The sequence below is a fragment of the Acomys russatus genome, chromosome 31, assembly GCF_903995435.1.
Source record: "Acomys russatus chromosome 31, mAcoRus1.1, whole genome shotgun sequence".
Lineage (NCBI taxonomy): Eukaryota > Metazoa > Chordata > Mammalia > Rodentia > Muridae > Acomys > Acomys russatus.
Window position 1 is genome coordinate 18,461,628 of NC_067167.1, and position 143,239 is coordinate 18,604,866.

General features: G+C 45.1%; 3 protein-coding genes and 1 non-coding gene across 5 annotated transcripts; 2 read left to right on the forward strand and 2 right to left on the reverse strand.

The window, feature by feature from the left end:
- Window positions 1-11,162: 11,162 nt before the first annotated feature.
- Mrpl42 (mitochondrial ribosomal protein L42) lies at window positions 11,163-63,627 on the reverse strand. Its single transcript, XM_051139901.1, has 5 exons — window positions 63,620-63,627; window positions 25,917-26,001; window positions 24,618-24,681; window positions 17,519-17,603; window positions 11,163-11,353 (listed from the first exon to the last, which is right to left on the reverse strand). Exons 2-5 carry the CDS (start codon window positions 25,981-25,983, stop codon window positions 11,186-11,188), a joined length of 384 nt encoding a protein of 127 aa, XP_050995858.1. The 5' UTR covers window positions 25,984-26,001; window positions 63,620-63,627; the 3' UTR covers window positions 11,163-11,185.
- Window positions 13,101-13,208, forward strand: LOC127183809 (U6 spliceosomal RNA). The gene has a single exon (XR_007830063.1). It is a non-coding gene; the product is annotated as a U6 spliceosomal RNA (small nuclear RNA).
- On the forward strand, window positions 38,961-62,289 carry Ube2n (ubiquitin conjugating enzyme E2 N). The gene is made up of 4 exons (XM_051139900.1): window positions 38,961-39,159; window positions 60,061-60,307; window positions 60,495-60,635; window positions 61,624-62,289. Exons 1-4 carry the CDS (start codon window positions 39,130-39,132, stop codon window positions 61,662-61,664), a joined length of 459 nt encoding a protein of 152 aa, XP_050995857.1. The 5' UTR covers window positions 38,961-39,129; the 3' UTR covers window positions 61,665-62,289.
- A 4,853-nt stretch (window positions 63,628-68,480) lies between the features above and the next one.
- On the reverse strand, window positions 68,481-84,410 carry Nudt4 (nudix hydrolase 4). 2 transcript variants are annotated; one of them, XM_051139899.1, is made up of 5 exons: window positions 84,268-84,410; window positions 72,454-72,564; window positions 71,344-71,388; window positions 69,357-69,441; window positions 68,481-68,929 (listed from the first exon to the last, which is right to left on the reverse strand). In XM_051139899.1, the coding sequence occupies exons 1-5, from the start codon at window positions 84,361-84,363 to the stop codon at window positions 68,727-68,729; spliced, it is 540 nt and encodes a 179-aa protein (XP_050995856.1). In that variant the 5' UTR covers window positions 84,364-84,410; the 3' UTR covers window positions 68,481-68,726. The 2 variants fall into 2 exon arrangements, with proteins under 2 accessions (XP_050995856.1, XP_050995854.1); XM_051139897.1 differs by having other exon boundaries at window positions 69,357-69,444.
- Window positions 84,411-143,239: the final 58,829 nt, after the last annotated feature.

Here is a 143,239-nt window from a genome sequence, read left to right on the forward strand (position 1 = left end):
AACAAAACAACGTATTCCTGTTTAACCAACAAAAAGCTAATACACCTGGACAGGCAAATGGGATAGGCATGGCTGAGGTTCACAGGCTTTGGAAGACAGAGAGGATCTTGGGAGAAAGAGAGACAAGAAGGAAGAAGGAGGAAAATTGCCATGGGATACAAATAGAGCCATGTGGGCCCAGAGGAAGAATTCTGAAATTCCTTATGGAAAGAAATGGAGAATATTAGCAAGTATTTTGGGATTGAGGGTGGGAGGTAGCCCAGGATTTAATGGAGGATAGCTTAGGAGGTGATATATGCCTTGCCTCATGTAAAGGCTTATTCTAAAATATATCAGGTGTTTGTGTTTTCATTGATTGCTAGTGAGTTAGAAAATATCACCGTAATAATTAGCCTAATAATAAAAATTTATTAGGCCATACTTATAAATTAATCATAACAGTCCTACACAAGAGAAAAGAACAGAGCTTGCTCAGACAAACAAACATAAACAACAAAGAACACTTCACAGTTTGGTTTGGACATGAAAGAAGATTCTGGGCTAGGAGTAAGGCTCAACAGTAGAACACACAGCTTCAGCATGTGAGCCCTAGGTGTGATTCCCCAGCATTACTAGAAAAGAAACAAGGAGTTGATCAGGAGTGAGGGAGGAGGAAGAGATTGTAATGTAGCTCAGCCGCCCTGGGTTCAATTCCTAACACTACAAATCTCAAAAGATAAACAAAGTAAGCATGCTTTTATTTAAGGGGTGGGATGGTGAGATGGCTCGGTGGGTAAAGACACTTGCTACCAAGCCTCAGGAAACTAAGTTTGGTCTTTGGGACCCACATGGAAGGCAATCTCCAATTCCCACAAATTATCCTCTGATTGCCACAGGCCTTCCCCACCCCACATAGGTCCTAGGAGATGGCTCAGTCATGAAAGTGCCTTCCATGTAAAAGCATAAGGACCTGAGTTCAAATCCCCATCGCCTATATAAAAAGCCTGCCAGGACGGCAGTGGACACTTGTAGTTCCGGAACTGAGAAGGCATGACAGGAGCATCCCAGGGACACGATGGCCAATCAGTCTAAGTAATCAGTAAGACCTGAGCGCAGGAGAAAGACCCTGTCTCAAAAGGTAAGGTGAGAACTAGAGAGGTGGATCAGAGGTTAAGAGCACTGGCAATTCTTCTAGAGGACCTGGGTTCAACTCCCAGCACCTTCATGATGGCGCACAACCATCTCTAACCCCATCTTCTCACCTCCTGTGGCACTGCATACATGTAGCACACACACATCCAAGTAGGTAAAATACCCATGCACATAAAATAAAAATAAATAACAGGGCAGGAGAAAAAAGATAATAAGGTAAAAAGTGAATGAGGAAGACACTCAACAGTGACCTCTGGCTTCCATGTGCATGCACACTAGCATAAAAATGCACAAACATTCACACATATGCTACAAACACATAGGCACAAAGAGAGAAAGTTTAATTCATAATAACTACAAAAAAGAAAACTAGAGCCATAGTCAAGCAAAGGATAAGGACAGCACAATGTGGTGGGCAGTGGTGGCACAGGTCTTTAATCCCAGTGCTCGGAAAGAAGAGCAAATCTCTGAGTTCAAGGCCAGCCTGGTATACACAATGGTATAGGACAGCCAGGTATTCACAGAGAAACCCTGTCTCAACAAATAAACAAACAACCCCCCTACAATACAGTGTGAGCACTGTAAAAAAAAAAGCAACAGGGTGTGGCAGTATACACCTGTAATCCCAGCACTTGGGGAGGCAGAGGCAGGTGGATGAGGCTAGCCTGGTCTACAAAGTGTGTCCAGGATAGCCAAGGCTATACACAGAGAAACCTTGTCTCGAAAAAACAAAACCCCCCAAAACAAACAAACAAAAAACAGAATGGCAACTAGTTGTGTCAGGAGCCATAGGACCTTGCCTGACCTGCCCCAGTGGCTGAGAGGCCCTGCTGGCTGAAAGCCACAGCTGTCTGCATACTTGAGATAATTATTCTGCCTGGCAACCACAAAAGATCCAGCCTGACCTTGAGAAAGAGAATATTCGGTGTATCGTGACTTCTGAATAATCGCCCCACTCCACACCTGCTGCCCTTGGGCCTGGCCCAGAAGATTTTGTAACTTTCCACTGCATTCCTTCCTACCACCCCCCCCCGCCCTCCCAGAAGCTTACTTTAAATTTGGGCACCCCCTTACAATAAACGGCCCTTGACAAGCAATGTTTCCCTGAGCCCCTGTCTCTCTCTTGTCCATTCTTTATTCACAGGTCGCGACCCTCCTCGCCACTCCATGAATAACTGAACCCGCGGGTTGGGGACAAGTGGCGCCCGACATGGGGTACGAGGCACGGATCGCCCCCGGATGGATTAAGGGATCCCGCTTGGTTTTTCATAACTCGTCCTTCGCGCCCGGCTGGTCTTGTTATTAGGTGAGTCATCCATCCTCATTTTCTCAAGAATGGGCCATTCTATGTCCAAGGAAGTCCGATTCGTTAAGGACTTAAAGGAAACTCTCAGAGAGAGAGGCATTCGGGTTAAAAGGAAACACTGGGTGCAGTTCTTTGTCTTTATTGTTGATACGTGTCCATGGTTTATGATCGATGGTCCTACTATTCACTCTAAAAAATAGCAAAAGGTGGGCAGGGAACTAAACGCCTTAATTGAAAAGGAAGGCAATGATGCATTCAAACACAGTGTATTCTCTTACTGGGGACTTATTAGAGATGTGATCAAATCGGCTAAAAACGATAGTGGCCAAAAACAACTTCTTTCCGTTGCTGAATTATGCCTGCGTGAGTCCCTCCCGCCCTCTCGCCAATCTTCTCGTGCCCCCTCCTGCTCTTCTATCCACCCTGATTGATATGCCCCCTAACAGTTCCCAGCCCGACCCCTTGCCCCCTTTAGCGCAGACCTCGTACCTGGCCGCTCCTCCACAACAAATCCACCCTGTCTCTATCCCCCCTTCCTCTTCCCTCTACCCGACTCTGCCTCTCCCTGCTTATGAAGATCCTGCCTCCTCTATGGAACGTGGCTGTTCCCCTTTCTGCGTGCCTGTTATCCCACTTAACAGTAAGAATTCCAAGACCACCTCTCCATCCACTACAAAGTCTTCTGCCCCCCCTGCTGTCTTTTTTGTTAATCCTGGAGATCCCCTTAACCCTGATGACGACGCGGCCCTTGAAGAAGAAGCCGCTCGATATCATTCCGAAGAGTGGCCACCTCTCTTCCCATCTCTTACAGCTACACCCCCCAAATTGCTGCCTCCTGTTCTCCCCTCTAGCCAATCTCCTTCCTGCCGACATTCTTCCTGCCTTGGTAACCTAAAAGCCCATCTTCACTCCCAGCTCTCAGATGCTGCCGAAATCGTCTGCCTTCAAAAACAGCTTTCGCTTTTAACTTCCCTTCTTTCACAGCCTTCAGCTCCCCACCTTACTTTTCCTGTCACCCGCTCTCAATCTAATCCTGCTCCTCCCCCGTCCTCTGGAGAGGCTGAGGCTGCGGGCGAAGATCCTGCACCCGCCACATCTACCACACGCTCCCGCGCCTCCTCTGTTCATTCAGATAGATCTGATCACTTAGACTCCGGCACCTCTTCTGACTCTGAGGCAGAGAAAATAAACAAAGATGTTTCCGGGGCCACCTCCTACCGGCATCTCAACTTTAACAAATTAGAGAAGTTAAATACAGCAGTCCGCACTTATGGGCCCAACGCCCCTTTCTCTCTCTCCCTTCTTGATAACCTGGCAGAGGGCAGACAGCTCACTCCTAATGAGTGGATCCCCACTGCCCAATCTGTTTTAACTCGGGGCCAATTTCTCTCTTGGCGAGCTGATTGGGCTGATCGGTGCAAGGATGCCGTTCGCAGAAATTACCAACAAGGGCGGTCTTCTGCTCAAAAATGGTCTCTAGATAAACTACTGGACCAAGGCAAATATTCCACCGATGAAAAACAACGAGCCTTCCCCCTTGGCCTCTTGGCACTTTACAGCGCTGCAGCTTTGGCTGCTTGGAGAAATGTCTCTTTCCCTGGGGCACTTCTTTCCCCTGTTACTAAAATTCTCCAGGGACCCCAAGAACCCTTCAGCGATTTTGTGGCTCGCCTCCTCGAGGCTGCAGAAAGATCCCTTGGTCCGGACCAAGCTGAAAATAAACTTCTTACGCAGCTTGCCATTGAAAATGCTAACACTGCCTGTAAGGTTGCCTTGAGAGGAAAATATAAGGGAAAGGACCTTGATGAGATGGTTCATCTGTGCTGAGATGTTGACCCTATTACTGAAAAATTTACCAAGGCTATTCTTGCTGTGGGCACTGCGGCAGGGTCCCAATCTTCAGCTTCCCAGGTTTGCTTTCACTGTGGCCAACCTGGACATTTTGCTCGGACTTGTCCCACTGCTATGCCTCAGGGCTCTCAAAATTCCTCTCCGACACCCATGGGACCTATTTCTAGGCCCCCTCCTAAAACCGTCTGCCCACGCTGTCATCGCAGCCGCCATTGGGCTAACACTTGTCGTTCAAGAACGGATGCCATGGGTAACCCTCTTCCCCCCGCCTTCGGGAAACTCCTATGGGGGCCAGTCCCGGGCCCCCTTGCCCGATTCCGTTCCAGCCTGCTACAGGACAGATCCAGCAGACTCCGGTACTGCCAGCCAGCCTTCCACCACCCTTAATCCCTCTCCCCACTGCCAATTCGCTTCCTGTTCGGCCTCCCCTTCCCCCAACCCAGGACTGGACCTCTGTGCCACCACCTCAACAGTACTAATTCCGGAAGATGGGACCCTCTCGCTGCCTGTGGCCTTCCGCGAGCTCCCTCCCTCCAACTCCCCTCTTCTTATTTTAGGATTCACATCCTCCACACTCTTAGGACTTCTGACCTACCCTCTTGTTCTTAAGCCTCTCTTTCCTAATCCCTTTTATCTTTTCGCTATGGCCACTCAGGGCCCACTTACAATTTACTCCGGACAAGTTATTGCTTGCGCTTTTTCCCTACCTTCCCTTGGGTCTCCCACCACACAAGACTCCTTACAGTCTCCCTCCCCGCAGTCCCCCTCCTCCTCCCCATCAGTTTTTTGGATACAGCAACTTACTCAAGATCGCCCTCATCTAAAGCTAAAACTGGATGGCAAAATTTTTGACGGCATTTTAGATTCAGGTGCGGACTCCACTGTCCTGTCACAGGCCTCCTGGCCGTCCTCTTGGCCCTGTCAGCCTTCCCTAACTCACCTTCAGGGCATTGGGGTCTCCACAAACACCTTGCAAAGTTCCAAGGTTCTACACTGGTAGGACCCTGATGGTCATTGAGGAGCTGTTCAGCCCTTTATTGTCCCTGCGCTCCCTTTAAATCTCTGGGGCCGAGATATCCTTTCCCAGATGGGAGTTTTTCCTTACAGCCCTTCACCCGCGGTCACTCACCAGCTCCTAGACCAGGGCCTATTGCCCGGTCAGGGCCTGGGAAAAATTGGACAAGGTCGCCCTGACCCCATCATTCCTGTCCTAAAGAATGATTGCCATGGCCTAGGATTCAAAGAAAATTTTTCATAAGGGCCACTCATCCTCCTGCACTCCAGGCTGACAAAATAACTTGGAAAAGTGATTCCCCGGTCTGGATCGATCAGTGGCCCCTCCCCTCCCATAAATTGACCGCCGCATCGCATCAAAGCTTGTACAGGAGCAACTTGAGGCAGGTCATATTGAACCCTCCACCTCACCTTGGAATACCCCTATCTTTGTCATTCAAAAGAAAAATAGCTCTTGGCGCCTTATACAAGATCTAAGAGAAATTAATAAGACTATGATCCCCATGGAGGCCCTCGTACCTGGTCTGCCTTCACCAGTGGCCATCTCTCATGGCTACTTTAAGCTTGTTGTTGACCTCAAAGATTGCTTCTTTTGCATTCCCTTACACCCTGAAGATTCTAAACGATTCGCTTTTAGTCTTCCTGTTGTTAATCAAATTGGATCTTCTCCTAGATTTCAATGGCGTGTCCTTCCCCAGGGCATGGCCAACAGTCCTACCCTCTGCCAAAAATTTGTAGCCCAGGCCATAGACCCCTTATGCCTTAAATACCCTGACCTATACATTATTCACTATATGGACAATATCCTTTTGGCAGGGGCCCATGAATATCAATTATCGGGGGCTGCTCAAGACCTAGTCCTTAATCTGACTGCCCTGGGGCTTAAAATTGCCCCAGATAAGATACAACAGCAACCACCCTTTTTCTTTTTGGGGTTCGAAATAGGGTCCTCCCTTATCCATTCACAGAAGGTCCAGATTAGACAAGACTCTCTTCATACTCTCAATGACTTTCAAAAATTGTTGGGAGATATTAATTGGTTACGCCCTTATCTCAAGCTTACTACTGGAGACCTTAAACCGTTACGCCCTTATCTCAAGCTTGCTACTGGAGACCTTAAACCTCTTTTTGACATCTTAAGAGGCAATTCAGACCCCTCTTCCCCTAGAAGCTTAACACCAGAAGCTTTAAAAGCATTGTCCAAGGTAGAGGCTGCCATACCCCAACAGTCCATTAGTTATTATGACCCCTCTCGACCCTTTTTTCTTCTTATATTTCCCTCCCCTTTTTCTCCCACAGGATTGCTCTGGCAAGACCAACCCCTCTTCTGGCTACATCTTCCAGCCACTCCCTCCAAAGTTCTTCCTACCTACCCTTCCCTTGTGGCCTTGCTCCTACAACAAGGATGTGAGGTTGCTACTAAACTCTTTGGAAGAGACCCCCACTCTATCATTACACCCTACAATGCTTCACAGGTTCAATGGCTTTTGCAACACTCTGATGAGTGGGCTGTTTCCTGCATCTCCTTCTCTGGCTCTATAAATAACCATTACCCTACAGATAAACTAATCCAATTTCTCCAACGTCAAACAGTTGTCTTCCCACTTCTTACATGGTCGGATCCCATCCCTCATGCTTCCCTTGTTTTTACTGATGGTTCTTCCACAGGTCTTGCAGCCCTTTCTATCGATGGACAAATTTTTCAAAAACAAACCCCTCATCATTCTGCACAGCTCGTGGAACTTGAGGCAGTTCTCCATGCCTTCGAGCTTCTCCCAGATGCCCCCTTTAATCTTTATACTGATAGTGCTTATGTTGCCTCTTCCATTCCCCTCCTGGAAACGGTTCCCTTCATAAAGCCTGATACCAATGCTTCTCCCCTTTTCCCTCAAATACAAACACTCATCTCTAAGCGTTCTCGGCCCTTCTTTCTTGGCCACATTCACGTACACTCAGATCTTCCTGGGCCTCTGACAGAACAAAATGCGCGCGTGGACCTTGCCACCCATGCTCCCCTTCTGGGAGCTGCTCTTCCTGTCCAAACTGATCCCCTCGTCCAAGCTCAAGAAGCCCACCGACTACATCATCTCAATGCCTACACCCTCCGTCTTATGTTTTCCCTTACTAGAGAACAGGCCCGGACCATTGTTAAAAACTGTCAGTCCTGTACTACCTTCCTCCCTGAACCACATTTGGGTGTCAATCCTCGTGGTCTTATGCCGGGAGAGATATGGCAAATGGATGTCACTCACCTTTCCTCCTTTGGTAAACTAAAATATGTTCATGTCTCTATCGATACCTTTAGTGGATTCCTCTGTGCCTCCCTCCATGCAGGAGAAGCCACAAGACATGTGATTGACCATGTCCTTTACTGCCTCACTGTGGCCCCTAAACCCAAAATCTTAAAAACTGATAATGGACCTGGGTATACCAGCTCCTCCTTCAAGTCCTTCTGTGCCCAGCTTCAAATCAAACATGTTACGGGTATTCCTTATAACCCTCAAGGACAGGGAATTGTTGAACAAGCACACCAAACCCTTAAGGCCATGATTACCAAGCTCCAGTCTTCCAAGGGCATTTTTTACCCCTCTCCCAGGAGCCCCAGGCTTATGTTAAGCCACGCCTTATTTGTCCTCAACTTTCTTCAACGCGACCAACAAGGCCAAACGGCCGCTGACCGCCTCTGACATTCTTCCACCTCCTCCACTTATGCTAAAGTTATGTGGAAAGACCCTCTGACTCATCAATGGCATGGCCCTGATCCTGTCCTAATTTGGGGCAAGGGTCATGCCTGCATTTATGATCAAAAAGAACTCAATGCCAGTTCTTTTTGATCATAAATGCAGGCATGACCCTTGCTGGAGAGATGGCTCCGTGGTTAAGAGCACTGACTGCTCTTCCAAAGGTCCCGAGTTCAATTCCCAGCAACCACATCGTGGCTCACAACCATCTATAACGTGATCTGATGCCCTCCTCTGGCCTGCAGATGTACATGCAGGCAGAACACTGTCTATGTAATAAATAAATAAATAAATATTTAAAAAAAAAAAAAAAAAAAAAAAAAAAAAGAACTCAATGCCAGGTGGCTACCAGAAAGGATGGTCAAACAAATTAACACCCCTACCCCAGGGAATACCCGTGAGGAAGATCAATAAATGTGTTTTCTCCTAGAATGTCCCCGCTCGTCTTCTTCCTCGTTCTCCTGAGTCCAGTGGTAAGTATTCCCCCCTCCCTCCCCCGCTATAATTCCTATGTGATATTCAATTACACATGGGTCATTGAAAACCAGGCTGGCAACATCATTAATTCCAGTAGCCACCTGGGGGCTCAGCCCCATTGGCCGGTCCTCCAAGTAGACCTCTGTGCACTGGCACTCGGGGCCAACCCGTCGGGGTACCGAGGACATTTTTGGCCCCCACGTGAGTCTAAGGCTCCCGAACAGCCCAAAAGAGGAAATGATTATGTGGGATGCTGCAATGACATAGAACGATCACGGCTTCATAAGACTTTACTAAATTGGGATGAAGGCGGTCATGGAGGCCTATATGTTTGCCCTGGCACTTCCCATCGTCCCCGGACCAATAATTACAAGTGCGGAGGCTCTAATGATTTCTTCTGTGCCTCCTGGGGATGTGAAACATTGGGAACCACTGGAAGCCATCTTCCTCCTGGGACTATATCTCTGTCAACCGTACTTGGGCACACCCTGAGGCTGATAATCACAATACGCCTGATGACTTAAAGAAGCTTTGCAATAGCGCTTATTCCACCACCCTCGGTTGGTGCAATCCCCTATCCATCTCCTTCACCGCCCCGGGTAAACGCCAAACTTGGACTGGCAGGGGCTTTGAGTGGGGCCTACGCCTTTATAAAGAAGGTTATGACATGGGATTAACCTTTAAAATCAGACTCTTGTATTAAATACCACCTTCCAATTCGCCTTGGCCCCTAATGGTACTTATTTTGCCTGCTCTTCAGGCCTGGCCTCTTACCTCTTTACCCCTTTGTTTGTACAAAAACATAATTGGTGTGTGATGGTTCTCCTATTCCCTTGCTTTTCCGTCCACAACCCTGAAGACTTCCTAAACTTTGTAGATAAGGGCATCTCCATTCACCCCAGATCTAAAAGAGAGCCCATTACGACCCTCACCATAGCCACTATTTTGGGCCTTGGTGCAGTGGGGGCAGGTACAGGAATCGCCTCCTTGGTGACCTCCAAACAAGGTTTTGCTGAGCTCCAGACAGTTATTGATAAAGATATTTCTAATATGAGAGATGGGATTCAGGAAATAAAAAACTCCCTCGATTCCCTTGCAGAGGTAGTTCTTCAAAACCGCAGAGGCCTCGACCTCCTTTTCCTCAAGGAGGGGGGGGGGCTCTGTGCTGCTCTTAAAGAGGAATGTTGCTTCTATGTCAGTAAAACAGGCTTAGCACAAAAGAGCCTTGACAAAGTTTCCAAGGCCCTGGAGGAACGCCAGCGAGCCAGAGAGAAACAGGAGTCCTGGTATCAGAACTGGTTCTCCTCCTCCCCCTGGCTCACCACCCTCTTGCCCAGCCTTCTGGGACCCCTTGTGGGCATTATTCTCCTCCTCTCCTTTGGTCCTTGGGCCCTTAACCGCCTTTCCAGTTTTGTTAAAGCACAGGTGGATGTGGCTACCAACCCTGTTCAGGTCCATTATCATCGCTTGGACACCGAAGACCCCCCAGCTGACTTTACGCCCAGGGCTTCCTCCAACCCTGGGCCAATCTCGTTTGGCCGCCCCCTCAATTTCAGGGCCCTGGACAAAAAGCAGTGGCTAGGAGGCCGCTGGCTGGCAGGGCTCCGCAAAGACACCTCTTAGTGGCTCCTCCCTGAGATCTCCCCTCATTCTACTGTACAGTCGGGTTTTCTAATACAGCCTGGTGTCCACACAGACAAAGACCATGCCCTTATTACTCATGCCTTCTTGCTATTAAGGCCAGGTAGCCTCCTTAGGCTTGGCTGACAGCCTTTAAGCCCTAATTCTCATCACATTCGGGGTACGAGGCAAAGCACTGCACAGGAGGTACATTGCCTGCTGTTAATGGCCTCCTGGGGAGCATGTCTGATTGCATGTGGGTTGACACCCAATATCCCACCTCCAGACAAAAGGTGTCGGTCGGATCCAGAGCCAGGCTGGGGCCGAGCACCCAGTTAAGCTCTGAGTATATCAGTGGCCATATAGGGGCCAATCACAGGGTTGACAGCCCTGCGTATATCAGTGCCCTCTGGAGATCAGACCTTGACAAGCAATGTTTCCCTGGGCCCCTGTCTCTCTCTCGTCCATTCTTTATTCACAGGTCGCGACCCTCCTCGCCACTCCACGAATAACTGAACCCGCGGGTCGGGGACAGTTCTGAAAAGAACTGAGAACAATATTTACTAAGACCAAATCTGACCCTGTACTTTTTTTTGGTTAATTATTCAAAAATCTGTTAGAAATGGATAAACAGCATCTAGGGAGATGGCTCAGAGGCTAAGAGAATTGCTGCCCTTGCAGAGGAGTAGGTTTGGTTCCTAGTAGGCACAGGGTGGCTCCAGTCCCAGGGGATCTGGTGTACTCCTCAGTGTAGTGTACTTACAGATAGACAGATCACTCATACATAGAAGGTAGGAAAGTAAATAAATCAGCACTGGGAATAAGATCAGCTATTATCAGGAAGGAGGATTGAAAACCGTAACTGAAGTCTAGCATAAACTAGGAGACTTTTTGAAAAACTCTTGCATTCATAAAACTAAGGTGTTCCTTTGTTTTAACTCCAGGTCGTGTAGATTGAAGAATACACTGGAGCAAGCATCCTTGGGGTCAAGTTTCCACATGCAGCGCCATGGCAGAAGCTGTGGGAGTAGAAGCGGGGTGAGACTTACAGCCCGTGTGGGTACCAGCGATGCTTCGTCGTGAAGAACACTTTGCTGAGCTGTTCTATCATGGGTCCCTGCTCAAGGTGGTCGCTTTTTTCTTCTAATTTGGTTTTCAGCACTTGCTCGTGTGTTTCTTCATGATTATGCAAAAGATCTGGTTGAGGGATAGGCTACAAAAGAAGCAAATTACAAACAATAAGTGGAGAACCATAAACTGGGAAGCGTCCGGCCTTATGATGCAACAGTGCACCGCCTTACCGTGGGTAAGTTGTCAGGCACTTTCCGTTAGTTGTGTTATTCAGACTTAGAAATACTCTCTACTCACAAAAAACTCTGGGTTTCTTTTCCAATACTAAAAGTTCTCATTCAATTATTTTCCTCAGTAATAAGGTATTTATTATTTTTATTTCTATTTCCCCAAAGTATACACTAGGGTCCATATTATTTTTTTAACTTGCAATTTGACAGTTTACTTTATATAACAAATGAGAGAACAATGAAAAATATATAGAAGACCTCTAGGGTGGCTTGAATAAGAATGGCCCCCATGCAGCTGAGCGTGGTGGTGCACACCTTTAATCCCAGCACTCGGGAGGCAGAGGCAGGTGGATCGCTGTGAGTTCGAGGCCAGCCTGGTCTACAAAGCGAGTCCAGGACAGTCAAGGCTACACAGAGAAACCCTGTCTCAAAAAACCAAAAAAAAAAAAAAAAAAGAATGGCCCCCATAGGTCATAAATTTGAATGTTTGGTTCACAGTTGATGGACTATTTAGGGAGGACTAGGGGCCTTGGTCTTGTTAGATGAGGTGTGTCACTGGGGGGGTGGGTTCTGAGGTTTCAAAAGCCCCTGCCAGGCCCAGTCTCCCTCTCTGCTTGTAGATTAGATACACGTGGTGGCACATGCCTGTAATTCCAGCACTGGGGAGGCAGAGGCAGATAGATCTCTGTGAGTTCTAGGCCAGCCTGGTCCAGGATAGCCAGGGCTACACAGAAAAACCCCATTTCAAAAAAAAAAAAAAAGAAAAGAAAAAAGTAAAAGAAAAAAAGAAAGAAAGAAAGAAAGAAAAAGATGTAAGCTCTTAGCTATTCCTGCTCCAGCATCGTGCCTGCCTGCCTGTCGCCATGCTCCCTGCCAGGAGGATCATGGACTAACCCTGACACGGTAGGCGAGGTTCCGGTTAAATTGGGCATGGCATCTCTTCACAGCAACTGAACAGTGACTAAGACACCGTCTCACTGAACAGCGACAGTTCCAAGCTGGGCATAGGAATGGTGCATGCCTGCAATCCCCAAACCCAAGAGGCAGAAGCAGGAAGAGCTCTCGCAGTTTGAGGCCAGCCTGTTGTTGACAGTGAGCTGCAGGCCGGGTAAGCACAGACTGGGACCCTGTCTCAAACAAACAAGCAAAGTAGCAAACCAGTCGGGCTAGTCGTTAGCCACTTACTTGCTAGTGGTGTGGTATACCGGCTAGCATGGGAGAGCGTAAGAAGGAATAGTAATGAAGACTAAGAACAGCGCGCTGTCTCTGCTCCTGCTGTTTAGTAGTGCTATAGCCAGTGGCAAGCTAAACCCTTACTTCCCTCTTGTAAAATCAGGAGGAGCATCCATCTCACAAGGTTGGTGAAGGTCAGGTGAATGCATAGTGTGCCTGCTGTTCCTCAAACTGTTACAGACTTCATTTCCCTAAGGCCCCACATAGGACACAGTGCTATTTTTAAGTATATTTTAAAGAAGTACTCCTTAGACAGTTAAAGCAATCTTGAAACAGTCTCTTTTATATAAAGCAGAATGTTAGTCATTGTAAATGACTATCTCTTGAAAGCACTGGCAAGCACAGCATCAAAGCTGTAAGAGCTGTCAGAATCCAGAACAGGGCCACACCTACAGTGCCGAGCCTCAGCTAAAAAGTGTGTAAATAGCGCTTGCTTCAGCAGCACATATACTAAAATTGGAACGAATACAGAGAAGATTAGCATGGCCCCTGCGCAAGGATGACACGCAAATTCGTGAAGTGTTCCATATTAAAAAAAAAAAAGTGTGTAAATAAAGCTGGGGCTTCTGAGAAAGCCCTCTTGCACACGTATCTGATAGCAACAACTGAGACTCACTCAAAACCGCAGCCTGGCACAAAGTCCACTGCAATTACATGCCGAAACTATACTCTGCCCAGCAACTGCCTGGTCAGCCTCGCGCTCCAGCACCCTTCTTGACTCCCGTGAGGAGGAACTGGTGCCTCAAACAGCATCTGTAATCCTCCTCAGCTTGCCGTCAGAACCGTCCCCTTGATCCAGCCTGCGGAGTACAGCTGCCTCTCACCACAGCGTTCATTCCCAAAGCGCTGTGCTCGCAGTTACGCTGATACCTACCCCTGCTGCTACCTGACAGGCTGACAGAGGCTTCGGAGACAAGCTTTCTCTTTTAGGTTTGGGTATTTGTTGCTAAAGGTCAAATGTTTTAAGACAGGCGTGTCGGCACTCACCTGTCATCTCAGCACTGGGGAGGCAGAGACAGAGGACTGTCATTAATCTGAGGATATTCTGAACTATAGTGAACTATAGAAGGAGTTTAAGATAGCTTGGATAGCACAGGGACCCAGCCTGGGCTACAGTGAGATCTGACCTCAAAACACTTACTAACTTTTTTTTTTTTTTTCAAGATAGGGTAAGAACAGTGCTGTATCTGGTCCTGCCACTTAGTGGTAGCCCTCCCTGGCTGTGCTGAACTCTGTGGACCAGGCTGGCCTCGAGACCCACCTGCCTCTGCCTCCTGAGTACTGGATTACAGGTGTGCACCACCACACCTCGGCTAGATTTCCTTACTTAAAAAAAAATTTTTTTTTTCAATATTATAAAGAAGGTGTTTGGAACCAGCAAGATGCCTCAGCAGATAAAAATGCTTCATGAAAAAGCCTGACAACCTGAGTTTGACCCCTCGTACCAACAGAAAGATAGAACTGAGTCTACAAAGTTATCGCCGGCCACTGTCTTAGTCAATGTTTTACTGCTGTGAAGAGACCCCACAGCGTGGCAACTCTTATGAAGGAAAGCACTGAATTGGGGCCTGCTTACGGTTTCAGAGGTTTAGTGCATTATCACCAGTGTGCGAAGGCATGGCGCACACAGGCCGGAGAAGGAGCTAAGAGTTCTACACCCAGATTTGCAGGCAGCAGGAAGACAGAGTGGGACTGGCTTGGGCTTCGGAAACCCTCAAGGCCTCCCCCACTGACACACCTCCTCCAAGGCCACACCTCCTAAGCCCTCTCAAGTAGTGCCACAGTGCAGGATATTTGATCCCATTGTGAATCCCGAGATTGTGAACTGTAAAAACCTGTTTCTTTTTTGGTGTGGTTCAGCCCTAACACACAGCATTTAAGACAGAGCTCTTTAGCCCTTTAAGCTTTCAGCTTTTGCCTTTTCCTCCTGGGCTGCCGGGTGAGCTAGCAAGCTGAGGAGGAAGATCCCTCCTGAGCCATCACTCCAGCTCCAAATGCACCGACTTAATTACATCCACACTTTCTTTTTCTTTATTTCCTTTTATACCAGAATCCCCCAGTACAATGCCTTTATTTTCCTTTAATAGAAATCCTGAGTCACAGGAAAATATTTTTCGAACATATGTACTTTAATAAAATATATACCAGGCAGAAGTAGGAAGAAAACTCTGTTTGCTTGTATCTATGAAAAACAGTCCTGTTCTAGATTCACCAGGGTCGGACCAAGAGTAAGACTGCAGTGCAAGAACGGAGGAGGAAGAAGGTGCTGGACTGACAAATAACAGCAACAGATATAATACCAAAAACTATCAATACAGAAATCTCTAACTTGTCCTTCCTTCCTTCCTTCCTTTTTTAAGTAAAACCTCAAACGGGATTTTTTAAAAAGTAAAAAAAGGCCAGACACCGGCAGTGCCTGCCTTTAGTTTGAGGACTTGGGAGGCAGAGGCAGGCGGTCTCTGAGATCTCTGTAGAGCAGCCTACAGAAAGAGTTCTAGAATAGCCAGGGCTGTTACACAGAGAAACCTTTTTTTTTCAAAACACAAAAAACAAAACAAAACAAAAAAGGTAAGAAAAGATAGTAGACAGCATGATGTGGCAAGTCCAGAGTCCGCGATTGAGTCTGTTTCTTTTCTTTCTTTCTTTTTTTTTTTTTTTAATATTTTTCCTCATCTCCTTTTTTTTTTTATTAATTTATTCATATTACATCTCGATTGTTAGCCCTTCTCCTGTTTCCTCCCATTCTTCCCTCCCTCCCATTTCTCCCCTTCTCCCCTCCCCTATGTCTGTGACTGAGGGAGACCTCCTCCCCCTATATATGCTCTCAGAATATCAAGTCTCTTCTTGGTAACTAGCTATCCTTCCTCTAAGTGCCACCAGGTCTCCCCATCCGGGGGACATGGTCAGAAAAGGGGCACCAGAGTTCGTGTGAGAGTCAGATCTCACTCTCCACTCAACAGTGGAGAATATCATGTTCGTCGGCTAGGTCTTGGTAGGGGTTCGAAGCTTACTGCCTATATTCTCCTTGGCTGGTGCCTTAGTTTGAGGAGGACCCCAGGATCCAGATCTGCCTGTCATAAAGTTCTTCTTGTAGGTTTCCAGGACCCTGTGGGTCCTACTATTTCCTCTTTCTTCCATGCTACTCTTGCCTAAAGTCTCAATCGGATATCCTCTCCTCTGACCCACTTTCTTGGTAAGTAAAGATTTTCATGGTACGTATCCCTTGGCCACAAACAGAACAAAAAAGTAAAAATACACATTTTGAACAAAAAATAATAAAGACAGGTCAAATTAAAATAAATTATACTAAAATGCATTTTTATCTTGTGCATGATTTTTTTTTTTTTTTTAAGAAAAAGAGAAAAAAGTGGGGTGTGGTGGTGCACACCTTTAATCCCAGCGCTCGGGAGGCAGAGGCAGGCGGATCGCTGTGAGTTCGAGGCCAGCCTGGTCTACAAAATGAGTCCAGAACAGCCAAGGCTAACATAGAGACCCTGTCTCGAAAAACCAAAAAAAAAAAAAAAAAAAAAAAAAAAAAAAAAAAGAAAGAAAGAAAAAGAAAAAAAAATTAAACTAGATAATTAATAATATTTGCCCACTGGGAGCTAGAAAGATGCCTCAGCAGTTAGAAGCACTGGCTGCTCTTTCAAAGGAACCGAGTTCAATTCCCAGCACCCACATAGTAGGTCATAACCATCTCTAAGACCAGCTCCAGTGGACCCAATGCTATCTTTTGGCTTCTACAGGCACAAGCCTTGCACGTGATGCACACACATGGTGCAGACAACACTCATACACATACAAAATAATAATAAAAACAAAAACCCCATATTGATGTTACTGAAAAAATGGCCGAGGCTAGGGATAGCTCAGTGGCAAAGAGTACTCTGCTCTTTCAGGGACTTGAATGCAGTTCCCAGCACCCACTCCAGGTAGCTTACAAACACCCACAACTCCACCTCCAAGGGATCTAACATGCCCCTCTGTATGCTCTGGTCATCCATACACACTTGGTGTCCACTCACACAGACACACATACATACATATGAAATAAAAATAAACTTATTTTAAAGCTTGTTAAATTCACCAAACATTAACAAAGATTCTTTGGGCCTTTGCAATGGCAATGGTCCAGCAGGACAGCACACTGCCCCAGGCCTGACCACTTGACTTTCAATACCCAGGACCCGTGTGGTGTGGCTGGAGAGAACTAACTCCCAAAAGCTACCCCGTGATTTCCACACAAGTACCATGGCAAGTGCATGCACACACACAAGTGAACCAGAATCAACAGCACAAATGCTGTGAAACAGTACTCTAAAATACAAGTCTTTCATGACATATGGTAACACACACACGTATATAGACAGATTTATATATATATATATATGTATATATATATATATATATATATATTGACACATGATAGTATAGGATATATATTTTGCAGTTTCATCTTGTGCATGTGAGTATGCACATGCGATACAGGGGATCTGACCTAAAGCCTCACAAATCCTAGGTGAATGTTATACTAATGTCCTATATTAACAAACCTTTTAAAGTGTTTAAATTTTATACAAGGTCTCCCTAAGATGACTTTGCTGTCTTCCTGCTTGAGGCCAAGTGGGTGGGATTTTATAGGTCTCTGCCATCAGGTCCAGTTTTTCTCAAAATTTTTGGGTCATAAACATGATGTCTTAATTGCCCTTCAATAGTTCTCTTATATACTAAAAAACCTTTACGGAAAGAGTACAAAAACTAAGAGGAAAAATCAAGACAGTAAACTAGAAAAGCTGAAAGACCTTAAAGAAATAAAGGCTATCAGACCAACTTCCCGTACATACTTTGGTGTGTTCGTAGGGGATGTCCACAGAAGGGTGGTGGCACACGACTGTCTTGCCGTCGGCTGTCAAAGCGAGCTCTACTTTGCTGCAAAGGAACGTTAGAAATACAGTTAGACTGTACTCAAGGCAGTACGGTTGCTTTTAGGTTTGGGTTTTAGGGTTTTCTTGAGACAAGGTCTCACTCTGTTGCGCACATAGTCACTAATCTCACTATGAGGCTCATACTGGCCTCAAACACATGGCCGTCCTCCTGCCTCTGCCTCCGAAGTGACTAGATAACAGGCACATACCATCACGTCTAACAGAATGGCTTTATTCAGATAGGATCTCATATGTCCCAGGCTGGTTTCCAAGGCACGGTGTAGCCAAGGATGACCTTAAACTCTTGGTCCTTATGACTTTTATTTCTTGTTAAGATTACATGTATGGGGCTGGAGAGATGGCTCAGAGGTTAAGAGCACTGTCTGTTCTTTCATAGGTCATGAGTTCAAGTCCCAGCAACCACATGGTGGCTCACAGCCAGTTGTAATGTGATCTGACTCCTTCTTCTGGCCTGCAGATATACATGCAGGCAGAACACTGTACATGATAATAAATAAATAAATCTTAAATAAAAAAGATTACATGCATGCTCAGCTAGAATAATTACACTTTTTTTTCAGGGGAGCAGTATTAGAGACAGGGTTTCTCTATGTAGGCTTAGCTGTACTAGACTCACTTTCTAGACCAGGCTGGCCTTGAACTCACAACGATCCACCTGCCTCTGCCTCCTGAGTGCTGGGATTAAAGGCGTGCGCCACCACCGCCTGGCTCTAAGTTTCTTTCTTTCTCTTTTAATTTTTTTTAAGATTTATTTATTTGTTATTATGTATACAGTACTCTGGCTGCATGTACATCTGCAGGCTAGAAGAGAGCATCAAATCACATTATAGATGGTTCTAAGCCACCATGTGGTTGTTGGGAATTGAACCCAGGAGCTCTGGAGAAGTCAGTGCCCTTAACCTGTGAGCCATCTCTCTAGCCCTCAGTTTTTTTCTTAATTTGGCTATCATACAAATACTTGAGACATGTATGTGTCTGTGTGTTGTTTTTTGAGACAAGAGTTTCTCGTTGTAGCCCTGTCTGTGGCTGTCCTAGAACTCACTCTGTAGATCAGGCTGGCCTTTAACTCACATCGCTCCACCTACCTCTGCCTCCAGAGTGCTGGGATTAAAGTTGAGCACCACCACAACTGACAACTGAATTCTTAAAGCTGAATCTAACTAATTGAATTTGAAATCGATTCTAAGCAATTAATATTTAAGGTGAAAGATTCGTGCACTATAGCACTTAAAATTTTAAAATCCGTTGGGGCTATAGAGATTGCTCCGTGGGTAAGCGTACTTACTGCCAAAACTAGCAACAGGAGTTTGATCCTCAGGACCCACATAGTAAGAGAGAGCTGTCCTCCCACCACTACATGCATTCCATCGCACGCACATGCACATGCACAAATAAACAAATGTGATAAAAATGTATTTACGAGCCGGGCGTGGTGGCGCATGCCTTTAATCCCAGCACTCGAGAGGCAGAGGCAGGCAGATCGCTGTGAGTTCGAGGCCAGCCTGGTCTACAAAGTGAGTACAGGATGGCCAAGGCTACACAGAGAAACCCTGTCTCGGGAAAAAAAAGGAAAAAAAATGTATTTATGTAGTGTTGCTAATTCAAGTTGATAAACTATGTTAAATATACTTATGTGCTACAATAGTAAAATAGTTCAATTTAAATGTAAAATTAACTAATCACAAATTGCTAAAAGGAACATGTTATATTGCTTGATTAGAAAACCTAGTACCAGGGTCGGAGAGATGGCCCTGTGGTTAAGAGCACTAGCTGTTCTTCCAGAGGACCCAGATTCAATTCCCAGCAACCACATGGCAGCTCACAACTGTCTATAATTCCAGTTCCAGGGGAACTAATGCCCTAACACAGACATATATGCAGGTAAAACACCAATGAACACAAAATAAAAAAGAAAGAAAGAAAGAAAGAAAGAAAGGAAAGAAACCTAGTACCTATAGCATAAGTGACAACGAAGACTATAGTAGAATATGTCAGCTTAACTACTTAAGGAAAATAAACAGTAGTGACTATAAACTGTATTTCAACTGCATTAAGTTGTTTCACTCTGATTTTACCACCGAATTCTAAACATAACTGCAATAACATTTCCACTATCAAATTATATTTGTTTGCTTACTTGTTTTGGGCACAGAGATGGTCTCGCTTTGTACCTCTGGGCTAGCCTGGACCTCACAGAGCTTCACCTGCCCCTGCCTCTCCAGGGCTAGGTAGGATCAAATAAGTGCACCACCATGCGCAGCCCAAACGAGGTTTGTAAACTTTGAAAAAAAGATTTATTGGCCAGGTGTGGTGGCTCATGCCTTTATCCCAGTATCAAAGGCACAGGTAGGTGGATCACTGTGAGTTCTAGGTCAGCCTGGTCTACAAAGTGAGTCCAGGACAGCCAAGGCTACACAGAGAAAACTTGTCTCAAAAAACCAAAAAAAAGTGGATTTTAGCCATGTAGTACAGGATAAACATACTACAATGCACAGACCCAAAGAAGATAACAAGGAGGATCCAAGCTTAAATTTCATTCAGAAGGGGAAAAAGAAGTCAGAGGTAGTGACTGAAGAGAGGGAACAAGGAAGGAGAGGGAGCACAGAGAGATACGAGGGTGGAGAGCAGACCTGGGGAGAGCTGCAATGAGGCTGGGGACAGAAGGCCTGTAAAGAAAAGAGAAACTGTGGCGGGGGCATCTCTGTGACAAGCTGGAGACCTAAGTCAGGGTAGGTCCTGGGAGGATGTGAGGGGGACTCCTGGTAGCAGGGGCCACAGAGACTGAAGAGGACACCCTCTAACTAGGTAAGTCTCCCAGTAGAGGGAGGGAATAATCAACCCACCCACAAAAACTTACCCTGCCTACAAGGCGTGCAGGGATAAAGATAGGGCAGACAGAGCAGAGATTGAGGGACACAGCCAGGCAGATGCCATAACTAGGCTTTGTCCAACCAACTTCTGGCCTATCCCATGGGAGAGAGCCAAGCCCTGACACTATTAATGATACTCTGCTATGGTCGCAGACAGGAGCCTCTCAGAGTTGTCCTTTGAGAGGCTCCACCCAGCAACGGTTCAGAACAGGTGCTGAGACTCACAGCCAAACATTGGGAGATATGTAGGGAGTCCTATGGTAGAATGGGGGAAGGAGAGAAGGACCTGAAGGTGACAGGAGCTTCTGAAGTAGACCAACAGAGCCAACTACCCAGGGCCCAGAGGGGCCTGCTGAGGTTGAAGCACTAAGAGCCATGCACGGACTGGCCTAGGCCCCCTACAAGGATATAGCCAATGGGCAGCTCAGGACCCTGGTTCAATTCCCAGCACCTACTCACAAGGAAGTCAGCAACTCCAGTTCCAGGATATCTGACACTCTCTTCTGACTGCCACAGACAGCAGGAACACACATGGTGCACATACATACACGCTCGCAAAAATACTCCTCACACATAATAAATTTAAAAGAAAACATAAAAAAATCCTGGGCATGGTGACATACACATAAGCACTGGTGGGAGAAACAGGAGTCCAAGGCCAGACTCAGCTATATAGTAAACTTGAGTCTACTATGCTGTTTTTTGTTTGTTATTTACTAAAATTTGCAATAAAACACCCACAACTTAAAAAAACATATTGCATTTTCAGCACATCAACTCTGCTGCAAAAAATAAAAATAAAAATAAAAATGAGGGGCTGGAGAGATGGCTCAGAGGTTAAGAGCGCTGACTGCTCACCCAGAGGTCTTAAGTTCGATTCCCAGCAACCACATGGTAGCCCATAACCACCTGTGGTGTGATCTAATGCCCTTTTCTGTCATGCAAGCAAGCACTGTATACATAATAAATAAATAAAGCTTGAAAAAATATTTTAAAAAATAAAAATGAACACATCATACGCTATTCCTAGTTCTTGGAACAGTGACTAAGTTGAATAAATACCAAACAAACGATGCTGAATACAACCGTGTAGTTTGCTCTCCTCAGTAGTAATCCACATTTTATTTATGGATGCATTAATTTCTAAGGAGACATACAAATGAGTTTCACTGTGACATTTTATATGTCACTATTCTCTGTTTTTATTCTTCCCAACCCTTCTGGATGGTTCTCTCGGATGATAATCCAAGTTTAAATACGCCACTTGGATTTCTGCTTTTTTTTTTTTGGTTGTTTGCAGGTTTTGTTTTTACTAGAATATGTGGAACCAATATTATGGTTCAAGTGAAATGGCGGAGTAGTGGAGTAGCTTGCAAAGAGCCTTTCCTTGAAGCCCAAGTCTCAACATTTGGATTAAATCCAACTAGATAAGGTAAAGCTACTAAAGAAACTGATAAAGGGAAGAAAATATGAAAACCAAGATCAGTGGTCTTGATAAGAGTAGCCCCTCCTACTTCCTCCTGTTAAACCATGGAGGGCCTATGAGAGTGGTGCCTTAACTAAAGCCCAAAGCAGAAAGGGTTATTTTTGTCTTTTGCTTCTGCTTAAGGATCAGAAAATCTTCTCTATAAAAAAAGATTGTTAAATAAAACTATACGAGGGCTTTGGTTTGGACTGAGCTCTTCCAGTAGATCCAACAAACCAAATAACAGGGACTTGCTCAGTTGACTTTCCGTCCCCCAAGCCCCATCTCAGATATCTGATGTGAGTGAAACAGGAGGCTGGAGGTGAGAGGTGAGCGCTTGAGAAACTTGAGTTTAGCCCTAAGATTAGGAAGGTCTTCCTACTTGATATAAAAGGAAAAGAGGCTGAGACCACTCTTCATTGTCTTCCAGCTTTCTTTCTTTCTTTTTTTTTTTTTTTGGTTTTTCGAGACAGGGTTTCTCTGTGCAGCCTTGGCCATCCTGGACTCACTTTGTAGACCAGGCTGGCCTCGAACTCACAGTGATCCGCCTGCCTCTGCCTCCCGAGTGCTGGGATTAAAGGCGTGCGCCACCACGCCCGGCTCTGTCTTTCAGCCTCTTTCTACCTGGGAAGCAAAGTGCCATTGGTTGATTCATTCAACACTTGCTCTATTTTATAGAGTGAAGCACTGCCAGGCTCTAGAACCACAGTTAAAAACCATGATGTGTAAAGCTGTAATTTTGTCTTCTGGCAAGCGGGAGAGTAAATATTCTAGGCTTCTCAGACCACAAGGTCTCTGTTACATCTACAGGAATGTGCCTTCATAGCAGGGGATGGAAAGCAAGCCTAAAATATGTAAATCAGTGAGCGTGGCTGAGCTCCAACAAGCATCAGTTGTGGAATTAGGTGAGAAGGATTTGATTGGTGCCAAGAAACAATTTGCCCAAAACCGGTCCCAGATCACTTCACTTAGCCTAGTGAGAGGCTTAAAATGTGACATTTAACTCCAAAAAGCTTTATCGCATGATAGCAACTCCTACCAAAAACTATGTTTAGTGGCTTCAGTTTTAAACAAATATAAATCTGGAACAAATTATGAAAAAAAAAAAAAGGGCCCATAAAGTCTAGACTGTGATGTGTTCTACAAGATGAGAAACTATGAGAAGCAGGAGTCGGAGCTGGAGGTGGCAGAGGAAGTGCTTTATTCTAGACTGAAATAAAGTTCAGAGATTTATTACCAAACACATGACACTTGCTTAATAAAGAAAAAGAAAAAATAAAACAAGAAAGGAAAAAAACTAATAAAACCAGCTTGAGCAATACACAGAGGTCAACTAGGGACATTAGAATCTGACCAGTAGCCGGGCGTGGTGGTGCATGCCTTTGGTCCCAGCACTCGGGAGGCAGAAGCAGAAGGATCGCTGTGAGTTCGAGGCCAGCCTGGTCTACAAAGCGAGTCCAGGACAGCCAAGGCTACACAGAGAGACCCTGTCTTGGAAAGGGGGGGGGGGGGGAATCTAACCAGTAAAAGTAGATGCTATATCAGTGTTTTATTTCTCAGATATGGTAACGATTTTGTAGGTATAGAGAATAAATTTATTCTTAGAAGAGTGTGATTAGTGTTTAGGAATAAAAGTGTGCAAACTGCTTTAGTGAAAAACTGAATGTGAGAACAAGTAGGGCATAGTCTTTATAACAACAGACACATTTAGGTGATGGTACATAGGGCTTTTGTTATGTTTTAACTTGGAGTCTGGAGTCTGCACTTACAATTTCACGGCCTGCTTACCCTCATCCTTGTGCTAGCCCTTTCTTCTCTTCCTCTTTATCCTTTTGAGTCTCCTTCCTTCCATGTGAGGCGGAGGAAGTTGAACAAAATGAATTGTCAGGCAGAATTGCTAAGGGTGGCAAACCCCTCCACTTGCAAGTCCCTTGCCTCCCTCAGGCATGAGTCCCCCTTTATCTTCCACTTCTTTCTGGAACAGCCTGGATTCCCCTTCAGTCATTTCAGGGTGGGTCTGGGCTTCTCTCTCAGGCTTTCTAGATCTTTCCCTTTCTTTTTGGCAGTTACAGAACACTGCAATGAAAACTGTGGGGGTTGTGGGGGGGTGTCTGGGGGGGGGGGGGGGGGGGGGGGGGGGGGGTGGGGTGGTTGCCAGTCACAGATTAGATGTGACAGATAAGTAGATATAAGCCCTAACATAAAACTATAAAAGTGAATTAAACTTTGCAAACAGTTAAAGCCTGCTTCAGAAAAAGAGCAAGCCTGTTAGAGCAGACATGAGCATTCGCTGCGACACAATAGTAATTGCTTTTATCTAAAATGTGTACACTCCGGATACCATATCAATAAGACACAATTTTAAAAACAAAAATAAAGACAGAATAATCAAGCCAGGGAGGGTGGTGCACATCTTTAATCCCAGCACTTGGGAGGCAAAGGCAGGCGGATCTTTTTGAGTTTGAGACCAATCTGGTCTACAAAGCGCGTTCCAGGACAGCCAGGGCTACACAGAGAAACCCTGTCTTGAAAAACAAAAACAAAAACAACGCCCCCCCCCCCAAAAAAAACCCCAGAAAAATCAGAAAAGCAATCCTAAGATACAACTAAGACTGCTATTTTCAACAGATTTTTTTTTCCAGATTTTTTAAAAAATACATACCAATTGTAGTCATCTGGAAGAGAAGAATATGTAGACTTACAGCAAGCACTTGACAAAGCTCCATCTGTAAAAACCCACAGAGTACAATAGTTTAGCTCATCTCTCATAAAGGTAAATCTAGACATCAACCAGTAAGCGCCTTTTGTTTGCTTTCGTTGGTCTCTATGACAGAGAAGGGGACTAGGGAGATGCTAAAGAGCAAGGAGGGGGGGACACAGGAGGCCAGCGGAGGACTGTTCCATGTTCTCCCTCATACGGAAATCTAGATTTAAATATATTGTGTGACATCGACAGGAAAAGGAAGACTAGGAAGGAACCAGCAAAACAAAGCAGGAGGAATGGAGTGAGCGAGTATGCTACATGGATCAGGTATGCACAAAAAGGTCATAATAATGAAAATAGGGGCGGGGCACTTTTTTGGGGGGTGGGGAGGTGATGTCTTTTTTTTTTTCTCTTCAAGATAGAGTTTCTTTGTGTAGCCCTGGCTGTCCTGGAACTGGCTTTGTAGACCAGTCTGGTCTTGAACTTACAGAGAACCAAGTGCCTCTGCCTCCCAAGCGCTGGGATTAAAGGCGTCTGCCACCACGCTCCAGCAAAAGTTATTTTGAGTGCTGACTAGAAGATACAGCAATTTGATTTTTACTAATCAGTATTTTATGAGTCTCACTATGTAGCCATGGTTGGTCTGAAGCTCATTAAGTGTGCCAGGTTAGCCTTGATCTCAGAGGCCTGCTTGCCTCTGCCTTCGAAGCGTTTAGGGTTACAGACTTGTGTCACCATGCTCATCTCACTACAGTGGCTTTTTGTTGTTATTCTAAGACATGGACTCTCTTTCTCTACATAGCCCTGGCTGACCTGGAACCCACTATCCAGTCCAGACTGGTTTCGAACCATAGAGATCCTCCAGCCTCTGCCTCCCAAGTGCTGGGATTAAAGGCATGCGCCATCCTGCCCAGCTCACTACAGTAACTTCTAAAAGCACAGATAAGCTGGGCGTGGTGGTGCATACCTTTAATCCCAGCACTCGGGAGGCAGAGGCAGGTGGATCGCTGTGAGTCTGAGGCCAGCCTGGGCTACAGAGTCCAGGACAGCCAAGGCTACACAGAGAAACCCTGTCTGGAAAAACAAAACAAAAAAGGGATGTAGCATAACTTATTTATTCTTTTTGACTGACATTAAATTTTGTCTTCTTTTCATGATTGCAAATAGCAGGCATATAAAATAACAAAATGCTTTAAATAGTCTAGATTTGAAAAAGCATAGAACTTTTTTTATTAAAAAAAAAAAAGCCTCACTTACTTTGAATTGGAAATAGATGCTTCCAGAGAGTTCTGTTTGATATCACCCATTTTACTGCTGCCGCCATGATCCTTATCAAGTGATTTAAAAACAAAAACAAAAACCCCCGGTATTGTGAAGAGAGACTGCCTCTGAAATCGGTCTCTAGGCACTCGGATTTTCACTCCTGCTTAAGAGATAAAGAAGAATCAGCTACCAAAGTAAACAAACACTACAATAAGAGAGGAGACACTAGGCAGCGCGAGTCATTTGCAGACAAGGCCTTTAAACTTCGCAGCTGCACACGGCAACAGGCCCAAGAGTGGGGACATCAGACATGAGAAGGCCAATGGCCTACAGCATTCTCTTAAACGCACCCTTCTCGAGCCGGGCGTGGTGGCACACGCCTTTAATCCCAGCACTCGGGAGGCAGAGGCAGGCGGATCGCTGTGAGTTCGAGGCCAGCCTGGTCTACAAAGTGAGTCCAGGATGGTCAAGGCTACACAGAGAAACCCTGTCTCGAAAAAAACCAAAAAAAAAAAAAAAACAAAACGCACCCTTCTCACCACTCAGTGCACTCTGTTTCTCTTCCTGGGTGCTCGGGGACCACATAGTTACTCAGAAAGCCATTCACACATAATGCAACAGAGCACAGGCCTCCTCGAGCACCAGCAGGTCTACGTACTAACGCCCAAGTACCACACAGAAGACCTTAGCACTTACAGTAATACTGTTTCTGATAAAAGGGAAAATTCAAGCTTGGGCATGGTGGTGCACGCCTTTAATCCCAGCACTCGGGAGGCAGAGGCAGGAGGATTGATGTGAGTTCGAGGCCAGCCTGGTCTACAAAGCGAGTCCAGGACGACTAACAGAGAAACCTTGTCTCGAAACCTCACCCCCCCTTTCCAAAAAAGAAAAAAGAAAGGGAAAATTCAACAAGACCTATCTTTGATCCATAAAAAAAACTAAGAGGGACAAATTGATGTCACCATCTTAGAAGTTTTAAACAAGCGCTTTTTATCACCATTTCATCTTTGCTGTCCCACAACATTTAAAGGTATGTCAAGCCTTATTTTTGAATCATGAGTTTGGGGCTGGAGAGATGGCTCAGCGGTTAAGAGAACTGACTGCTTTCCCAAAGGTTCTGAGTTCAATTCCCAGCAACCACATGGTGGCTCACAACCATCTAAACTCTAACCTAATGTGCACTGTATACTAAATAAATAAATCTTGAGTCATGAATTTTATTTATTTTTTGTTTGTTTTTCAAGACAGGGTTTCTCTGTATAGCCTTAGCTGTCCTGGACTTGCTTTGTAGACCAAGCTAGCCCCGAACTCACATTGACCCTCCTGCCTCTGCCTCCTGTGTGCTGGGATTAAAGGCGTGCAGCACCACACTCGGCAAATCATTTACTTTTTAAAGGACTTGCTTCTAAAGACTTTGGAACTGTTCACTTAGAAAGCGGAAAATCTGGGGCTGGAGAGATGGCTCAGAGGTTAAGGGCACTGGCTGCTCTTCCAGAGGTTCTGAGTTCAATTCCCAACAACCACATGGTGGGTGGCTCACAACCATCTACAATGAGAGCTGGTGCCCTCTTCTAGCCTACAGGCATAGATAGATGCAGGCTGAATGCCGTGTAAATAATAAATACAGGAGGCAAGTCATTAACTAAATGGCCTTCCAATTCTTCAGTGGTAAACTTCAGAAAGCAACTACCGTTTTCATGAGACGTTATGATAAATAGTGGTATGTAATTACTGCGCTCCTACTTTCTTTGTCTCAACGACTGATTGTGCCCTTCCCTAGCTCAACAGGCAGGAAAGGGAACAGGACCCGGGCTCATGGCTGACATTAGCAGAACCCTGCAACTTGCTAACCCGAGTTCTTTCAGCGTGCTATGTATTGTTTTAGTTGCCCACTGTTTAACTGGTGGCATGCACGAGACACAAACCCACGTCCTCTGATTACAGGACAAAAATCAAAGCGTTTGTAGGAGACTTTAAGTTTCCTCTGTTCTCTCTGGCTTAGCTAGCACGCCCCCCAAACTATTGCTCCAAAGAGAAACTTCCGAGGCACCGAATTCAGGTCCAAACAAAACGCCCCGGAGGGTCTTAAGTTTGAGGAAAGGAAGCACAGGAATTATTGAAAGACCTGGATCGGGAAGGGTCTCAGGAGTCGCAAGGTCAACGTAGTGCAGCGGGACACACGGCTGGTGTGCTACACGCCGGCCCGTCGGCGGGACGCAGCCAGGGGACACCCGCAGCCTCGCCAGGCGGCCAAGGACAGTCAGAAAAGCCCTCAACAGCTAGGGGCAAGCCTTTCAGACCTATCCTAAAAGAGAAGAGAGCAGCGGCGACCTCCACAGTTACTCACCGCGGGCCCGCCATCTTGCTTCAATCCTGGTCCTAAAGATGCCTCCAAGCGCGCGCCACAGGCCCGCGAAGCACTCTGGGAGTCGTAGTCTCTGCGGGAAAAGCAGTCTGGTTGCTGAAGGAAGGCTAGAAGGGCAGCCATGGCTACCCGGTATTTTGCTGCAGACGCTTAGACTCAGGGTTACCAGAGGTGCTCAGACAACAAAATGCCTACCCTCCCGATTTTAGTAGCGGGTACTATTTAAAATAATAACAGCAAAAACAATTTTATATTAGTATTCAGAGAGATGATAGATTATTCCGTAATGGATGAATTCAGTTTTCTCTTTGAAGACAAGATGCCAGGGAATTCAAATGTGAGGCCTAGGATCTGATCGGCTGGATATAGGAGCTGAAAGGGCGACATTCCGGGTGTGATATGCTGACTAGCTTGAAGGCTAGTCAAAACACAGGAGAGGAAAGACTAATAGAACCGGTTGGAAGTTGTCTGATAGGGGTGGAAATGAATTAATTCCCTTTGGGAGTTGTTGACTTGGGGAGTCATCTGAGGTACCCAAGCGGTAATATATGAAGAGCCTAGAGAGTAAAGGTTAGGCTAGATAGGAATATAACGCCTTGGGAATGGGGGCCGGGGATTAGCTTGGTGATAAGAACATGCCTGAGGTCCTGGATTTCATCTCCAGTACCACAAAAAAACATAATAAAGCTATGGGAATATTGGGGTGGTGTAGTGTAGTGGGGATAAATATGTTTTTGTTTTGATCCCAAGTGTGGGATGGGGAGCAGACTTGTGAGATAGCAGGTGATGTTTATCCACTAAAAGACTTCCTGGGGGGAGTGGGCGGGGCTTGGTTTTTGCCAGCTGAAAAACATCCTAGTACAGACTCTGATAGGAATATATATATATTCAAAACAGGAGGCTGTTTGGGTCTTGGTATTGTTTGGCTGCTCATCACTCCACTTCTAGACGCTCCTAGAGAGAATTGTTCTAGGGAAGGCTTCAAGGCTTTGGGCTCTGGCTGAGGCTCCAGTTCCGGTTGCTCCAGGTTCCAGCAACAACTTTGGTGGAATTGCTGGTCGGCTGATATCCGGCTGACTCCGCCAGGGGAATCGTTCCCAGGAACTGATACCCAGAAGGTTTCATTCTTGTTCTCCTTAATCTCCTTTCCCTCCTGTTTAGGGCAGTCAGGTTGTAAGGGAGGTACATTCATTTAATGAGTTCATAATAAAGTGTAATTGTTAAGGAAACTGAGCCTACAGTGTAGGGAGAAAATATGGGAATAATGGAAGAAAGCTCCAAACAGGACCAAGGGGGCTCTAATACTTAGAGGTCAAATGTAAGAGGTCATCTGGCATGGAAATATCTGAAAAGAGACATTCTAATAAACAAACAAATAGCAAACTCAAAACACTAGCAAATAGCTTACATTGGCATACATAAAGGTGATTTGGCCTGGAATAGTGGTGCACACCTTTAGTCCTAACACTAGGAAGGCAGAGGCAGGTAGATCTCTGTGAGTCCAAGGCCAGTCTGGTCTGTGTAGAGAATTCTAGAACAGCCATGACTATACAGGGAAACCCTGACTTAAAAAAAAAAAAAAGACAAAAATTAGATGCATAATAAGGTAACTGATCTAGAAATGACAAGAATTGTTTTATAAATTTATCTGTATTACTTGTAGGCTCAGCTAGCAATCAATCAAGACACAGACACTTGTTATATTTTAAAACAGCCTTAGCGTGGGGCAGGGCAGATAACAATCTTCTAAACTACTTTTCATAGTAAGGCCTCAGGCATGGGATCCCTGTCTCAATCCCATGCCATCTGTTTCCAATAACTTCTATCAAGCTGCCTCCCATCTACAATCCCATGTACTTGCTCATGTTCTTCATCTGGGCCGGATTCTCCATCTCCTAGCCCCACCTATCTCCTTTGTCCTGCCCAGGTGGGACGGGTTTTTATTAAACAAAAGGTGGGTCACACAGACAACAAACAGTAATTAGTATCAAAATACATCAGACCATCCCCCAACAACAAGACAAGTTATCCAGTTTGTGATGACTTTGGGGAATAGGTTTATAAGCCCTGAACTTCCTGATGCAAAAATTTTACAAAAGAGTGACGTGCCAGGTAGGTGGCACAGGTCTGTGATCTCAGCACTTAGGAGCCTGAAGGCGCAGGATTGCCGTGGGTGCAGCGCCAGTCTGGGCTCTCCCATAGCAAGTCTCAGGCTAGCCAGGACTACACAGTGAGACCCTGTCTCCAGAATAATGATCACATGATTATTATTTATAATACTAAACATAATAACATAATATTTAAATAATTAAGTAATAAAGTAGCTAATAATAACAAGAACTCAAATTATAAGGGATTCAAGGAAAGCAGTGCAGTGACTAAGACACTACCACCTTACCTTGACTCTAATTGTGTCTGCTTAGACATTAAATAGCCTTGGGTGGTGGCGCATGCCTTTAATCCCACACTCAAGAGGATCTCTGTGAGTTGAAGGCCAGCCTGGTCTACAAAGTGAGTCCAGGACAGCCAAGGCTACACAGAGAAACCCCATCTTGAAAAACCAAAAAATAAAAATAAAAAATAAAATAAAATTTAAAAAGATTGCAAAGTTTTAAATTAAAAAATAACTCAGGCGGTAGGGGTACATCCCTTTAATACCAGCATTTGGGAGGCAGAGGCAGGTGGATATCTGAATTCAAGGCCATCCTGGTCTACCGAGGGTGTTTCAGGACAGCCAGGACTACACAGAAAAACTGTGTCTCGGAAAAACCACAATGAAAAAAAAAGCCAAGCATGATACACATATTGAATCTCTCAGCACTTGGAAGGCAGAAAGGATCAAATCTCTGTGAGTTTGAGGCCAGCTTGGTCTATGCAGCAAGTTCTAGGCCACCCTAATCTCATTTTCATTTTTGATGAGAATAATCTAGGTATGTGGATATGTTGTTAATCAGTATAGCGCTCAGAATCTGGCTGGGTACTGCCCACACTCCCAGCACCTGGGAGACAGGAGCATCACTGAATTCGATAGTCTTGTGTTCTTGGTACCTTCCTTTTTCTTCCAACCTTCCATCCGCCCTCCTGCATTTCTACCTGCTGTGTCTGGGTTAAGGGGACTGCAGGGCACTAATGTGCTAAGTAACTTAGTGCCCGAGTCTCTGATTCAGGAGTCTTGTGGAGCTATTAAACCCAACAGCCCAAGGATCCAGAACTGTGTTCTTATTTGATGAAGGCAACATTTTGATCATTTGGTGAAACCTGCATAGAAGTTTTTCAACCAACTGTAATTTCAGAGATAGAAATTGGGTGTTATTTGTTCTTCCTCGTACTGAGGACCTACAATCCACAATATGGACACCTGGGGATCAACTGGAACTCCAACAGTCTGGGACTTCTAACACTTGAACCAAGATAGCTTTTGGTTTTGTTTGTTTGTTTTGGTTTTTCAAGACAAGGTTTCTCTGTGTATTCTTAGCTGTCCTGGACTCACTTTGTGGACTAGGCTGGCCTCAAACTCACAGCGATCTGCCTGCCTCTGCCTCCCGATAAAGGTGTGCGCTGCTGCCGCTGCCGCTGCCACCACCACCACCAGTTGAACCTACATAGTGTAAGCAGAAAGCAAAAGGGAGGCATGGTACGGGCCAGAAGAATTCAGAAAAACAGAGCAAGCCAAGTGCCTGCCAAGGCTGCCAGAGCGATTGTGTTGATTTTCTTGATCAGGTCAGATAATATGACTTGGGCTCTCATGCTTTGGGTCTTTGCTGTTTCCGGTAGATATACAGATGCAGAGGCTTGCATCCAGAGCTCTGGAGATCAGACCTGGCTGGGAATGCTGTGCTTATGGACTTGTACTTAACACATCTAATAAGCTTCGGGGGTGAGAGAATACTCTGGAAGTCTGAAGAGCTCTGTTCCAGACTGGATTTGATCCCAAACCACTGAACCCCATCCCTGCTGTTCTGATTGGCAAACTCTACAACCAGGAATTGGGAGCTGGGAGTGGTGGCCCATGCCTTCAATCCCAGCACTCTGGAGGTAAGGTCAACCTGGTCTACCTATAGAGTTTTAGGTCAGCCAAGGCATAGAGAGATACAGTCTTGCAAACAAACCAGGAGTTGGGGTGCCGGAGAGATGGCTCAGAGATTAGGGGCACTGGCTGTTGTTCCAGAAGTCCTGAGTTCAATTTCAAGCAACCACATGATGGCTCACAATTTATTTATTTATTTTGAGACAAGGTTTCTCTGTGTAGCCTTGGCTGTCCTGGACTAACTTTGTAAACCAGGCTGGCCTCGAACTTACAACGATCCGTCTGCCTCTGCCTCCCAAGTGCTGGGATTACATGGGTGCATTTGAGCCTATAAAGTCTCAAAGTGACATCCATAAGTGACAAAAACAACAACAAGGAATTGGGTCAGCTCAACCTAGCCTTGTCCCTTCTTTTTCTTTTCCTTTCTCCATTTTTTTTCCTCCTTTTTCTAGTGCTGAGCTTGAACCCAGGACCTCATGAATGCTGGATGAGCACTCTTCCACTGCTGCATCCTCGCCAGGAAGAAAAACAAACAAAAACAAAACCCGGTCCAGTCCTTCTAGAACTAGGTGGATTATTTCTGCAGATTGTGGCGCACATTGAGGAGATGGTTGGGACTTGAAGCTGTACCAAGCTTCAGTGAGCTACACTAGGTGGGAGGAAATGACAAGGCCCTTTAGGCTGGGACTAGCTGAGTGCGCAGTCACCAGGCAGAAGCTCAGGGACACGGAACCTGAGAGGGTGGTGCACAGAGGCAGTGGCGGGGAGAGGTTCTGTAGTTACCTGTCCCTGCCAAGCTTCCTGCCAAAAGCTGAGTCACCATCCTCTGGAATTCTCTTTCCGTTGGGAAACTGGCCCAGAGCCTGGAGAGAAGTGTGGATGTGGAGGTCCCCCTCTTTTTCCAGACCACTGTAGCACCATGAAGAAGGGGCCTCTACAGAATCGGGGGTACCTGCTGCCCCTCCTTTTCTAGATCACTGTAATATGGGGAGGAGGGGCCTCTACAGAATGGGGGGGGGCGCTTTCTCTTCAAGGTGCTGATAACACAAGTGTCTTGGAAAACAGAAAGCACCAACAAAGGCTTGTAATATTACCCAGAATCTCCTGAGCATTATCTTCCCTGACTCAGGACCTTGTATACCAATGGTTCCTTCCCAACTAACGCCATGACCCTTTAATACAGTGCCTGGTGTTGTGGTGACAGCCAGCCTTACACTTATTTTTGTTGCTAGTGCATAAGCTTGCTACTGTTATGAATTGTAATGCAAATATCTGTGTTTTCTGATGGCCTTAGGTGCCCCTGGTGAAAGGGTCAACGAACACCCAAGGGGTCACCACCCACAGGTTGAGAAACACTGCTCTACAGTGAGATAATGCCTTCAGGGACTGCTGACGACCCAGGATGACTCTCTTCACATTCCTCAGGCCCTGTGTTGCTTAACAATCTAAGTGTTTGGCTTCTTACTTGGAGGCGTGAGTGTAAGGCAGCAGGCATTCTCTCCCGCCCCGTGTCTTGTTTTGTATTAGCAGTCAGCCTTTTCTTTCCACCCACTGCCTGCCTGAGTCAGTATCCATGAACCCTTCTCTCATAGATACTTCTGTCTTGACCGCCCACAAAACAGTTTCCCAGCAGTGCCAGAAACAATAAAGGAACTCGCAAACAAATACTTCTTACTGGCAACTGTTGTGAATGGAAAGAGGGCTTCGATTAAAGATAGACCCTTTTTTTTTTTTAATTTTTTATTAATTTATTCTTGTTACATCTCAATGTTTATCCCATCCCTTGTATCCTCCCATTCTCCCCCCTCCCATTTTTCCATTATTCCCCTCCCCTATGACTGTTCCTGAGGGGGATTACCTCCCCCTGTACATGCTCATAGGGTATCAAGTCTCTTCTTGGCAACCTGCTGTCCTTCCTCTGAGTGCCACCAGGTCTCCCCCTCCAGGGGACATGGTCAAATGTGAGGCACCAGAGTACGTGAGAAAGATAGACCATTTTCTAAATAAAGTTTTCTTTTATTCCTTCTCTCTCTCTCTCTCTCTCTCTCTCTGTTTCTCTGTCTCTCTCTCATAACCAGGGCCTTGCCATATAGCCCAAGCTGGCCCCTGACTGCTTACTTCAGCCTTCTGAATTCTACGATTATAAGTCTGCATCATCACTTCAAGTCTCTCTCAGGTCTCTTTGAAGCACAAGAGAGTTTGTGGAAAAGCTGCCACAGTTACAGGCACCGGCTGCCTCACTAGCATCTAGCTTTCTTCTTATGGGAGTGTTGGAGATTTCACCTCAGGTCCCCTTGCTTTCACAGCAAGTGCTCTTACCCACTGAGCCATCTCCGCAAACCCTCTAAGGGAAGCCGTTTGCTCAGTGTGTGTCCTCAGAGAGAACCCTGGGACTCCAGTCTTATTAGTTATTTATTTTTTTATTTTTTTTGTTTTTTGAGACAGGGTTTCTCTGTGTAGCCTTGGTTGTCCTGGACTCACTTTGTAGACCAGGCTGGCCTTGAACTCACAGCGATCTGCCTGCCTCTACCTCCTGTGTGCTGGGATTAAAGGCTTGCGCCACCACCGCTCAGCTCTCCAGTCTTATTTTATTGCTTCTCTGGCACCACAGGTAAGTAGTTTCTTCTGTTCCATGTTGCTCCCATGATCCTCTTTCTCCAGAGTGCCGTCCTCCCCCCCACCCCCCCCCCCAGCCAATGGCAGAAAAACAGGCCACAGACTGAAACCTGCTCTTCTCCTCCTCTTCTTTTTCTCTTTTGAGATAGGGTCTTGCTATGTACATACTGACTCTGCCATCCAGGTTGCCTGGTGTTCAAGACAATCTGCCTGTCTCTCCCTCCTATTTTGGAATTACTTGTGAACACCGCCACAGGTGGCCATCTCCCCTCTTTTTATATGTCAGACATTTTGCAGTAGAAGCTGAGAGCTAACACGAGAGTACAAAATTCCCTTCTTACGTCGGTGTTCTCTAAATGACCTGCTCCTTTTCCCTGAAGGAATGGCTCAGTAGGTCTTACAGTTGCTATGTTTCATTCCTAGTTTGTGGCCATAAATAGTGTTATTTTTTTTTTACTGGTTTTGATTTTTTTGAGACAGGGTCTTATGCATCCCAGGCTGGCCTCCGAATCAGAATGTAGCTGAGGATGACCTTTGACCTTCATTAAAAATATCACTCGTTAACTAATAATGTATTGTGGGTATTAGTCACTGTTCTGTTGTTTTGAGTAGGCACCATGGCCAAAGCAACTTGTAAAAGAAAGCTATTACTTGGGTGGCTTGCTTACAATTTCACAGGAATAGTCCACTTCTATTATGTCACTAAGTATGGCAACAGGCAGGCAGGCAGGCAGGCAGGCAGGGTGTTAGCAGTAGCTGAGAGCTTACTTCTGATCCACACATTGAGGCAGAGGGAGAGAGAGAGAGAGAGAGAGAGAGAGAGAGAGAGAGAGAGAGAGAGAGAGAGAGAGAGAAATCCAGATTGGGTTTGGTGAGGGCTTTTGAAAGTGACACACATCCTCCAACAAAGCCACACCTCCTGGTCCCACATCCTCCAACAAGGCCACAACTCCTGGTCCTTCTTAAGTGGTCCACCAACTGGGAACCAGACATTCAAATATATGAGCCTACCCAGGCCAGTCTCATTCAAAACACCACTGTGTGTGTGTGTGTGTGTGTGTGCACTGTGTGTGAAATAGAGGCCAAAAGACAACCTTTTGTTTTTGCTTTGCTTTGCTTTGCGACTGAGTCCCTCTATGCGTTGTCCCTGGCTAGCCTAGAACTCACCATATAAACCTGACTGGCCTGGAACTCACAGAGATCCATCTGCCTCTGTGTCTCATCCAGAACAAAACATTTTTTCCCCGTATCTTTACCAGGTTTTCTGAGTTTTCCTTAATGCATATTCTCTCCTTTCTCATAGTCATGGGCTACTTCATAACCTATAAACTCATCATTGAGGACAGTGGACTCTCAACTTGTGAGGTGTAACCACTTTGGGGATGACTGAACAACACAACTCTTTCCCAGGGGTGGCCTAAGACCATTGGAAAACACAAGATACTTACATGGCAGCTCATAACAGTAGCGCAATTACAGCTATGAAGCAGCAGCAAATCATTTAGGAGGGCTGTGCTGGGAGCCTTTGTTAGGTAATTGTAGGCTTCAAACCTGGGACAAACGGCTGAGGTGCCTATTTAACATATCAAAAAGGGGCTGGCTGCCTGGTTCTCTCAGCATCCCCAAGTCCCTGCCTGTCACAGGGCCCTCCTGCTGGGCATACCCCAGGGCCTCCTACCCTCAACTTCTCCATCTCAGGGGCTGAGCTGCCCTTCCCCGTTTAATCCAACCATTTTGGTTACATGGTTCTTTCAGTCTACTCTGTTTTGGGCTTCCTGGTGGCTTCACCTGGCTCTCCTCTCTTCCCTCTCCTTTCCCCTCCCCCTCCCCCTCTCCCTACATGGCCCAACTCAGTCTAGTCATGTCCCCTCTGGACTCTCCCAGATGTCCCTGCTATTAAATCTGAAATATGCGCCACACAACACACATAAGATTTGTTGTAGAATGCGAGGGGGGTGCCCCAGGGGAAGAGACAGACAGACACAGGCAGAGAGTAAGAGAGCAAGAGAGAGACAGGTTTGCCCAGGCAAGGGCACACCACACACTTGGTGGTAGGCAGCCTGTCATGATGTCAGAGGTTGCTAAGTAACTAGAGTCAGGTATGCTAACACCTGCCTCTGGCTAGTTTTCAGAACAGGGTTTCTCTGACTAGCCCTGGCTGTACTAGAACTCACTTTGTAGACCAGGCTGGCCTCAAACTCACAGAGATGCGCCTGCCTCTGCCTCCCTGAGTGCTGGGATTACAGGCATGGGCCACTGCACCTGGCTAAAATGGACTCACTCTGTAGACCAAGCTGGTCTTGAATTCACAGAGATCCGCCTGCCTCTGCCTCCCTGAGTGCTGGGATTAAAGGCATGCGCCACCACCTCTGGCTGGCTATCTCCTTTGTATCTACAATAAACTTTCTCCCCCACCATAAATATCTAGGACCGGTCATGTCCCCCCCTCCCCTTTTTCCCCATTCAGGGGAGGCCTGTGTTTTGGCAGACCTGCCCCAGAAAGCAGACGCACTGTTTTGCTATAACCTTAGAAAATGTTAACCCTTATCTAAACAGCAGTCTCATGGACAGGGCTGGAGAAATGGCTCTGCAGTTAAGGGCACTCGTGGCTCTGGGTGAGAACACACAATGGTAACTCACAACCATTCTTAATTCCAATCCCAGTAGATCTGACCCCTGAAGGCACCAGACTTGTTAGTAGCATCAACTTGACAGAATCTAGTAACACCTAGAAGGCCTTCTGGGCACGCCTATGGGGGTTGTCTTGATTTAATTGATGTCTGAATACCCATATTGTGGGCTGTATAAATGAAGCAAGCAGAGCAGGAGCAAGCAAGGTTCATCACTCCCTGGTCCTGATATCAGATTCGATGTGACTGTCCTCCTGTGACCGACTATAACCTGTAGTTTCTCCCCTTTAAATCACCTTCGTGGGCATATTTTATCACAGCCACAGGAAAAGAAGTGAAAACACCCAGCAATCTCTTTTGGGACACCTCCACTTTTGAGGCCCTCATTCCACACGTAATCCAACTTCTTTGGGGATTATCGAGTTCTCTGATCCTCTAACTGAATCGTTTTAGTTAGCAAGTTAAGTCTCGATTGCCAGGCTCAGTTCTAAGTGTTGGCACAGGTCTAGCTATAATCGCAGCACTCCAAGGGCAGAGGCAGGAGAATCGGGAGTTCCAAGCCAGCTCAAAGGGTACAGTATAGAGAGTTCCAGGACAGAATGGGTTATATAGTGAGTCTTTTCTCAGAATAAAATAACCCCAAGGATAAAAATCCTGCTGGATCCAGGCATTTAAGGAGCCGTTCCTTTTGCCTCCTTCCTTGTTACAAACCTTCTTTTGTGGGGGATGTCAGAGAGCGCCCCTCCCTCCTTTTTTTTTTTTTTTTTAATTTTATTTTTCGAGACAGGGTTTCTCTGTAGCCTTGACTGTCCTGGACTTGCTCTGTAGACCAGGCTGGCCTCGAACTCACAGCGATCCGCCTGCCTCTGCCTCCCGAGTGCTGGGATTAAAGGCGTGCGCCACCACACCCGGCCCTCCCTCCTTTTTTTAATGTCATATTTAACCATTTATAATTCTTTGTCATGGCCTTGGTAACTAGTAAGATTCCCAGTTAGAAGCTTCGCCATCGACTTCCGGTGTGCTCAGTCACTGAGAAGCAGCGCGCGATAGCCAGGTGCGCCGCGAACAGCTGCAGCGTCAGCCCGAGGCGCGCAATGCGGGCCTGTTGAATGAACAAACAGAACGAGTGAATGAATGGGCTACGTCGGGGGGAGGCGTGCCTTTGTTACGTCGCCCACCGGCGCAGGCGTGGTCGCACGTACCCCCACGCTCGTGGACGCCCGCCGCCCAGTCTCGCTCAGATTCAGCCGCAGGAGAAGCAGCTCGGCACCGCCTCCCCCGCCCTCCTCCCCTCCCCTCCCAAGTCCCTGCCCCGCCGCGGAGCGTCACTTCCGCCACCCCCTGGTTGGGGTTGGGGCGGGGAGCGCGGGGGAGGGGGCCACCAGGTCGGAGGGAAGGCCGCCCGAAGCCCGCGCCTAAGCAGGGACTACATTTCCCAAGGGGCTTCGGCAGAGGCAGCGGCGGCGGGCGCGGCGACGTCCCCCGGAAGTGGAGCCCGGGACTTCCACTCGTGCGTGAGGCGAGCGGAGCCGGAGACAAGAGCAGAGGCCGAACTCGGGATCTGACAAGATGGCCGGGCTGCCCCGCAGGATCATCAAGGTAAACCGCCCAGACGGGCTTCGGGCCTCGGTCTGTGCTCCCCTTCCGCCCGCGCGCCGGGCCGCGCGGCCATCTGCTTCCCTCCGCAGCTGCTGAGAGAGGCCCGAGGTGGCACCGCGGAAAAAGGTCTGGCCTCCGAGGCGAGGCCACAAGTCGGGCGCTGAGGAGGGGGCGCCGAGGACACTTCCGGCCGCCTCTGAACGCCGGACACTCGGGGGATGGGGGGGCGGGTGTCCCGGAGGGCGGGGAGGCCGCGCGGCACGGGGAAGGCCTGGCGGCTGCCCGGTTAAAGGGCGGGGCTGCGGGCTTCGGCGGTCTGGCGCGGGACCGGCGCGGGCCTCCGCGGTGTGTGTGTCTCTTCCACCCACCGCGGGGCGGGGAGTCGCGGCGGTGGCCTGGGCTTTGGGGCGCGGGGTTGGGGGACCCGAGCCGGCCGCTCTTCCTCGGATCTCCCTTCTGGTCCCCCGGCGGGAACGCGCGCGGGGCTGCGGCAGGGCAGTCCCGGGGTGCAGAATGAATGAACCGACACCGGGAGCCGGGCGGGGCCGAGCGTCTCTGCCGCCGAGCGCACATGTCCGTCCCGGCTGCCCGCACTTGGCGACGGCGTGGCCCTCGGCTCCCGCTCGCCCTGCCTTCCGCGTTCGCTTCCCTGTGTTCCTGCCGGTTATCACTGCGAAGTGATTTTTTTTTTTTTTTTTAAACTCTGCTTGGCAAACTCTTTAGAGACTGTTTCCTGTTCCGAGGCGCTAGTTTAACCCAAGGCTGCTGGGGGTGGGGGGGGCTCAGTTATGGGGGAATAACCTATGAAATAGTTTGACTCCGATTTTTATGCGCCTAAATCTTAATCGGCCCTGAGGCTTTTTGGGAATACTGTGTTTTGATACATATGGAACCATGGGGGGTGGGGAAACTCGTTATCTTGGTTTTCTAAAGTCTTTACATAACACCACAGTCTTCAGACACGATAGGTATTACAAACTAAATCTTGAATTTTTTTTTTTTTTTTTGGACATCTGTTTGTTTTTATGGAGGAAATTGGTTTTAAAATATACACTGTTCAGTACGCCAGCGAAGTGCCCAAATTGAAGCATCATTTTGCTTGCTGTAAACTACTGAACATGGATTTATAGCAGTGTTCACTCTCGTAAAGTTTTAGGTGAGATTTGTGCTAAGTAAATGGGGCTCTTTGAAGGCTGTGATACACTGTGTAGGACCCTCGGGCCGTCACAAATGTGTGTGAGCTTGGGGTGTCATTGACAGAAGGGTGCTTGAGTTAGAGCGGCAAGACCCTTTGTAAGATACAAGTTCCTAGGAAGGAAGAATAAATTGTCAGCCCTGGAGTCCTAATACGAACGTGTATTGCTGTATTATGAGTCTCGTATTCTTCCTAAGTAGGTTTTAATTGTTAGGTCGTGCATTGGAATGTCCTGACTGAGTTTAGCTCTGATACAGATACATGGCCATTAGTGATCGTGTTAGGATTCCATTTGAAAAATGATTGATTCCTACCACAGACCATCGGGTTTTTGTTTTTGTTTTGTTTTGCTTTTTTCCAGACAGGGTTTCACTGTAAAGCCTCGACTGTTTTGGCTTGCTTTATAGACCAGACTGGCCTGGAGCTCACAGCGATTCACCTGCCTCTACAGTTTTTTTGTTTTTGTTTTGTTTTCTGTGTAGCCTTGGCTGTCCTGGACTCGGTTTGTAGACTGGGCTGGCCTCGTACTCACAGAGATCCTCCTGCCTCTGCCTCCCTGAGTGCTGGGACTAACGGATTGTGCTACCTTGCCCGGTAGAATTTTTATTTATTGTTACTTTGGTTATCTAAACATAGCACAGATTGATCTCTAAAGTGCTCAGTAAACTTAAACAGTTGATGTAATTTTTCATTTTGCTTAATTTTGAAGATTGATATTCTTGGGTGGGAAAAAATTCTGTGGTGTATTGGTTATCAGGTTACATGAGCTACTTTATTCCATTTGCTGCGCAATGCTTAAGTATACCTTCAGTGTTGCCATTTTGCTATTTTAAAGCAAGATAGTGGTAAACTCATGTTGTAATATATAATTGTTAAAGTACTTTATTATATTTATTTAATTTTAATTTACTTTAGTACTTTTAGCATTAAAGGACCATTTCCCCCAATTACTAGGGGAGATTAAGAGATTAGATTTTTATTTATTTTTATTTATTTTTATTTTTTTTGGTTTTTTTTTTTTTTTTTTTTTTTTTTGATACAGGGTTTCTCTGTGTAGTGTGTAGCCTTGACTGTCCTGGACTCACTTTGTAGACCAGGCTGGTTTCGAACTCACAGTGATCCAGCTGCCTCTGCCTCCCGAGGGCTGGGATTAAAGGTGTGCACCACCATGCCCGGCCCGAGATTAGATTTTTAAAGATCTGTTTTTGTATTATCAGTAAAGTTTTGTGGGTTTTTTTTTTTTTTTTGTCTTTTAGTGTTGGGGATTGAGTTGAAATTAGGTAGGGCTTTATACATGCTGTGCAAATGCTTTACCACTGAGCAACATCCCAAGCAGAAAACATACATTTACATTAAAATTTATTTTATTATTATTTTTTAATTTAAATTTTTATTATTAATTTATTCTTGTTACATCTCAATGTTTATCCCATCCCTTGTATCCTCCCATTCTTTCCTCCCTCCCATTTTCCTCTTATTCCTCTCCCCTATGACTGTTCCTGAGGGGGATCACCTCCCCCTGTATATGCTCATAGGGTATCAAGTCTCTTCTTGGTAACCTGCTGTCCTTCCTCTGAGTGCCACCAGGTCTCCCCCTCCAGGGGACATGGTCAAATGTGAGGCACCAGAGTACGTGAGAAAGTCATATCCCACTCTCCACTCAAGTGTGGAGACTGTTCTGACCGTTGGCTAGATCTGGGTAGGGGTTTAAAGTTTACCGCCTGTATTGTCCTTGGCTGGTGCCTTAGTTTGAGTGGACCCCATTAAAATTTATTTTGAAAAGTAACTTTAGGGCTGGAGATGTAGCTAGGGTAGAGCCCTGCCGAGTTCTGTCCTTAACACTGTACATAAACCAATCATGGTGTTATTTTATTTACGTATTTATTGTTTTTTGAGACAGCCTTCTCTGTAGCCCTGTGCTGGAACTCAGAGACCACCCATCTTTGCCTCTCTGGGACCGAAGGTGTATATACCACCACACCCATCTCAGTCATAGTGTTACATACTTATAATGCCTGTGTGAGAGAGGCAGGAGGGTTTGGAAGTTAATCATCCTTGGCTGGTTAGGGGGTTGAGGCCAGCTTAGGAGTGGGAGACCTTGTTTCAAACGGTTACTATGTGACTAGAACATTGAGTAGTGGTAGCTTAGGCCATAGAGACATACTTTCTTGTGTTGGATTATTGTTTTATTTCTTGGTAGCCTTTGCTTTCAAAAGATGAGGTTTACTATTGATTATATTAACACAACTTTAAAAAAAAAAGATTTATTTATTATGCATACAGTGCTCTGCCTGAATGTACATCTGCAGGCCAGAAGAGGGCATCAGATTACATTAGAGATGGTTGTGAGCCACTGTGTGGTTGCTGGGAATTGAACTCATGACCTCTGGAAGAGCAGTCAGTGCTCTTAACCTCTGAGCCATCTTTCCAGCCCTACAACTTTATTTTCTATGAGACAAGTCCTCACTGTGTAGCTATGTTGGCCTCAAACTCCCTGCATTTGCCTCTGAGTTCTGGGATTAAAGCTGTACCATCCGTACCTGCCAGTATTACTATTACTGTGTCACAAAGACTAAAAGTGATTTAGACACTTTGGTTTGGGCAGTTATTAAAATGGTGCTTTCTACCTCATGATGGTCATTATTTGTGCACTCCTAAAGCCATTTGTTCCTTGATGAAATTTTGTTAACTAGATACATTTCACAGCCTAGTGGCTGATTGAGCTGACTTTCCTATGGTCTTAAAACTGGAAATGTGGCCTTCCTGACGGTTATTTGGAAATGACATAAGGTATGTACAAATACCTTGATAATGATAAAGTGCAAGATGACACCCACCCCCCTTTTGTTTTAGACTTGTGCTTTCTCACTGTGTAACCTTTGTTGGCCTCAAAGTGGTCTGCCTGCCTCTGCCTCCTGACTGTTGTTATTAAAGGTTCATGCCTCCGTACCCAGATGACATGACACTTTTGAGTTGCTGCTTACTCTTTCTTGCTTTTTGAGACAGGGTCTCTGTTAGCCTTGGTTGTCCTCTATTCACTTTGTAGACCAGGCTGGCCCTGAACTCACATAGATGCCTGCCTCTGCCTCCCAAGTGCTGGGATTAAAGATGTGCGCCATCACGCCGCGCTAGGCTCTACTTTCAGGGTTAGACACATTTTCCCATCCCAAGTCCCATCCGTGGTCAGTGCTATCATTCGTTGCCTATCGTTTGTAAGCAGCAGGTAGTGTTACTGTTAAAAACTACAGTGGTTGTCCATCTCATAAGAAAATCTACATCTTGACAGCCCCTCCTCCACCACAAAGCTCTACACATATTTGGAGTCAGTTCATCTCTTGTCTTGACTGTGGATATTCTCCTACAGTCACAGTGTTGGACAATGAGTGGTTAAGCTAATTCCAGTCATGGGGTTCACTGATGTTTGTTGGATTGTTTGTTTTGCTATTGTATTGTGTTCTTTTCTCACAAGTCCTGGCCTTCATTTTAGTTGTCTTGTTTCTATGTCCCCAAAATCCTTCTTTTCACTGTATGACACTTAACACTGCCTAAAACTGTATTTTGGCCCTGGGTGATGCTGGCATTGCTCCTTAATGCCAAGAGAATTTTTGGTATGTATATGATAGACACTGAAATATTAATTGACATGAGACTTATTTGGAAAATGTTTTGGCATTTTTTTGCTGTGGTTAGTATCATTTATTTGAATCAATGGTGTCTGAAAATAATTTTTTCCTTCTTTTTTGGACACAAGATTTTATGTAAACCAGGCTGGCCTCAGACTTCATTTGTAATTGAGGAAGAATTTGAATTTCTGATCTTCCTGCCTCCAATATGCCATTGTACCTAGTTTTATATGGTGCTAAGTATTGAACCAAGTGCTTTTATGCTAGGCAAGGACTCTGCCAACTGATCTGTCTCTAGCCATGAAACACCCTTGCTGTGTTCCTCCAAGTTCATCAAACGACAGCAAAGACTAAGACCCAACTACAACGCATAGAGAAGATAACGATTCACACATCTGCCAGTTAGCGGTCCGGGCCTCCACTACAGACAACCAGTGTTTCATGTGTGTCCTTTCAGAAAGAGCACAGTAATTCATTCACGTGTTCTGCCGCCTCTTCCCCTACTCATGCAAATACTTGATATCCTCCACCCACTTGCTTTTTATAGAGCTGCCTTGTAGGATTTTAACTAATTGCTTATTGATATCTTTTAAATTGTGCTCAAATTGTGTTATCCAATTTTTAAAAAAAGACCTATTTATTTACTTGTTATATCTACAGGGTCCTGCCTGCCTGTACACCTGCAGGCCAGAAGAGGGCACCATCATTGTAGATGGTTGTGAGCCACCGTATGGTTGCTGGGAATTGAACTCAGTCAGTGCTGTTAACCCCTGAGCCATCTCTCCAGCCCAATATTAATAGTTTTGATAGTTTTGTTTATATGGCTTTTTTGTGTATGTGTGGGTAATACTAAGTTAGATTTTTAGCTCTCCTATAAGTTCTTGCTAAGTACCCCAGCCCGGCTTTAAGCTTTCTTGCTTCAGCCTCCAGAATGCTGGAATTACAGGATGTGGACTACCACATTTGGCATTGGATTTATTTCTTAGTTTAAAGCTAACAAAAGGCAATCAAATATCCCTAATATGAGAGAATTCTCTTACCCTGTTTATCATGACAAAGAACTAGTTATTTTGGGAACAGCTAAATGTAGTTCAGCATTAAGTTACACTGATACCTGATCTTAAAATTTTTAATTGGTGGTGCATGTTTTTGATCCCATTCCTTAGAGGGCAGAAGCATGAGGATCTCTTAAGTTTGAGGCCAGCCTGGTCTAGGAAGAGACCAGAGCTACACAGAGAAACCATGTCTCAAAAACAAAAACAAAACAAAACGAAGCAAAAGAGCTCAAATTGGCAGGTTTATGTTTTTATCCACTCAGCTATCTCTAGTCCTATTTGATTGTTTTTGAGACTAGGGTGGTCTTGAACTTGACATCATGCAACAGCTTTCAGAGTGTTGGGATCACAGGCATACACTCAAAGTGACAATCTTTTGTCTTTTTTTTTTTTTTTTGGTTTTTTGAAACAGGGTTTTCTCTGTGTAGCCTTGGCCATCTTGGACTCGATCCGCCTGCCTCTGCCTCCTGAGTGCTGGGATTAAAGGCGTGCGCCACCACGCCCGGCTCTGTCTTTTTAAAAAATTAGTCACAGACAATAAAATCGTCTAATAAAATAGCTGACTTACTCAAGGAGTTGACAAATTTGATTAAAACCAGCAAGCTAAAGGGGAGGGATGTAGCTCACTTGATATAGAATGCTTGCCTAGTGTGTAGAAGCCCTGGGTTTGATGGCCCATGGGATGGCAGGCAGAAGCAGGAAGCTCTAGAATGTCAAGGTATTCTTTCCCTTGGCTGTCCTGGACTCACCGCCTTTGCCTCCCCAGTGCTGGGATTATAGGTGTGGACCACAGCACCCTGCTGTTACTTTGTTTTCTTTCCTTTAAAAAAAAGTGTGTGTGTGTGTGTGTGTTTTGCCTGCATGCCTGTAGGTGCACCATGCTTGTTCCTGGTGTCTGGAGGTCAGAAGAGGATGAAGTATAGTTAGGGACAGTTGTAAGTTGCCATGTGGGTACTGGGAACCAAACCTGGGTCCTCTGCGCAAACAGCAGGTGTTCATAATCACTGAGCCATCTCTCCAGGCCCTGTTTTCTTGCTTGTATCAGAACTCTTTACTGTTTAGTCACAGGCTTTGCCTAGTGTAGTATTGAAGTTTGTTGTAGGTTTGTTTGTTCAAGTTCCCTGAATTCAGAGAAGTTGGGTTTTTTGAGAATGAATTAGAAAGCAGTTACCATCACCACACCACTTGATAGTTCCTGTCTTCCCTTTGTCTCCCTTCCTTCCCTGGGAGCTGAAGTCTTGCTGTGTGGCTGGCTTCTCAAGCCAACAGTCTTCCTGTCTCAGCACTCCTTAAAGCTAGGATTCATTACAGCCATGTGATACCAAGTCTGGCTCTTTCTTACTAGGAAGAGATATTAAAGGTGTCATTACATCACACTGAAACCATTTTATGTTAACTTTAAACAAAACTAAAAGGAGATTCAGATTGGGAGCGATTTGTACCCAACTTTGATTTGGAGAGAATAAGAAAATGTACCTTTCTTATACAGCTTTCTTCCTCTTGCAAATATAATTTTGGTGTTTGCTTAGGTAAACTTTTCCAGTTAAAAACAGTGATTTATAGCTGTAAAACTTGACATTTCTAGCCCTTGACTGTAGTCTAATTTATAACTCTCTCCCCCCAAAAGCCTTATGTTATTTTATGGTGTTGAAATAAGCTAGGACCTCATATATGTAAGTGTTCTATTGCTGAATGTATACCCCACCCCCACATGGCCTCATTCTTTTTTTTTTTTTTTTTTAACTTTTTGAGACAGGGTCTGGACTAAAATTGCCCAGGCTAGCCTTGAATTTGTGGTGATACTGCTTCAGTATTCAGCCAGCTTGCTCCACTAGGTCCAGCTGTTTTTGTTATTTTGTTTTTAAGCTTGACCTAGAACTTGCCCTATAGAATGACCTTTAATTTTTCATCTTCCTGCCTCCACTTCTATACGTTGGTGTTAGAGGAGTACACATTCACACTTTCACTCGAAAGTTCTTTCCTTTTAGAAGTTACTTGTCAATACATTACTAAAGATCTAGTTCTTGTACCAACTGTTATACACTAAAAATACAATAGAAAAAATCATCCTTTTTTTTTGCTAGTCCAGTCTCTAGTATGTAGGTAAAATATTGCCTTCTCATTGAACATTGAAGGAAAAACCTAATTGCTTCATTGGGTTTTGTTTGTTTTTCAAGACAGGGTTTCTTTTTGGTTTTTCGAGACAGGGTTTCTCTGTGTAGCCTTGGCTGTCCTGGACTCACTTTGTAAGCCAGGCTGGCCTTGAACTCACATTGATCCACCTGCCTCTGCCTTTCGAGTGCTGGGATTAAAGGCATGTGCTACCAAGCCTGGCTGAGACGGCTTTTTGAGACAGGCTGTCCTGGACTCACTTTGTAGACTGGCCTCAAACGTACAGAGAGCCACCTGTATCTGCCTCCCTGAGTGCTAACACCACTAATTCTACAAGAAATGTTTTCATAACTTGTGAAAGAAATGATCTACATACATATATGTTTTGCTCTGGGAGTGCTCATGTATGTAGCTTAGTTGGTGAAATGCTTGCCTAGCCTGCACAAGGCCATGGATTCAACAGTACCTCATATCCTGGGTGTGGTGGTGTACACATGTAGTCTCAGCACTGAGGAATTAGAGAAGTTCAAGGTAATCCTTGACTATATAGTGAGTTCCAGACTTGTGACTGCCTGAACAAAACACAGACCAAACTGGGTTAGGTTCACCTCATTTCCTGACTTTTGTCTCCACTTAAAATTCCGGTACATTTCATCCAACTTTTACACAGAAAGACTTAATTTTCTGGCATGCCCCCTGAAGTGTGTATCAGCACTGCTAGTGTTGCTTTCCTTTATTAGTTTCAGTATTAGTTGTCTGAGACCAGTAGTTCTTCCACATTGTGGTGTTTTGTTTATTTGTTTTTTGGTTTTTCTTTTCTTCTTCTTTTTTTTTTTTTTTTTTTTGGTTTTTCGAGACAAGGTTTCTCTGTGTAGCTTTGGCCATCCTGGACTCACTTTGTAGACCAGGCTGGCCTCGAACTCACAGCGATCCGCCTGCCTCTGCCTCCTGAGTGCTGGGATTAAAGGCGTGCGCCACCACGCCCGGCTTTGTTTTTTGGTTTTTCAAGCCAGGGTTTCTCTGTGTAGCCTTGGCTATCTTGGACTCATTTTGTAGACCAGGCTGGCCTCATACTCATAGCTACATTACGTGCTCCATGTGCCCTGCTTTTTTTTTTTTTTTTTTTTATTCTTATGTGTCTAGTGTATATTGGTATATGCACATGAATTCAGAACCTGTGGAGCCCAGAGGCGTTGGATTCCTTAGAAGCTAAAATAGCCACTGACATGGATGCTGGGAGCTACACTTGGATCTGGAAGAGCAGCACTGGATCCTAACCATCTAGCTACCAGCCCCTTATTGCCTGAAACCCCAGAGCTCTAAGGTTTGGCTGTTTACCAAATAGTTTAAGATCTTAAGGATTCTTTTTGTGGTTTTAGGGTAAATGCTGTTAACATAGGCATTTTGTTCAGTCCTTTCAAAGGTTTCTCCAGATTCTGCAAACCTAATGTTTGTATTGAAGGTTTAAGGAGACGGACCAGTACAGCAAATGGCCATACTCTGCCCACTGCTTCTTGGTGTACTTTCTTTCTTTGTCCTGCTTTCCTCTTGGGCTGCTCCATTGCCCAAGTTCTGAACAGGATACCTGTTCAAACAATGGAGTATGTCCCTGTATTAAACAAGTGCTCTTACCAAATTAATCCACTTCCTGTTTTCAGTGAGCCAGGATATACATAATATTCTCTTTTGAGATAGCTTTAAGTTATGTATTCATTTTAATCTATAATTTGTGAGTTTCTTTTTTAAACTAGTGTATCCCAGATTCTTTCCAAACTAAATTCTTTTTTTTTTTTTAATTTATTTTATTTTCATTTTAGTTTATGTGCATTGGTGTGAGGGTGTCAGATCTTGGAGTTACAGGCAGTTGTGAGCTGCCATGTGGGTGCTGGGAATTGAACCTGGGTCTTTGGGAAGGGCAGGCAGTGCTCTTAACCACTGAGCCATCTCTCCAGCCCCCTCAAACTAAATTCTTGCCTGAGCTTCTCAGGTTTTTGAGAGGGTAATACCACCACATTAGCTACTATTTGACTGTTTTTGTTTGAGATAGGATCTCAGCTCATACCATGCTTGAACTGGAGGCTGAAAGGCTAGCTTTGAAACTCTGATCCTTCTGCCTCGAACTTCAAAGTGCTGGAATAACAGGTATGTGCTACCAGGCCTGGCGTACAGTTTGAGTTCCGAGAAATGGGTATAGTCATGAAAACACATTCCCTCACAGGATTGTAGTGTTTCAGAGTGTGATTCACTGTACAGAGTAAATACCTTGCTTTAGTGCTGACATTACATACACTCAGTCTCTTTTTCCTAGAGGCTTTGCTGTGTTCACTATGTTTTAGGATATACTTGAGCGTTAGAAGATGGGGGGGGGGTTTTAATCCCACTGGCTGTGTATAGGAGTAAAATTTCTCCTTTAAATGTTAGCATTGCTGGTTTTTCTGTCTTTTTAAAAAGTCTAAATGTTGTTAATTGCTGTTGTTTTTATTGGGGGGGTCACAATGGGGTCAAATATCCTGCAACAAGTTGGCACGGTAATGAGACTATTTCACTTTCAAAACAAGAATACTCAATAGAAGAGTAACTCATTAAAAGATGTCTTCCATCTCTGTTTTAGCCAGGTAAATCACCTTAAGAAAACCTTGTAGAGGGGCTTTAGAGGTGGCTCAGGTTAAGGGCACTGACTGCTCTTCCAGAGGTCCTGTGTTCAATTCCCAGCAACCACATGGTGGCTCCCAACCACCTGTAATGTGATCTATTCCCTATTCTGGCCTGCAGGTGTAAATGCAGGCAGGACACTGTATAAATAATAAATGAATAAATAAATCTTAAAGAAAGAAAGAAAACCTTGTAGAATGCTTGCCTAGCATGCACAAGACCCTGGGTTTGAATGCCAGCATTTATTTGTATTTATGTAAATCAATTATTCTTTTTCATTTATTTAACTTATTTATTGGTCTTTTGACTAATGTTGGGTCTCTGTGTAGCCCTAGCTGTCGGAATTCACTCTGTAGACCAGGCTGACCTCGAACTCAAAAGAGATCCGTCTGGTTCTGCGTCCTGAATGCTGGGATTAAAGACTTGTGCCATTGTTACCCAGCTAAATTAGTTATTCTAAGGGTAATTTTTTTTCCCCTAAGGGTAATTTTTTAAAAATGGTTTTGTGACTCATACTGGTAGCATGAAGTGAATTCTACATTTATATTTTAAATTTTTTTACATTTATTTTATTTTTGTTGTATGTATCTGTGTGTGAGTGTACAGGTGCTATAGTGTGCATATGGAGGGCAGAAAACAGCTTTTGAGAGTCATTTCTCTCCTGCCCTTGTGGGTTCAGGGAATTGAAGTTAGGTCCTCAAGCTTAGTTTAGTGGCAAGGACCTTTTATCCACTGAGCAGTCTTACTGCCTATTTCCTTTTAATTATTTATTTTTTAGTTTATTTATATTTTAGTTATATTTATTACTTTTTAAAGTTATTTATATTTTACATGCATTTGTGCTTTGCATGTATGTCTTTGTGAGGGTGTCAGATTCAGGTGTTAAAGACAGTTGCCAGCTGCCATGTGGGTGCTGGGATTTGAACCCGGGTCCTAGAAAGAGCAGTCAGTAAGTACCCTTATCTGTTGAACCATCCAGCCCCATACCTCCTATTTTTTAAAATTTGTAAATTAATTAATTTTTATGTGTGTATGAACACAGGTATGTGTGTACAATGGTATGCATGTGGAAGCCAGAAGAAAACTTTTGGGAATTGGTCCTTCCTCTTGAGTTTTGGGGATCTAGCTTAGGTCATCAGGCCTACCTGGCAGTGCTTTTACATGTCATCTCACTGGCCAATACATTTTTTGTTTTGTTTTTAAATATGCTATTGAATTATTTTAGGGTTGTTTGTTGGTTTTGGTTTTGGTTTTTGAAACAGGGTTTCTCCTTGAGTGCTGGGATTACAGGGTAGTGCCATTGTGCCAGATTATTTTAGAGTTTTTGTTTGTATTAGGCTATCAAGATGAATTAATTGAGTGACACGATACTGTTACATTTTAGTGGGTGTGGTGTGGTGTATGCCCTGTGCACCTGTGGAAGTCAAAAGACAGCTTGTGGGAATCACTTATATCTCCATGTGGGAGGGCTGTAGGAGTAGAATTCAGACTGTCAAGCTTGGTGCTTTTACCAGTTAAACCACTTTACTCGCCCCACCTTTGCTTCCTTTTTCTTAGAGTTAGGATTTCACTTAGGTGCTGAGGCTGGCCTCATTCACCACCCTCCTGCCTTAGCTTCTAGGGTGGTTGGAGTAGAGCCGATAGCACCATGCTCCAAATCTTGTTCCTTGAGCAGTTTAATTTTACATTCTTTCACTTAATATTTATTGTAATGTTGTGTGAATGCAGGATCCTGTGGGGGTTAGAAGAGGGCATCAGACCCTAGGAACTGGAGTTAAAGACGGTTGTGATCTACCATGTAGATACTGGGATCCAAACCTGAGTTCTCTTAAGAGAACAGTTGAGCCATCCCTCTAGTCCTTCAAATTCTTAAAACCAAACTACTAAACAGCAAAACTGTTGAGGATGTACTAACAATGATATTTGTAGAAGCAACAGGCCTACCTCAAGTATCACTCCTCAAGGAGCTGTGCCATCTTGTTTTTGAGACAGGGAACTGGGCATTGTAATAGGCTGAGAGAGCCCTGGAACCTGGCGTGTCTTTGTCTCTCCAGCACTAGATTTAAAACGCATGCCTGGCTTTTGCCCAGTGTGGGGTATCGAAATCAAATCACTTTACTGCCATAGCTGTCGCCAGGTCCTAAGTTCTGCAATATGCTAAACAGTCAACACCGAGGCCATGCTCACTGTTGAGATTGAGGAAACCCTTGCACTTAGCAGACACCAGAAGAAGGATCGATCCAAGTTTCAGACCAGCTAAGGCCACAAAGTGAGACAGCTTAAAAATTAAGGAGGGTGGAGGAAGGAAGGAGCTGAGGTGGGGGATGGAAGGTAGACAGATTATCAAAGCTGCTGGAAGAGCAACAAACAAATGGAGTCTTGTGTCTTTGGCTCTTGGATTTAGTCTTTGTTAGTCCATGACCTGTAGTTACACTATAAAAGGTAGAAGGCTATTGAGCAGAAATGTATACAGTTTGTGAAAGTTGGAATAGTCTGTCCCATGGTCACCTGCTCTGCTCCCCCCCCCCCCCCCCTGCCATTTACAGCCACACTCTGGCTTCCTAAATCCTTAACTTACATTTTTGGAAGTTCTCATCTAACTCCAGTTGATTGTTTTCTTTTCCTTGTAGAGATGCTCATCTCTTCTACCAGTATAGGACTGAGATTATAAGTAGGGCCTATACTGGTTAGTGGAGACAGCACACGGTAGCTAATTGTGTCTTCTACAATTGGTCTTCTACAGAAGGTGTGCTCTGAAGTGTAGTGGTACTCAGTAGCACTTAGGGTTGCTTTTACCTAGCATTACACTTTCCAGATGGTGAAAATGTTGGCATTTGGGGAGCTAAAATACAGCTCCTGGCTTGGCCTTGTCCTCCTAATACTCCAGAGCAAAATGCTATTTTAGGGAGTGTGATGTGTGGTTATGTAGAGTAGAAGCACAAAACTTGGGGCCAGGTGTTTTTGGCTTGACTTTTGCCATTTGACCTTTTGGGAGTGGTGGTGGGGCTGGGCAGGGGAAGAATATTGTGTGGGTTCTTATGGGTTACTGATTTTACAAAGATTCTACTTCATTATAAAATAATTTACTGTATGTATCCTACTGAGTGGAAATTTTGAGTCATTTACACAATACATAGTGCTAAGTTAACTTTGACATGAACCAACTGTTTTGAAAGTCAGTGATACCCATTTACCAACAGTGGTTAGGAAAATGGCTTATTTCATGTAAAAATCAGCATGTAAAATCCATTTTCTATGAGTTAGACAATAAAATAATTAACTTTGGAACCATCAAGATGGCACAGTTAATAAAGAAGTCTGCTTTCAAGCCTGGTAACCTGAGTAGTACGGCCCCATGGACCCACATAGGAGAAAAGAACTGAGTCCTTATATTACCTCTTTTATTTGAGACAGTTTCTAGTCCTGGCTGTCTTGTAACTCCCTCTGTAGACCAGGCTGGCCTTGAACTTAGAGATTCATCTGCCTTGTGAGTGCTGACATCAAAGTTGTGAGTCACCATGCCAGGCCATGTCACCTGTTTAGTGTGATATAGTCTTTCCTTTGGGTTTTATTGCGTGTTGAGGGGAGGCACATGTAGACATCAGAGGAAATTTTATGGAAAAAGTTGGTTTTCTCCTTTCATTATGAGTTCTGGAAATCAGACTCAAGAGCAGGTCATTAGGTGTGGTGACAAGTGAACTTGCTCCTTGAGCCTTCTCATTGGCTCATGTGTTGGTTTTTTTGAGCCAGGGCTTCTCTGTGTGGCCTTGGCTGTCCTACACTTGCTTTGTAGACCAGAGATCCTCTTGCTTCTGCCTCCCTGAGTGCTGGGATTACAGGCGTGCGCCACCTCAAAATGAAAGGCAACCACAAACAAGCATCAAAACTAGATTTCATTGGTAACAAATTTCTTCCTTGTTTAGAGAATGTACTTGGGATACAATCTGAATAGTATTCTTCCCCTTGGCCAAGAGACTATTGAACAGTTCTTACAAGCCTCAGAGATGTGACAAAAGGGGAGCTTCATATCAGTAAAGTTTAACTTGTTCAAATAATATAAATAATGCTTAGTGAATTCAATGTCAGAGAACTTTCAATGTTCAGGGTAGGCCTCAGTTTCAAATATGTCCAACTAAAATTGGAATTAAATTAAGGCATCCTGGCTGTGATTTTCTCCCCATAAGATTTAATACTACATGCTACCTAGCTGATTTCAGCTCTGTAGTATGAAATTAGTACTGTTGTAAAAGTGTTTAAAACTCTGTAGAAGGTCTTTGGTAAAAGACCATAATTGACCTAATTTGCTCTCAATTCGTTCCACAAGAATTCATTCCTCCTCACTTCCAGTCTGTTAGCTTCCTTCCCTATTTTCTGTTCTTTCTTTCTTCCCCCCACCCCACCCCCACCCCCAGACAGGGTTCCTCTGTGTAAAAGCCAAGGCTGTCCTAGACTTACTATCTATTACCAGGATGGCCTCAAACTCACAGAGATCCACCTGCCACTGCCTCCCAATTTCTGGGATTAAAGGCGTGTGCCACCATGTCCAGTTCTTATTTTGTTTTCTATTGCTGTAATGAACACCATGACCAAAGGACTTGAGGAAAAAGACATATATGGCTTGCATGTTACTGCCCATCAGGGGATGCCAAGGAAGAAACTGAAGCAGAGACAAGGAGGAGGATTGCTTACTTAGTTGCTTCCCATCACTTGCTTTCTCATATAAAACAGGACCACCTGCCTCTGGTGGTGTTTAACTGCCTTCCCCAAAGTGAGCTGGGCTTTCCCAAGAAAATGTCCCTACAGACTTCCCAATGGGCATTCTGATGGAGGCATTTTCTCAATTGAGGTTCTTCTTCTCAGATAACTCATTTGTGTTAAGTTGACAAACTAGCCAGCATGTCCCCTTTTCACTTCTCTAATTTTAGAGACTATATTGTTGCCAAGCAACCAAGGCAGCTTTAGGTAATTTGAGCAGGAACAGCATCTATTGACTTATTAGGTATCTCAATGTTTGGGACAGTCAAAGAGCTAGCTGGTAATATGGTTAGAATTGGGCAACAGTGATTTCACTAAGTTGATGTGTACAGTATGCTCTGCATTGTGTGCACCCTTGCTTGCTGGTGCCCAGTACAGGATGTTGCTATTAGAACTCTTCCACTGTTTGTTGTCTTGGTTGTAACTACTGTTGTTCTTACTAGAATGGATTCTTTAGTTTCTTTCACTCTTTTTTTTTTTCCTTTCACTGTCTTTTTAAAAAATACTTATTTTTTATGCATACAGTGCTCTGCCTGCACACCAGAAGAGGGCATTAGATCACATTATAGATGGTTGCGAGCCACCATATGGTTGCTGGGGATTGAACTCAGGACCTCTGGAAGAACAGAAAGTGCTCTTAACCTCTGAGCCATCTCTCCAGCCCTTTCACTCACTGTCTCTTTTGTTTTTTGAAACAGGGTTTCTCTGTGTAGCCTTGGCTGTCCTGGAGCTTTCTTTTTAGATTAGGCTAGCCTTGAACTCACAGCAATAGAGCTGCCTGCCTCTGCCTCCCCAAATGGTGGTATTAAAGGAGTGCACCACCCCACCCAGCTAAGAATACAATCAATGTCGGCCCCCCCCCCCCCCCCGTACATCTCCCCTTTGGGTCAAGGTCTCATGTAGCCAAGAATGGGTGCTCAGATTACAGGCCTGTGCTACAATGCCCAGGTTATTTGGTGCTGGATACCAAAGGTTTCCTGCAAGTTGGGCAGACAATGTCAGCTCCACTCTGTATGTAGAACAGACTTTACCTTTTATTTAAGGGAAGCATCTTTGTTACCTCCTTTTAAAAGACTTATTTTTATCATTTACTATATATGCACATCTGAGTGCATGCCTCTGGGTACCCACGAAGTTCAGAAGAGGGAATTGCATCCCTGTAAATAGAGTTACAGATGGTTGTGAGCCACCTGGTATGGGTGCTGGTACTCAAACTCTACAAGGTCAGCAAGGAGACAACTCTCCAGCCCTGGGGGAAATGTGGCTTCTCTTTGGCACTTACAAATTGCAGGCAGCACTGCTGTTACACTTTGGTGCTATACAAAATGAGGGTTATTTGACCACACTTTCTTTGTCAGTCAGGTACCTGGGACTGGTAGTACATGGCCACTAAGTGGTGTTTTGTGTTGTTGTTTTTTGGATCTGCTGGACAAAGGATAACTGATTTTATTTATTTATTTATTTTTTTGGTTGGTTGGTTGGGTTTTTTGTTTTGTTTTGTTTTGTTTCTCTGTGTAGCCTTGGCTGTCTTGGACTCGCTTTGTAGACCAGGCTGACCTCTGCCTCTGCCTCTTGAGTGCTGGAATTAAAGGCGTGAACCACTGCGCCCGGCAACTGTGAGATTTTATCATGCTATATATAGATGAAAAGGTGTGTGTGCCTGTGTGTAGGTTTCCTGCTGAAGGGATGGAAAAGTGTGCAGTTCAAAACTCATAAATCAAAGCCAGGAGTAGTGCTTTGATCCTAGCACTCTAGTGACAAGAGGTGGGTCAATCTCTGTTTGAGGCCAGCCTGGTCTACATAATGAGTTCCAGGTCATCCTGAGTTACATGCTGAGACCTTACCTAAAAACAAAAAACCAACAACAGACAAACAAAAACCTTATACATCTTTTACTTATGAACAATTTCATATACTATTTTAGAAATTATTACTTGTTTTATTTGAGTGTGAGGGAGAGGGGTGGGAGGACAGAGAACAAGAGCAACTGTACCATGGCAGCTGTATGGAGGTCAGAGAGCTTCAGTGATTAAAAACCTCTGGTTGTCAGGGGAGTGTGGCAAGCTTTACCTGTTGTGCCATCTCACTGGTCTGTCTACTAATATTTTTTGATTGAGGTTGACCAAGGATAATAGCAGCTCTGGGTAGACAGAGTGTGTGCAAGAGAAAAGTACCATAATTGCATGAACTATAGAGTGAGCTTGCAGAGTAACCGTTAAATAAGTGAAGCAGAGGAATTACTTAAAGAAACTACTTTACTTTACTGTCTTTTTTTTTTTTTTTTTTTTTTTAAATAAAAAGCAAGTACTTCACAGTTAACCATGTCTGATAGTAGCAAGAAAGTTTATTTCCTCCTGGTATTTCCTTTTTTACTTCTGTGGGTAAGGATTTCAAGCACTGGTGTCCGGCTTTTTTTTTTAAAATTCTTGCAGTTGGTGCTTAGTTTGGGAAATGAACAGTGTTTCATCAGATAATTATGTATCTGTTTATTGTGTCAAATTTATAGTGACCCAAGAGGGGATATTTTATACATCCAGTGAAGTCTTATGGTTGGTAAGGTCACAGTGCTTTATACACACTTTTTGTTTTTTGAAACAGGGTCTTGTTGTGTAGCTGGCTTGGAGCTCAGTATGTAGCCCAAGCCACCCCTTGCCTTAGCTACCCAAGTGCCAAGACTACAAGCATATACCACACACCCCACTGCCACACACCCCACTGCCACATGCTTTGGGAAGAGTGCCTAACTAAGGTGTGTAAACTGATGGGAAGAGTGTGAGTGTGGCATCTAAGAATGCAGAGTGATTTTTGAGCTATTTTGGGATCTGATCTTGAAGGTACTTTTGGTGCGTTGTTAGAGCTTAAAATAGTTGCTACTATGTATAATCGGTGTGGGAAGGGGGTAACTTAGATTCTTAGACCCTTCCCCTTTCCAGCCTCCCTTTTCATGGAAACTTGGGATAAAACAAAGTTGAGGAAAGGCCAAAATGGAAGAAAATTTGCTGTGTAGTTATTTTTCTTCACTCCTCTGTCCTCTGCTAATCCTCCCATCCCACCCCCCTTTACAATAAAGGCTAGTTAAATGTTCTCTATGGGAACAGCGTAGTCTCTGAAATGGAAGTATGTCTAGTAGGTTGAGGAACTGTAAAGAGGTTAAATGGGCTTGAACAAAGGTGGGGGTGGAGGACAGCTGAAGGTGAATTGGAAAAGAGGACAGAGCACAGGAGTGAATTGCAAGACTTTGACTTAAATATATGTGGAAGGTAAATCTAGCAAGGTCAAGATTGGATGCTAGGGAGAGTGCCAGGAGGTTGTTTTAGTCAGCTAGTTAGAGCTGGGGGAGACTTGACCACGGGGGCAGGAGTGGTGAGCAGCAGCATACTCAGGGTAGACTTCTGGATCCTTTTTGTCTTTGCTGGGAGTCCAGCCCAGCTGCACACATGCTCTTGCTCCTGACCTTTACTCCAGTAAGCTGTGGAAGATTTTCAAACATTTTTTTAAAAAATCAGGTTAGGTATATAACCTACAGGAGAAGATGGATTAACTGATATGGGGGAAATGAAGAAGATCAGAAAGTTAAGTTTGGGTTAAGTTAAATTGAGCTGCCGTGTTTGTCCATTTTCTTTCATTGTACTAAAATATTAAAGCTGGGTACTTAGAAAGAAAAGATGTTTTAGAGACTGAATGTGCAAGATCAGGCAGCTCAATCCTTTTGCTTCTGGTGAGGACCTTTTCGGCTGTATTACAACATGGCAGAAAAGCTGAAAGGGAAACGCATGAGCAGAAGACACCAAACTTTACTTTAAAAGGAAAAAAAAAAAAGGATTATTTATACAGTATTCTTCCTCCGTGTGTGCCTGCGCGCCAGAACAGGGTACCAGATGTTATTATGGATGGTTGTAAGTCACCATGTGTGTGCTGGGAATTGAACTCATACCTTGGGATGAACAGCCAGTGCTCTTAACCTCTGAGCCATCTATCCAGCCAGAATAGCTTCACTTTTAAACAATCTGTCAGCAGAGGCAGCGTTGTTAGATCAGGTCTTGTTTCCTCCTCTTATTAGGAGAAATTAAAAAAATTTGTATATTTAAGGAGAGATGTTGGAGATGTTTTTGGGGGAGGTGAGGAGAGATCTGCATTCAAGGGGAAGGGTGGCTGTGGTAGAGTGCTCTGGTACTTTAGAATAACTGGTGAGAAGCCCAGCAGTATATGCGCACAGAGGCGAGTACATGTGCAGATGCCATCGTGGAACCTTAAAGATGCTTGCTTTCCCATGAAATAGGAAGCAGAGCATCAGTCAAAAGCAGGGGTGAAGGTGGATATGTGGGCTTTCAAGAGAGTCATGGAAAATGGAATGTGATGTAAGCATTGGGGGAACTGTCAGTTTTAGAAGCTGATTAGCATGGGCCAGTTGGGCCAGTGTACCCTCCCTTTCATTCTCCATCCCTATATCTCTTGCCATGTGTAGGTAGTGCCCTAGAGATGATCTTGTCTCTTTTCCTCTTCCAAAGGCAGTTCTGCTTCCTTCTGCCTAAGTGCTGGGATCCAAGGGTGTACTGCTGCTACCACACTAGTGTCCCAGACTTGTTCTTATCTTCAGTACTTCTGTACTATAGGTAGCTCTCTGTGTCCATGGTTCCACCAGATGGAGATGGAAAGACCTTTGGTAGCAAAGTGTATCTTTATTGAGCATTGAAAGAATTTTATCATTGTTGCCTAATTTGTGTATTGCTACTTAGCATTCGCAGTGTATGTATTAAACCACAAGTCATCTAGAGATAGATGGTTTGAAATACACAGGAAGATTTTTGTAGTTTAAATACAAATGCTAAGCTGTTTTAAGTAAGAGACTTGAACATTCAGAGATTTTGATATCCTTGGGGATGCTAGTCCTTGTCTGCCCCTGGCTAAAAGAATGACCAAATTTTTTAGAAAGGAAGAGTTTAGTGGTTTGGTTTTTGAGTTTAGAACAAGTTGCTTTACTTGTTGCAGCAATCTTGGTGTCATTTTTCTTTCCTTTTATGTGAATATAAATAAAATCAATTTTATTTTTTAATCAATTTTATTAATCTAATCTAATCTAGATATCTAACAGTTATATTCAGCTGGTTGTGGTTGTACAAACAGCCTTTTTAGGGGTGGCAACAACACGGATATGACAGGGTGGCTGTCCTGGAACTTATTATGTAGACCAGGCTGGACACAAACTCAGAGATCCATCTGCCTCTGGTAGGATTAAAAGCATGTGCCACCACCATGCCTGGCATAAACAGTCTTTTTAGCATTTATTGCTTTATTGGTGCGATAGTTTGTGTGCACCTGCCTGCCCTGTATTATGGTATGGTTCAGAGGTCAAAGAAACATTCTTTTCTTTGAATTTCTATTTTATGAGCTAAATTATATATCACTGGCAGATTCTCTTATGTCTAATTCTAAAAGATGAACTTAGTCATTTTGTGTTGATGCTAGTGATGGCATTTGTTTCACAAATGTCTTTGTTTTTCTGTTGTAGGAAACCCAGCGTTTGCTGGCAGAACCAGTTCCTGGCATTAAAGCAGAACCAGATGAGAGCAACGCACGTTATTTTCATGTGGTCATTGCTGGCCCCCAGGATTCCCCCTTTGAGGGAGGGACTTTTAAACTTGAACTATTCCTTCCAGAAGAATACCCAATGGCAGCACCTAAAGTACGTTTCATGACCAAAATTTATCATCCTAATGTAGACAAGTTGGGAAGAATATGTTTAGATATTTTGAAAGGTAAGTGCTTGTCATCCTGTGGTTTTATTAATGTGTCCTTTCTGTCTTAAGCACTCCATTTTTAGAATGTACATATTGTAATCTCACCTTATGCTAAGACCACCAGAATGTGTGGGAGGGCAGTACAACAGTTCTGGGCCTGTTTTCCATGCTTTATCATATCATACTGGGCCTGTTACCTTCATAGATAAGTGGTCCCCAGCACTGCAGATCCGCACAGTTCTGCTATCAATCCAGGCTTTGTTAAGTGCTCCTAACCCAGATGATCCATTAGCAAACGATGTAGCCGAGCAGTGGAAGACCAACGAAGCCCAAGCCATAGAAACAGGTATTTCATACTTATTCTCTTCTACCTGCTTCTACTCTTCAAAGTAGGTCTGTTAGCATTTAATGTTTTTGTTTGTTTGTTTGTTTTTTCAGTTCAAATTGTTTTGTTTGTTTGTTTGGTTTTCGAGACAGAGTTTCTCTGTGTAATAGCCCTGTCTGTCCTGGACTCACTTTTGTAGATCAGGGTGGCTTTGAGCTCACAGAGATCAGCCTGCTTGCCTCTGCCTCTGGAGTACTGGGATTACAGGTGTGCCCAACTGCGCCCAGTTTATAAACTGAGATATAAAATAATCTGTAAAAGGAGAGCCTAGAGAGATGGCTTAGGGCTTAAGAGCACTGTCCGCTGTTTGAAAGTTCCCTAGTTCAATTCCCAGCAACCACATGGTGCCTCATGACCACCTGTAATGAGATCTGCTGCCTTCTTGTGGTGGGCAGGCACATATGTTGGCGGAATACTGTATAAATAATAAATAAATCTTTAAAAAAAAGAGCTTGCAGTGTGTTAACTACATGGATTTAATAATAATTAGTATATATTGTACAAGTAGTTTGTGAATATGCTTGAAAACTTTTAACTATTCTGAGCTGTTTTTATGGCCCATTTAAAGTACATGTCTGTTTATAGAGAGTATGGAATCAACAAACCTTTGCTACAGTTACAACAGAATTAGTAAGGAATATTATCATCTGTTCAAATATGAAAGTAATATTTTTTCCATCTGTTGAATTTTATGAAAGGTTTGAAGCTATTGTGGTCTTTAGAGCGAGGCCCTTAGAACATAAACAAAGCCCCTTTCTAATTCATTGTACTGTTTTGGTAATAAGGCATGCAAAAAACTGATCTGATCCAGTTTACGGGAGGTGATATGGATTTAGGGGGGTATATATAGCATGGCATTTCCACAAATTTTGTTTGTTGTTTATGGTGTTTGGAAAGAAATCTAATGAACTCAGTAAACTAACAATTGCGTATTTCTTTTTGTCTACAGCGAGAGCATGGACTAGGCTATATGCCATGAATAATATTTAAATCCATCAGATCAAGTGTACATCACTTCTCCTGTTCTGCCAAGACTTCTTCCCTTTTTTTTTTTTTGTTTTTTTGTTTGTTTTTGTTTGCATTTAATGGACACAGTCTTAGAAACATTACAGAATAAAGTCCCAGGCATCTTCATCTTTGGTGATTACATGCACATTAGCAAACCTATGTCTTGTCCTGATTCACTGTTGTAAAGCATGAGCAGAGGCTAGGGGTATGACCAGGTTGTTGTGAGATGCTGGAGAGCAGTGACTCTCTGCTCCGATCGTCTCCCCATCATGGTTTAGTACAAAGCACTGTGAATGAAGGTAGTTCAGGGTTAGCTGCCAGAGGTATGGGTGTCTTTATTTTATTTCTTACGGGGAAAGTAGTTTAATTTTATGGCTGCCTTTCCCCTTCCCCGTCTTAAGGGATCTAATTGCAGTGGTTAAATGCAGCTAACCAGTTTTTTTAGAGTATGCTCTCTAGCCAAGTCTAACTTTAGACGCTTCTGATGGACAAGCTTGACTATCTGAACCAAAATGGGAACATTAAATAAACATCACAGCCCTCACTAATAACATTGTGACTTTGCTGTCGAGTGTAGATGTCTGCCCTTCAATCCCCACCCCACCCCACCCCCAAAGACAAAGAAGAAGAAAAAAAGCTTGTGACCATTTTGTATGGCTTGTCTGGAAACTTCTGTAAATCTTATGTTTTAGTAAAATATTTTTTGTTATTCTACTTTGCCTTTGTACAGTTTATTTTACTGTGTTTATTTCGCTTTCCCAATGTGACAATCGTATTTTAAATTAAAATGGATGGAACGTTCTGTTTTGGTCCTCTCCATCTGGCAAATTGGCAAGAGGAGTATTACCAGTTTGTTTCATTGATGCAGATTTGTGTTAGGATTTTACTGAGTGAGTATTTATAAACTGGCCCTGAGCATGCATGAAGCATTAGTATCTGACTTTTTCTTTTTTTAAAACTCTCCTAGAAATTTGAAATAAATATAACCTGATTTAATTAGGTGATCCTTGGTGTCTTGCCATGTTTGAAAGTTGACCATACCCAACATTCACAGCAAAGAGGACAAGTGCATATCATGTCATACTTTCACATGTCTGCATTTGAGTTTCAGATTAGGTTATGATTTTTCTCTTGGTTCTTGTCTGAAAACTCTATGTGGGACAATTGGTTGATGTTTGCGAAGGCGGGTTTTGCATCTTCCTTGCAAACCTAAGAAGCAAATCCCAAGCAGTCAGCATTGTTGGGTCTTCAGTTCCTGTGCAATTCTCTTGCCCCTCTAGGATTTACTGAGAATGCCTTTTCTTTCTCTGTCTTTCTTTTCTTTTTCTTTTCCTCTTTTTGTTGTGTGTGTGGGGTGGGTCTTACTATGTAACTTGACTGTACTGGGATTTACCAGTACAGTTGGAGGACAAGGCTGTCCTCCAACTCAGAGATTGGGCTGCCTCTACTAGGATTAAAGGCTACCGTGTTACTCCTTTTATCCTTCAATTTGCCATTTTCCTCCCATGTAAAACCGTCCTTTTCCCACCTTTCTCCACACTGAATTTCTGATTCTTGTTATTTTTAAGTCATATACATGTAAATGCTAACCTTATGGTCAAGAATCTGTGTCTCTGCAGTATAAGGTAATGGATGTTGTAGCCCATCTGTGTTTTCCTCACTTCATAACTTCTGGAGTTTCTTCAGAATGTAGTGTATTTTATTGTGTTCTTATGTAAGATGAAGAATTATCTATTAAAATTACATTTTCAACATATAAGAGCTTTTGGTGACTGGTAACTGGATCCTTCCAAATAAATGTAGTTTGTTAACAAATGTTAAGTTTAGAATAAGATTGCTAATGGCCCTACCTGATACTATAAATTTAAAAACTGACCGCAGTTGACAATTCTTGGCCTGAGGGCATCTTTGGCTGTGGCTAAGAAAGTTCTCTCTCATTTTAAAAATCAAACTTCACAGGACTTGAAGTCATTAACCATTGTCAGCATCACTTCCTGAGAGCCAGTACTGCTCTTGCCTATAGCTGGTGACCATACAGTGCCTGAGTGTGCACTGAGGTCTTAGAAGGTTTTCTCGTTTTACATTATGGTTTCCTAATTTCATGGCCTCGCATTTTCTTTGGAAATTTTAATGAGACTTGCCCTCTCAGCCAATTGGAAGAAGCATACATATGCCTGGACTTCTAAAGTCTTTCAGGAAGCAACAGGTCAAGGTGGAGGTTGAATCCAGGCAACTATGTCTGGCTCTGGGCCTATTTTCCTTGTCTAACACTAAATGATCCATAAAAAGCAATTTAAGTTACATGACAGTGTTTCAGAATCTCGGGATAAATGTCACACAAAAACCGCTTCTAACATTTGAAAGATAGGAAGATGTATCACTAGTAGATTGACACACCACAGTGTTCGGTGCCTACCTACTGGTGGGAACTGAGTAGCTGTCACCCAAGGATGGACATGTTATGTCATTCTCTTTTTCTGTTCATATTAACATTTTGCCTGCTGCTGGTTGGGGATATAGATGTGAATAAATAGCCTGGGCCTTTCCCTTGAAGGGATAGTTTAGGCATGGGACACAACACAATAGTTGCAGCTCTTGTCCTGGAAAAAGGAAGTGCTTTGAAAGGCTGATCCTCTGGACCCAAGGCAAACACCTTCAACCTCCAGAAAGCTAATGCAGAGAGAGCTCAGGGAGAGAGGAAATCTAACATCTCCCCAAATGGAATCGTGAAATCAGTTCTGAAGCCCTAGGGTGTCAATTTGATTTTGTTCTGTTTTCTCTATTTTGCTGTGATTCATTTCCACTCTGAGACTAGTTATCCTTGGTTCTCTCAGCTCTTGGGCCTTCTCTATATAGTGCTGAAACCTTAAACTAGACCAAGAATACACATGTAAGAAAGTTCAGTGCAAATCCGTGTATTAAAACCACATGGATGCTGTGGTTAGGGTTTCTCTAGAGGGTGAGGAAGGCCATCTGGTGGAAGAGTACGCCTTGTCAGCCATAGGACAGTAGGTTGGCTTTGCTTCTCTGATGGTTTAGGAATGTTCTTCTGCCTACTCCTAACTACATGTTTTTATTACTGCAGTGGCAAAGTTTTAAGACTACAACATAGGAAAGCTGTCCACATAAAAAAATTACAAAATGAGATGAAAAAATCGGGTACCTAACTCCCTATTCCATAAGAAATATGTAATATTTCATTGGAATGTATCCTGCGGCTGGGAGCAACATTTTGTTTAGCTTTGAAGCATGCTGCCTCTTAAGGAACTATATCAGGGTTTATATTTTAAGCAACAAAAGGAAAGTGTTGAATGTAATTTTAAAGAAGTATAAATAAAAATCTGTACCAACTGGATATAAGTTGTCTTGTTTCCTTGACTCTGTACTCAGCTCTACAGTGTCTTCCATTTTATCACTGAGGCTGGGATATTAGGACAGTATTTGTTCTCAAAAAATCCTTTCCCTTCACGCTTTGGGCCTCACAGGATTGAGCCCAGGACCTTTCTTGTATATATTAGGCGAACAAAGAAATTTTAGGAACCTCTGTGTAAATTAAGTGCCTAAGGGGTTTCTGACCGCATGTTGAAACTGCTGTCAGCAGTTATAGCTATATAGGCATAAGTAATTAGGCAATTGGCAATTTAATCCAGTATGACTGAAACTTGTTTTTTGAGATGGTTTCACTATGTAACCATGGCTATCCTGAAATTCTAGCCTGCCTCTTGAGTGCTGGGATTAAAGGCATGCTGCCTGGCTCTGAATTTGTATTTTAAGATAGGCCCTCTACCTAGCTGTGCTGGAATTCACCTTGTAGGATTAAAGGTGGCTTTTGGCTCATAGGGGACTTTGCAGGTGTGCACGTTTGGGGAGGCCAAAAAACTTTAGGTTTTATCCACTGGCTTAGGGCTTAAAGGTTAGGCCAGGGTGGCAGGCCCATGAGCCCCTAAATCCTGGGATTATTACTTCCTGGTATGTATATGTGAGTACAGGTGCCTACCACAGAGGCCAAACTCTACAGGCAGTTTTGAGACAGGGTCTTTTTATGTAGTCCTGGCTACTTGACTCAAGAGCTCTTCCCTTCTACACCCAGCCCTTTAAGTTTGGAAATCCTAGTTTTAAAAATGGAAATTATAGTTAAGGGATGTATACAAAGGATTTTCCCCCCTTTTATTAAAATATGAAACCTGATTGGCAACACTTTATGGTAAATAGCTCCTTTTAATTCACTAATCCCAGTTTGTCATAAATGAAATGCAGGAGGGCTGTCTTTGACACTGAATGTTTTGCTGTAGAGTGCCAGGCAGGGCATTCCATGGCACTGTACAGTGACCAATAGATTCCATTCAGCCAAGGCACGACATTGCCTCGGTGTAGATCTCTCTCTCTGTGTGTGTGTAAAGTGTGTGCGGTTGTTTACAGAGGCCAGAAGAGAGTATTAGAGCTGGAGTTACAAGATACTATGAGTCTCTCTTGCAGGTGCTGGAAACCAAAGGCATCGTTGAGAGCGGCAAGTGCTCTTAACACCCCCATCCTCCCTCTCGGCACATTCCTTATCCTAAATTTTGGAAAGCTGATTAACTTTGAAAACAGGCTCTGTTTATGCTAAAAATAACCCCACACAGACTTTGTTTCCATTTTTATTCCATGTTTCCAAATGTAAAAAAGTCAAGATTCTTACAACAGTTTGGGTACGACCATCTCAATAAATCCATGCAAAGTCGTTCTTGTGCAGTAACTGCTTCTTTCACCTTTTCTGCTTCATACATTGTGATTGACAAAAACCTGGATGGCATGTGCTTGGTGGAAAATGCCATTTCTTTACAAAAACACACAGGGCAGTTTCTACTTTTCTGCAAGGCATTTTCCTCCTCCCACCCCAAGGAGGCACATGGAACTGAAGAATTGAGCTGCCCAATTGTATTCGGCTGCTCCACAGACAAGCACACATAACAGTCTCAGCGCTGCAGGCTGCAGGGGGCTGAGATGGTAGACATCATCTAAGAGAACTGAATTGCCTTAGGTCTTCTCTATAATCTTGCAAATCTGGGTTCTAGAATAATGAGGAACCCTCAGGTGAAATTTAAGCGAAGCTGCATTCATTTGCACTCTGTAGAGACTTGGCTAGTTGCATAGACTAAAGACGGTTTGCTAAATGGCACGGAAGAAAATCCTGACCCAGGTGATCTGACTTAGTCCAAATGCTTCTGACCAAGGAAATTATACAACAATATTTATAGGCTGACTTTTAAAGAGATGGTTGACATTAATACTGTACATATTTTACATGGCAATACACAGTCCAGAGTCTATAAAATAAGCTCATGCATTATTACCTCTGAGAATATCTTGTACATACAAACTCCACACGCTTGTGATGGCTTATTAGCTGGAAGCAGTATTCTATACAAAACAGTCCAGTTTGTCCGTTGTGTTTAGTAGTAGAGAAATTGCAGGGCTTTGTGAGGGGGGAAAAAAGTATTGGCAAATGATAGAAAATGTCTGTGGGTTTTAAAATGTTTCTTTTATAAAAAAAAAAAAAAAAACCCAAAATACTCAGAATATATGACCTCTGTACAAAGAAAAATATAAAAGGTCTGGATGGTCGTGTTTGATTACATAATTCAGAATGAGCGCTACTGGCTGAGTCCTACTGTACTCACTTTGACAGCATTCATTTGTAAACTAGTGTTCTGGGTTTTTTTTTTTTTAAGTCCTGCTGAGTTTGTGGCACAAGATTTCCTTTTTTCTAACTGCCCCCCCATCCCCGTTTTCCTCCCATGTAAGGACTGTTTTCAGCAGGACTGCATTCTAAAGGTTAAGTTACAGAACAAATGCCATATCTATGCTCTCCTGGTTTATGCTTGCCAGTTAGAATATTTACAAGAGGCTAACAATGGTTACATAAAGATCTTTTCCTCTTCCCCTCCCCCTTCACTTCTGACCTCATGGAGGAAGTACAGGAGTTTTAGACTACGTACTTTTTCATGGGATGGCCAATTTTAAGTGAGTGTGGAAGACAATATACAATCATATGGCTCATATGTTCTAGTTCCCCCACAACTGTGTGGTAAACCACTTACTCAAGACAATGGGAGATGTTCAACTATGCCCTAGTAGCTGTCTTCCGCCATTTTATTTAGTGTGATGCAGCCATCAGAGCCTGGCATTGAAGGGTAGATTCTAATCCTGTTGTAAGCAATGTTGTCTGTAAATCATCAGAAACTGAAAAGTGCAATTTAAGAGCAATCTCCAGAGGGAAATGTTGCCCTGATATATTTATTCTATGTTAAAGGGGTCATAAAGGGAACAGGCAACGGAGCATGCGAAATAAATTCCTATAGACAGTTTTCAGGAGGAGAGGTGCTAAACCACATGCAAGTTGCTGACAGCATTTCCCTAAAACTGATGACCTCTCTGTACTTCTTATTGAACTGCTGCTGTGGTACAGGGAAGAAATCCTAGTAGGTTGACAGTGACTAATACTGGCTGCTAACATTAGACAACTTCTTGGAAATAGTGAACTGAAGTGCTTTGCCAAAGGCAACTGTACCATACAAAAACAGCCCAAATCTGCAGTTTACAACCCTCTAACACAAATTTTGGGGTGGATATATTTCTTTAAATACTAAGAATATATTTTCATTAATTCTCAACACTATTGGTAACTATTTGACACTAAGAAAAAAAATTAAAGTGAAAATATACCCAACAACCAGTTTGTTGTGTCAAACCATAGAATGATGCAAAGTGGACAAAAGTTACAAAAAGGGGAAGTTATTTAAAAAAAAAAAGAAAAGAAAAAGAAAAATAGGGTAAGGTTACAATTAAGGCTTTAAAAAATTCCACATGGCTTTGGCGTCTTAAAATACTTTTGCTATTTTGTTGTTTATTTTAAAAGACTTGAAAGCATCTGAAATACATGCAAATTATTTGAAATCCCTGCATGGCAAATTCAGAGTTTGCCGGCAGCAGTCAGGCGTGTTACAAGAAAAGTAAAAAAGCCTCTCTGTGACATGACACGGTGGGGGAGGGGTCCCCAACTCTCTATCTTATACTGGATGGCACCCCAGGGGGCTGTGCAGTAGTCACAAACAAGGCATTGTTATCTGGGAGGGATGGGGCAGTGGAATTTCCATTGGTTGGAGAACACCCCAGCTTCAGTTTTTCCAGATACTCTGCGTGGACAGGCTTATGGCACTGAAGAACTCTGATTGCATCTTCTACTTTGAACCACTCTCTCTTCCTTCCTAGAGGAAGCACAACAGCAGTTATTGCAATTTGTTTTAAAAGGCATTCCCTGGGACTATACAGTGTTCCCTTACTCCTCCAAAAACTTTACTACTTCCTAAATGACATTAAATGCTAGGGGAAATTTGTAAGATACTTCAGATGTGGAGATACACACTCATCTTCCCCTCTCAAAGGAGTAACCAAAAAAAAAAAAAAAAAAAAAATCAGTTAAGATGGGCTGGGGCATGATGGCCCACGCCTTTAATCCTAGCACTGGGGAGGCAGAGGCCGGTGGGTTGATGTAAGTTCAAGGTCAGCCTGGTCTGCAGAATAAGTCCCAGGACAGCCAGGGCTATACAGAGAAGCCCTGTCTTGAAAAACCAAAAAGCTAAGATGGAGTTGTGAAAATGCGGGAGGTAACTGGGCAAAGGATCAGGCGCTCACCTATGTTAACAGAGTCTTCCCAGTCTTCCAGTATTTCAGTGACTGTCAGGACATAAACGTATGTCCTGTGCTTCCGGTCTTGATTCTGCTTGAATATTAAAGAAAGACATTTTAATTCGCAGTTCTGGCACAGTGATCAGCACATCCCATTTCCAGTGCATGACCATGCAGTCAAGAAGTCCAGGCACTAGTCGGTGTATAAAGAGACAGAAATTTAAAAATTGGGGTTGGGGCTGGAGAGATGGAGAGGTTAAGAGCACTGTCTGCTCTTCCTAGAGGGCCTGAGTTCAATTCCCAGCAACTTCATGGTGGCTCACAACTATCTATAATAAGGTCTGATGTCCTTTTCTGGCAGGCAGGCACACATGCAGACAACATTATTTGCATAATAAATAAATCTTAAGAAAACTAATGTGAATTAAGTATTTAAAACTTTAAAATAAATAAATATTGAGGTTGTCCAGATAGCTCAGCACATAAAAACACCAATGACCTAAGTTGGACCCTGGGATGGATCCAAAAGCATGCACACCCAGCTTTTGTTTAACTGAAGAAAGTGGGCATGGTAGTTCATGGCTGAGATCAGAACTTGGAGGCAGGAAGGATCCAGTTTCAAGGCAGCCTGAAGGGTGAAGACTATTTCAAAAGGCCCAAACTAGCTCAGGTGTGGGGTGCGCATCAGGAGCCTCTACCCTGAGGAGGTGGAGGCGGCTGCATCTCAGCGTGAAGCCGGATCAGAATCAGGAACAGGAGTGGCGCTGCACTGCCAACAGGAGGATTGCTAAAATATGAAACTTCATGTTTTAATTTATGTATACCCAACTTCATTTTGATAAAGAAAACCTTACGATCTGAGTGGAATGTAAATAGAACCATAAACCGTCACTTTTGTTTTTGCGCCTGCAGTCAATGCCTTTACTGCCCTAAACTCAAGTACTGAAACCACTGATGTGAAGTGGAGCTGTTCTAATGTGCTGTCACACTTTCTAAAGGGAGAAGAATATTTTCTGTTAAATAGTGTGCTGTTTCCTTAAACATTAAGTTTTAGTTACAGCTTTTCTTCAAAAAAATTGTTTCTCCGTTTAACCAGGAGGTGGCGCTATGTAACTGTGTTAGAACCAGTGCTACAGATAGCAATTTTGAATAATACCTTAAGATTTAAAATTTCTTTATTTTATGTGCGTGCCTGTGTGAAGGTGTCAGATTGCCTGGAACTGGATTACAGTTATAAGCTGTCATGTGAGTGCTGAAAATTGAACCTGGTCCTCTGGAAGAGCAAGCAGTTACTCTTAACCTGAGCTAGCCAGTGCATACCTTTAATCCCAGCATGCAGGAGTTCAAGGCCAGCCTGATCTACAAAGTTGAGTCCAGGACAGTCAAGGTCACACATAGAAACCCTGTCTTGAAAAAGACTGAAATAACTCTTAAATTGATGAAGTCCCTGTGTTTCTGGCATACCATGTATCTATGTTTGAGAATATAATGCAATGCTGGATGGGCTGTAGATCCTAGCACCCCCCCCCCTTATAGCATTTATTCCTTGTACCTGAATTTTCTATCTTCCGGCCCTTCAAGTCATTCTGTGGGTTGTCCAGTGTCGCGTGCTGACCCAGACAGAACCCAGAGTGGCCCCCAAACCTTAGGGATTGTTCGGGATACTGCCTATGCCTCGGTGCACACTGAATCCTTTTTTTATTCTGTTCTCTTTTTTTTGAGGCAGGTTTCTCTGTGTAGCAGAGCCCTGGCAGTCCTGGACTCTTTGTAGACCAGACTTGCCTCACACTGAATCCTGAGGGGTCTTTCTGTGTCGGCTGCACTGTGGTCAGACACAGGGAACCACGGAAATGACAGGTGTACAAACCGGAGGTAAGCCCCCTACTCCGCACCACTGACTTGCCCAGAGAGGTGAGGGGAAACTGGTTCAGGCTGCTTAGGGGAGAATCATGGAATCTAGGTCAGTGCAGTGAGGGATAATTTTGTAACTCACCTCAAATACTCCCAGGAGTCTGCCTAATTTTCCTTTGACGCCAGCCTATTTAAAAAAAAGTGGTAAGTAAAATACTTATCTTTCATAATAATTACATTTATATGCTATATTTTTGAATTTTTGAATTTAAACAGTTCATATTTTCCCTAGCAAGTTATTGCATAATTGTATAGTTTCTTGGCTGTAGCTCTGACCTGCTATAGAATAACTGATCATTTCATACACAAACCCTGATTGGATTGATTGGATGCATTTTCTTTAGAGATGACATGGGGTGATAAAAATCAGCCTTAACAATTTTAATGAAAACAAACTTCTTTCACTTCAGAGTCCTAATTCCTCGTTCTTATTGTTACAGCAACTAACAGTGAGCAACTAGTGAGCTTCTTGTTTGTGGGCTAAGGATCACTTCCCTCAGAAGCCCTTCGATAAGACTCTTGAAGCCTGGCTGGACTCTTGAAGCCTGGCTGGTTGTGGTGGCGCACGCCTTTGATCCCAGCACTTGGGAGGCAGAGGCGGATTACTGTGAGCTGGAGGCCAGCCTGGTCTACAAAGTCCAAGACAGCCACCAAGGCTACACAGGGAGACCCTGTCTTGAAAAACAACAAAAGACTGAAACCTTTCCTATTGTACCTCAAAGCCCAAAGGAAGGGTACAGGCACACACTTCCCACTTGTACCTTACATGGTCTTCCTGTGAGTAAAACAAATTCTGTTCTCTGGGGAAGGGACAGGCAGGCCACCTGTGATTCTGTGCATGAAGGTGACACATTTTATTGAATTTTAAGACACTTAGTTTGAAATTTATAGTACAAAATGTCTGTGCTCAATACAACACTGATGGAGGTCTCCGGCAAGGCCATGTTACACACTGATCATTAGTCCACAGTGAAATGGCATGTTACTACAATTCTAGGGTCACATTCACTTTAGCTATTTACCATGTAAAAACCAAAACAAATGCCTCTTATACTTAATAAACATTGCTGGAGGGGACAAAACACTTCTGTGACTGGCCCTCTTGGCTTTCCTCAGGATCATCTGGAAAAAAGCCAGAAGAGCCTCCTGTCTAGGCCCTCAACAGTGCACAACAGGAGACCAGCATTCTCACCTCCTCATACACTTCTCTCACAGCTGCACCGCCAGGCTCCTCCTCTGGCTCCATCCCTCCTCCTGGGACAATCCACTGGTCTGGGTACCGACTGCTACTCACCAACAACACCTGCAGGACCCAGAGAAGCATGTAAGAAGCACTAAGGCACAGCATAACAGTTTTCAAGGCTGTAACTGGATTCTAGATTAACTGACTTTTAAATGTCACTGACAGTATTAAGGGAACACAGCAAGTTACAGACTATGGGGGAAGATAACACTCAGTCATGTCACTAAGCCATGCTGCACCTGTGAACTCATTTATAGGTGGGGGAGGTCACAGACAGGGACTCACAGTGTAGCTATGTAAGCCAGGCTAGCCTAGAACTCAGACCCCTTTGGGATCACATAATCTACCAGATTTAAGAAGTACAGCTTTCTAGTTCTTAGACAAGTTTGTTAACCCTACAATTGGATACACGGAGGTCGGTGGTCAGTTATTTGGAGGTGGGTGTGTCACACATACCTGTGGCGTGGATGCCCATGCATGACTGTAGAGACTGGATTTTGGGTGGGGCCCTCATCACTACCTATATTTTTTTGAGACAGAGTCTCTCACTGAACCAAGAGCTCAACTTTTGGCTATATGGGATGGCCAACTAGCCCCTGAGATCCTCCTGCCTCTCTATTTCCCCTACCCCAAGGTTGGAGTCACACTCAGCTTTCACATGGGTGCTAGAGACCCAAAGGCAGGCCTTCCAAACTACAGGACAAGTGCTTTGCCCGCTGACTCACTTCCCCAGCTCCACACAGTCAGTTGCTCTTGAGCTATAGAACCTTTGACTCTTCCAACTAAGGCCACATGGCTGCAGGCTGGCCACCCTGCTTACCCATAATATGTAAGAGTTCTTGAAGCCAGCAAGCACTATGCGAAAGGACGGGGAAATGCATGAACAGGCACCAGCTGGGCAAATGATTTATTATGCTAACAGGTGGAAAGAGGCGCCTGCAGAGGTCAGCAAGCTGTCGGCTTGCAGACTAGAACAAGGCTGGCAAACTATGTATAGTATCAAAACTTGGTATGCAGTACAGGCTAGCTTTGAACACGCTCCTCTGGCTCTTGAATGCTAGGGATTCTATGATATGTCTGTGTCTGTCTGTCTCTGTCATTGCCACACACACACACACACACACACACACACACACACACACACACACACACACTTTTTGGTTTTTTTGAGAGGGGTTTCTGTGTAGCCCTGGCTGCCCTGCACTCACTTTATAGACCAGGCTGGTCTCGAACTCACAGAGCTCTGCCTGCCTCTGTTGGAATAAAAGGCCACCGTGCAGGCTGGAAGGATGGCTCAGAGGTTCAGAGCACTGGCTGTTCTTTCAAAGATCCTGAGTTCAATTCCCAGCAACCACCCAGTGGCTCACAACCATCTATAATGATAGCTGGTGCCCTCTTCTGGTGTGCATGTGTACATGTAAGCAGAACACTGTACAAATAATAAATAAATACATCTCTAAAGGCCACCATGCCTACCCCGTTTACATATTTTTAAACTATATAATATTTAGATTTCAGTGCTCACAGACAACTTTATAGTCTAGTTACTTTTGCTCACTTTCGCATAGTTTTCAGTTACTGAAAACAAAGACCTGAAAGGCTGCAAAGCCTATTTATAGGTTTCTGATCAAGGATAGCATTAAGCCCAATGTATTAAAAACCAAACCAAACAAATAACAAAAGCCAAAAACAACCAAGAATAAAACGCCCTCACCACAAACAAGGATCTAAGATGCTAACAGTTTTCTAGCACTGAGGTAGCATTGCACAGCCATTGTGGAAAGGAAACCCTAACCATATTCATTCATTTAGAAAGGCTGAAACAACCAAATGCTTAGGAAGGTAACAGATGTCACAGCCATCTTGAACAAAGCCGTCGCAAAACTACTGTCATGTGCTGTTTTCAATTGCACTCAAACAGGTCTCCCTGTGGGTTGGGAACACCACACTTAGAGCTTATTTTGGTAGTGTTTGGAATCAAGCGCAAGGCCTTGAGCATGCCCGTGTCCATCCTTGTTGGGCTACCGATGGTGTGACAAAGCACTGACCAAAAACACCAGGTGGGGGTAGAAGGAGAGCAAGGGCTTATGTGGTTTATACTTCCAGGTCATGGTTGAGAGAAGTCAGGATGGGAACTGAGCAGGAAATCACGGAGCAATCTGTGCTGCCCACTGGCTTATGCTTACCTAGTTTCTAGAACCCAGACCCACTTGCCTGGGGGTGGTGCGCCCCCAGAGTGGGCTGGGCCTTGTCCTCCCACTTCAGCGGATCAGTCAATTAGTTACTCAACTGAGATTCCTTTTTCCCAGGTCAATCTGCTGTGTCAAGGTGACAATCATTCATCAGCAAGCACTCTATACCTGAGCTATATCCACACCACACCCCATCCCATCCTAGCAGGCGTGGGGGGAGGGGAACTAATGCCAAATTTGGATACTACCTTTTTGACAAGACAACAGCCATTGTATTTTTCTCCCTTCTGCTAGAGAAGCTACTGGTTTTCCTCCTCCCTGCGAAAGGATGGGGTCTACGTGCATATGGTGAGTGTGTTTGTGCATGAGTGTGCTGAGCTGGAGGCAGATGTCTTGTGTGTAGCTGTCTACAATTCTCACTGAACCCAGCACCCACTGTTTTTGTGGCCAGCAAGTTCCTCGGATCTGCCTGTTCTCTACCACTCCTGCACACCCAAGTCTGTGTCACCATGCCTAGCTTTTCCTGAGGATGCTAGGAATTCAACCTACCAACTGCGAAGCTTCAGTTGACCAGTGATCCAACAACCCCTCTAAACTGCTGCTCTTGCCATAGCGGGCCTTACAGGCCATTGCTGAGCTGCCCAAATCACCCTTCTAAGACCGTGGCCAATCCAGGGAAGTACTAAACCAACATAACGGTGGTCAAGGCCTTAGTGGAAGCATTTTTGTCTTCATGAGGGTGACAACACTATGTCAGAGCTTCAAATTTAAAAGGTAATATTTACAAATAGGGCATAAGTCCATAAGTGGACACCCACCAAGGAGCAGAGTTGGGCAATCAGTACTAGGAGCCATGAGTCTGAACGTGGTGCATTGATTGGAGAATAGTGGCCTGTTAGTGTTAAAGATCTTATCTACAAGGAAAACACTCCACTCTCAGGACTAAATATTGGCGATGCTGGCCAAGGCAGGCTATGCTGGCCACTGAGGGCTCCCTGCTTTCCTGCCTGGGAGTTGAGTCTGCTCACCAAAACTGCTTATTACCAGCTACTTCTGGCTTCACAATTCTGAAAATAGAGACAGGATGGCAGAAAAATATATATTTAAATAACTGTAAAGACTCATTAAAAGGAGGCCATTAACTGATTGTAATAATAAAGTATATATGAGAATACTGTAAAAGGTTTGAAAAGAATTTAAAGTCTTTGTTCGAATTCACCGGTTATGGTGGCTCACATTTTTAATCCCAGCACTTGGGATGCAGAGGCAGGTGGATTGCTGTGAGTTTGAGGCCAGCGTGGTCTATAAAATGAGTCCAGGTCAGCCAGGGCTGCTACAGAGAAACCCTGCTTTTTTTTTTTTAAGGCTTTATGTTCAAATCCTACCTATAAAAAAGTGAGATGGCAAATCCTACTTCAATAAGTTACCTAAAAAGAGGCTCACCGAGGCACGTAATCAAAGCCTTTGTATCCAGACTGACAAATGAAGGGCAGGTTCTAAAATATATCCCATATGGCCTACAGCATGAACAACCCATGGTGCTGACCCAGTTGCCAGCTTCTTGTTCTGGTCAGAAGTAAGAGGTGACCTGGTATTATTGGCTGGATAAAATTTTTACTCCATAATACTGTGTTAAGTGACTTCCTTGAGCTTTTAGAATGGGGCGGGCTAGTGAGTGCAGGTGGCCAGCCACTCCAAGTGAGCTATTACTGAGTAAAGAAGCTTCAAAACCATTTGGCATTCACAATGTTTGAGCCTTAAAAAAATGAAACTCGGGGGCTGGAGAAATGGCTCAGTGGTTAAGGACACCGCCTGCTCTTCCAGGAGTCCTGAGTTCAATTCCCAGCAACCACATGGAGGCTCACAACCATCTATAATGTTATCTGATGCCCTCTTCTGCAGATAAAGCACTCATATACAATAAATACAACAAATAAATCTTTTAAAAAAATTATGAAACTCGTTCATTCCCTCCCCCACCTTCTCTTCTCCCCATCCTCTTTCAGCCTAGATGGGGTCTCATGTAGACCAGGCTAGCCTTAAACCCCTTAGGTAGCTAAGGATGACACCAGAACTCCAAATGTTCCTGCGTTTGCCTCACCAGATTTGTCAGACAGTGGCAGTGAGCACCCCTGAAACCCCAGCCCTTGGGAGGCAGGGGCAGGTGGGTCTCTGTGAGTTCCAAGCCAGCCTGGTCTACATGAGACCTACATTAGGCAGGAAAGCCAAGGCCACACAGAGAAACCAGGTCTCAAAAACCTTTGCAAGTACCTTTGCAAGACAGGGTCAATTTAAATAGGAATAAAATACTTAAGGGTATAGAAACCTTGCCTGTAAGCGATTGGCTTGGCAATGTTAAGAGCTATCAACACCACGGCAGAGATCTAAAAACCAGTGTTTGATTAAGTACCTGTCTATTCATCTTGAGTATTCCATTAAGTTGAAATGAAGGCACTGCCAAATTTTGGAGGGGGAAGGGCCACAGTGACTAAAGACTAAAGAGTGCTGTGTGGTGACACATTACTTGTGACCCCAACACTTAGGAGGAGGAGGGAGGATCATGAATTTGAAGCCAGCTTGGACTGCATGAAGCCCCGTGTCAACAACAAAACATCAAAAATAATGGCCGTAAGGGGGCTTAGTGGTTAACAGCACTGGCTGCTCTTCCAGAGAACTGAGGTTCAATTCCCAGTGCCTGTAACACCAGTTTAGGGGATCTAAACCCTCTTCTGACCTCGCTGGGCAGCAGGGACAGACATGTGCACAAACATACATTACAATTTTCTTTTCTCTCCCCCTTTTCCCCCCTCTTTTTTTTGGAGACAGGGTTTCTCTGTGTAGCCTTGTCTGTCCTGGACTCACTTTGTAGACCAGGCTGGCCTCAACTCACAGCGATCCATCTGCCTCGGCCTCCCAAATGCTGGGATTAAAGACATGTGCCACTACCGCCCAGCCAGCTGAATTCATTCTTAATAAGTAAATTTTTTATAAATACACCTTATTAAATTTGACATTTGGAAACCAGTACTCAATAGGCTTTACAAAAAAACACACAAAAACGGGCTGGAGAGATGACTCAAAGGTTAAGAGCACTGTCTATTCTTCCAAAGGTCTTGAGTTCAACTCCCAGCAACCACATGGTGGCTCACAACCATCTATAATGTGATCTGGTGCCCTCTTCTGGAGTGCAGGTGTACATGCAGGCAAAACACTGTATACATAACAAATAAAAGCTTTAAAACAAAACAAAAACTTTTTAAAGCTGGGTGCAGTGCACACCTGTAATCCCAACTCTCTGGGAGACAGAGGCAGGTAGATATGAGTTCAAGGCCAGCCTGGTCTACAGAGTGAGTCCAGGACAGCCAAGGCTACACAGAGAAACCGTGTCTCAAAAACAAACAAACAAGAGCCAGGAAAGGAAGGGTGTCCCCAGGCTGGAATCCCAGCTTCTCTAGAGGAAGGCAAAGAGCACAAATTGAAGGCAGGCCTATTAGTTAGTCCAAGGCCATCTTGGGCAATTTAATAAATTCTTGTACCGAAAATAAACAAAGGCAAGTGACCCTGAAGTTTACGTGCCCTCCTGCCTAGCCCTCACAAGACCCCTGAGCAACTGACTGTGCCACTTCTGGAGAGGAGAGGGACAGTAAGGATTCAACCTGCAGCCTTAGTCACTGAACCCACCAAGTGCTCCTCCACCAGGGGGCGCCACATGTGCAGCCCTTGTATTCATTTCCTGAGGTTTCACGTGTAGAGCGAACCAAATTAGCCTGGAGCCCTAAGTAGACCAGGCTAGCCTTGAACTTACGACCTTTTTTTGCCTCAGCCTCCCTAATGCAGAGCTGAAAATGTCCATTTTCATGCACAATAAAAATAAGCCAGGAAGGCAGGGTGGTGGAGCAAGCCTTTAATCCCCGCACTATGGAAACAGGCAGTTCAAAACAAACAGAAAAAGCTAGGAAAAAAGAGTGATATAGTCAGGTATACTCTTCAAATATGCAGAGATAACCCACTTTTCACTTTTCCTTCATTACAAATATTGAATCTCTTTTTCAGTGCTGGGTCTTATACTGAGCTCTACCTATCTCCACCTTTAAAACAGAGACTGAAGCCAGTCTTAGTGAGCTCATGAGCATAATAGCAGCGAAGCAGAAAGCTGAGGCAGCCTGGGCTAGAGGGAGCTATTGTCAACAAACAGAACAAAACAAAAAAAGACGTGAGGTGTGGGAGATGGCTCAGCTGGTAAGGGCACTTGCTGAGTAAAGTGGAGACTGGTAAGTTGGAGGTAGTGAACAGCTGTCACTGTTTTCATGTGAAATTTTGAGATACTAGTACTTGCACAGGGCTGTTTTCACTGCGTGTAAATTCACCTGAGTGCCGGGCATGGTGGTGCACACCTTTAATTTCAGCCCTTAGGAGGCAGAGGCAGGCGGATCTGGTCTACAAATGCAAGTCCAGGATAGCCAGGACTACAAAAGAAACACCCTGTTTTTGGAAAACTAATAATAATAGTAATAACAACAACAACAAACTCACCTCTTTCATTATACCTTTGTTGAAAAGGTTAAGTTAGCGGGCAAATTAGACTATGAATATCTAATTCTGCACATGTAAAATCTAAAATCAACACAATGTTATTTTGGGGGTGGGGTGGGGCGATGAAGCCATTTACCTAGTCACAACAGCAAACAACACAGAAACTGGACAGCTGAATCCAAACTCCCTCCATCAACACTGAAGACCCAAGAATAACCTATCACAAACAGGTTTTTATTTAACACCCCAAAGCAAATGAATAGGCATCTATGAGGTGTAAAAAACAGTCAATGTGCCAGCTGATATACAGATGGGATTATTGGAGCAATATGGTTGAACTATTAAGAACTCAGGCAGGCTAGGAAGGCAGAAGCAGGCTTTATCTCTCTGAGTTCAAGGCCAGCCTGGTCTCCAAGAACTAGTTCCAGGACAGCCAGGACTACATAGAGAAACCCTGTACAGAAAAAAAAAAAAATAACAGCCACCCCACCACCAAAACAAACCAACAGAAACCAAAAAACAAACAAAAAAAAAAAAACCACCAAAAAACAAAAAAAAACAACAACAACCCTCATCCAGTTGGAAGAACTGTGGGTCTTGGCTGACTCCAAAGGGAAGACCAGCCTACCAGGCTGTAGCAGATGCAAATGCTAACCGAGTGCTCTCCTTTGAAGAAACTTCTGCTGCTTTGGGGGCCTACGAGGTCCTCCTTTGGGTCTGGGGGAGCCATAGTCCCAGATGGGTATATCTCACAATGTTTTTCAAAAGTGTACCTTGAGCTGGGGATGCTACCCAGTGGTAGGGTGCCTGCCTAGCACACAAGCTCAGAGTTCAATTGTCCGGGGCAAAGGAGGAGATAAAAGACTACCTGGGGGGTGGTGGTGGGGAATACAAATGAGCTATCTCTGAGTGATGTTGACAAAATGTTCTCCCTTTGAATGACTTATCTTTTCAGTGACTTAAATCTCTTGGTCAAATACGCCAGTACCCATGGAAAGAGTGACTGGTGGAGGGGGGGAGGAGGTATAAAAGAGAACTGATCCTACTTGGGAAGGGAGGGAGGTAGTAATTCCTACTAATTCCTGATTAGGACTGACTGCTAGCAGCCTTACCATCCTGGTTTTAGTTAGGTTTTGGGATGCCTTCTTTTTTGCCACTCCTTGCTTTTACTGTTTTGATTTTGCTGGATTTGGATTTTCCCAAGATACCAAACCTTGCTGCAGACTATCTGGACAGTTAAACCCTCAGTGAGAGCCACAGACCCAGACGGAACTGTGTGGTGTGGTGTGGCTTACAACGGCACCTGGATCCAACCCGGGTGGAGTCACTTCTGATTCTCCGTTTAGCAGTCTATGGGCCCTATTTTGCTATACAAATCTCCATCAAAAAAAAAAAAAAAAAAAAAAAATCTAGCCAGGCGGTGGTGGCGCACACCTTTAATCCCAGCACTCAGGAGGCAGAGGCATCGCTGAGTTGGAGGCCAGCCTGGTCAACAAAGGGAGTCCAGGACAGCCAAAGCTACACAGAGAAACTTTGTCTTGAAAACAAACCAACCAAACAAACTACCCAGAAAGGCTGCCTAGATACACTGAAGACTTAGAAACAAAAGACCTCAACTCAAAAAGTCCTGGCTGACCAAGTGACCTTGAGACAAGTTACCACTGGAGTCTAAATTTGGTGTCTCCCACTACCTCCCCCAATCCCTAAAGGGTCTTCCTATGTAGACCAGGCTGCCCTTGAACTCAGATATCCACCCCCCCACCTCCCACATGCTGGTACTTATGATGTGAACCACAAGTTCTTTTTTCCCAAGACCGGATCTTATTATTTTGCCCAGGCTAGCCTCAAATCCATGATCTTCCTGACTTAGCCTCCTAAATGCTGGGCTTCTTGACATATCTTAACACCAGGCCAAGGTCTCTAACTTCCTATGCTGTGTTACCTTTTTTTTCCCCCAAAGATTTATTTATTTATTATGTATATGGTGTTCTGCCTGCATGTACACCTACACACCAGAAGAGGACACCAGATCTTATTATAGATGGTTGTGAGCCACCATGTGGTTGCTGGGGATTGGAACTCGGGACCTTTGGAAGATCAGCCAGTGTTTAACCTGAGCAATCTCTCCAGCCCCAGCTATGTTGCGGTCCTAAGGTAGAAAACAGGAAAAACAAACAGGATGAAGAAAAAGGGTGTGAGCAGGGTGTGGTGGCCCACACCTTTAATCCTACCACTCAGAGAGGCAGAGGCAGGTGGATAGCTGTGAGGCTAGTCTGGTCTACAAAGTGAGTTCAGGACAGCCAAGGCTGCAGAGAAACCCTGTCTCAAAAAACCAAAAAGAAAAAAACCAAGGGTGTGTGGGGGGTGGGAGTATGACACATAAAACTACTATTGGAGGTATCTGTTCTAGGTAAACACTGAGACTCAGCCCTTTAGGCTGGGTGAGGTTGCCCACACCTTTAATCCCAGCACTCAGGAGGCTGTGAGTTCGAGGCCAGCCTGGTCTACAAAGTGAGTCCAGGACAGGCAAGGCCACACAGAGAAACCCTGCCTTTAAAAAAAAAAAAAAAACCTCAGCCCTTCAACTCCAGCACTCAGGTGAGACAATAGGAGCTCTTCGTAGTAACTTACTCTCATCCTTAAAACATATATTTGGCCGGGCGTAGTGGCGCACGCCTTTAATCCCAGCACTCGGGAGGCAGAGGCAGGCGGATCGCTGTGAGTTCAAGGCCAGCCTGGTCTACAAAGTGAGTCCAGGATGGCCAAGGCTACACAGAGAAATCCTGTCTCGAAAAACCAAAAAAAAAAAAAAAAAAAAAAAACATATATTTGAAGGTCCTAACCAGGACACTGGGGTTTCTCTAAGCCAGTAAAGACTTCTTTCTTACCCATTAGCTAGAGAGTTGGGACGAGCAGCTTTGTAGTCTACCCTGGAGAGTGAGCGGGATCATTTCAATAGGGACAGCACATCTGTAGCTTTCCTAGACAGCTCACTGTTTTGCTAAGAGTTTATTCCATAATTGTCCCATAATATAAAGAGCCTCAACTCTACACAACCACAGAAATAACACTTCTGAAGAGCTAAACCAGATGTTGGAAGTTGGCTGAATGTCCGGGAGAGTTCCAGCATCTTCCCTCAGAGCATATCCCCTAGCAAGTAGATACACAGGCGCTAAGAGCCAGAGCTATATATATGACCCCTCTGATACACTCCCTGGGCCTTGCTCATCTCACTTTATCTAAAAATACTGCTCTTATTTTGAAAGCAGGCTGTAGCAATTATTTTACAGGGAGCGAGGGAGAAGAGGGATGGGAGAGAGAGAGAGACACACACCCACCCAGGATTGAACCCAAGACTTCCATGTGCTTGCTAGGCAAGCTCTGTAGCTATATCCTTTAGCACTGTCTCCTTGCATCAAGCACACAAGCCAATCCGTGGACCTGCTTAAGGTCATTTATGAAGTACTTATCAAGACTGCTTTGCCAGAGCCACAATTTACTCTTAGCCCCATAGTTTCTCCTAGGGACCACTGATTGGCATATAGACATGGAGACAGACAGGCACACAAAATAATATGCCTGAATTTCCAACTGCATTTTGTGGCACAAATTCAAAGGTAACTTAAAAGGCTTTGAAGTTTAGCCTCACAAAAGACAGAGCATCCAGACTGCTGGGGGGCGGGGAGGGAAAGGGAGGAGTGGGGGGGGGGGGGGGCTTTACCGAGAGGCCAGCTTCTAGGAGTGGGAACGAACTGGTTCCCTTGACTGCTTCCTAATTCTGTCATGTGGGCAAAGGACTTCTCAAAGCTGTCTTTCTCACCTATAAAACAGGCCTGACCAGCACCACCTCCCACTGCTAAAGGGATTACATGTAACAAACGTTCCCCTGGCTGTACCTAACACATTGTAAACGCTCAACTAAAAAATTACACAGCAGAGTGGTGAACAAGTCAGACGGGATCCCGGGTCGCTTATTCGCTTCTGTATGCTTTTATATTTAGCTTGCCTTGCCCTAGCACGGGCCTCCTTCAAAGGCAACCCCCTCCCTCGGGTAGACAGCATTTAACGCTGTTGTTGGCTTTTTCCCTTTGTGCATCTCTTAGAGGCCCTTGTGTGTTTCTTTCTCTCCTGTGTAGACCCACTTCAAAGACCTTTCTCTGGAAGTTCCTTCAGGATTCACGTTGCACATTTGAAGGTTTCAAACCAACCTGAAGTGTTTCTATTAAAAAAAAAACCACCAGAGGGGTTTATAGACCATAACTTTCAAGCACGCGATTTTTTTTAATCGTAAGAACCAAGCCAGCGTGTATGCTATGTCATAGTTTTCATACTACAGGGGCTAGCAATAAGGAAGCCATTAAATTCCCATCTCCAGCTCTACGCCTGGTGTTTTACTGGACAGGTCTGTGGTAGCAGAATTCGGAACGTTAACTTTTTCCTCTATCAGTTCATTTTAGGCGTGGCAACGCTACAAGACTCTTCCCAGGTACCAAGTGACTTCACTGCCCAGAGCAAGTTAAAAAAAACTCATTTTAAGATCGAACGACTACAACTCTAACAAAACACGACTCAAAGAAAGAAAGAAACAAACAAAATCTCTCTCCCAGCGAATACTCCAAAGGCCTTTATCAATTCCAACGCAGAGGGGTTAAAATTGCACACCGGTCTTTCCTTCCCAGATGTCAAGCCACAAGGCAGGGCAGCCTTGAAACTAGAAGAGGGAGAGGTCGCTGTGCTGAAAAGGGCAACTTTGCTCGGTTCTGGCCTATCTTGTCTCTTTTGGCATCGTTCCACGTCTCTCGCTGGCCATCTTTCGGTCGCCAGCAAAACTTTAAGAGGCCGTTTTGTAAATGGAGGAATATACGCAATGGAACCAACTGCTTACTACGACCTAATGGACCGCCTGGAAGGCAGTCTGGCGAACCCAGAGAGTGGGTTCCAGCTCCGGGAAAGAGGGCTGCCCACGACCCGCAGGCTGGGCGGTGCAGGGGGTGCGGGACGGAGCCCGGTCGCCAGCCTTTGTCCCCTATGTGCTCACCTCGTCCTCCTGCTCGCTGCGGAAGCACAGGCAGGCCGCCCGCTTCTTGAAGCCCTCGCGGTCGTACGTCCGCGTCTGGTTGGGCTTGAACTTCATCCTAGAGCCGGGCTCTGGCTGCCGCTGCTCCGGCCGCCACCGTGGGGACCCGGCCGCCGCCACCCCGCCGGGGAGTCGGGGCGAAGGGAGTCACTGCGCTCGGGCGCCGGCGGGACGGGCGGCGGCGGCGGCGCAGACACGGACGGCGAGGTCGGGTGGCCGCCGCGACGCGGAGCGGAACGTGGGTCACTGCAGCCCGGGCGCAACGATGGAAGTGCCGCCTCTGCTCCGGTGCCCGCCGCTCTCCATGGAGCCCGCCGCCGCTCGCAGCCACTCCTTGCCTCCTGCAGCAGCCGCCGCCGCCGCCGACGCGGGGGGAAGAGCGCGACTGTAGGCTCGTGCCACGCGGAGACAGTTAGAGGGAGCAGCGCCGACCGGGCAGGGACGCCGAGGATGCGCGCCGCCCCCTTCGCCCGCATTTAAGCTGGGTTCGCGCGCGCGCGCACGCGCGCTCTCGTCGGCGCGCCCCATCGCGCCTGCGCGCCAGGACCGTTGCGGGAGGGGGGGATTGGGAGGAAAGCTGGGCTGGGCTGGGGGGGGCGGGGGGAGGAGCGTCTTCTGCCGGCCTGGGGCGGGGCACGCGGCCCAAGTCTAGGGCTCCACGGGCTCTGCCCCGCCCGTGGGCTGGTGCTCGGGCGTGCGTGGAAGGGGTCGCGCTTTGTATAAGACCAGGGAAGGAAGTGAGCCGAGACCCGCTTGCTCTCCATTTTAGTAGTCCGAAAGAGTTCCCTTTAGGGACGAGCCCCAGTATTGTATTCTGGAGCCAAGGTGCCGGGAGCTGTGACTGCGGAAGCTTCGCGGCCAGTGAAGACTAGGAAGGTTAAGTTCATTGAGTTCTCTCTCCCTTCTCTCCCTTACCTTCTCCCTCTCCCCCATTTCCCCTCGCTCGATGAGGGTGCCTTATATCTTCTTGAAAAATCAGCCCAAGCTTTGAATTGGTCTGCACAATCGTCCATGCTGTAGCACCCCCCCCCCCAAACCTCGGCTCGCCCTCCAAATCGCAGCTTGAGCACTGGTTATGGTTGTTACTTTTCTGTGTGTATCTCATTCTAAGTAAGTGGGGAGCTAGGGCCGCAGCAATCAATCAATGGGTTTTTGTTGTCTGGAAGCTCACATCCTTAGGCACTTGGAACAACTTCCTATATTTCAGTGTCACTGAAGGGCTAAGATGGAAGGTAGGAGCCCTGACATCACTGGAATTCAAGAAAACCCCTAATCCAAATCAGGTGTGGAATCCCAGGTATGCAATCCCAGCACTTGGGATACAAAAACAGAAGGATTAGGAACCGAAGGTCATCTCCCATACATTTGGAGTTGGAGACTGGTCTAGTCTACACGAGACCCTATCTCAAAACCCAAACCCCCCAACCCACTGGAGCTCAGCTTCCCACAGAACTGTTTAGACCGCCGCATCCGCTTGTTTTTCGTTACTGGAAGGCCTCTGGTGTGCCGGGCACTGGCATCTAATACAACCTTCCAAGAGAAATAACCTAAGAATAGAGAAATAGTGACCAGCCGCAGGGGACATATGAAACTGCAGAGGTGATGCCGTCGGAGGAGTAGTGGACTGCAGAGATCTTTGGCCAAGGGGGGGGGGGGCAGGGGGCGGGAAGAACCAAGCTTTCCTAGGCTGTAGGGCAGGAACCAGGGCAGCAAGAGGAGGAGCTAAGAAGACAAAGAGCTGAAGTCTCAAAGAGAAGGGAACTGGGGTTTATGCAAAGGTCAGCGAGGCGGGGGTGGGGTGCGGGGAGGAGGGGGACAGAACTCTTAGAAATGAAAGAAGGCCAATGGGGCTGTAGAGGGGACCGGAAGCTTGCACCTCAGGCTGAGGGCTGTGAGGCATGACCAAGAGCAGGGCTCTCTTGGTGAGCCAGGGCACTTCTTTGATAGGAGACAGCGTGCCTGCCCCCCCCCCCCCCCCCCGCGCACCCTCCTCCCTGCCTCCCGCCCCCAGAGCCTAGCAGCCGCAAGTTTGGAGAATGAGTTAATGTTGATAACTGGTTTAAGGAATGAAGCTTCACCACAATTAGAAATCAAGTCTGTGCAGAAACATCCTCCAAGCTGTTCTTACTGAAGCCACCCGAGGTTTTAACTATTTCCAGGATTTACACATGACCTAGGAACGCCAATAGGACCGATATTGCAAGTGTTCTTTTCAGATGATTGATTCTCTCTGATAAAGTGGTCTTTTAGCCGGTCGTGGTGGTGCACACCTTTAATCCCAGCATTTGGGAGGCAGAGGCAGAAGGATTGATGTGAATTCAAGGCCAGCCTGGTCTGCTAAGTCAGTCCAGGACGGCCAAGATAACACAGAGAAACGCTATCTCAAAAAAACCGAAAAACTAGGGGGGAAAGTGGTCTTTTTATTTTTATTGTGTTTTGTTTGTTTTGGTGTTTCAAGACAAGGTTTCTCTGTGTAGCCTTGGCTGTCCTGGACTCGCTTTGTAGACCAGGCTGGCCTTGAACTCACAGTGATCCGCCTGCCTCTGCCTCCCGAGTGCTGGGATTAAAGGTGTGGTCCACCAAGCCCATCCTGTGTTTTGTTTTGAGATAAGGTCTCATGTAGCTTAGGCTGGCCTAGAATTCCTGACCTTGGTGCCTCCATCTCTCAGGTACTGGATTATAGGATGTTCCCACATGTCTGCCTTTACTGTGATCTTTTCAAATGGGTGAAGAAGATTCCATTTCCAGCAGGGCACACCTGTGGTCCCAGCACTCAGGATCACTGTGAGTTCGAGGCCAGCCTATTCTACAAAGGGACTCCAGGATAGCCAAGGCTACACAGAGAAACCCTGCCTCGAGGGGGAAAAAAAAGATTGTTTCTCTGTGCTCAAATTCTTCAGAGATGTGGCATCTGAACTGGTGCTCAGTAAATAGGGTGGCTGAACTGAATAGTGCTTTAAACAAGCCCCATCTTTGTTTTTTTTTTTTTTAGATTTATATGTATGAATGTTTTGCCTACATGTTTGCATACATACCTGCACCATATATGTACCTGATATCCTTGGGGGACAAGTGGGGGGGACACAAGATCCCCCTGGAACTGCAGTTAAGGATGGTTGTGAGCCACTTTGTGAAGGTGAGGCTCCGGAACTAGGACCTCTGCAAGAGTAGCAGGTGCTCTTCACCACTGAACCATCTCTCCAGCCCCTTTAAAGTCTTTCTTTCTTTCTTTCCTTATTTTATTTTATTTATTTATTTATTTATTTTGGTTTTTCCAGACAGGGTTTCTCTGTGTAGCCTTGGCTGTCCTAGACTTGCTTTGTAGACCAGGCTGGCCTGGAACTCACAGAGATTCCACCTTCCTCTGCCTGAGTGTTGCGATTAAAGGAGTGCACCACCACCCCTGGCTCCTTTCTCCTTTCTTTCTTTCTTTTCTTTTTTTTTTTCCGAGACAAGGTTTCTCTGTGTAGCCCTGGCTGTCCTGGACCCGCTTTGTAGACCAGGCTGGCCTCGAACTCACAGCGATCCACCTGCCTCTGCCTCCCGAGTGCTGGGATTAAAGGCATGTGCCACCACGCCCGGCACCTTTCTCCTTTCTTAGTGCTACCTTCTTTCAGCTTCCAGGCACTGGACACAAGTACCAGTGACTATGTGTTTGGGTGTCTGAGAGCTATTGTTGTCTCTTCAGTGGGTAGAATATGATTTGTTGCATCTTGCACAAGGCTGTGAGTCTAAGTGCTCTGAAGTTGCAAAGATTTTGAAGAAACACATGTTATCAACAAGGCCCTTTTTTTGTTTTGGATAGGGTTTCTCTACGTAGCTCCTGGCTGTCCTGAAACTCTCTGTGTAGACCAGGCTGGCCTTGAACTCAGAGATCCACCTGCCTCTGCCTCCTGAGCGCTGGTCTCTAGGGAGTGTGAGCCACCACTGTCCAGCTCAACAAGGTGTTTTTATTGTTGCTTTGAGAGGGAGTCATTCTGTGTGGCTCAGGCTGACCTTGAACTTAGTATCAGTCTCCCTAGGATTATAGGCCTGTATTGTTTGGTTTCAGTGCAGGAAAATTCTTATTAGAGAGCCCTCCAAGTGCCTCCTGATTCTTTTACTCAAAGACTAGAAGAGTATTGAAGATTTGTTTGCTTAACATAGAACGGAAGTATCTTAAATACTGTAAGGAGTTATTTAAATTGAAGAGTTTTTGGTTTTTCCAGATAGGGTTTCTCTATGTAGCCCTGGCTGTCCTAGACTTACTTTGTAGACCAGGCTGGCCTCGGACTCACCTTGATCCTCCTGCTTCTGCCTCCCAAGTGCGGGGATTACAGGTGTGTGCCACCAGGCCCGGCAAACAGAAGACACTTAATAGTATAAATGACCTACTCCTTGCACACTTATGCATTCTTATATATTTACTTGTCATTATCTGAGAGAGGCCCAACAAAAATGGAAACTTGTCTGATAAAGTGAAACAAGAGAAAGCCAGCCGCAAAGCCAGGTCTTCATGTGCCCTTGTCAGTTCTTGGGAATCAGGGCGTGCGCCTCCGCTCAAAGCTCCCAGCTTTTAGTCCTTAACGAGTATTATGAATCTGAAATGAGCTTAGGCACTGTTCAGAGCTTAGATCCTATCCGCTCAGATCACAGTTGAGATAGACAGGCTGTTTTTCCTCTGCAGAACCAGTGAGGACTGAGCTATACTGGTCAAATTCCCTTGGGGACCGGAGTCCAGTTTCAGATTAATGTCTGTTTAGTTCGTTGACCGCAGTGTTGTGTTACCTGAAATTTAGCACCCACAGTGCCGTTTTGTACCCTATTTCCAATTTTTTTTGAACCTTCAGAGAGGGAAATGGTTTTAACATTGGCTGTAGAGGGGCTCTGCTCCGCCCCCTACCCCCCACCCCACTTTGAACAGAGACTCTTCCAAGTATGATACCCTGGGAACTGAAGATTTCCACCTTTCCCTGGATCCCAGTGCTGCTTTAGACTGAATTCTTTCTCCTGATAAAAGAATTCTCCTTTCTTTTTCCTTCTTTCTTTCTTTCTTTTTTTTTTTTTTTTTTCTGAGACAGGGTCTCTCTGTGTAGCTTTGGCTGTCCTGGACTTGCATTGTAGACCAGGCTGGCCTTGAACTCACAGGGATCCGCCTGCCTCTGCTTCCCGAGTGCTGGGATTAAAGGTGTGGGCCTGACTTTGTTTATTTTAACAGAGGTACTGATATGTAAAGGCCATAAGGGCATATGCCTTTAAGTCAGTGGTTCTCAGACTATGGGTCACTACCCTTTTCACAGGGGTCACTTATCAGATACCCTGCATATCAGATAGTTATACTACGATGCATAACAGTGGCAACATTATTATTATAAAGTAGCAACAGAAATAATTTTATGGCTCAGAGGAGGTGGGGTGTGTGTGTGTGTCCGTCCCTCCGTCCCAGCATTAGGAAGGTTGAGGACCACTGCTTACACCCACCTGCTCTGGAGGACAAGGCAAGAAGAATGCTTTAAATTCAAGGCCAGGCTGGTCAGCCTAGCAATTCCAAGGCTATCCTGAACAACTTAGTAAGACCGTGTCTTAAATTTTAAAAATTAAAGAAAGAGGAGAAGCTGGCCTGGACATATACTTACATGGTAGAGCACTTACCTAGTTTATAATTAAGGCTCCAGGTTCAACCTGCAAACAATAAACAAAATAGAACAAAGGCACGTGTGGAAAGGGGTCAAAACATTACGATGAGAAGTTTTTTTAAAATGACTACTTATGGACCCAACTATTGTTTGAACTTGGAATGCAGCCTTTTTAATTTCGCCATCTGTAAACTGCCCGTTTATGAGAATAATACTGGAGTTTCACATTTGCAGCTGAATTCCCATTTCCTCCATAACTGTCCCCCACTGAGCCTTTGTTTCCGAAAGCCTCCTGTTTATAAGCAGTCCTCAAGCAGATGAAAATGTTTGCTGGGAAGTGCAATTCTCTGGTCCTTATCAGTTAGGGAAAGGCACAGGCCAAGGAGTTATCTCCTTGCAAAGACATGACTTGCTGATCTCAGAGACTTCAGGGCAGCTTTGGCCCCACCCTATTTTTTTTTTTTTCTTCCCCAACATAATAATCTTTCACTTTTCAAGATAAAAGCAGTAACAACAAGGAGACATGCTAGTTAGTCACCACACCTGGAACTTGTTTTAACCTACTTTCTTTTTAAGATTTTTTTTTTTTATTATGTATACCATCCTCTGCCTGCAAGTGCACCTGCACACTAGAAGATGACACCAGATCTCATTGTAGATGGTTGTGAGTCCCCATGTGATTGCTGGGAATTGAACTCAGGACCTTTGGAAGAGAAACCAGTGCTCTTAACCCCTGAGCCATCTCTTCAGCCCTGTACTTTATTTTTTATAGTCTTTTTGTTGATGTTGTTGTTTTTGTATTTTGGGACAGGGTTTCTCTGTGTAGCCTTGGCTGTCCTAGACTCACACTGTAAGACCAGGCTGGCCTCCAACTCACAGGGATCCACCTACCTCTGCCTCCCAAACGCTGGGATTAAAGGCTTGTGCCACCACCGCCTGGCCTTTTTTTATAGTCTTAATGATGTCTTTATTTATATGCATTGGTGTTTTGACTGCATATATGTCTGTGGTGAGGGTGTCAGATCCCCTGGAACTGGAGCTACAGGCAGATGTGAGCTGCCATGTGGGTGCTGGGCATTGAACTTGGGTCCTCTCGAAGAGAGAAGGGGAGAGACAAGAGAGGCTGTTCTGGATTTCTCATGGGCACAGATGCTGGCTCTGACACTGTTGGGATGAATGCTTGCCTATTCAGAAATGTGGGTCTAGATTCTAGACTCTAGAGTGACAAAGGACTGGTTAAACTAATCTGATGAAACTCATGAGGGCCATTGGAGTTCATTAATTTGATTTTAAAAGGTGAAAGGGGGGTTGTTGCTGGCAGTCTTAGAGTATATAGCTTTATAATGTTTTGGAGTCCTTATATTTTTCTAAATTGACTTGGGAGGCAGAGGCAAGCGATTGCCGTGAGTTTGAGGCCAGCCTGCTCTGCAAAAAGAGTCCAGGACAGATAGGCGTGGTGGTGCATGCCTTTAATCCCAGCACTCAGGAGGTAGAGGACCGTGGATTGCTGTATATTGGGGGCCAGCCTGGTCTATAAAGCAAGTCTAGGACAGCCAAGGCTAACACAGAGACATCCTGTCTCAAAAAAAAAAAAAAAAAAAAGAGTCCAGGATAGCCAGGGCTACATAGAGGAACCCTGTCTCAAAAACCCAAATAAAATAAACAACAACAACAACGAAAACCCCAAAGACTTGTCTTTTTCTCTGTGTAGCCTTGGCTGTCCTGGGCTCGCTTTGTAGACCAGGCTGGCTTCGAACTCACAGAGATCTGCCTGCCTCTGCCTCCCACATGCTGGGATGAAAGAATTCTCTTACCGAAGCCTTAGTACTAGTCCAGTCTTCAAGGAGTCACTAGTTTAAGACTCACCTTGTAATCCCAGCACGCAGGAGGCAGAGGCAGGTGGATCTCTGTGAGTTCGAGGCTAGCCTGGTCTACAGAGCAAGTTCCAGGACAGCCATGGCTACACTGAGACGCCGGTCTCAAAAAAACAAATCGAAAATTTATTACAAAGCTTTTTGAGAAGGGGTGTGTGTGTGTGTGTGTGTGTGTGTGTGTGTGTGTGTGTGTGTGTGTGTGTGTGTGTGTGTATACGCACGCACATGTGTGTATGCGCAGGCATGCGTGCAGTGCCCCTGGAGGCCAGATGAACTAGACGTCCTCCAGCTGGAGCTACAGGTGGTTGTGAGCTGTAGGACACAGGTGCTGGGAACAGAACAAAGACAGGTTCTCTGGGAGAGCAGTAAGTGCTCTTAACCTCTGAGCCAGCTCTCTAGATTCCTTGTTACAAAGACTGTTTTTTTTTTTTTTTAAATATAGAAGACTGTGAATACTCAGACATATTAGTCCAAGAAAGGAGGATTGGGAGTTTGTGACCAGACTCTACACAGGGAGACCGTGTCTCAAAATAAGTAAGTAAATAAGTAAATACATAAAGAAAGCAAAACAAAACAGATTGTAAGCATAATACAATGTGAAAATTGAACAAAGGAGCCTTGGGCTGTAGGTTGAGCACTTGCTAAGCATGTGCAAAGGTGGATTCAATCCCCAGCATTGCAAGAAAAAACTAAAGCAAACAAACAAAGCAAAAAACAAAAAAGTGAGAGCTGCCTGAGTGACCAGGCCCGGTGGTACTTGGGAAGCTGAGGCAGTAAGAGTGGCATGCGTCCAAGGCCAGCCTGTCGGAAAAACCAACTTTTTTCCTTTGGATGGGGCACAGGTGAACTTTTCTTTTTCTTTTACTTTTTTTTTTTTTTTTTTTTTTTTTGTAGTTTTCAAATGTTTTATCATGGGCATATTTCATTTCATTAGGTTGTAATGTGATTTCCCCATACTAAGTTAACATTAATTAATAAGGATAAAAACACTCTAGTCCCAATAAAGATAACGATAGGACATTCTTGGGGGGAACTGGAATGTAATAAATGCATTCGCTCCAGACCACTGGAAGTTAAGCCTGCCCTTCAGTCTGCTAACACACCAAGCTCAAGTCCTGAGCTTGCTGTGGCTTCTCTGGTTCACTGTGTTTAACCTCTTCCGGGACAGGCATAGAGCGCTCGCTAGCCCTCAGCCTCATCTTCTACTAGCTCTTCCCTTCCTGCTGTCCTATTTGATTTCTTTACCTTGGAGATGCCGGGAATCATTGAACAGGAAGGAAGGAACAAATGGGGCAGGTCAAATGTAAAGGTACAGGACTGATTCCACTGCCCCTCCCCCTTATTTCCCTCTCTTCCAGTAGGATGGTCCCTAGGACAAGTTCTGAGCTGCAGAGCAATTTCACCTTTAATCCCAGCACTCAGGAGACAGAGGCAAGTGGATTTGTGTGAGTTCGAGGCCAGCCTGGTCTACAAAGTGAGTCTAGGGCAGCCAGGGCTACACAGAGAAACTGACAAAACCTTAAAAAAAAAAAAAAAAAAAAGTGTGTGTGTGTGGGGGGTGGGGAGGGAGAGAGGGAAAGAGACAGAGGTGGGGGGGGGGGGAGGCATGGGAGCATGTAACAGTGTCTGTCTTCCCCCAGCCCTTTTTCTTTTGGGAACTAAACTCTCTGAGTGATTAATATTGCCTCATTAACGTTTTTTTGTGATGTGAATCAAGGCCTTAAGCGCCCCTCTAGCAGCACAGTACCCAGCAGCCATTTAGGCAGCAGCAAAGCTTAGCAGAGGACAGAGGGGCAGCGTACCCGGTGCCCGCTTTAGACGTTCTGCTCACTCACAAAGACACCAACATTCCTTTTTAAGTAAAAATTATCTTCTGTACTACAAACAATGATTTCTCAGTCTTATTTAAAATACTGGGCAGGAAAACTGTCTCTAGGAAAAAATTTGCCTTTGCTGTTGATTTCACAACATACAATTTGTGCAATTATAAGACAAGCCTCCTAAGTACTACTTGTATGGAAGAAAAATAAATATTTGCAAGCTGGGAAAGAACAATGGCAGAAGCAGGCCCAGGGCTCAGCTTTCCCTGGGGCTCCACGGAGGCTGCCAGACAAGCCTTGAGATGAAGGTTTCCAAACAAGATGAGAGGGACCCAGGCAACCAAGGTCATGTTCACTAGCTGGCCGGTGTGTGACAGTGGGGGTGGAGTGGAGTTCAGGCAAGAGAAAACTGCTTGTGGGGAGGAACTGAGTGGTCAGGGACATTGGTCTTGGCTACAGCACAGACGTCAGACGGGAGGATGGAGAAAGAGGTGTTCTAAACAGATATTTGGACCCTGTATCAAAATGAGGGACCCAAAGACTGGAGGGATGGCTCAGTGGTTAAGAGCACTGCCTGCTCATCTAGAGGACCCGGGTTCAATTCCCAGCACCCACATGGCAGCTCACGACTGTCTGTAACTCCAAGATCTGACACCCCCACACCAACACACATAAATTAAAATTAAATTTTATATATATATATCATTGGTTGCTCTTCCAAGGGACCCAGAATAGGTTATCAGCACCTACGTATCCATAATGCCAGTTCTAGTGGGTCCAACAACTTACTCTGGTTTCCTCAGGCAGCACACCTGTGACTGGTGCACATGCAGGCAAAACACTCATACATATAAAATAATTTAAAGCAACAACAATGGCCCCCAAAAGTAGAGTAGAAGTATAGAGTTTGTTCAGCCAGTTCAAGAAGTAGATTCTTTCATGCGACCTGGGCTTTTTGTGTGTATAACACACCTACCTAAGTGCCTTGAACTCCCTGACTTCAAACCCTTACCTGCTGGTAGTGCAAGTACTGGCTGTGATGCCTTGGGTCTCATGTAGCCCAGGCTGGCTTTGAACTCATGGTCCTTCCTCAGTTTCCCACGTGCTGAGATTACAGGCATGTGGCACCATGCCCAACAGACACTTAGAAACTCCAGGACCCAGAAACCGATGGATGAGGCAGAAGAAGATTTCTAAAGAACTCCAGACCTTGCAAGGGGTCTGTTTGGTCTGTTTACAAGATGAGCCTTTGCTGAAGAAGTAGAAAGGCAGAGTGAGGAGGGAACGTGGTGTTCAATCTAGGTCACGCAGTTATGATGGCCCAAGTGGGGAAGTTTTGCCAAGTGGTCCAGTGGGCTTGACACCCAGATCCCAAGGCAAGCTCTTACAAAGAGATTCTCTTGCATTGTGTGTATACTAGCGTCTCTGGCTGTATTTTTTTTTAAAAAAAGATTTATTTATTATGTATACAGATCTCATTATAGATGGTTGTGAGCCAACATGTGGTTGCTGGGAATTGAACTCATGACCTTTGGAAGAGCAGTCAGTGCTCCTAACCTCTGAGCCAGCTCTCCAGCCCCTCTGGCTGTATTTTAACAAAAAAGCTAGGTTTTTGCTCCCACATTTGTATCCATTCTGCTGGGGTTCAAGGGGTGGGGGGGGGGTGGGGGGCATGGGGCGTGACCAGAGCTCTGTGTCATCATCTCGTGACACACCTTCTTAGCCTCTCTGTTCAACTACCTCGTCATTGTTGGTACTGTCGTTGTCAGTTGGCAATCGTGTCAGCCTTGTGAACTGCCCAATAGCCTGTGCCGAGCTTTGTGGGTCAAACGCAAATGTGAAACAGCCACCAGCACGATGTGGCTGACGCCTAGCCTTGGCTGTGAATAGACCTGGCAGAAACCGTGTCCCGGTCACATGAGGACCAGCTGACTTATCTGTCATAGGCCTGCTGTAGTGGGTGAAGCTTAGGCCGGGCTGCTTGCTGCAGGGTGATAGCTAAAGGCCAAAAAAAAAAAAAAAAAAAAAGCATCCTTAGAAGCTTTTCTGAGACATGTGCAAAGAATAGCTATTTCTCTGGTCATAAGGCATCCAAAATGCTTTGTCTGAAGCCTTTCCCTGTGGACCCATGAGGGGTTTGGGATGTAGAAGTAAAGCCAGTTTCTAGTTTGCTTCAAAATGATCCAAGTCTCGGTCTAATGCTGGCACTTAGAGCTGTCTCAAAGTACAAAACAAATGGCCAGCAAATGCATACCTTCTGGGACCTCTCAGGAGGTGGGACTCCATTGGTACTCTGCCATGGGATGGTGGGGACACTCCGGGATAATTGCACACTGTCCTTTGAGCTAGTAAGGGATTTCTGGATGGATGACAAGTGAGCCCTTTAAAGCACAGTTGGATGCCTGTGTGTGTGTGTGTGTTTGTTTGTTTGTGTCCCCCCCCCCCCCCCGAGACAGGGTTTCTCTGTGTATCCCTGGCTGTCCTGGAACTGGCTCTATAGACCAGGCTGGCCTTGAACTCACGGCTTCTCCCTCTGCCTCCCTGAGTGCCGGGCTTACTTTTTGCTTTTTAAACCTAGTAATGTAAACGGTTTCTCCCTCAATGTTTATTTACATCTATTCTTTCTTCTTTCTCTTTCTTTCCCTTCTCTCCCCTTTCTTTTTTCTTATTTTGAGATGTGACTTTACTCTATAGCCTAGGCTGACCTGAACATTTCTAGATAGACTAGACTAGCCGTAGACTCTCCTGCCTCAGCCTCCCATGTGCTGCTAGTATAGGTCTATGCCACTGTATGTTCACAGAATCACTTTCTGTTCTTTCTTTTTTTCTTTCTTTTTACATTTATTTACTTTTATCTATTTTTGGTGTTTGGTCTACATATATGTCTGTGTGAGGGAGTCGGATCCACTGGGATTTGAGTTATAGACAGTTGTGAGCTGCCATGTGGGTGCTGGGAATTGAACCAGGGTCCTCTGGAAGAGCAGCTCGTACTCCTAACTGTTGAGCCATCTCTCCAGCCCTGACAACATCACTTTCAATTGAAAAATAATATCGCTTCTGAGCATGCTCCGATATACATGCGGGCACGCTTGTGACCCCCCCCCCCCATCAGTTTACCGTTGATGGAGATTTGATACACCCATGCACATGACCCCCCCCATCAGTTTACCACTAACGGGGATTTGATTTCATCTGTCCTTTCTCTCTCCCCTTCTACTCCACTCATGACACACAGCATCGTTGCCAGTGTCTTTATGGATACGCCTTTGCACACAAGACTTGTTTCTGTAGGTGACAGTCCTTAAACTGGAACTGCTGTGTCAATAAACGACCATAGCAAGCAACACTACTAAAAGACACCCAGGAAGCCTGCCTGAGAATTGTACTGTCTCTTAGGACACCACAGAAGCTGTTTTCTGGCACCATGACAAACCCTGACTTGGGAACAGGGTGGCAGTCTTTGTTGCTAGTCGACTTCATATTTTAAAGACCACAGCTGATTTTAATCTATATTTCTTTTATTAGTAATGGGGTTGAACAGGTTCTTCTGAGAACAGCTTCACCATGTCATTTCAAAGTGGAAATGAGGGGTTTTTTGGGTCTTGTTTTTTAAAATAAACTTTTCAAATGATCAATAAACTGGTCATGGAAAATGTCATCATTGATAGGAAGATAAAAATAGGACAGCGTGGAAAGCTGCAAGCTGAGCTTTCTTTCAAAAGGATTTTTAGCCAGTGACCTTATTCAATAATCATGATTTTTAAATAGCTTTTGCTGTTTTAGACAATACTTTTGTTTTCATTTACTTTTAGAAAGACTTCGAATATACTTGTGGGAAATTAGTTTTGGTTTTTTTTTGTGTGTGTGTGTGTGTTTTTGTTTTTTCCCAAGGCAGGGTTTCTCTGCATATAGCCTTGGCTGTCCTTGACTTGCTGTCGTAGACTAGGCTGGCCTCAAACTCATAGAGATCCACCTGCCTCTGCCTCCTGGGTACTGGGATTAAAGGCGTGCACCACCACGCCCAGCGAGAAAAATAAATTTAGTCAGGGAGAGAGTCATAGAGCGGGTGCCCGGGGAGCCACTTGTCTTTAGCTTAGCGCAGCAACAAAATTAATAAGTGAGGTTTGACAGCACCTCAATACAGTGTGCCCAATCCCTGCATAGTCTGATGTCATCGGTTTGGTTCCCTGTCATTTTATTTTGAACTGTAATCAACACCAACAACATATGTCTATCTTGTTTGACATTTTTTAAATTGCTTTTTTGTTTGTTTGTTTTTCAAGACAGGGTTTCTCTGTGTAGCCTTGGCTGTCCTGGATCCGCTTTGTGGCCTTGAACTCACAGCGATCCACCTGCTTCTGCCTCCCTGAGTGCTGGGATTAAAGGCATGCACCACCATGCCCAGCTTGTCTGACATTTTTAATGGAACCACTGGCATTATTGTATTTGTGTGTTGTATATGATTGTGCGTGAGTGTGGAGGCGAGGGTCAGCCTCGGCTAGCTGCTCTTCACACTTTCTTTTTTTTTTTTTTTTTTTGGTTTTTCGAGACAGGGTTTTTCTGTGTAGCCTTGGCTATCCTGGACTCACTTTGTAGACCAGGCTGGCCTCAAACTCACAGCGATCCGCCTGCCTCTGCCTCCCGAGTGCTGGGATTAAAGGCATGCGCCACCACGCCTGGCTCACTTTACTTTCTAAGACAAGGTCTTTCACTGAACTTGAACTTCACTGATTGGCTAGACCAGCTGGCCAGTGAGCTCTGTGTTCAGCTATCTCTAGTCTCCACGTTTGTTCTACGTCATGTCCCATCTGTTCTTCCTGTTCTCTGGGCCCCCACCCCCTCTTTACACACACACACACACACACACTGGAGTTACAGATGTCTGCCACCAGGCATGCCTTTTGGATGGGAGCTGGAGGTATGAACTCAGGCCCTTTGCTTATGTGGCAAAAATTTCCCTGCCTGAGCCATTTTCCTTGCCCTGTGTATTAGTTTTTAAAGGAAATAGCCATCTAAGCTTTACTTATGATCTTGTTGAACCTGGATTATAAGTTTCTTGGTAGTAGAACGTGGGGTTTGATTAAATACCTTAAAGTTTTATTTAAGACATAAAACTCATAAAATAAATATTGTTACACAAAATATTAGTAACATTTTAATGTAATGATGTTAATGGGTGAAATAGGCACTCAGGCGGGTGGCGTGGTGGCTCACTCCTTTAATCCCCAGCACTCAGGAGGCAGAGACTGTCGGATCGCTGTGAGTTCGAGGCCCACCTGGTCTACAAAGTGAGTCCAGGGCAGCCAAGGCTACACAGAGAAACTCTGTCTCTAAAACAAACAAACAAAAACAACAACAAAAAAGAAATAAGCCACTGGGAAAAAAAATTGAGCCTCTGAGAGTCAGTGAACATGTAGATCAAAGGACTTAATTTGAAATCCAGCTCCAGGCGTCTGGCTCTCACTCTCACAGCCATTGCAGTCCATTGAGCTCCATAGAGACAGAGCGGGGCAAGCGCGAGCCGGACAGGCACCGGGCGACCCTGAGCCTCATGGATGAAAATCAACCTAACACGGACAAGGGAGATCCTAAGAAGCGGAGAGGCAAAATGTCTCCATACGCATTCTTTGTGCAAATTTGCCGGGAGGAGGACAAGAAGAAGCACCTAGATGCTTCCGTCAACTTCTCAGAGTTTTCCAAGAAGTGCTCAGAGAGGTGACAGACCGTGTCTGCTAACGAAAAGGGGGGAAATCTGAAGACATGGCAAAGGCTGACAAGGCTTGGTATGAGAGAGAAACGAAAACCTACATCCATCTCTGCCCCAAAGGGGAGACCAAAAAGAAGTCCAAGGACCCCAGTCTCAAAAAACAAACAAAACAAAACTTCGAAATATACAATGACTCTAACTTCTCCGTTTTACCTGGGAGGACATATTATATAGTAAACATCTTCCTCACAAGTGAACTGCCTTCTCAAGTTAGTGGACAGCCAGGTGAGGTAGCACACACCTGTCATCCCAGCACTCAGGGAGGCAGAGTCAGGCCAATAGCTGTGAGGTCCAGGCCAGCCTGGTCTACAAAGTCAGTCCAGGACAGTCAAGCCTATACAGGGAAACCCTGTCTTGAGAGAGAGAAAAAAAAAAAATAAGTTAAGTGGGTGATTAAGCCATTCATGATATAGTGACCCAGATGGTCTGGTTGCACTGGTGCTCCCAGTGTTGTGGACTAAAAAGAGAAATAATTTATGAGTCAACTCAGTAGGTTCAGAACAGGTGCCGGGCCTGGAGATCAAAGAGCTTTTCAAGAAAGGACAGGGTTAGTAGGCTTAGGCTCAGCAAAGAGCATGCAGTTTGTATGCATACAACCCTGAGTTTCATAGTTTTATCTCCAGAAACACACACACACACAGGTGGGGGGACATGGGGGGGGGGAGAGAGATTGGAAAGGAATATGGTAAGAAGGGAGAGCCTGAAGAGACTTGATAACCTTCTCTGTAGCCACCAGACCAATGGGTTTCACTTCCTTTGGTTTCCTTGAGCTGTGTTTTGGGTTTTGACTTTTTATGACCTCAGCTGTGCACTCAGAGTCTAGGCACAGATTTGACTCTGACTCTGTACCTCCTACTCTGATAGGAGCGATCAGCCAGTCCACCTGGAGTTCTCAAAACAGATGGGCTCCATAGGATTGCTGTATGCATTACACGTGTGCCTACTTCGAACTATGAACTGGGCACACCAGGCATAGTGCAGTGCCTGTCTGTAGTCAACCCAGCACTTAGGTGGTAGAAGATCAGGAGCTTGCAGGCCCATGGTGGGGCTCGTCTTTAATCCCAGCACTTGGGAGGCAGAAACAGGCAGATGTCTGAGTTCAAGGCCAGCCTCATCTACAAAGCAAGTCCAGGACAACCAGGGCTACACAGAGAGACCCTATCTAGAAAAACCAAAGGAGGCGGGAAAGATCAAGAGCTCCAGGTCATCCTTAGCCACTTAGCAAGTTCAAAGCCAGCTTGGGCTAGGTCAAACCCAAAACAAACAAATAAACACATACAGATTTTAAAACGGACAAGGTGTATACTATAATATCTTATATTTTACAGGAATTTTCTAGTAATGAGAGTGTCATAATGCTTCTAAATGAAGACAGCCTGTCGTAGATTATTTTCTGGACATGTGTTAACGTGAAGGACAGGTTAAAATTTTGGTTTGTTTTTGTTCATTTGGAGCCAAATATTGTTTATAAACCATATATTAAATGTAAAAATCTACTACTATGAAGGGGAATCTTTCTGTGTATATTTATATATATTAATATATCAATATATTTACATATATTTATTTGTGTATATATATATATAGTGTGTGTGTGTACGAAGGTACATGTATATATGTGTGTATGCAGGTGCATGTGTGTATGTGTGTGTGGGGGTGTGCACAGGTGTTTGAGTACGCCATTTTTTAAAAAAAAGATTGTTTCTTACTGGGCCCAGAACTTGTGGATTAGGTTAGGCCAGTGAGCACCAGGATCCTTCTATTTCTGCCTCCCCAGCACTTGGAGGGTTGAAGAGGGTTCAGGGAGCTGAGCCCAGCTGTGCTGGCAAGCATGTACTTTATTGGCCGGGCAATCTTATCTCCCAGCCTGCTAAAGTACTTCAGTATTTCAGAAGGTTAATCTGGCAGGCATATGCTTCGGTTTGGTAGAAGATTTGCATCTGTATGTCTTTATTTTTTGCCTTTGGCAGTGCTGTGGATGTCAACCAGGGCCTTGCACGTGCTGGGCTCTGCCCCTGACCCACACATGCCCAAAAGATTGTCGGCCATTTTCTTTTTTCTTTCTGTCTTTTTTGGCTTTAGAGAGAGAGGCTTTCTCTGGATAGCCTTGGCTGACCTGGAAATCTGTAGACCAGGCTGGCCTAGAACTCACAGAGACGCACCTGCCTCTGCTTCTCAAGTGCTAGGATTAAAGGTGTGCACCATCAGGCGTGCACCACCACCACCCTGCTGTAGGTCATTTTCTTACCTCCAAACAACGTATTAGTAGTGGACTTAAAGCAACAGCATGCCATGTCTTACATTTTTAGGTTTTACAATGTCGCAGTCGGCTCAACCACACTTTTTTTTTTTTTTTTTTTTTTTTTTTTGCTGTATACCAAGGATGGAACCTGAAGTTTTGTTCAGTCTTGCCACATGCATCTCCAAAACTTTCTAAAAGATACCCTATATTTCTTTCTGAGCATCATCGAGGCTTTAAACTTCTGTTTTTTATTGAAAGGCGGTGATAAAAAACAGGATTATTATTTAGTTTGCATTTATGGTGGAAGAATTTGATGGTAATGACGTGATTCAGTGATGTGAACCTTGGAGACAGAGCATCTTTTAAAATCACAAGTTGCCTGCTGGGAGAACAACGCTGAGCGTTGGATTTGATCACTGCATAAATGGCCTTTTTTTTTTTTTCAGAGAGTGCAGTTTAGAGTAATTGGAAAGGAACCCCACCAGCGGCTTGCTCCGTTTGTTTGCTTGCCACTTAATTGAATTTCTCACAAAGGAGAGAGAGGAGACTCTTTCCAGGTGTATTGTGTGTTATATCTCCTATGGAGTCTTTAATTTCTCTGGAGCCTCGCTAAGGTTAGGTACTCTGCAGAGGAGGATTTATTTTAGTGTTTATGTTTAAGAGATCCAAAGAAGGAGAATGACATTTCTTTTGAAACCAACCTCTGATTTGATTGGATGTTACATTTTTTTTAAAACTAGCAAACATGAGCCGGGCATGGTGGCGCATGCCTTTAATCCCAGCACTCGGGAGGCGGAGGCAGAGGCAGGCGGATCGCTGTGAGTTGGAGGCCAGCCTGGTCTACAAAGTGAGTCCAGGATGGCCAAGGCTACACAGAGAAACCCTGTCTCGAAAAACAAAACAAAACAAAACAAAACAAAACAGCAAACATTGGCTCTCAATCACATTTTTGGTTTGGTTTTTTTTTTCCCTATCAACTTGCCAAAAAAAAAAAAAAAAAAAAAAAAAAAAAGAAATTAGGAGATGTAATTGTGTTTCACATTTCCCGGGGCTATGATTTCAAAACCGCAGAAAAACCAATATAGAACAGTCTGCCGTAAAACAGGAAAGCTTGTGTAAGACGCAGGCTCAGCAGACTGGCTTGATGGTGTGTCCTTCAGACACTGTTGAGGGTGTGTACACCCAGGAGAAATTCCATGTGCCTTTACTTGGATCCACGGAATCTTTTGTTGTTGTACTTTTTGTTTTGTTTTGAGACAGAGCCTCTTTATGTAGCCCTGGCTGTCCTGGAACTCACTCTGTAGCCCTGGCTGTCCTGGAACTCACTCTGTAGCCCTGGCTGTCCTGGAACTCACGCTGTAGCCCTGGCTGTCCTGGAACTCACTCTGTAGCCCTGGCTGGCTTTGAACTCACAGAGATCCGCCTGCCTGAGCCTCCTGAGGGCTTGGGAGTCAAGGCTCGAGCCGGACCTACTGGATGAATCCTTAGTGTTGCTTCTGAGTGGTGGTAGAGTGGTACTTAGGAGGGCAGGCAGTGCGGAGCTGGCAAAGTGTGAGTTAAGCGGCATTCAGAGGAAGGATCCAGGATGAGTGTCTAATGGGGTACCACCATAAACCCACAGATGAGAGCAGAGCAGTTTGCCTTTCACACCCCTTGGCTGCATTAATTTATGTGGCTCAAAGCATTTTTTTTTTTTCCTGGAGCTAAACATGGTGGAGCGTACCCACCCACTGAGTAATCCCAGCGTTTAGGAGGCTGAGACAGGAGGATCACTGTGAGTTTGAGGTTAGCCTGTGCTATGTAATGAAACTGTCTCAAAACCCAACAGACACGATGCACATTCTTCTGCTCTTGCACCTCAGAGTCTCTTTCGATTATCAAAAGGTGATTGATTGGTTGTGCACAGATTCCAGCTTCAGTCCCATGGGCCGTTGGGAAGAAGGCGCTGAAGAAGTCATATTTGGAAGGATAAGTGAGGTCCTGGAGAGGAGTTGAAAAGTATTCCTTGGGGGCATATCACAGAAGCATGACTATTTATTTATTCACTGTTTTAACAGTGCTATGTACCCAGGCCAGGTACTTCACTAGGTGCTGGGTATGGTAATTCTATAAGAACGTCCAGGGAACTTATATACATTAGTTTGTGTGTGTGTGTGTGTGTATGTGTGTGTGTATTTCCCTCCCCCCACTCTGCCCCCCAGAGCTGAGAACCAAAGTCAGGGCCTTGTCCTTGCTAGGCAAGCACTCTACCACTGAGCTAAATCCCCAACTACTTTAAATATATATATATATATATATATATATATATATATATATATATATATATATATATATAAATTTTTTTTTTTAGACAGGGTTCTTTTGTGTAGCCTTGGCTGTCCTGTACTTTATAGACCAGGGTGGCCTTCAACTCACAGCACTCTACTTGCTTCTGTCTCCCTGAGTGCTGGGATTACAGGCATGTGCCACAGCCCCTGGCTTTTAATACATATTTTTTTATTTTTATTATTATTCTTTCTTTCTTTCTTTTTGAGACAGGGTTTCTCTGTGTAGCCTTTGGCTATCCTGGGCTCACTTTGTAGACCAGGCTGGCCTCGAACTCACAGTGATCCACCTGCCTCTGCCTCCTGAGTACTGGAATTACAGCCATGTACCACCATGCCCTTCTATACTTATTTTTTAGTTCTCTGTCTTTTTTTCTTTTTCTTTTTCTTTTTTTTTTAAGAATGTCTTGCTACCCTGGCTGACCTGGAGCTCACTATGTAGAGCAGAGTGGAACCATGGAACATTTCATTTTGTTTGAACACCAATACACTAGGAACAAAATTAATTTGATTGGAGGAATTCTCATCCTATTCAGTTGGACAACTGTGTGCAGTCTCATAACTTTGATGCCAGATAAAAGAACAATATATTCATAGAGTGTCTAAAAAGATTACTACAAGTTACGATTATTAACATACAAATCTAACTTTCCATTCAAATGGATACTGAACTAGGGAACTATATCTTAGACATAAAGCTTTTGGAATGTTTACAAGAAAACCAGTTCTAGGTGGGCGTGGTGGCGCACGCCTTTAATCCCAGCACTCGGGAGGCAGAGGCAGGCAGATCGCTGGGAGTTCAAGGCCAGCCTGGTCTACAAATCAAGTCGAGGGCAGTCGGGACTGTTACCCAGAGAAACTCTGTCTTGAAAAACCTAAAACAACAAAACAAAACAAAACCCAGTAATGATAACAGTTAATGAGCTAATGGGAATCCAATATAATCTAACCTATGTTTCATATTTAAACTTTAAAAATAGCCTCTGCTGTTCCTGAGATCATTTTGCTCTGGAATGCTGTGTTCAGTAGCCCCCTTGCTCCATTGTTAGCCTGGGAGGCTCTAACTAAGCCAGTTCTCATTGACTGCATTTTAGATTTGTGGAGATTCTATCATGAAATCACAGCTCATTAGGACCTCCACAAATTTTGAAAATTTGGGGGGGGACATAATCAGTTGAATTTCTGGGCGTGGGGGTGGGGCGGGGGCCGGAGAAGGTCAGTTTCTCCCAAATGTTTCAAACTATGTCTATGCTCTGACATATTGCAGTTCTCGAAAGTTATTTTTTTAAAGAAACAATCTAAAATATACGCTGAGACGGTGTCCAAAGACATTAGTTGCAGCATTGTTTTCCTGCATAAACTGAAAAGCCACTGTCTCCACAGAAATGGGTTAATCAAAGCTGTAGGTTAGAAAGGAATTTTGAACTGATTTGACCTTTTCATCATCTGTGTTTCATAGAACTCCAAGGCCCATCTGACACCACAGGGCCCTCAAACCATTTCTCCCGAGGTACTGCATGCTGATTGGAACCGATACCTGAGTACTGTAGAGATCTGCTTGGCACTGCCTTATCATGCTGGATTAAAGGTGTGTACCACCACTACCCGGCTGTATGTATTTATTTTTAGCAGTGCTGGGGTTGAACCTAGTGTGTTGTGCTGGGTAGGCAAAGCTATGTCACTGGCCTCCCACCCTCCCTACTGCCCCCCCCCCCCAGCCCCTGTGTGTTTTTAAAGTGAGGATGCTTTGTAAAGCAAGGACTTTTGAGGGGGGCGGGGAGATGAGTTCAGGACAGGGTTTCTCTATGTTGCCTTGGCTGGCCTGGATTTGCTTTGCAGACCAGGCTGGCCTCAAACTCACAGCGATCCATCTGCTTCTGCCTCCCAGAGTACTGGGATTGCACGTGTGTGCCACCGTGTCCGGCTGAGCAAGCACTTTTTTTTTTTTAAACAGCACCTGCTTACCTAAGAGCTGATGAGCAGTCTCTTTGGGGGTTTTCTGACTGTCTAACCTGTCTCTATGGAATAAGCACAGCCTGACTTAACCTTGCTGACCTAGCTCATCAGCTGTGGAATTCCGGAGAAAGAGAGAGATTCATGCACACTACAGTTTGATCTACTTCACATATCAAAGCTATAGGGAAATCAAGTCTTAGCCAGGTACGTGGTGGCGCACGCCTTTAATCCCAGCACTCGGGAGGCAGAGGCAGGCTGATCCCTGTGAGTTCAAGGCCAGCTTGGTCTACAAAGTGAGTCCATGACAGCCAAGGCTACGTTGTCTCGAAAAACCAAAACCAAACCAAACCAAACCAACCAACCAAACAAAAACCACAAATTGCCCCAGGTGGGGTGGCTCACATCTTCAATCCCAGCACCAGGAAAGCAGGCAGAGGCAGGTAGATTTCTGTAAGTTTGAGGCTAGCCAGGTCTACAAAGTGATTCCAGAACAGCCAGGATTGTTAACATAGAGAGACCCCCCCAAAAAACAAAATGAAACAAAAAAACCCCCAAAACATAGAGAAACCCTGTCTCAGGGGGAAAAACAATCAGAAAAGCACAAATTGCTTTTGTTGTTATTTCCATTAAACATTTAAAAACATTTATTTATTATTTACTGTGCATGTGATCATGGTGTGTGTGTGTGTGTGTGTGTACTCTCATGGAGATTAAAGGACAACTTGTAAACATAGCTTCCTTCCTTTAAACCATGTAGGTTCTTGACTCAGTTTGGCAGGCTTGGTGGCGCCTTTACTTGCTGAACCATCTCAGTCATCCTCTTATTTGCATTAAAAAAAAATAATGTTGACACTGTGATCCTATCAAAGTCCATGGGGAAGAGAGTCACTTTAACCGATGATTTCAGGTCAGAGATAAAGCTCGGTGGCAGAGTGCTTGTTTGCAGGCACAAGGCTCTGGGTTCCGTTCTCGGTAACACACACACACACAGGAACTGTGAATCCTGTTCCAGCCATCCCCAGGCTGCTTCCATAGGGGTGTGGCCAGCCATTTTATCTTTCTGAACATTACATTTCTGATCTGCAAAATGGAAGTAATTATCATGTGGGTTGTTCTGGCATGGTTTCCCACTTAACAGATATTGCCATAAAGGGATTTGAACTAATTTAGCAGAGGAAGCCAGAGAAAATTTTTACCAGTTTGATCCCTTCTTTGAGAGTCACTCTTTTTTTTTTTTTTTTTTTTTTTTTTTTTAAGACAGGGTCTCTCTGTGTTAGCTTTGGCTGTCCTGGACTTGCTTTGTAGACCAGGCTGGCCTGGAATTCACAGCAATCCACCTTCCTCTGCCTCCTGAGTGCTGGGATTAAAGGTGTGTGCCACCACGCCCAGTTGGGCGTCACTCTAAATACAGGAGGCAATCCAATATATTTTAGATAATCCAAAAATAAGGATCTATTAGATCTATCTATTTATCTATCCCTCTATCATCGATTACCTACTTATCTCTTCATCCAACCAAGTTCTCAAGTATTCTAGATTGGCCTCAAATTTGCAGTTGAGGATGCCTTTGAACTTCTAATCTTCCTGCTGTAATCCTCCTAAATGTGGGGTTTACAGGCGTTGGTTACCACACCTGGTTTATACAGTGCTGGGCCCTGAGCCCAGCACTTTGTAGGCAAGCACTCTACCAACTGAACTCCACTCCAAATTCCATCATTGAACCCTCAGATTCAGAAAGATCTCTAAGGTACATCCATTTAGAACTTTACAACGTATATGTGTAGCAAAGATAACCCACTGGTTAAATCTTGCAGTGTTCTTTAGCACCAAGCAATAAATCTTACTCTAGCAAGAACAATGGCTATTTAAATGTTGCGAATAAAATGTTACGTAACAAGTTCAACTTAGGCTCTACTTCTGTAGCACTCACAGTTACAAAGCAAAACATGCATTTGTTTCTTTGTTGCAGATAGGGTTTTTCTTTTGGGGTGTCTTAAAAGAGAGATGTCTGGCCACCTAGGTGTTTGCGCACCCTGTCCCCGGGCAGTGGAACTGTTTGGGGAGGCATAGGAGGTGGGGGGGGGGGGCGTTGTTGCAGGAGGCACATCACTGCAGTGGCTTTCACTTTAAAGCCCTACTCCACTGCCAGTTTGCTCTGCCTGCTTCATGGCTGCGGTTTGAGGATCTCATGTCCCGGCATCCTGCGGCTTGCTGCTATTTCTCCCTGCCAAGATAGACGTTATTACCTGTAAGGCAAATAGAATCTTCCTTTTCTAAGTTGCTTTTGGTGATGATGTTTCATCACAGCAACGGAAAAGTAACATGTACCATCGTATCCCAGGCTGACCTTGAACTCATGACCCTCTTGCCTTCGCTCCTGAGTTTACAGTCCCATACCACCACCTCTGAATTCTTCATTATTTTCTAGTGTTGCTGATAGTTTTATGGATTTCCATTAGGTCTCCTTCAAGAAGGTTTTTTAATGACTCTTCCTGTCTGATTTGGAAGTTCCCTACCCCTGTGGATTTCTATGCTGTGATTCCAAATGTGGGCATTTTTTGTGGTGCTATGTCTTGTCACTATAAATGGGTCTTTCAGTAGATTATAACTTTACAGTTGGCTCGAACTTTCCAGCTCCTCACATTGCACGGCTGTACCCCGGCTCTCCGCCCTGGATCTGGGGGCTAATCCGATCATGCCCTTTCTGTTTATCCCAGCCAACACTGAATTACTGGATTCTGATCCCCACATGGCCTTACACATCTTTTTTGTCTTTGCTTTTCTTTTGTTTGTTTTTTGAGACAGGGTCTCTCTGTGTTATCTTTGCTTTCCTGGACTCACTTTGTAGACCAGGCTGGCCGCGAACTCACAGCGATCCGCAGTGATCCACCTGCCTCTGCCTCCCGAGTGCTGGGATTAAAGGCATGCGCCATCACGCCCAGCCTGGCCTTACACATCTTTTCTGTCTCCTTATTTCAGTCCTTCCCCCTCCACCCCCCTATTATCTTTTTTTTCTTTTATTTAAGACTTTCTTTTTAGTTATGTATGTGTCTGGGTATGGGTACACGCATGCTAATTCTGGTGCTAGAGAAAGTCAGAAGCATCAGACCTCCATGGAGCTGGAGTTGCAGGACATTGAGAATTGCCTCGTGTGGGTGCTAGGGACCAAACTCAGTTCCTTTCCAAGAGCAGCACGTGCTTCTAATCACCCCGCCATCGGTCCAGCTCCTCACCTGATGGAACACATTTGGGGACCTCAGCAGCATCCCCATAGTAACTCACATTCTCAGATATTCTTGTTTTGATCTTTCCACAGTGGAGACCTGGCTCTCTTAGGAACATTGGCTCCTTAGTGGTGTGTATGCAGGTGGTGGTGGAGGTGAGGCACATTTCTTCTTCTACACCCCTTAAATGATGGGCTTGCTAATCCGTGGGTATCTTTCTAAAGCTGTAGAGGAAGTGGCAAGGGAAGAAAGGATGAGTGTTCTGTTTAAGGATGTCAACAAAAAGTTTGTTGTGGCTTTTGCTGCTGGGCTCTCTCCCGATTTGCTCCCAGAGGGGATTTTTTTTTTTTTTAATTTCTCTTCTTCTTCCTGTATCCTGTCTCCAAAAAAAGGTTGGGTGGATGGTTGAGCAGTTTGAAAAACTGGAAGTAGATATGGAGGGGTTTTGAGAAACAAAAAAAATGGGTGAAATGGGAAAGCCAGGGTCATTCCATCCCCTTGTTTCTGAGAGGGTTGCGGAATTGGCTGTGCAACTGGAGGGGTTGCGGGTGGAGGTGGAAGCTTTAGAAAGCAGATACTGCCAGAAAAAGGAGGAGTAAAGGGCTCAGACCCTGTGAATGAGCTTCCGGCAGGATGAAAGAGGGAAACAAACCGGTCTAAAAGGCAGATGGTAGCCCTGCCCAGTGCCAGGCACTTTTGGTTTCAAGCCCCTGCAGCCCCTTTTGAGAGAAGGTGTAATCTTGAGCCAAGTGCACCACCAGAGAAGGTGTGGCCTGGGAGTACAAAATTGTGCAGCACAGGTCTGTTAATGGTCTTGATCATGAGTGTGATGAGACAACATGGCGTCCTATAGAAATGCTAGATCTGAGGCATTTTAAAGAGGTTGTTGCTTCCTATGGGATGCATTCCCTTTGTGTTAAACACAATTAAGTAATGGGGCTACCAAAATAATAGAGTTATTCCCCAAGACTGGAAAGGTCTGGTAACAGCTGTGTTAGGGGCTGATCAGCAGTTACAATGGTTACCGCAAGGGGAATGAAACTTGTTAAATATCAATTGCTTGGTGAAGGGCAGTATTCTCAGCTACAAGAATAGATTCTATTTGATAATGCTGTTATGGAAGAATGTCTCTTGGAGGCTTTAAGCACTTGGGATAAAGTTGAGGAGCCCAGGAAAAGGTTCACCTCATCTATAAGATTATACAAGGCTCTGGGGAAGCCTTCTCAGATATATATATATATATTTGCAAATATAGGTTTCAGCTTTAAACAAAGCCATATCAGACCCTGATGCCAGACAGGTGTTGATAGAGACCTTGGCTTTTGAGAATACAAATACTGAATGTAAAAGAGTTATTAGGAGCTGGGCGTGGTGGCACAGGCCTTTAATCTCAGCACTCGGGAGGCAGAGGCAGGCAAATCGCTGTGAGTTCGAGGCCAGCCTGGTCTACAAAGTGAGTCCAGGACAGCCAAGGCTACACAGAGAGACCCTGTCTTGAAAAACAAACAAACAAAACCAAAAAAGAGTTATTAGATTGTTAAAGGCATGAGCAGTGCCAATGGACAGGTGGATAAGAAACACAACTGCTATTCGCTCTCATGAGTATCATGCCAATATCATAGGGCAAGCTATAGCTAGAGGTCACAGATATAAAAATGCCCAGTGCTTTATTTGTGGTGAGTTCAGCCATTTACAAAGAAATTGTGATCAAGTCTCTAAAAGCCTCAGATCTCAAAATGTCTGGTGCATTAACTGTGAGAAATATGGTACTCTCCCCTCCCCAGGAGAAGTACCATTTCTAGGATCTCTGAAAAAACCTCTAGACTTCTAGGGGGTGGGAGGGTAGGGGGTGGGTAGGATTTGTTAGGTTGTGGCAAGTAGTGTCATTGGACAAATGAATGCAGGTCCAAGAGAGCTATCCTGGGCAACTTCTTGCCATCCATGGGGGTCTTGGCAGCTTGAGGCTCCATAACAAAAAGTACCAGCCAAGAGTCACCAGGTTATAGAAGAAAACTTTAGCCACTGATTTGAAAAGCATTTAGTTCATTGAAGATGTCTTTGCTTATAATTTTTCACAAAACACAGTACTATTAATGGCATGAAACAGAAAGGGAGAAATGTGAGAATTTTGGTTTCTTTTAAAACTCAGTTATGTAAATATGTTTTACTTTGTTCTGTTTTTTGTTTCTTCGAGACTGTGTAGCCTTGGCTGTCCTGGACTTGCTTTGTAGACCAGGCTGGCCTCGAACTCACAGTGACCCATCTGCCTCTGCCTCTCAGAGTGCTGGGATTACAGGTGTGCGCCACCACGCCTGGCTCTTCCACACTTCTTGATGACTGTTTTATCCTCATAGACTACCTTTTCAATATCTGGCCTTGGAGTCTGTATTAGTTGCTTTTCTCACTGATGTGACAAGATTCTTGACAAAACCAACTTAAGGAAGGGAGATTTTGTTTGGCTCACAGTTTGGGGGCGTGTAGCCTGTCATGGCGAAGAAGGCATGGCGGCAGGAGTGGGGTGCAGCTGGTAGCCCGGCCAGTTGGGAAACAGGGCTGTGGTTGCTCATCTGGCTTTCTCCTTTTATTTCCCCTTTCTCTTCTTTCTTTTATCAGTCTGGGACTCAAGCCCAAATGATGGTGCCACCCACAGCCAGGGTAGTTTCTTCATCCTTTACTAAACCTCCCTTGGAAAAGTCCTCACAGACACAGTGCTTGATGAGTATCTTCTAGTTGATTACAAATCCAGATGAGATGATAAAGATTAAACATCACAGTGTCTTTTGGATTTCCCTTCTTCAATGATTCTCTATAGCCCAACCTCATTTACTCTGTATGCGTGCGTGCGTGCATGTGTGTGTGTTTGTGTGTTTGAAGACTGAACCAAAGACCTCATGCATGCTATGGAAGGCCTGTGCTATATCTGAAGTCCCCTCATGATCAATCTTCAGCCTCAGCCATTACTAATACTGTAGCTTTTCCATCACCTCAACTTCAAATGCTCCCTATTATTGCTACGCAGACAACCTTATAGAATTGGCTCAATTTGAGTAGTCGTTGGTTGAGGTCATCTCAGGCAAATAGGTTAGTTCATTCGGTGCCATTTGTTCTATTCAGAGGCTCTTGTGTGAGTCAGCCGAGATCAGACATTAGCAAAGAGACACTGGGAGAGGAGCCGAACAATGAATAGATTAAGGACACTGAAATTAAGCTTCAAAGAAAGAGGGAAATCAGAGCCTGGAAGACAGTAGTCCCTTCTGGAGGAGAGCGCTGGGTGAAGAACAGCGGCTAGATTGTAAACTGGACTCCTGTTGGGTGGGCAAGCATGGACCAGAGAGATAAAGGAGGCCCTAGGATCCACGGAGAACGATCTGTGTCAGAGCACACAGTAGGGGCTGAGCAAATACTTACTGGGTGGGCTCTGTGTCTGCAGGCAGCAGGTTTTGTGTTCCTGGGGCCTGGTTCGGAAAGAGAGTGCTGGGGTGGCACATTCTCAGCGGGGGTTGGGGGAAGGGCAGGCTGCTGCTTTGCTGGCTTTCCTTTGAGTTAGAAACAGCCCCCAGGAGCTGGGTGTGATGGAGCTTGTCTCGAATCCCAACACTCAGAAGTTCAGGGTCAGTGAGTTTGAGGCCAGCCTGGGCTACAGGAGACACCGTCTTCTCCCACCCTCCATCCTAAGTCAAACAAAGAGAGTTAGAATTGGACTCAGTAGGTTATATGTATGTGAAAAAGAAGACATGCAGGCGGGAAGGGCATGAGGAAGGAGAAGGTGATCAAGACACATTGTATAGATGTGTAAGATTGTCAAAGAATAAATAACAACATTTAAAAGGAAGAAAAAGGAAAGGAGAGTTGGGTGAATAACGATAGAGGTGTGAGGGAGAAATAAAAGAAAATGGAAATTTTACTTTAGTATAGGACTCCACTTTTTGAGACAGACTTTTCAGAGACAGGATCTTATTATGTAGCTCGGGCTGGCCCAGTATCAATATATAGATACCCCAGGCTAGCCCAGCATTCAATATATAACTAGCCCAGGCTGTGCATACCTGGCTAGGTTAGACATCTTGATATACATGACATTCCACTCTTCATAATGATATTTCCAGGCCCTTGCTGATTACTGTTAGCCTTTATTTTTGAGGAATTTACTCATGTATGCAATGAAACAAGATCATATCTACCCACTCCATTTCCCCACCCTAATTCCCCTCACATTTCCCCAACAAAGTCCCTCCTAACTTTATGACATATATACATATGTGTATATATACATATGTAATATACAAATATATATATTCACTATCCACAAGAGCATTAGCAACCTATCAGTGGCCACACATAACAAATAAGTAAATAAATAAATAAATCCTCCTCTTCAGCAGTGACCAACTGTCAAAAACTCCTCAGTAAGGGACAGGGTCTGGAGATTCCCCCATGTATGCTGGATTTTGGCTGGACTGGTCCTGTGCAGGAACCCACGGCTGCTGTGAGGTCTATAGTACATGCTGTATAGTCCTGTCACGTTTCGAAGGGTGCATTTCGTAACACTCCTCTCATCCTCCACTCTGAGATGTTCCCTGCGACATGGGGGTGGAGTGGGACAGTGCATTAAGGAAGATGTCCCATTTAGGGCTGAGCATGTTCAGCTTTATTCTCAGCCCTTTACCACTTAAATCATCTCAGCACTGCCTGCTGCCTGTTGCCAACAGAAGCTTCTCCGATCAAGGGTGAAGACAGGCCCAGAGCTTCTGCTCCAGGGCACTTGTGGGCTTTCACTGTTGTTGAGGTCCAAAGAAAGCCTGCAGTGAGGGGGAAGTCTTGGAGCGAGGAGAGTGTTTGCAGTCCTGGGCCATGTGTTAGCTGTTCTTTTGTTGAAATACTTTAGTAGGTGTAAACTCACTGAAGTTAGGTCGTGGTGTGTGTGTGTGTGTGTGTGTGTGTGTGTGTGTGTGTGTGCATGCATGTGTGTGTAGTGAAATACCCAACTGTGTGTGTCCGTGTATGTGTGTGTATGTGTAATGAAGTACCCAACTGCATGTGTGTGCCTGTGTGCATGTGTGTGTGTGAAATGAAGTAATTGCATATGTGTCTTCCTGTGTGCATGAAATATCCAGCCGCAGAGCTTTCTTCTGCGTTCTTCCTCACCCTTTCTTCTGGCCTCTCCTATCCCTAGAATTTCACAGTGCTGCTGGCAGACTGCAGGGAGCAGACCTCTGACTCCAGCACGAGGGCGGAGCTGTGGTCAAGGGTAAGTGATTTTGAGGAAACAGGCATTCTCAGTGCCACATGAGTGACTCACAGGATCCCTTCAGGAAACTTCATGCAACCTGACATTTCCCTTAGAGTTGCCTAGGAACCCAAGGAAGCCGAGGTTCCGAACGACAGGATGGTAATAAATTACTCTGTCCTGGGCCAGCCATCTGCTTTAAGTAAATTAAGAGGCGAACCCATATGGGATTCACCTAAAATAGCAACTCTCATTTTCTCTACAATTTTCATTTCTCTTTATCTGGCTCTTTGAATTGCTTCTACATAGACTAACCCAGCCGACTTTCATCCTGTGCTTTCTGTAGCTCCACGTCTTTACCTACATAGGCAGTCAAACCTCAGGGTCTCCCTTTTCCTACCCCCAAAAGGTCCTTTTAAATGGTGGATGGCCTTAAATGTTTTAATTTAACAGTTGTCGGATTTGGGGGCTAATGCCTTTTATTGTATTGTATTGTATTATGTGTGTGTATGTGTGTGTGTGTTGAAGCTAAGTAGCCCAGGCTAGCCTCAAACTCGTACTCCTGGCTCAGCTTCTCAGGTGTTAGGGTACAGGCATGTGCTACCTTGTCTGGCTCCTTGGGAAATGCCTTGGAGTTTCTGTTCTTCAGTTCTGCCTGACACTGCCATCTTCATGCCACCCCTCACCCCCACCCCTCCCACCCCCCCACCTCATTTATCACCTTCCTTAGTCCCTCCCATCTTACATTTTTGTCATGCCTTTTTTTTTTCTGTTGTTGTGCAGGAAGCCTCACTGCTTACAGATGAGCCAAATGTTTCTACGACAGATCCCTTCCTCAGTTCCAGCTTGCCTCTAAACACCATCCTCTCCTCACCACCTTTCCCTCGTAGGAGAGGGAGACAGTCTGCTGTCTTCATTTCCTCTGGGACACACCTCCTTGGTCCTGCCCCACTTACTTTAATGTTTACAGATTCTAGGCTGCTCTGTATCTTTGCCTATTGGAAGCATCTGGCTCAGTTGTGAGCTTTCCCAGAGCAGGGCCAGCCTTGGAGCTCCTTGTTCCAGACTAGCCAGACTCTAGGCATCCAGGAATGCTCCTAATCACTGACTAACGCAATGGGTGAATGAACAGCCCTTCATGGCCGTGTTTCTTGTAGGTTGAGATAAATAGTAGATACGTAAAATACACAGCAGGTGCCAATGGTCTAACCCAGTGTTTCTTAACCTTCCTAATGCTGAGACCTTTTAGTACAGTCTCTCCTGTTGTAGTGACCCCCACCCCAACCATAAAATTATCTCATCACTGCTTCATAACTGTGATTTTGCTACCATTATAAACCATAATGTAGCTGGGCATGGTGGCGCATGCCTTTAACCCCTGCACTCAGGAGGCAGAGGCAGGTGGATCGCTGTGAGTTCGAGGCCAGCCTGGTTTACAAAGTGAGTCCAGTACAGCCAAGGCTGCACAGAGAAACCGTATCTCAGAAAAAACAAACAAACCATAATGTAAACATCTGATATGTAGGCTATCTGATATGTGACCTATATGAAAGGAGTCATGACCCACAGGTTGAGAATCACTGGCTCTAACTGCAAAGAACAGAATTAAGTGGAGGAAGGGTGAGCAGACTTAAGCAAGGTCACCAGAGAAGGCTTTCTGGGATGTTGCATTTTGGTAAAGGCATCATAGCTGTGAACTTGAACTAACTAACTTTTGGGCTTCTGAGATGGCGTCTTGTGTGGGGACCACACTGGCCTTTAATCTTCAGTTCTTTTGCCTCAGCCCTGGTGATCAACACCCCAGCTAACGAGGCAAAGTTTCAGCCATTAAAAACAAGTAGGAGGAGCCGGGCATGGTGGCACATGCTTTTAATCCCAGCACTCGGGAGGTAGAGGCAGGCAGATTGCTGTGAGTTCGAGGCCAGCCTGGTCTACAAAGCGAGTCCAGGGCAGCCAGGGCTACACAGAGAAACCCTGTCTTGAAAAACCAACCAAACAAACAAATAGGAAGATGGAGAGATGGTGCATTGGGTAAAGCACTTGCCACAGACACATAAAAATCTGAGTTCAGATTCTCCCCACCCAGGTTAGAAAAAGAGCCTGGTGGGGCAGCCGGTGCCTGCACCCCCAGGGCTGGGGACAAAGCAGGTGGATCCCAAGCGCTCCGTGGTTTGCTAGTCTAGCTGAAATGGTGAACCCCTGGTTCAACAGGAGACATGTCTTGGAAAAATAAGGTGAAGAAAGTGAACCTGGAGTGCTTGCGCCTGGCCGTGGGTTGTTGCCTTTTGCTCAATGAAACACAGGAAATTACCTGCCCACAGTTAAACCTCCAAACCAAAAGAAGTGTCCCAGTGCATAGCAATAGATACATTTGAGATAGCTGAAGAGGACACCCCAAAATCAACCTCTGGCCTACCCAAGCATGAACCTGTGTAGGTGAGTGCACCCAAGTGCAAATGTGTATATTGAGTGTGTACGCGCGCGCATGTGCGCGCGCACACGCACACGGACACACACACACACACACACACTCAGTAGAATGGCTCTCACAAAGGCTTGGGTTCAGTCCCCAGCATCTAGTACACCTGGATCGATACCGCACACCTGTAATCCCAGCACCACCTGGGAGGTTGAAGCTTAAGGCTCAGATTCTGGTCATCGTCCTCCAACACACAGTGAGCTTGAAGCCAGTCTCGGCTACATGAGACCTGGTCTCAAAACAAAAACAAAAACAACCCCCCCCCCAAAAAAAACCCAGCTTAGTAAAACCAAAGAACCCAAACCAGAACAAATAATAAAAACCAAACAAACAGAACTGGGGGTGGAGCTCAGTGGTAGAGCATGACTTGCGCTGTTGGGATTCAGACCCAGGCCAAGTGGCTGAAGTGTCTATTTAACCAAAGCAGACCTGACTGACCTCCAGGTTCTCCCAGCATCCCTCAGTCCTGTTATAGCGCGTGTCTAACATACCCAGGCCTCTAGCCTGAACTTTCTAGCTTCCTCTCCCCTCAGAGGCTATTCACTATATAATTTAGACATTTTGGCCTCTCCCTCTCTCCCTCCCCCATTACCTCTATAATCTCCCTCTAACGTGTGTGCTTCTCTCTCTCTGACCTACCCCCTACTCTTCTGTCTCCTTCCTTCTGACCTCCTCCTGTGAGATCAGTGAATCCACCTGAGAGCTGCCCCCCCCAATAAACCTGTCTTTATTTACTCTAATTTCGCTTATCACGCGACGGTAGTTCCAGCATTTGGAAGGTGGAGGCTGGAGGATCTGTGGGGAGCCATGCTAGAAAACCAGCCATGCCAGAAATCCTGTGCTTAGGCTGCACGCTGTGACCTTGGAGTTGTTGACCTTTGCTGAAGGAGGTCTTGAGCTTAGACTATCTTTGGATTGTTTTACCTTTGAAAGAAATAAGGAAGCTCTTACAGGGAGCTACTCAGAGGATTATACTCTTGCCTGGGGACTAGGGGGAAAGTGAGGCTGTAATAGAGCTTGTGGCCTCCTTGCTATATAAACCATACTTGCTTTTAATAAAGTGGGCCTCGATTGGAATCCATCTTGGCCTCATACCCACGTGTCTCTGTCTCTTCCAATTCGTACCTCCTCTTTCAAGTGAACCCTGGTTTGATATGTCCCACGGACAGGGACAAGGATCGAGATACCAAGGCCAGGATGTGAGGCCAGACTGGATGCAGCATCTGTCCCCTCTCCACCCACCTTGATGTCCAGGGTTCCTTTGGCTGGCTTGTGGGGTACCCTCTTCCCCTCTCATAGCTCCATGTGTGTCCTTCCCGAAGTTGCTTGCTCATGGAAGAGGAAGACCTTCCCTAAAGAGAAGAGGATGAAGGTATCAAGGATGTGTGAGTGGCTGTGCTACCCTGCTAGAACCTCCAAGAGTTCAAGACCAGCCTCAACTATATAGCCAATTCTAGGTCCGTCTGGCCTATGAGACCATGTCTTGAAAACAAAAAAACAAAACAACAAAAAAACAAAACAACAGCCAAAAGAATTATGTCCTAAGATAGTATTTGGTTGCTGGGTGTGGTGGTACATGCCTGTAATCCCAGCACTCAGGGAGGCAGAGGCAGGTGGGTCTCTGTGAGTTTGAGGCCAGCCTGGTCTATACAGTGAATGTAGAACAGCCAAAGCTACACAGAGAAACTCTGTCTCTAAAAAAACAAAACAAAACAAAACAAAACAAAATCCATCATATATTGAGTTTTTTTTTTTTTTTTTTTTTTTTTTTTTTTTTTTTTTGGTTTTTCAAGACAAGGTTTTTCTGTGTAACAGCTCTGGCTATCCTGGAACTCACAAGTCCAGGCTGGTCTTGAACTCACAGAAACCCACCTGCCTCAGCCTCCTAAGCGCTAGAATTACAGATGTACACCAATATATCATAATAAACTTGGTTGCTGTTTTTGAGACACGGTCTCATGAACTGTGAAGGGACTCAGGCCAGACTGAGCATGTTGACCACAGCTCTCTGGCAGGCCATGGCTTCTCCCTCATTTCCTCTGCCTTGTTAAAAAAAAACAAAACAACAAAACAACAACAACAACAACAAAAACGTTAGATTACACCCTAAAGCTAGCCCCCAAGGTCTGTTCCTTTATTTGTACCCTTCCTCCTCCTGAGGCTGACGGGTCCCAGGGTCCAGCCATCAAAGTATTGAACTCCAACAATCAAATGCCCCCTTTGGCTCACCTAATTAACACGCCCAGGTAAAATTAAACACCTCACCCTAATATGGGATTTTGCCTTTGTCTTTGTAAACTGTCATTTGTCTATGGGCCATGCCTGTCTGCTCTATCCAGAGGCAGTCCTTCGTCCTTTGGGACAAATAAGCCATTCCCTTCCCCTTCTCTTTCCTCCATCTCCTGTCCCTGTCATTTATTCTCTGCCTTTTGTCCACCTGGGGCAAATAAATCTCCTTTGTGCTGAGAACTTGGTCTTGGAGGTCTTGAGCGATAATGATATCTTACAAAATAGTAGCCCAGGCTGGATCTAGTTTGCTCTGTAATGTCCCTGGCCTCCTTTCCTCTACTTCCCAAATGTTGGGATTATTAGTTTGTGCCACCTGCTTGGCTACAGATTCAGATATTACTTATAAGAGAGGGGTTCTCTGTATAGCAGCCCTGGCTATCCTGGAACTCTCTTTGTAGACGAAGCTGGCCTTGAGCTCACAGTGATCTGCCTGTCTCTGCCTCCTGAGTGCTGGGATTAAAGGTGTACTCCAGCACACCCAGCTCATAAATATGACTTTTCAATGTGTGAAAAGGAAATAGTATCTATCTATCTATCTATCTATCTATCTATCTATCTATCCATCCATCCATTTATTTGAGATAGGGTCTCAAGTAGTCTAGGCTGGCCTGGAACTCACTATGTAGCCCAGGTTGTTCTGGAACTCAAGTTCCTGTTTTTGTCTCTTCAGTGCTGGGGTTATAGGTGAGTGTTACCACACTCACTTTATTACTTGAACTTTATTGAGCACATTAATGTTTCAGACACTGGTAGATTTTGAGTGTGGGGATATACAAGGCTAACAGGTGTGTTTCTCCAAAACTTAACAAACATCTTGCATGACAGTCATTTGAAGTTTATTCTTTTTTTTTTTTCAAATGATTCATTTATTCTTATTTTATGTGCATTGGTGTTTTGCTCGCATGTATGCATGTCTGTGTGAGGGTGTCAGATCCCCTGGAACTGGAGTTGTGAGCTAACATGTGGTTGCTGGGAATTGAACCCTGTTCCTCTGGAAGAGCAGCCAGTGCTTTTAACCAATGAGCCATCTCTCCAGCCTCAAGTTTATTCTTTTTACTCTTAATTTCCCTGTCCCTACGGTGCCTATGTATTTCATTTAGATTGGAAACAAACAAACAAAACAAAACTGGCTTTATTTTCATATATTGGGGCACAGTGAGATTGGAGTGCCCCTGAGCAAATAAAATCCATTGAGCCAATCTTTCCCTTGGTAAACGGTGAACACAAGTGACCTTAGGATAAACGGCATTTTAATGTGGGCGGCACTGGACAGACAGGAAGAGTGCTCGCCCCACCCCGCCCCCACTCCCATCAAGGTCTGAGGTTTCTGACTCTGCCCTGAACTGGCATGAACCAGGGCAACAGGTTTGTGGCAGCGTGGGCTGTACTGGGGGAGTGACTAAGATTTGAATCTGGGATTAGCAGACAAAACAACACGCTGAGGTTACTTGTGCTCTGCGGTCCTGTCCAGGGAAGACTGAGAGCCCCACATCCCCTGAGCACAGCAGAGGGTGGGAGGACACTTTTGTGCCAAACAAGGTTTCTAGGCAACAGTTTACTTAACTACTTCAGAGTCCCTAGTCATTCAGCTTTAGTGACCTTTAGATCTGATGATTTTATATGGTGAGATTTTATATGGTGAGAGGTCATGCATGTGGCTGCTGCCTCACTTTCCATCTCAGCATGCCTCTAGTCTGTGGATCAGTTTCTTCCAAAATGGGTTCTCTAGACTAAGGAATGCCCATACTTTTGCTAATGCTCATGCCCGTTTAGAACACTTTTAGGACCACACAGTGTCGTTGGGATTTGGACCAAATTTACCTTGTGTGGTCCTTTATCTTACAGGGCACAAACATTCTACTGGATTGCGGGCTTCTTTGTGACACGTTCATAACCACATGTAACATATTTTGACTGTAGCCTTCATACTACCATATCCCTCTTCTCCCCCACATGCCTGCCTTGACTCCCTAGTGCACGGTGGAGGCTCACTGAATGTATTCTTGAACCAGTGGCCTTTCTGTTTATCTCTTCTGGGAACTGACCTGAGTGTCTGATACGTGCTAGGCTGGTATTTCTGCAGTCCTTGTTTTATTTCTTATTTCAAGACATGATCTCATTGTTGCCCAGGCTGGCTTTTTCTTCCTTCCTTTCTTTTTCTTTCTTTCTTTCTTTCTTTCTTTCTTTCTTTCTTTCTTTCTTTCTTTCTTTCTTTCTTTCTTAAGACAGGGTTTCTCTGTGTAGCCCTGGCTGTCCTGAAACTTGCCTGTAGTCCAAGCTGCACTCAAACTCAGAGATCTACCTCCCTCTGCCTCCTAAGAGCTGGGATTAAAGATGTGCACCACCCTGCCCTCCCAGGCTGGCTTTCAAGTAACTGCCCAGTTTAGGCAGGCATTTGAAGTTTTTGTCTTCCTGCCTTAGTCTTTTGAGTAGCCGAAACTGCAGGCTTGCACTCCAAGATATGGCTCCATTGATTTTAAAAACATTTATTTTATGTGCATTGATGTTTTGCCTGTGTGTATATCTCTGTGAGGATGTCAGATCTTGGAGTTACAGACAGTTGTAAACTGCCATATGGGCATTGGAAGTCTTCCTCTGGAAGAACAGTCAGTGCTCCCAACAGCTAAGCCATCTCTCCAGCCCGACCCATTGACTTTTCATTGAATAATGTATGTGATTTCTTAGGGATAAAGTGAGTATTAAGTTCCATCTATCTGTGTAATCACGTTTATATCCATCCACCTATCTACCCATCCATCCATCTACCTACCCTCCCATCTATCCATCCATCCATCCATCCATCTACCTACCCTCCCATGTACCCATCCATCCATCTACCTACCCTCCATGTACCCATCCATCCATCTACCTACCCTCCCATCTACCCATCCATCCATCTACCTACCCTCCCATGTACCCATCCATCCATCTACCTACCCTCCCATCTACCCATTCATCCATCTACCTACCCTCCCATGTACCCATCCATCCATCTACCTACCCTCCCATGTACCCATCCATCCATCTACCTACCCTCCCATGTACCCATCCATCCATCTACCTACCCTCCCATCTATCCATCCATCCATCTACCTACCCTCCATGTACCCATCCATCCATCTACCTACCCTCCCATCTATCCATCCATCCATCTACCTACCCTCCCATGTACCCATCTATCCATCTACCTCCCCTCCCATCTACCCATCCATCATCTACCTACCCTCCCATGTACCCATCCATCCATCTACTTATCCATTTACTCATCTGTCTTCGTTAGGGTTCCTATTTCTGATAAATACCATAAGCAAAAACACCTTGAGGAGGAAAAAGTTTATTTAGCTTATGCTTCTATGTTGCTGTATATCACTGAAGGAAGTCAAAACCCGAACTCAAGCAGGGCAGGAACCCGAAGGCAGGATCCTACAGGCAGGACCCTACAGGCAGGACCCTACAGGCAGAACCCTACAGGCAGGATCCTAGAGGCAGGAGCTGATGCAGAGGCCGCGGACGGGTGCTGCTTACTTGCTTAGCCTCCTTCCTCATAGAACGCAGGACCACCAGCTCAGAGATGGCACCGCCTACAATGAGTGGGTCCTCCCCCATCAATCACTAGAATTAAGAAAATGCCCTTCAGGTGCCTCCAAGATGAATGACCTCCTGAAAGCAGTTTTGTTTTTCTTTTTGTGGGGTTTTCCCCCCTTAATTGAGGTTAATTGTGGATGGTGCCACCTCTGGGCTGGTGGTCCTGGGTTCTAAGAGAAAGCAGGCAGAGCAAGCCATGGGGAGCAAGCCAGTTGAGCAGCACCCCTCCATGGCCTCTGCATCAGCTCCTGCCTCCAGGTTCCTGCCCTGCTTGAGTTCCTGTCCTGACTTTCTTCATTGATGGCTATGGTCTGGAAATATAAGCCAAATAAACCCTTTCTTCCCCCCAATTTGCTTTTTAGTCATGGTGTTTTCATCAGCAGTTAAAAAAAAAAAAAATTCCTACCTAAGATACAATCTTTCAGATGACTCCAGCTTGTGTCAAGTTGACATAACAGTAGCTAGCTTACATCCACCCATGCGCCCAACACCTACAACAAGCCGGCACTGAGATAGATATGAGCTCTGCAGTCATGCCCACGAGCATGCCTGAGTGAAGAAAAGAAGGATGTCATTTCCCCCAGTTATACTTCTCTTGACCTAAAACTGAATTTTATGCCTTTTAGTTAGTGTCTCTCCCATATGACTACATAGTTTGTAGAAGAATGGGGGCTGTAGCGTACTCACTACTGTGCCAGAGCAGTGCTTGCCACTTTGCAGGTATCGGATTCATGTTGGTTGACTGAAGTCGGGTGTGGTTATGCACACCCTTAATTCCAGTCCTTGCGGGGCAAAGGCAGGAAGATCTCAAGTCTGAGGGCTTCTTGAGCTACATAGCACGAACCCCACCCCCCTACCCCAAGAATAAAATGCTCAAGCCTGGCATGGTAACATTTAATCCCAGCACCTGGGAGGCAGAGGTTAGCCTGGTTTATGCCATAAGTTCCAAAACAGCTAAGGTAACATACTAAAATAAAATAAAACAAAACAGTGCTGCCTTGTCAAGTAAACTAGAATTGTATGCTGTCCTATTTAAAAGGACTAAAGGTGGAGATCTATGGTGGGTTACAAGAATGCATTAAAACTCTTCCCCTTCAGGTATCTCTCAAATGATAAATGATTAATATCAAAATCAATATGATGTTTCATAGGGACGATGATTTATGCCTTATTCCTGCCTGTAGTTAGAATGTCTAAGAGATTTCGGTCAGGATGACACAGGAGAATGTTGTGATTAAAAAAAAAAAAAAACAACTTGATGAATGCTCTGCATTTTTAGATTAATTTTGTGATTGTCCTAGCGACTTCAAGGAAGGGATGTTGTTGGATCCTGATCACATGACAATGCTAGAGGATGCAGAATGGGCCTGTGGGGGACAAACTTAAACCACCTCTGTGAAAAAGGAACATTTTAGATAGCATAGCTGCTTGCATTGCAATTCTGGTTAACGGCTGAAAACAGGTAAAATCTTGATTAAAAAGCTACACGGCCATCTGGCACTGTCCAGTCTCTTTCCCTGGGGTCCTGGGTTCCCTTTTCTTGGGCAGCTAGATCAGGGTCAGACTTACCTGTTGGGGACTTAGCTCTTTTGGAACTAGGAGATTGTGCTTCAGTTTTAAGGGGCCTGAAAGACTCCTCTTCTTCCTCAAGGGAACCAAAGCCCAATCAAGATCGCTGAGCATTAGGTGCGACTGCAAAGTGTGGAGCCAGACTAGAGGGGAAAGAAGTGGGGGAGAGCTCACGGAGGGGGGAGGGTGAGGGAGGGGAGAGGAGAGGGAACAAAATGGACCTGGAGTGAGGGCAGCTGAATGGGTGGCTTCTGCGGGAATGTACCGGCTTCTGTGGTCTCCCTATATAGACCAAGGCTGGCCTCTAACTTGCAGCAATCCTCCTACCTCAACCTTCTGAATTACTAGGATTACAGATATGTAATACCATGCTCAGAACCCCACTTCTAAATAAGGTCACACAGTTCTGGAATTTCAGTATCTTTGAGGGAGTCAAGCTTCAACTCTGAGAGAGAGAGAGAGAGAGAGAGAGAGAGAGAGAGAGAGAGAGAGAGAGAGAGAGAGAGAGAGAGAGAGAGACTGGAGAACAGAAGAGTGTAGGGGGCAGAACTGGAACTGGAGGCATTCTAGAATAGCTGGACCATAGCATTGTACAGCACAGGGGCTTTTTATAGGGCCTCTCCAACTTTAGTGAGGCTTAGCGCCAGATGCCAATAATAAAACAAAACCTCAGCCAGGCGTAGTGGTGCACACCTTTAATCCCAGCACTCGGGAGGCAGAGGCAGGTGGATCGCTGTGAGTTTGAGGCCAGCCTGGTCTACAAAGAGAGTCCAGGACAGCCAGGACTACAAGAGAAACCCTGTCTCAGAAACTAACAAACAAAAAAACAAAAATAAATAATTCTCTTGAAGTGGCTGAAATATCTTGGGAAGCAGATGTTGTTTTGGGGGTGGAGGGCGGGAAAGGACATCAGGCCTAAGGCAAATCAACACAGGTGACTTGGGGAGGCTGGTTGCTACTAGGCCATGTGTCCCATTGCTAGCACCTCCTGTATACCCTCGCCTAGCCTCTTTGGGGGCTCAGTTCCCTCATGTATAAAATGGGGCCAGTGAGGAGGAAGTCAAAGGGTGTTGGTGAGACATTTGTGTGATGAGGAACGGAAACACCCGCACTTGGAAGGGTCTTAGGTCAGCTGCGTCCCTCTGTTCCCTTCCTGAGGAGGAGCCCTCCTGAGAGGTTTCTGCTCAAGAAAACAGTTGTTTTCATCTCAACCATTAAGAGTCAAGATTCTGTTTCCGAGGCAATGCTAACAGACATCTAAATGCCGTGTGGTTGGTTAGACTCCCCTCGGGCAAGATGGAAATGTGGCCAGAACCAGGGCTCTGAAATTAGGAGAAGATCCTGGGCGGTTGTGAGCACTTCCTAGGTAATTATTGTTTTCGCATGGAAATTTTTTGTTTTTTGTTTTTTTTGTTTTTTTTTTTGAGACAGGGTTTCTCTGTGTAGCCTTGGCTGTCCTGGACTCACTTTGTAGACCACGCTGGCCTCGAACTCACAGCGATCTGCCTGCCTCTGCCTCTCGAGTGCTAGGATTAAAGGTGTGCGCCACCACTGCCTGGCCTGCATGGAATTTTTAAAAATCACCTGATGCTCAGTAGAAGTGACCTGCTTTTGTTGAACCTGAAAGTAGGTTTGCTGCCAGCAAGTACCAGCCATCCTCCTGTCTCCACTCCCCTCCAGCAAAAGAGTTAAAAAGAGGCACATGACCACTGGGCAGTAACCACCACTGCCGTGCTTCCTCTGCCATATATACCCCTGGGAACCCAAATACCAGCCCCAAGTAGAAATGCAGCTTTCATATCGCATTCATGTCCCCCACATGCCCTTGGCCTGCCTCCCCGGAGGGTCACGTTCCAGTTCATAAACAGCACCAAAGAGAGGTCACTCGGGGGGAAGGCAGTCTTGGAAGTAGCAGGCAAGGACCTCTGAGCAATGACTGATGGGGCAGCCGGGGTTCTCTCTTTGTCCCTTGTTAACAGAGAATGAATAGCTCTTCAGCTTCCTATTTCTACCTCTAGACAGAGAAGGAGGGACAGGCAGAGAAAATTCCGGATTGTCGGGCTGTCAGACTGTCACGTGCCTCCTGCACATTCCCTGACGAGCCATATCAAGTCCAATCGGACATTGTGTGGTAAACTGGAACCTCTTCCCCAGCTGAGGTTTTGGCCGGGGTGAGTATTTGAAGAAATGTCCCAGTAGCTCATGAGTTAAGAGGGACCTCGGGCCAAGTTGTGCCTTAGATTTCAGACAGCCGTGTCCTGCTGTGACACGCTGACTTATGATCTGAGCTCTGGGTTCTTGGCCCGACAGCTGAGTGTGTTTAAGTCTGATGAGGTCATGGAATGGAGGGGCCCTGGGCCATACATTGCTTGAAAACATATATCTAGCCTGCCTGAAAGCGTGTATTTCCCAAAATTGGAGTTAATGGTCATTATTTCATTTGTTTGTTTTGAGACAGGATCTCATGTAGCCCAGGCTAGCAACAAACTCATTATATAGCTAAAGATGACTCCTTATCTTCCTGCCTTTACTTTTCTTTCTTTTTTTTTAATATTTAAATATTTATTTATTATGTATACAGCGCTCTCTCTGTATGCACATACCTGCACACCAGAAGAGGGCACCAGATCTCTTTATAGATGGTTGTGAGCCACCATGTGGTTGCTGGGAATCGAACTCAGGACCTTTGGACGAGCAGGCAGTGATCTTAACCTCTGAGCCATCCCTCCAGCCCCTGCCATGTAATTTCAAGTAATATATGTGTCTGTGAATTATGTCTAGTATTATTTTTCTAGGGATGTTTTGAGGCTATGCCATGCACTGGGAGAAAAAGATAAAAAATATTTTCTCTTATGCTAGGGACATAGGAGCACATAGGAATATAAAGAACTGCAAAGCTCATGTGCCATCTAGTGCGCTTCCCTGGCCTCTCTCTGAGGAAAGAGAATGCCTAGAAGAGTGTACAAAGCTGTGTTTCCATCCAGGCGTGGTGGTGTAATCTTAGCATTCGGGGAGGCAGAGGCAGGTGGATCTCTGATCTCTGTGAGTTCAAGGCCAGCCTGGTCTACATATTGAGTCTAGGACAGCTAGGGCTACACAGAGAAACCCTGTCTCAAGAAAACCAAACAAAGGCTAGGCGATGGTGGTGCACGCCTTTAATCCCAGCACTCAGGAGGCAGAGGCAGGCAGAGATCACTGTCTTGAAAAACCAAACCAACCAACCAACCAACCAAACAAACAAACAAAACAGGGGCCTGGTGAAACACACAAGGAAGGGATGAAGGAATAAGATGCCAATGGCAGGGACATACCATTCTGCTGAATGGTGGTGGGCAGAGCACACGGGTGAGTCTGGAAGAGTACACCTATGGCCCCAAATGCTCGCATTAAAGGTGTGTGGCACAGCCTGTTTTTGTTTTTTTGAGATAGGGTTTCTCTGTGTAGTCTTGGACTCACTTTGTAGACCAGGCTGGCTTCGAACTCACAGTGATCCACCTGCCTCTGCCTCCCAAGTGCTGGGATTAAAGCAGCTCAACAAACAAAACCTGCAAACAAAAAGGGGGCATATGAATATGCCTATTACATGGCCGATCAGTGGTAAGGTCAATGTATCTACTATTAATTACATACAGGTAGTAAAAGGAAAAGTTTTATTTGAGATTCTATGGGATCTGTGTAGGGAAAACCCATTGTATCTTATTCACAGATCAGAGGAACTTTAACAGAATTGGTGATATTTAATCTTTTTCCTTTTCTTGTCCTTTTTGGGTGGAGAGAGGGAGCAAGTGAGTCAGAATTTCCTTCTGTAGCCCATGCTGGCCTTGAACTTGTCTCTTAGCCTTTGGGGCACTAGGAATACAGTAAAGCGTGATGCGCAGTTGAACTCCTGAGTGCATATGCATGCCGGTGCTCTTCGGGAGCTGACTCTGGGTGGGCGAATCACAGGAGTCCGTACAGCTTCAGGGAGAGAGGAAGGCGGCCATATCTTTGAGACCAGCCTGGCTTAAACACAAGGTTGCATCTAGACATGGAGGGAGATGGCTTCACTGGTAAAAGCACTTGCTGTATAAGCAGGACATAGCAAGTTCAATCCTCGGACCCCATGGTGGAAGTTGAGCAATTCCCAAGGTCCTCTGACCTCAGCCCGTGCTGTAGCATGTACGTGCCTGTACTCAAGCCTGCCCATCACACACACACACACACACACACACACACACACACACACACACACACGCACATGCACGCACGCACGCGTGCATATGCAGGTGTGGGGGGAGAGGAAGTACATACAGGGTTGGCCAAGGGCATTCTCGATATGGGAACTGTAAAAGGGATGGATGTGAGGGTAGCCTGGTGTACAGAGTGATTCCAGGACAGCCAAGGCTACACACAGAGAAAGCCTGTCTTGAAAAACCAAAAGAATGGAGACTTCTGACATGTTTGGGTTGGGGGAAATATGTTCATAACCCTTTAAAAAAAAAAAAAAAAAAAAAAAAGAAAAACAACCAAACTCAGGGTATTTTGGGATTCATGGAAAAAATAGGCCACAGATCACAGAGATTCCCAGAAGGAATGTTAAAAAAAAAAAAAAAAAATCCAAACCAAAACACTAGGCGAAGTTTGAGGGCAAAGCACTTGCCTAGAATATGGCAGGCCCTGGGTTCAACTCCCAGCACCATTTGAAAAACCAAACAGGAAAGAAAAGAAATGCACTGCGCGATAACTTAGTAAGTTCGGGGAGGGGGTGGGAAGGGGGTGTGTGTGAGAGTAGGTGGTGGTGCTGAGGAAGGAGAGAAGCATCCCTGAGTTAGAGTTGACGGCCTTTCATTGGTTAGGCCAAGGGCAGCATAACAGGAAGGGGTAATGGGTGACGGATGACACCTATCCTCTGGCTGGCCCTATCGGGTGGGTGGTAGGACTGTGACTCACGCTTTACAGACCTTATAATAAGCAACTAGATGCTTCCGGACAGCTTCTGAAAGGGCTGAAAAGGGAGGAAGCCACTCCAACCAGAATAGCAGGCGGGTGTGACTCTGGGATGTGAGAGAATTAGAGTGTTCCTTAGAGACATGGTTTGGGGGGCGGGGCTCCCCAGTTTCACTATAAAATAAGCTAAGACAGGCAGTTTGCCACTCAAAGTGAGGCTTGTGGATTTCAAACTGGCAAGCCAGAATGAAGACATGGGGACCCAGTTTCTGTGTTTTGTGTGTGGGATTGATTGTCCCCCGATGCCTGGGCAAGCAAGCATAGAATGAATTTACATAATGTCCTAGAACTCAGCTAGGTGCCATTGGCTTTTAGCACGAGGCAGACTGGGTTTCTCGGGGTGCCCTCTATCCCCTGTCTGCTGTACCTACCACATTCCTGTGCGTGATTCAAAGTCTAGTTCACATCCTGCCTTCTGGAACCTGCCCTGCATGACGTCAGCCTGCATTTAGCTCCATCGCTCCAAAGTTTCTTTGCTGTCATGTGGGGTTTGTTACAGATCTCCTACAAGGCTTCAGTTTTCAGGGGATTGAACCCAGGATCCTGTGCACGCTTGCTCATCACATCACCACTGGGCTATGTCTCTAGGATCTTATTGTGCACAGACTGTCTGTGGATTTGAGTTTCCCTGCCTCAGCCTCCTGCATAGTTGGAGTTGGGAGCATGAACCACCAGGTCTGGCTCACTTGTCCTTTTCACTCTCTTATCCCCCAAAGAGTGCTCAGTCTTACTCACCTGATAGGATTCTCTGTTTTTGTGCCCTGGTCACCTAGTCCCTTGCACAAAGCAGGCAAAGTTACATGTTACTGCCCTTAGAGCCGACATGTCCCCATTGGCTCATTCACAGCAAAGGTTTTTCTGAGTATTGACCATGTGCCCAGCACATGATTGAGCCCCAGGGCACTTACTTGGCATCCTGTCCTCTGGCTTGTGGGTTCCAGCCATAGTCACTTGTTCCTACCCTGAGGCTTTTCCTCTTGCTCTTCCTGTTCCTTGGACTGTCCCTTCCCTGAGAACTTTTTGTTGTCATCATCATCATCATCATCATTATTATTTAAAGATTTATTTTTTATGTATGCAGTGCTCTGCCTGTTTGTACCCCTGCAGGCCAGAAGAAGGTGTGAGATCACATTTCAGATGGCTGTGAGCCACCATGTGGTTGCTGGGAATTGAACTCAGGACCTCTGAAAGAGCAGTCAGTGCTCTTAACCACTGAGCCATCTCTCCAGCCCTATTATTTTTTTTTATTGTTCTTTGTTTTTTGAGACAGGGTTGTTGGGGGATGGTCTGATATATTTTGATGTTAATTTCTGCTTTCTGTCAGTGACCCACCTTTTGCTTAATAAAAAACCATCTCACCTGGGTAGGAAAGAGGAGATAGGTGGGGTTGGGAGAGAGAGGAATTCTGGGAAGAAGAAAGGACTGCCACCAGGAGAGAGGAGAAAGACCTGAAGTGAAGAGAGGAAGGCCGCCATGGGTTAGATGGAGGAGAAGCACATGGCCGGTGTGGATGGAGAATCCAGCCCAGATGAAGAACATTAGCAAGTATTTGGGATTTTGGATGGGAGGTAGCTTGATAGAAGTTATTGAAAACAGAAGGCATGGGATTGAGGCAGGGATCCCGTCTCTGCCCCACTATGGGAGGCAGTTTAGAGGACTGATATCTGCCCTGCCCCAGGTTAACTAAGGCTATCTTAAAATATAACTGTGTGTGTCTTGATTGATTGCTAGCTGGGCTTACAAATAATACTGATAATACATGTAATTTAAAAAACAATATAGGGTTTCTGGATTCACTTTGTAGACCAGGCTGGCTTCAAACTCATAGTGATCTGCCAGCCTCTGCCTCCCGAGTGCTGGGACTAAAGGCGTGCGCCACCACCGCCTGCCCTGGCTCGAACTTTTTAATGTCTGGCTTTCCTTTATCTCATTTCCTTGGAGAAATCATCTCAGACTGGTCTTTTGCCATTTTCTTGCTATCTCAGCATCTTTCACTTGTCTCAACAGTACCAGCTAAGTCAGCTAGTCTGCATAGGTTACACAGACTTATGGGACGGCTGTGATGCCCTATGCTCTGCTGGAGCTCACACAGTTAGCACGGTGTCTCCTTCCTAGTAAGAACTCTGAAGGTCCGTTTGAGCCAATAAATGGGTGATAATCATTTCCTTGAAAAGACAGATGCTGCATGCTTATATACAACGAGGCTACCAAGGGAAGACCGTTTGTGACAACACGTGATAACTCTACCAAGGAGGGCTAACGTGGGCTGGGGGCTCAGGGGAAGGCTCGAGTCTAGGTGTGTACACCTGAACTATTTCATCATCTTACACCCACTGCAGAGTACGGCCAGCCATTCACTTTAGTGTGTGTATATATAAAATATATAATATACAATATTATATATTATAATATAATATTATAGTAATAATATATATTATATATTACATATTACACAATAGAGCTCCACTCTTGGCCATTTCACTAACATGTTTACTAATTAATTGTAGTCGGCCTTACAACTGTTTGTGCGTGCATTTAACTCCCATATACGGAAAGCTGATGTCAGTCTTCACGTTCACGTTCACAACACGCTCTAGGTTTTTTTTTTTTTTTTTCTTTGTGCAGGGGCGGTTAACCTGTTGCGGTTGTTCAGCCCACTGCTATAGCACCCAGGAGTTAGAATTTAATCGAAGTGACTCTCCCCCGTGCCCGACACTCGACCATATTTCTAGGAAGCATTTGCTGGGACTCACCTTTGGATCTATCTTTGAAAAGGGTCTCTGTGGACATGTGTTCACTCTTGCCCTTGATATCAAGGCTGCCGCCACAAGGCTGATAGGTAAAAGTCTGGTTGCCAAGGGAACAGACGCATGAGCGGCACTTAATCCCAGCCTTCCCTGGTCCTGCTCTGAAGCCTGTGGTCCACCGTAACAGGCGCTCCATACCTTCACGTCAGCGCTGCGAAAATTGATGGTTGTTGACTCATGTCTTGTTAGGACTTTCTATAGGCAACTGAAAAGGTCTTTGTATTTGGAGAATCAAATTATAATTTTTGCCAATGTCTTTATCTTTTCAGTAGAAAAAAAATGGGCGGGTGACCAAAATGCACAGTCTGTAATTAAAGTCGAAGATGGGCTGCTACTGTTCTGAAGCTTCAGGCAGGCACCAGAAGCACAGAACAGGAAGAACAGATTTTTGTCAGAGCGCTGTCTTGTGTACTCCCCATCTGCCCTCCTCATTTTATTTTCTTTCTTTCTTTTATTATTTTTTTTCTAGGCTAGTGAATGAATTTAGGGACATAAGAATGTCTAGCATTGGGCTTCTTTCTGCCTCTGTAGCCTCCCTGTTTACAACTGCAGCTTGCTTAGAGTGCACGTAGAGTATTGTAAGGTTGTAGAAATATCTTTGTATAGAAAGCTATTTGGAGGGGTTATTGGGATTGGCTACTAAAATGAAGCGGCTTTTGATTTATTTTATTAGGGTGGGGGTGGAGAGGACAAAAGAGATGCACAGAGGGAAAAAAAAAAACAGAATAGAAATCTGTGCTCACTGTGAAACAGTTAGTTACGCTGTTGATTTCTACCCCTTTGCCATATAATGGAGATAAGAATCTCATTATTCAGAAACATGCAAATACAGCAATTCTAGTCTCCACACACACAGCCACTAATCACCAAGCCACACATGCTCTGTAATTTGCTCTGTGAGCTCAGGCACGTAAAACAAAAAAAATCACCCTGATCACTTGCCAGTCACGGGGGTGGGGGTGGGTGGGTGGGGGGATTGAAGACAGCACCAGAATAGGCCATGTTTGAAAGGGGACGTGCTGAGGACCGCATTCTAGAAAGGCAAGAAATGGGGCCAAACACAATGGCCGCTGATTGGATTTGCAGAGCCACTAGCCGTAAAGGGACATAACTGTCCTCAAATGGTGTTTGACATAGGATGGGCAGAATTGGAGACGAGGGTGCCCTGTGACCTTAAAGAGTGTTGCACTGCTCACTTCTACTACACCAAAAAAATGTAGGCCTGTTGGAGTGTCTTTGGCTTAGATCTGTGTGGTCCAAAGCTGGAAGTCACTAGCCACATGTGGGTCTCGAGCATCTGAAGTGTGGCTAGGGCAGCTGAGGTGAGATGGCAGTGTAAAATGAACGCTAAATTTCAGAGACTTCAAAGGAAAGTGAGATGGGGCATATTTGTGCGTTCAAAACAGGGTCTCAGGAGACCAGGCTGGCCTCAAACCTGCTGTGTAGTAGAGGGCGATTTTAAACTGAACTTCCTCCTCCTACCTCCCAAGTGCTGGGATTATTTATTAATGTGTGCTACCCCTCCCAGTTTATGTATGGTGGAATCAAACCCAGGGCTTCCTGCATGCTGGGCAGACAACGCCAACTACATCCTCCTCGGGCCCTCAATATCATATTTTAAATTGATTATGTAGCACAGCATTTCTCAACCTGTGGGTCACAATTCCTTTGGGAAACCTTTATCTCCAAAAACATTTACACTACGATTTGTAACAGTAGCCAAAGTACAGTTATAAAGTGTCAGATTGTGGAGTTACAGACAGTTGTGAGCTGCCTGGTGGGTGCTGGGAATCGAACCGGGGTCCTTTGGAAGAGCAGGCGGTGCTCTTAACCATTGAGCCATCTCTCCAGCCCCAACAAAAATATTTTTAAGTAGCAATGAAAATATTTTTATGGTTGGAGGTCACTACAGCCTGAGCAATTGTATTAAAAGAAAGCAGTGTCAGGAAGGCTGAGAACGGCTGATGTAGCCAGAGACTAGGAAGTGGATTGAAACGTCAAGATTAACACGTGGAAGCCAGGAGGTGGTGGCGCACACCTGTAATCCCAGCACTCGTGAGGCAGATGCAGGCAGATCTCTGTGAGTTCTAGGCCAGCCTGGTCTACAAAGGGAGTCCAGGACAGTCAGGGCTACAAGAGAGAAACTGTCTCAAAAGACAAAACAAAACAAAAATTAACATATGGAGAAACCATTTGGCATAGGAAGACTGGAATCCCCTCCTTACTCGGGCTCCTTTTAACAAAGCAGGAATGAAAAAGTCCTTCAATATACAAACTTGGGAGAGGTGGGTGTTATGTAAATGTCCTACAAAGGGTTGTAGACTGCATGGCCTAGCACCTTTCAGGCCCGTTCCTCAGCCTGTTAGCTTATTCTAAGTCTTGGGAGTGTGCTGTCTCTGTTTCAATTTCTTTTTTGTTACTGTTGTTGGTTTTTTGAGAAAGAGTTTCTCTATGATAGCCTTTGGTGTCCTAGAACTCTTTTTGTAGACCAATCTGGCCTTGAAATCACAGAGATCCTCCTGCCTTTGCCTCCTGAGTACTGGAATTAAAGGTGTGTGCCACCATGCCTGGCACTATAAATTTTGTTTGTTTTTGTTTTATTTTTGAGATAAGGTTTCTCTGTGTAGCCTCTGCCTCCTGAGTGCTGGGATTAAAGACCTGCCTCACCATGCCCGACTCTGTTTCTATTTCTGATCACGAGTATCCTTTGCCTAGGATACCAGAACCTGGGATTGAGTGCTGTCCTAACTTTTATGCACAGCTTGGCACGCCTCTGAGCACTTTCTCACCTTCCTGGGCTTTTTCACTGTTTCTCTGACTTCAGCCTTTCATTTAATAGATACATTTTCTCCATATTTCCTTCTGGCAATTGCTGGGGATTTTATCTTGCCTCTCAAATGTTAATAAATTTGTCCACAGGCTTTTATTTTTATTTTTTTGTTTTTTCGAGACAGGGTCTCTCTGTGCAGCCTCTACTGTCCTGGACTTGCTTTGTAGACCAGGCTGGCCTTGAACTCACAGAAATCTGCCTGCCTTTGCCTTTAGAGTGCTGGGATTAAAGGCGTGTGCCACCACGCCCGGCTGTCCTTTGCTGGCGCACACCTTTAAGCCCAGCACTTGGAAGGTAGAGGCAGGCAGATCTTTGGGTTCCAGGCCAGCCTGGACTACAGAGTGAGTTTCAGGACAGCCAGAGCTACACAGAGAAACCCTGTTTTGGGGGGGAAAAAATGGGACTAAGAATTTAAATGAGTTGTGGGCTGGAGAGATGGCTCAGTGGATAAGAAGACTGTCTACTCTTCCAAAGGACAGGGTTCGAATCCCAGCACCCACATGGCAGCTCACAACTGTCTGTATCTCCAGTTCCAAGGGATCTGACCCCCTCACACCGATGCACATGAATCAAAATAAAATAAATTTTATATATGTAACTCAAATGAGTGTACCTCAACTTTTTTGGTTAACAATTGCATTATTGAAACAAAAAAATCCTACATTTATTCATTTAAATAGGTTAATCCCTTGTGTTTCATTTTTCTTTTCTAATGTGACTATTTAGAAAATCTCCAGTCACACAGGTAGCTCTCGTTTTATTCCTATTGGGCAATACCCGGTCAACCAAGTTAGAGGCTTGCTTACTCCAGTTGCTAAGATTCCACCCCCCCCCCCCACCCCATGTGTACCCAGCTTCCTCATTGCTGTTGGGGTGCAGGGTTCTTTGACCACGCTGCCCTGTACCTCTCTGCCATGACTAACCTCCCAAGCCAGAGGCTCAGGGAAAACACATGCCCATGTTGGCAAAGAAGGTACTGCTGCCAAGGACACTGGCCAGAGTATTCTAAGAGGACTTTGGCTCCCACCCCCCACTGTCACTGGAATGTGAGCCTAACTTTGACGTTGATTTAACCCCTTACCCTCCTGCCATGTGGCCCAGACTCCAGATGCCAGGGCTCAAACCTCTCAGCCTCTTGTGTAGCTGGCGCAACAGGTGTGCTCCTCCACATCTCTCACCCCTGAAACACTAAGAAGGGGTTAGGAAAACCCCAAAACAAAGCCAAAGTCCAGCACAGTAAGTCAGTCCATGGTGTAAAGGGAAACTAGAGTCCTGGCCATTAACTCCCAACCAGCCAGGTTTGGGCACTGTTTGAGCTTCTGTGTCAGATGCCTGTAAAATAAATTTCTTCAGAGAATTGCTCACCTATCGGCTGAGCACACAGTGGAGTACTGTGGGTCACAGCTTCGTTGGTCCTAGTGGCACTTTAGGGCCAGATCCTGTGGGAAGCCTGTTTTATTTGGCCAGAAAAGCATTATTTAAATGAACGGAAATGCCTTACTGGTGGGCACACTCCATTGTGTTGGACTTTGCTATGTGCTTGTGTCCTACCTCGGCCAGTTTGTGTCACCCGCTTGGCTGCTGAAGACGAACATGTCGTGTACCTTGTAAAATGGTTGCACTAGGTAACCCGGTAATGCAGCCAGTCACGTGACAGAGGGCAGCCTGTGTACTGGGCACTTTATGGACAACAAAGTTCCTGACTTCTGCAGCTCTCTGGCAAGCACAAACTAGAACAACGCAATCCAGGTGAACAGCAACTCTTAGCTCGGAATGAATCAACAGTCAGGGTTTAGGGGAATCTAAACTACTAACTGCTTTCGAGGAAGATCTGTTTAAGAGAAGAAATGCTTTTGAGCCAAGATCAGGCCATACAGAAGACCAGCTCCTTGCTCTGAGCTACTTCGTGCTCTGCAAACAGAGGAAAGACTCTCCAGAGCAAAGAGAGACCCATAGCATCTATTTTCTCTTCTTGGGGTCTATCTGCTTAAGTGAAGTTGTTTTTTGATTGTTTGATGGATGATTGATTGGTTTTTGACCTTTTTGGCACAGAGTCTCACTCTATACCAAGATGGCCTACAACTCACTATGTAGCCCAGGTTGGCCTGAAATTCTCTAGAAATCTTCAGCCTTAACCTCCTGAGTGAGTGCCAGGATTATAAACCAGGCCTTAGATGAGTTTGTAAGAGAATTTTTTCTTTTACTTTTTTCATTTATTATTAAAATTATAATAATTTATCAGTAATATAAAGTGCAGAAATAACTGGTACTTTTTGTAAGAATAAGTAACAGATAATGAAATATTTAACGATAAGATAAAACAAAAATATGCCCAATGACTTTTGTTGGTTTTTTTTTGTAAAGATCTATATATTTATTATGTATACAGTTTTCTGTCTGCATGTATGCCTCCAGGCCATAAGAAGGCACCAGATCTCATTATAGATGGTTGGAAACCATGTGGTTGCTGGGAATTGAACTCAGGACCTTTGGAAGAACAGCCAGTGCTCTTAACTTCTGAGCCATCTCTCCAGCCCTTTTTGTTGGATTTTAAAGTCTTCTCTGTTTATATATGTATGTGTATATGTTGCTTGCTTTAAAGACAGGGTCTCATATAGCCCAGGCTGGGCTTGAATCCCTGATCCTCCTGTCTCTACCTCCAGAGTCCTAGGATGGCAGGTGTGTACACCACCATGCTTAGCTTAGGTTTTAAAGTCATCTTCTTCAATAGATATAATAATATTGAATATATGAGCTTGGCATTATTGCACACATCTGTAATCTCAGCACTTGGGAGGATCAAAAATTCAAGATTGTCCTGGCATGGTGGCACACCCTTTGAGTCCAGCACTTGGGAGGCTGAGGCAGGCAGATCTCCAAGTTCAAGGCCAGCCTGGTCTATAGATCGAGCTCTAGGACTACCAGCGCTACACTGAGAAACCTTGTCTCAACCCCTCCAACTCCACCAAAAGAAGTTCAGGGTTGTTATTGGCTACATAATAAATTCAAGACCAGTCTCAGCTACAGGACACTCTGCCTTAGTTCGGCCCTGCAGTCCTGCCCCACAGTGCCCTTTGAAACCAGGGTGACCAGCAGCTGTTTACTTAGGATGCTGGGAACTCCAGCTCATGATGGCAGTTGCCTTCTTCCTTAGTGATAAACAACCCAGTCCTAACCCCAGGTGAGTTTGTTTGACCCATTTCGGTTGCTATCCCAACCAAAAGGCACCACCTTTCACTCCAGGCTGCCTTAGGATTGGCTATCCAAATGAGCAAAGGTGAGGAGGAAGTGTGGGTGTTGGCTTTGGCCTTGGGTGGCAGCCCGAGTTTATTTCTTCTGCCACAAGTCTGAATGAAGGTCATTGCAGACTGATTCAGGGCTCAGTCTGGGAACCTCACCATTCCCCTGAAGGGCTGTGGGCCCTATTGCTGGGGATAGATTTAGGTCTAAACCTCTATTTCTCATATGTGAAAATGTGTGCTGAGGACGTGGCGACAATTTCATAACAGCAAGCTCCCTGAGGGTGACTGTACCCACAAGCTCTACCCAATCCTTAGAGCAGCTCTATGAGATATGAATCTTAGGTATTCTCACCTCACAGATGAGGAAACTGAGGCACGGGGAGGGGGCATGCATAGTAAAGGCAGATCAGAGATAGAAAGCAGGGGGAGTCTGAAATGTGTCCCTAACCTTTAAATGATGCACAAATAATATTAAACACATCTGTTATAGACACAGTTGCATCTTTTTCTTTTTCTTTTGGTAGTCTTGGCCTTCGAGTTACTTTAGAAGAGGAGTTATATGGTGAGGCAGGGGAAGATGGGCAGAGAATGGTTTACTGGCTGAGGGCACATCTGAATAGAAGAGCTGTGTTTAACATTCTGTGTACCATGTGCACGCCTGGCGCCCACAGAGGCCTGAAGAGGGCGTTAGGGTGCCTATGGAGGGCAGAAGGACGTTGGAATCCCTGGAGCTGGAGTTACAGATAGTTGTGAGCTGCCGTGTGGGTGCTGGGCATCAAGCCCGGGGCCTCTGGAAGAGCAGCCAGTGCTCTTAGCTGCTGAGTCGCCTCCCCATCCCACGTCTGCAGCAGAGAGTGAGGCGCCGCGGGGCACACCTGTGGCACCAGGGTTCTGGAGGTTGCTATGATTCAAGGTCAACATGGGCACCCCAATAAACGGACAAGAAGAACAGAGAACTAGGGTGACAATGACGGCTTTCCTATTTCAAAGTAAGCAGTAGAGACGGCCAGCCGCGGGGGCGCACTGCTACGATCTCAGCACTTGGGAGGCTGAAGACGCAAGACAGTGACCTACACTGCAAGGCCCTGGCCCAGCAAATAAAAAACCTCCAGCGAAAGTAAGAGGATTTTGAATGTTTCCCCAAAGAAATGATAGGATAACATCTGTGTAAGGGAAGGGTATAATAATCTATTCTTTATACACTGTGCTCATGTGTTGAATATCACAGTATCCTTCATAACCACACACAACTATTATCCACATATTAGTGGGTAAATATGTTTAAAAGTGAACCACAATCAAAAGGAAGTGGAATAAGACTTTTTTAAATAAAGGGAATGACACCCCTTTCTCTCTTGGGGGTTGGTTTTTTTTTTTTTTTTTTCCTTCTTTTTGTTTCCAGATAAGATTTTACCATGCAGCCTGGCTTTTTTCTATGTAGGCTAGGCCAGCTTTGAACTCACAGAGAGCCTCCTGCCTCTGCATTCTGAGTGCTGAGATTAAAGCCCTGTGCCACCCACCTGGCCTCTTGGTGTTTTTGAGACAGAGTTTCACAAAGCCATCGATCGGGGCTTGCCTCAGACGCTTAGAGATCTTTGCAGAACACAGGCAGCTCCCCCCCCCCCCCTCCAGCTTAGTACTGCTGGGGATGCAGCCTAAGGCTTTGTCACCCCAGGCAACCATCCCAGCAGCCGAGCTGTGTCCCCAGCCACCAGTGTCTTTGTTTCTACATTCCAGTCTATTGTGTCTCCATGCTCTTGCTGCGGTTTGTGGTTCATAGTTTATTTTGTACTTGGTGACGAATACCAGTGTCTTCTCATCGATTTCTCCTCTGTGGATGTCTGTGTGTGTATGTGCACGTACACCAGTGGGTCTCAACCTGCCCGATGCTGCGACCCTTTAATGCAGCTTCACATGTTATGGTGACACCCCTCCCCCCACCTCAACCATAAAGTTTCTTTTCTTTTTTTTTTTCTTTTTGGTTGGTTCAAGACAGGGCTTTTCTGTGTAGCCTTGGCTGTTCTGGACTCACTTTGTAGACCAGGCTGACCTCGAACTCACAAAGATCCACCTGCCTCTGCCTCCCGAGTGCTGGGATTAAATTTGTGTGTCACCACCCCTGGCTTCATAGTTATTTTCCTTGCTATTTCATAACTGTAATTTGCTATTGTTATGAATCGTAATATAAACATCCATCTGATATGATGGTCTTAGGCCATCCCTGTGAAAAGGTCATTTGACTCCCAAAAAGTCTCGACCCACAGGTTGAGAACTCCCGGCCTATAATTACCTGTGCATGCTTAGAGGGCAGTGGACAGCAATGGATGTCTGTCTTTATTAATCTCTATTTTATTTATTCATTTATTTGAGGCAAAGCTTACATTTTTGGTTACGTGGGTGCTGGAAATATGAACTCTGGTCTTTGTGTCTGCTCAGCAAGCACTCTTTTTTGCTGTTGTTGTTGTTTGTTTTTGTTTTTTTGAGACAGGGTTTCTCTGTGTAGCCCTGGCTGTCCTGGACTCACTTTGTAGGCCAGGCTGGCCTCGACCTTACATCAATCCGTCTGCCTCTGGCTCCCGAGTGCTGGGATTGCAGCAAGCACTCTTAGCTAACCATTGTGCCACCTCTCCGCCACCACAAACCAGAACTTCATGTGCTAACACCAGCTAATGTGCAAAGTGCTCAGACACCATCAGGGAGGACCATGCAGGGACTCCTGTAGGTTTAAAGACAGTTTTGCCTAATGCTCAATTTTGACCTTGCCCTGTGAGGATGCCTCTGTTCTCTCAGGATATGTAGGGCAAATGGAGGCAGCGTCCAACTGGACATTGTAGTGGCTTAGCTTCTAGGAGCGGGGCTTGTGAGGCCAGGAGTCTGTCTTGATCAGTCCCTTAATGGTCACGACCCACTGCACTGACTGGCACACAGGGCGTGTGAACTTGGCAAGAGATGGAATTGGATTTCTTTGTGCAAAATTATCAGCAAGGCAAGAAACAAAACAAAACAAGAGAAACATCATTTTCCAGATGTGCTCCTCCAATTTGGAGTTTTGATTTAAACTGCCAACTCGTGACACAGAAGGAATAACAGCCCCCTCCCCCCGCCCCCACCCCCCCACTCCGTGACTCAACTTCTTATTTATTTACTTTAATATACAGAACACTTTAACAGGTGCGGGTCATCTTGTGGGCCAAGTGGTTCATATCCACGACCCAATGACAGGGTCAGCTCTGTCTTGGAGCCTCTGGCTGTGACTCCAATAAACTGAACTTCATCCACGCAGTGGATTATGGAGTAGCTTGGGTTGCTGAAGTTATTTTTATAAAACAGTGTTTTGTTTCTCTTAGCCTATTTCTTAACCTAGCTATCACACAAATAGGGAATCTTTTATATTTGTTTAAAATTAAGCTTCACAACACAATCTTGAGCAGTCTATGTCTGCTCTTAACTCTCTATGCTGTTTTGTCTTAACTCCCAGCGACACTTGTACTTTGCAGCTTTCCTCAGCTCCAGCTCCTTCCTCCTGATCGTCCTTGGACTTCTACTGGTGGCTGAATCCCCTACTTCCTCTTCTAACTCCTCCTCCTCTGGCTGGCAGGAAGTCCAGCCCTATTCTCTCCCGTGCTCAGTGATTGGCTGTAAGCTGCTTTATTGACATAACGGGGACAACTGGGAGCCGAGTTTCCACAACATTTAGACAGTAAATTCTCAGACATGGGGTGTGTGTGGGGTGGGGTGGGGTGGGGTGAGGGAGTGGGTATGGTACAGATATCAGCATTTAAACTATGCAATAATCTTATGTTTACATCACACTGTCAAGTTCCATCTGGGCCATGATTTGCAGGCTGGTCTGTTGGAGTATGGGTGAGGTGCTTCGTATTTCTTAATTGCTTGCCCCTTAAGATTCTTACTGCAGGCTGTCATGTACCCCAAAGTCTAACCTTGCCTCTTTGTTTGATGAATAAAGAAAGCAGATACCTGGGCAGGGCTGGAGGACGGTAGATGTGGCAAAGGTTCTTGGGCTTTTGGGACAGAGAGGATCTTGGGAGAAGAAGCAGGACAGATACCAGAGGAGGAAGAAGGAGGAAGATTGCCATGGGATAGGAAGCCGCCAGGGCCTAGAAGAGGAACTCTGAAGTCCCACATGAAAGAAATGGCCCCAATCAACGACCTCAGCAAGCATTTTGGGATTATGGATGGGAGGTAGCCCAGATAGGAATTGTTAGAAGCAGATGGCTTGGAATGGAGATAGAGAGATATTGGGTGGTAGTTTAGGGGGTTAATATCTGCCCAGCCCCAGGTAAAATAGGAATTATTTTAAAATACAACAAATGTCTGTGTATGTCTTTTATTGATTGACTGCGTGTTAGAAAATACCACCATAATAACTATAGCCTAATAATAAATATTTATTAGGCCATACCATTAAACGAACAGCAACACTGGTCTTTCCCAGCACTCTGCTGACCCTGACCGACTTAATGATCTTCATGTAGCTCATGCCCACGGCAGTCTAATGGTAGTTTGGCAGGTGGCCAGGGTGACTCAGCCTTAAGCTCATACCATCTCACACAAAGTTATTAGACATAGAAAGTATATCTTATTGGATGGGTAACAGGGCTGAGGGCTGCAGCCACAATAAGGCGAAGGCTTTTTTTTGTGTTTTGTTTTGAGACAATGGCTCATATAGCCCAGGCTGCCCTTGAACTAACTATGCATTTACAGGATGACCTTGGACTCCTGGTCATCTTGTCTCTGCCTTTCATGTGCTGGGGTGATAAGTCTGTGTGTAGTTTTTTAATTTTTTGTTTTGTTTTGTTTTTGTTTTGTTTTTGGAGACAGGTTTCTCTGCTACACAGAGCCCTGGCCATCCCGGAGATCCACCTGCCTCTGCCTTTCTGAGTGCTGGGATCAAAAGTATGCACCACTCTGCCCGGTCCTAGGTGTAGTTCTTACTTACATTATCATCAGTTTCTGATGGATTTATCAGGAAGAACCCCTTGCCATTAAGGGCCATCTCTATATTTATATAAAACTGAGTGAGATCCACTAATGTGCTGGCCACTGTTCTGAGAGCATCAACATCTGCTTCTCATG

Excerpts from the sequence above, each read along its gene's own strand:
- Ube2n (XM_051139900.1), top strand. The coding sequence starts at position 39,130 with ATGGCCGGGCTGCCCCGCAGGATCATCAAG. Across the intron at positions 39,160-60,060 it reads TGCCCCGCAGGATCATCAAG|GAAACCCAGCGTTTGCTGGC; the intron begins GTAAACCGCCCA and ends TTTCTGTTGTAG. Across the intron at positions 60,636-61,623 it reads AGCCCAAGCCATAGAAACAG|CGAGAGCATGGACTAGGCTA; the intron begins GTATTTCATACT and ends TTTTGTCTACAG.
- Mrpl42 (XM_051139901.1), bottom strand. The coding sequence starts at position 25,983 with ATGGCGGCAGCAGTAAAATGGGTGATATCAAACAGAACTCTCTGGAAG. Across the intron at positions 17,604-24,617 it reads CTTCCAGATGACTACAATTG|CAAAGTAGAGCTCGCTTTGA; the intron begins GTATGTATTTTT and ends GTTCCTTTGCAG. Across the intron at positions 11,354-17,518 it reads TCCCCTACGAACACACCAAA|CCTATCCCTCAACCAGATCT; the intron begins GTATGTACGGGA and ends CTTCTTTTGTAG.
- Nudt4 (XM_051139897.1), bottom strand. The coding sequence starts at position 84,363 with ATGAAGTTCAAGCCCAACCAGACGCGGACGTACGACCGCGAGGGCTTC. Across the intron at positions 72,565-84,267 it reads GCAGCGAGCAGGAGGACGAG|GTGTTGTTGGTGAGTAGCAG; the intron begins GTGAGCACATAG and ends TGGGTCCTGCAG. Across the intron at positions 68,930-69,356 it reads GGAAGACTCTGTTAACATAG|GAAGGAAGAGAGAGTGGTTC; the intron begins GTGAGCGCCTGA and ends TGCTTCCTCTAG.